The sequence below is a fragment of the Coregonus lavaretus genome, assembly GCF_964263955.1.
Source record: "Coregonus lavaretus genome assembly, contig: HAP1_SCAFFOLD_1057, whole genome shotgun sequence".
Lineage (NCBI taxonomy): Eukaryota > Metazoa > Chordata > Actinopteri > Salmoniformes > Salmonidae > Coregonus > Coregonus lavaretus.
Window position 1 is genome coordinate 589 of NW_028156231.1, and position 144,179 is coordinate 144,767.

At 43.9% G+C, this 144,179-nt stretch overlaps 4 protein-coding genes across 4 annotated transcripts; 3 read left to right on the forward strand and 1 right to left on the reverse strand.

The window, feature by feature from the left end:
- Nucleotides 1-4,294: 4,294 nt before the first annotated feature.
- Nucleotides 4,295-38,361, forward strand: LOC311126581 (uncharacterized protein; the record flags this gene model as incomplete). Its single annotated transcript, XM_084200572.1, has 16 exons — nucleotides 4,295-4,650; nucleotides 4,855-4,891; nucleotides 10,265-10,306; nucleotides 10,619-10,707; nucleotides 15,192-15,288; nucleotides 19,589-19,725; nucleotides 22,456-22,565; nucleotides 22,768-22,830; nucleotides 24,364-24,467; nucleotides 24,708-25,264; nucleotides 25,363-25,429; nucleotides 26,734-26,849; nucleotides 27,126-27,461; nucleotides 28,884-28,979; nucleotides 29,150-31,636; nucleotides 36,897-38,361. Coding segments are annotated over 16 exons (5,676 nt in total), but the record flags the coding sequence as incomplete, so codon positions are not given.
- Nucleotides 38,362-43,722: 5,361 nt separating this feature from the next.
- Nucleotides 43,723-47,098, reverse strand: LOC311126580 (uncharacterized protein). Its single transcript, XM_084200571.1, has 3 exons — nucleotides 46,867-47,098; nucleotides 45,572-45,719; nucleotides 43,723-45,324 (listed from the first exon to the last, which is right to left on the reverse strand). Exons 1-3 carry the CDS (start codon nucleotides 46,873-46,875, stop codon nucleotides 43,814-43,816), a joined length of 1,668 nt encoding a protein of 555 aa, XP_084056697.1. The 5' UTR covers nucleotides 46,876-47,098; the 3' UTR covers nucleotides 43,723-43,813.
- A 25,366-nt stretch (nucleotides 47,099-72,464) lies between these two features.
- Nucleotides 72,465-76,033, forward strand: LOC311126578 (uncharacterized protein). Its single transcript, XM_084200569.1, has 3 exons — nucleotides 72,465-72,541; nucleotides 73,667-73,814; nucleotides 74,056-76,033. Exons 1-3 carry the CDS (start codon nucleotides 72,533-72,535, stop codon nucleotides 75,963-75,965), a joined length of 2,067 nt encoding a protein of 688 aa, XP_084056695.1. The 5' UTR covers nucleotides 72,465-72,532; the 3' UTR covers nucleotides 75,966-76,033.
- Nucleotides 76,034-96,918: 20,885 nt separating this feature from the next.
- LOC311126579 (uncharacterized protein) lies at nucleotides 96,919-100,692 on the forward strand. Its single transcript, XM_084200570.1, has 4 exons — nucleotides 96,919-96,984; nucleotides 97,088-97,155; nucleotides 98,318-98,465; nucleotides 98,682-100,692. The coding sequence occupies exons 2-4, from the start codon at nucleotides 97,147-97,149 to the stop codon at nucleotides 100,589-100,591; spliced, it is 2,067 nt and encodes a 688-aa protein (XP_084056696.1). The 5' UTR covers nucleotides 96,919-96,984; nucleotides 97,088-97,146; the 3' UTR covers nucleotides 100,592-100,692.
- Nucleotides 100,693-144,179: the final 43,487 nt, after the last annotated feature.

The window sequence follows — 144,179 nt, forward strand, 5'->3', positions numbered from 1 at the left end:
ACTGGTATTATGAGGCTGTATAACTAATTACGTTTGCTATGACTCAGTGCATTTATTAGCCAGCTAACACGTGATTAGCATTAGCGGCTAACAACATTTGGGCCCGTACTTGCTAAGAGAAGCTAGCTGTTTTCAGATGTAAGAAACACTTAACTAATAGTGTAATTATAGAACGCCAGTGGATTTATATTAAAGTAGCAAAGTGGAAACGGCATTCGTTGTCATCAACATTGTTGCACGTGCTGCATTGATCATGCTGACTGAACGCAAGTGTCTCGTGGTCGAGGAACAGGAAAACATTTTTTTATATATGTATAATCTCTATGAACTCATAGGGAGGAAAGAGACGTTGAGTCCATTCTTTTTTAAGAGTTTAGCCTGGGTGACTTTACATTGTGAAGAAAGATCTGAATGTAAGTGTTTTTTGTTTTGATGAGGTCCACATCCCCAAACACTATGTATTACTAATTATATATTATATTCCTTATGGTTCTATAGAGTACAGTACTGATTATATATACTGGGTACCTTGTGGTTCTATAGAGTACAGTACTGCTTATATGTACTGGGTATCTTGTGGTTCTATAGAGTACAGTACTGATTATATATACTGGGTACCTTGTGGTTCTATAGAGTACAGTACTGCTTATATATACTGGGTATCTTGTAGTTCTATAGAGTACAGTACTGATTATATATACTGGGTACCTTGTGGTTCTATAGAGTACAGTACTGCTTATATATACTGGGTACCTTGTGGTTCTATAGAGTACAGTACTGCTTATATATACTGGGTACCTTGTGGTTCTATAGAGTACATTAATGATGATATGCTGTGTACCTTGTGGTTCTATAGAGTACAGTACTGATTATATATACTGGGTACCTTGTGGTTCTATAGAGTACATTAATTATGATATGCTGTGTACCTTGTGGTTCTATAGAGTACAGTACTGATTATATATACTGGGTACCTTGTGGTTCTATAGAGTACATTAATGATGATATGCTGTGTACCTTGTGGTTCTATAGAGTACAGTACTGATTATATATACTGGGTACCTTGTGGTTCTATAGAGTACAGTACTGATTATATATACTGGGTACCTTGTGGTTCTATAGAGTACAGTACTGATTATATATACTGGGTACCTTGTGGTTCTATAGAGTGCATTAATGATGATATGCTGTGTACCTTGTGGTTCTATATAGTACAGGAGTGATTATATATACTGGGTACCTTGTGGTTCTATAGAGTACAGTACTGATTATATATACTGGGTACCTTGTGGTTCTATAGAGTACATTAATGATGATATGCTGTGTACCTTGTGGTCCTATAGAGTACAGTACTGATTATATATACTGGGTACCTTGTGGTTCTATAGAGTACAGTACTGCTTATATATACTGTACCTTGTGGTTCTATAGAGTACATTAATGATGATATGCTGTGTACTTTGTGGTTCTATAGAGTACATTAATGATGATATGCTGTGTACCTTGTGGTTCTATAGAGTACAGTACTGATTATATATACTGGGTACCTTGTGGTTCTCTAGAGTACAGTACTGATTATATATACTGGGTACCTTGTGGTTCTATAGAGTACAGTACTGATTATATATACTGGGTACCTTGTGGTTCTATAGAGTACAGTACTGATTATATATACTGGGTACCTTGTGGTTCTATAGAGTACAGTACTGATTATATATACTGTGTACCTTGTGGTTCTATAGAGTACAGTACTGATTATATATGCTGGGTACCTTGTGGTTCTATAGAGTACAGTACTGATTATATATACTGTGTACCTTGTGGTTCTATAGAGTACAGTACTGATTATATATGCTGGGTACCTTGTGGTTCTATAGAGTACAGTACTGCTTATATGTACTGGGTACCTTGTGGTTCTATAGAGTACATTAATGATGATATGCTGTGTACCTTGTGGTCCTATAGAGTACAGTACTGATTATATATACTGGGTACCTTGTGGTTCTATAGAGTACAGTACTGATTCTATATACTGGGTACCTTGTGGTTCTATAGAGTACAGTACTGATTATAAATACTGGGTACCTTGTGGTTCTATAGAGTACAGTACTGATTATATACAGTGGGGGAAAAAAGTATTTAGTCAGCCACCAATTGTGCAAGTTCTCCCACTTAAAAAGATGAGAGAGGCCTGTAATTTTCATCATAGGTACATGTCAACTATGACAGACAAATTGAGGAAAAAAAATCCAGAAAATCACATTGTAGGATTTTTAATTAATTAATTTGCAAATTATGGTGGAAAATAAGTATTTGGTCACCTACAAACAAGCAATATTTCTGGCTCTCACAGACCTGTAACTTCTTCTTTAAGAGGCTCCTCTGTCCTCCACTCGTTACCTGTATTAATGGCACCTGTTTGAACTTGTTATCAGTATAAAAGACACCTGTCCACAACCTCAAACAGTCACACTCCAAACTCCACTATGGCCAAGACCAAAGAGCTGTCAAAGGACACCAGAAACAAAATTGTAGACCTGCACCAGGCTGGGAAGACTGAATCTGCAATAGGTAAGCAGCTTGGTTTGAAGAAATCAACTGTGGGAGCAATTATTAGGAAATGGAAGACATACAAGACCACTGATAATCTCCCTCGATCTGGGGCTCCACGCAAGATCTCACCCCGTGGGGTCAAAATGATCACAAGAACGGTGAGCAAAAATCCCAGAACCACACGGGGGGACCTAGTGAATGACCTGCAGAGAGCTGGGACCAAAGTAACAAAGCCTACCATCAGTAACACACTACGCCGCCAGGGACTCAAATCCTGCAGTGCCAGACGTGTCCCCCTGCTTAAGCCAGTACATGTCCAGGCCCGTCTGAAGTTTGCTAGAGTGCATTTGGATGATCCAGAAGAGGATTGGGAGAATGTCATATGGTCAGATGAAACCAAAATATAACTTTTTGGTAAAAACTCAACTCGTCGTGTTTGGAGGACAAAGAATGCTGAGTTGCATCCAAAGAACACCATACCTACTGTGAAGCATCTGGGTGGAAACATCATGCTTTGTGGCTGTTTTTCTGCAAAGGGACCAGGACGACTGATCCGTGTAAAGGAAAGAATGAATGGGGCCATGTATCGTGAGATTTTGAGTGAAAACCTCCTTCCATCAGCAAGGGCATTGAAGATGAAACGTGGTAGGGTCTTTCAGCATGACAATGATCCCAAACACAACGGAGGAGTGGCTTCGTAAGAAGCATTTCAAGGTCCTGGAGTGGCCTAGCCAGTCTCCAGATCTCAACCCCATAGAAAATCTTTGGAGGGAGTTGAAAGTCCGTGTTGCCCAGCGACAGCCCCAAAACATCACTGCTCTAGAGGAGATCTGCATGGAGCAATGGGCCAAAATACCAGCAACAGTGTGTGAAAACCTTTTGAAGACTTACAGAAAACGTTTGACCTGTGTCATTGCCAACAAAGGGTATATAACAAAGTATTGAGAAACTTTTGTTATTGACCAAATACTTATTTTCCACCATAATTTGCAAATAAATTCATTAAAAATCCTACAATGTGATTTTCTGGATTTTTTTTCTAATTTTGTCTGTCATAGTTGACGTGTACCTATGATGAAAATTACAGGCCTCTCTCATCTTTTTAAGTGGGAGAACTTGCACAATTGGTGGCTGACTAAATACTTTTTTCCCCCACTGTATACTGGGTACCTTGTGGTTCTATAGAGTACAGTACTGATTATATATACTGGGTACCTTGTGGTTCTATAGAGTACATTAATGATGATATGCTGTGTACCTTGTGGTTCTATAGAGTACAGTACTGATTATATATACTGGGTACCTTGTGGTTCTATAGAGTACAGTACTGATGATATATACTGGGTACCTTGTGGTTCTATAGAGTACAGTACTGATTATATATACTGGGTACCTTGTGGTTCTATAGAGTACAGTACTGATTATATATACTGGGTACCTTGTGGTTCTATAGAGTACAGTACTGATTATATATATACTGGGTACCTTGTGGTTCTATAGAGTACAGTACTGATTATAAATACTGGGTACCTTGTGGTTCTATAGAGTACAGTACTGATTATATATACATGGTACCTTGTGGTTCTATAGAGTACAGGACTGATGATATATACTGGGTACCTTGTGGTTCTATAGAGTACAGTACTGATTCTATATACTGGGTACCTTGTGGTTCTATAGAGTACAGTACTGATTATATATACTGGGTACCTTGTGGTTCTATAGAGTACAGTACTGATTATATATATACTGGGTACCTTGTGGTTCTATAGAGTACAGTACTGATTATAAATACTGGGTACCTTGTGGTTCTATAGAGTACAGTACTGATTATATATACTGGGTACCTTGTGGTTCTATAGAGTACAGTACTGATTATATATACTGGGTACCTTGTGGTTCTATAGAGTACAGTACTGATTATATATACTGTGTACCTTGTGGTTCTCCAGAGTACAGTACTGATTATATATACTGTGTACCTTGTGGTTCTCCAGAGTACACTGATGAGGAGGTCCACATCCCCAAACACTCATCAGTGATCGTCAGACGCACCCCCATCGGAGGGGTCAAACCCGCGGGCAGAACGTTCATTGTGTACGTAGCTATGACTTCATGACCCTGTATTATATACGTGATATGAGTTTGGTGGTAGCCCCGATCTCCTGTTGACGTCTGTAAACTCCACACATCAACACACTAGTATCCAGTCAAATCAGCTAAAATATTTATATTTTTAAAGTTGTCAACGCCACGTTTATGGTTGTTATTGACGTGTTTTTTTCCTGTTTGTGTTTGTAGTGACCGTTCTGACATGGCTGCCGGATCCTCCAGACCCGTATGTAACAAGCACTCTTCCATTTCCTTACTACCTCTGTCCTCTCTCTCTATAAACTCTGCTCTGATTGGTTAAACATACTGTAAAAACGCTGTTCTGATTGGTTAAGAGTTAACCCGGGTCACCAGGAAGTGAATCTTTTTAACTCTTTGAGTTGTTACGGTGATAATATTCCATGTTTTGATGTTTTTAAACTGCTACTGCTGTTCCATGTGTGTATCTCACTGTGTTTTTAATCCAGCGGTGTTTTTAAATGTCTTCAATGTGTTGATGGATCTGAGCTGTTTGACTGTGTCTATTTTATATCTGACTGTATTTCATATTGAAACCGACGGTTAGTGTGGTGTTGTAGCCTACCACTGTACAGACTCCCCTCTCTCTGTGTGTGTTGGGAAAATGCTTCATGGTCCCTACAGGCATTGATGATGGGATTATTACTGATTTTTATTGGTTATTTATTTCAAATGAATGGAAATTCTGCTTTTTTCTTTCACATGGTGTTATAGCAATGAGTTTGTGACGTATTGACTGTAAGACTAATGCATTGATTTTATGGATACCTGTGTGTGTGTGTGTGTGACTGTGTGTGTGTGTGTGGGGGGGGTAAATCAGTCAATATTTTGGTGCCTGCTCAACAGTGTTCTGAACCGAAGGTTAATTGCTGATATTTCCCTGTCCTAATGTTATTCTCCATTTTATTCTGACATTAATATGGACTGGACATAGTTGATCCTTTGTTCTCTCAACAACTTATTTTTTTACTACAAACTACTTAGAAATGCAATGCATTTTGTCTACTTTGCAAGAATTTTTTATTCTTAATTTTTAACTTAAAGGTAAACTAGGTGTAATGTATATACTATGATGAATCCACGACCATGTTTGGTACAGAGTAAAAAATAATAAAAATTAAAATACAAACATTGCAATGATGATAATAGCATTACGACATCAGAGACTATTACGACATCATTGAAATGATCTATTATGACATCACAGGGTTCTAACCGGGCTGACTGTATGGCATGGTAGGTAACCCGTGGCGACAGGGTTGTGTTTGGTTGCTGCTGTACGCTGCAGATCTGTCAATAAAGAGGTCATGTGTTCTGTTGTGAGCACGTTGCACCACCACACCAGACCCTGTGTCTTCCCTTCACGGTGACCTCTGAGCCTCCCAACCTACCAGCCTCCTGCTACGACGATGAAGACTTTATCGCTTACTAAAACCAGACCTCTCTGCACTCCCTCTCCCCCCCCCCTTCGTCCCTTGACTAGTGTTTACTACTATTGTGGAATGGTTATTGTAGTGAAAAGTATTGTTAAAAGAAATACATTTTATTATACTGTTTTTGAAGTGTTTTACATAATACGCTAGATAGATACTCCAAAGTGGACCCGTTAGCCCGTAGTCTGTTACCTAGACCAGCCTAGCTCTGGATTTAATCCTGTTAGCCCATAGTCTGTTACCTAGACCAGCCTAGCTCTGGATTTAATCCCGTTAGCCCGTAGTCTGTTACCTAGACCAGCCTAGCTCTGGATTTAATCCTGTTAGCCCCGTAGTCTGTTACCTAGACCAGCCTAGCTCTGGATTTAATCCCGTTAGCCCTTAGTCTGTTACCTAGACCAGCCTAGCTCTGGATTTAATCCTGTTAGCCCCGTAGTCTGTTACCTAGACCAGCCTAGCTCTGGATTTAATCCTGTTAGCCCGTAGTCTGTTACCTAGACCAGCCTAGCTCTGGATTTAATCCTGTTAGCCCCGTAGTCTGTTACCTAGACCAGCCTAGCTCTGGATTTAATCCTGTTAGCCCGTAGTCTGTTACCTAGACCAGCCTAGCTCTGGATTTAATCCTGTTAGCCCCGTAGTCTGTTACCTAGACCAGCCTAGCTCTGGATTTAATCCTGTTAGCCCGTAGTCTGTTACCTAGACCAGCCTAGCTCTGGATTTAATCCTGTTAGCCCGTAGTCTGTTACCTAGACCAGCCTAGCTCTGGATTTAATCCCGTTAGCCCGTAGTCTGTTACCTAGACCAGCCTAGCTCTGGATTTAATCCCGTTAGCCCGTAGTCTGTTACCTAGACCAGCCTAGCTCTGGATTTAATCCCGTTAGCCCATAGTCTGTTACCTAGACCAGCTTAGCTCTAGATTTAATCATGTTAGCCCATAGTCTGTTACCTAGATCAACCTAGCTCTGGATTTAATCCTGTTAGCCCGTAGTCTGTTACCTAGCTCTGGATTTAATCCTGTTAGCCTGTAGTCTGTTACCTAGACCAGCCTAGCACTGGATTTAATCCCGTTAGCCCGTAGTCTGTTACCTAGACCAGCCTAGCTCTGGATTTAATCCTGTTAGCCCATAGTCTGTTACCTAGATCAGCCTAGCTCTGGATTTAATCCTGTTAGCCCGTAGTCTGTTACCTAGCTCTGGATTTAATCCTGTTAGCCCATAGTCTGTTACCTAGACCAGCCTAGCTCTGGATTTAATCCTGTTAGCCCATAGTCTGTTACCTAGACCAGCCTAGCTCTGGATTTAATCTTGTTAGCCCGTAGTCTGTTACCTAGACCAGCCTAGCTCTGGATTTAATCCTGTTAGCCCGTAGTCTGTTACCTAGACCAGCCTAGCTCTGGATTTAATCCTGTTAGCCCGTAGTCTGTTACCTAGACCAGCCTAGCTCTGGATTTAACTACGACTACTACATGTGTAGCTAGCCAGGCTGTAATACCAAGTACTACTACTACAGGTGTAGCTAGCCAGGCTGTAAAACCAAGTACTACTACAGGTGTAGCTAGCCAGGCTGTAATACCTACTACTACTACAGGTGTAGCTAGCCAGGCTGTAATACCAACTACTACTACTACAGGTGTAGCTAGCCAGGCTGTAATACCTACTACTACTACAGGTGTAGCTAGCCAGGCTGTAAAACCAACTACTACTACAGGTGTAGCTAGCCAGGCTGTAAAACCAACTACTACTACAGGTGTAGCTAGCCAGGCTGTAAAACCAACTACTACTACAGGTGTAGCTAGCAAGGCTGTAGTACCAACTACTACTACAGGTGTAGCTAGCCAGGCTGTAATACCAGCTACTACTACAGGTGTAGCTAGCCAGGCTGTAATACCAACTACTACTACTACAGGTGTAGCTAGCCAGGCTGTAATACCAACTACTACTACTACAGGTGTAGCTAGCCAGGCTGTAATACCAGCTACTACTACAGGTGTAGCTAGCCAGGCTGTAAAACCAACTACGACTACTACAGGTGTAGCTAGCCAGGCTGTAATAACAACTACTACTACAGGTGTAGCTAGCCAGGCTGTAATACCAACTACTACTACAGGTGTAGCTAGCAGGCTGTAATACCATCTACTACTACAGGTGTAGCTAGCCAGGCTGTAATACCAACTACTACTACAGGTGTAGCTAGCCAGGCTGTAATACCAGCTACTACTACAGGTGTAGCTAGCCAGGCTGTAATACCAACTACGACTACTACAGGTGTAGCTAGCCAGGCTGTAATAACAACTACTACTACAGGTGTAGCTAGCCAGGCTGTAATACCAACTACTACTACAGGTGTAGCTAGCCAGGCTGTAATACCAACTACTACTACAGGTGTAGCTAGCCAGGCTGTAAAACCAACTACTACTACAGGTGTAGCTAGCCAGGCTGTAATACCATCTACTACTACAGGTGTAGCTAGCCAGGCTGTAAAACCAACTACTACTACAGGTGTAGCTAGCCAGGCTGTAATACCAACTACTACTACAGGTGTAGCTAGCCAGGCTGTAATACCAACTACTACTACAGGTGTAGCTAGCCAGGCTGTAATACCATCTACTACTACAGGTGTAGCTAGCCAGGCTGTAATACCAACTACTACTACAGGTGTAGCTAGCCAGGCTGTAATACCAACTACTACTACAGGTGTAGCTAGCCAGGCTGTAATACCAACTACTACTACTACAGGTGTAGCTAGCCAGGCTGTAATACCAACTACTACTACAGGTGTAGCTAGCCAGGCTGTAATACCAACTACTACTACTACAGGTGTAGCTAGCCAGGCTGTAATACCAGCTACTACTACTACAGGTGTAGCTAGCCAGGCTGTAAAACCAACTACTACTACAGGTGTAGCTAGCCAGGCTGTAATACCAACTACTACTACAGGTGTAGCTAGCCAGGCTGTAATAACAACTACTACTACAGGTGTAGCTAGCGAGGCTGTAATACCAACTACTACTACAAGTGTAGCTAGCCAGGCTGTAATACCAACTACTACTGCAGGTGTAGCTAGCCAGGCTGTAATACCAACTACTACTACAGGTGTAGCTAGCCAGGCTGTAATACCAACTACTACTACTACAGGTGTAGCTAGCCAGGCTGTAATACCAACTACTACTACTACAGGTGTAGCTAGCCAGGCTGTAATACCATCTACTACTACAGGTGTAGCTAGCCAGGCTGTAATACCAACTACTACTACAGGTGTAGCTAGCCAGGCTGTAGTCCCAACTACTACTACAGGTGTAGCTAGCCAGGCTGTAATACCAACTACTACTACAGGTGTAGCTAGCCAGGCTGTAATACCAACTACTACTACAGGTGTAGCTAGCCGGGCTGTAGTCCCATCTACTACTACAGGTGTAGCTAGCGAGGCTGTAGTCCCATCTACTACTACAGGTGTAGCTAGCGAGGCTGTAGTCCCATCTACTACTACAGGTGTAGCTAGCGAGGCTGTAGTCCCATCTACTACTGCTGTAGTACTAGTTTAGCTAGTTACCCCGCCCCCGTCCCTAAGCATCAGTTCCCGTGTGATTCTCTGTGTTGGTCGTCCTCCTCACATCGTATTGGAGGAGAAGGACGGTGAGGAATTGCTCTGGCTCTGCTGCGTTTGTTACAAGGCGTTCCGGGGGGGTGAGGTTTCCCCTGGGTACATATCTAGGATCAGCTTCCCTGCCACCAATCCTTACCATAACCATTAGAGTGGAAATGCAGACCTGACCCCCCAGATCAGCGTCTAGGGGAAACTTCACCCCTACACCATGGTCTTCCTGCGCCCTGATGGTCTTCTGGTCAGAACCCAAACACTGGTGTATCTTGTCCACACTGTAGTGGTTATATGAATTGACTTGGATGTATATGATCTGCTCCTCTGGCTGTGGAATGGGTGATCGATCAACTGTATGTCCTTGATTCCTCACCTCTCTCCTGCCTCCTCTAAAGACAGGTGGATGGTATCTTCTGGTCCCGATGTGTCTCTTTAAGGGGAGAGGAAGCGATGCCAGTATAATGTAGATTGAGCCGGTGTCTGCTCCCAGGCAGACGGGTGGTGATTTCCACCTTGACTGTTCTGTTCTTTATGTTACTCTTCTCCTTCAGACCGACTCTTCACCGTCCGTGTCTCTGGCCCAGCTCTCTAAGGTACTCTCCCTCTCTCCCTCTCTCTATATATCTCTTTCTCTGTCTGTCTGGGGGGGTCTTTGGGAATCACGTTGGGGTGAATTTCATTTCAACTCATTAATTCAGGGCATGAATTAAAATGTATGAATTGATTATATCACCTTTGAACTATTCCCCTCTTCTCCTCCTTCCTCTTCTTCTCCTCCTCACTTATTTTCCCCTCCTCCCTCCTCTTCCCCTCCTCCCTCCTCTTTCCCTCCTCCCTCCCTAACTCCACTCCTCCATCCCTTTCTTCTCTCTCTCCTCCTCCTCATCCCCCCTCTCCTCTCCCAGACTGCCAACCTAGCGGAGGCCAACGCATCAGAGGATGACAAGATCAGAGCCATGATGTCACAGTCCAACAGCGAATACGACCCCATACAGTGAGTTGAACACACACACACACTGGGGGTTGGGCGGTATCCAGATGGTCATACCGTCCTTCTCATCCCGGGATTGATGGTATTAACAGCACTTCCTGTTGACCGGGGCAGCTCTAGCAGGGCAGAAATTTGACGAACTGACTTTGTTGGAAAAGGTGGCATCCTATGACGGTGCCACGTTGAAAGACACTGAGCTCTTCAGTATGGGCCATTCTCTACTGTCAATGTTTTGTCTATGGAGATTGCATGGCTGTGTGCTCGGTTTTATACACCTGTCAGCAACAGGTGTGGCTGAAATAGCCGAATCCACTAATTCGAAGGGGTGTCCACATACTCTTGTTTATATATAGTGTAGGTAGGAGCTACCGAATGGCATTTTTGGTAAGTTTGGACATTTACAATCGAATGTGAACGAGAGACATTGTGCAAATGAACAAAGTTTTGATGCATCTTGTCTGAAGGAAGAACAGCACTGGCTCTGGAGCAGCATGTGGACACACTGTGTCTGTTTTGGAGTCTGGAGTCGCTACAATCAACTGCCCGATTAACTCTACGCGAAGGAGATGTGTCGCGCTGCATGGGGAAAATGGTGGTCACACCAGATATGTGATGTCTTCACTATTATTCTACAATGTAGAAAATAGTAAAACATTAAGAAAAACCCTTGAATGAGTAGGTGTTCTAAAACTTTTGACTGGTAGTGTATTAGTGAGTCACATATGAAGAACCATCTAAAGACATATTATGAGTGAGTCACATATGAAGAACCATCTAAAGATCTATTATATGAGTGAGTCACATGAAGAACCATCTAAAGACATATTATATGAGTGAGTCACATGAAGAACCATCTAAAGACATATTATATGAGTGAGTCACATGAAGAACCATCTAAAGACATATTATATGAAGAACCATCCAAAGACATATTATATGAGTGAGTCACATGAAGAACCATCTAAAGACATATTATATGAAGAACCATCTAAAGACATATTATATGAGTGAGTCACATATGAAGAACCATCTAAAGACATATTATATGAGTGAGTCACATGAAGAACCATCTAAAGACATATTATATGAGTGAGTCACATGAAGAACCATCTAAAGACATATGAGTGAGTCACATGAAGAACCATCTAAAGATCTATTATATGAGTGAGTCACATGAAGAACCATCTAAAGACATTATTATGAGTGAGTCACATGAAGAACCATCTAAAGACATATTATATGAGTGAGTCACATGAAGAACCATCTAAAGACATATTATATGAGTGAGTCACATGAAGAACCATCTAAAGACATATTATATGAAGAACCATCTAAAGACATTTATGAGTGAGTCACACATGAAGAACCATCTAAAGACATATGTCTGAAGTTATCATTTTGAAAAAGTACATTTTAAGTGGGGGAAAAAAGGGTCTGTCTGCATCAACCCATTAGAACTTGGCGCTATAAAGGGTCAATCTGCAATCCAATCACGAGCCTGAACAAATACAGACCGACCAATCAGAACACGTCTTTGCCATCTCCCTCTAAGTATGGTCTAGTCTAGCCAGCAGTAACGGCACGCAAGCAAAAACAACAACAACACTGTCAGACATCTTAAAGTACGTGTCACATCGTTGTTCAGTGATGACAGGAATTTGTCTGATCATAATACATTTCCTAATGTATTTGATGATTTATGTTCGGAGTCTATTTTGGTAAAAATTGTGTTATTCTATCAAGTCTTGTTAAACTGAACACGTCAGATTGACGTTTCAGAGCCATTAGGTTCCATCTGCTAAAAACAAAAAAACAACATGTCTCAGGATTTTCATACTCTGTACTTTAGGTGAGGACCTTTTTTTAATGGGTTATGAAAAAATAATTCACTACAAAACCATTCTGAGATCTGGGATGTGAAAACGGATGCTCAATAATATCTCAGAACTATATGCTTTGTTCAGCTAGAACCTCGTAGTCCCCCGGTCACTAAACCGTTGTCTAATTCGTTGAGGCTAACAGGCTAGCCCTTTTCATTGTTTAGTCTGCAGCGCATTTTGATGATGTCATAATTAATTAAATTCCAAATGCAAGCTTCATAACTCCATTTATCGATTTCAAGCATTTGTGACTTCCCAATAGAGCAGAATGCTTATGCTAGTAGTAGTTGTTGCTTGATGCTCCACTGCCGGTGTGCCTTGCAAAGTACAACGGTTCATATTCCTGATCACCAAACCAATTTCCCGGAGCTGCGTATTTATTTGTCAGTCCTCTCTCCCTATAATGGGACGTTTGCGCTGCACCGATCCCTGTAGCTTTACAGGAAATCAGCAATCTGTTCACTAGCTCAGTGGTTCGGAAATATTTGGACACGCGACCTCCATAAAGGAGTGGTTCAAAGCGTGCAACCAGGACCCCCCCCCCCCCCCCCCCCCCAACGTGCACGCACAAGCGCACATGTGATGCATTTTCAAAATGCAAGATACAGAAGTAAACTGTTTTACACCTGCGTTTTGGAGCTGAAATTCATTCATGTTAGCAGTCAACATTGACTAGGGATATCATGTCACATTGTCACTTCTCTGGAGTTCAGAGCAAGCGGGGCCATAGGGCATACCAGTATGCAGCGGGACCATAGGGCATACCTGTATGCAGCGGGACCATAGGGCATACCAGTATGCAGCGGGACCATAGGGCATACCAGTATGCTGCGGGACCATAGGGCATACCAGTATGCAGCGGGACCATAGGGCATACCAGTATGCAGCGGGACCATAGGGCATACCAGTATGCTGCGGGACCATAGGGCATACCAGTATGCAGCGGGACCATAGGGCATACCACCACTAGGCCTATCTAACTATCTTTAGACGTATAGCCAGGACCACCACTAGGCCTATCTAGCTATCTTTAGACGTATAGCCAGGAACACCACTAGGCCTATCTAACTATCTTTAGACGTATAGCCAGGACCACCACTAGGCCTATCTAACTATCTTTAGACGTATAGCCAGGACCACCACTAGGCCTATCTAACTATCTTTAGACGTATAGCCAGGACCACCGCTAGGCCTATCTAACTATCTTTAGCCGTATAGCCAGGACCACCACTAGGCCTATCTAACTATCTTTAGACGTATAGCCAGGACCACCACTAGGCCTATCTAACTATCTTTAGCCGTATAGCCAGGACCACCACTAGGCCTATCTAACTGTCTTTAGCCGTATAGCCAGGAACACCACTAGGCCTATCTAACTATCTTTAGACGTATAGCCAGGACCACCACTAGGCCTATCTAACTATCTTTAGCCGTATAGCCAGGACCACCACTAGGCCTATCTAACTATCTTTAGACGTATAGCCAGGACCACCACTAGGCCTGTCTAACTATCTTTTAGACGTATAGCCAGGATCACCACTGAGGTAGAGAATTATAACCCACCCAAAACTAGGCCTATCTGAAATATGAACGTGATCAATGAAGTCGCCAGGTAGCCTGTTGTTGAGGTGAAGATGCGTCCGTAGCAGATTTTGCTAAACTGAATTTGACGACGTTAATATTAACGTAGGTTAAGCTACTCTGTTTTTTTTGGCGGGAGAAAATGTAAAAAAAACAAGTGGTTTCTGGTCACTAATCTGGATATGTGCGCCCGCCATTGCTGATGACTGACTGGTCATTGGTCAACAGTCAAGACGTGCAACTTTTTTTGCTTCTGAAGCACAGAGGAGATGTTTTTTTTTTTAAACAAGAATTTGGTGCAATGCCGTAGGCCTATGTTAGTGACCAGATCGAATATGCAAAGATTTAAATATAAAATATGAATGGTAAGCTATAGCTAGCCTATATATACACACTCACGACCCCAAAACCTTCTCACTGTGCTACTGTAGCTCGCCCACCTGTGTTGATTGACAGTTTGCTGGTCCAATCAGAGGGCTGAGTGTGCGTTTCACTAGCCAATCAGTTTTTTTGTTGTTGCAAGTGCTATACTGTCTCTGGCTGCGAAAAAGAGTAGCATATTTCCCACGGAGACTCCGTGCCACAAAATGAGTGACAAAACGTTGCAAAAAAAAAACCCTGGCCAGATAATTTCCAAGTCATCGATCTCAAATCAAAGTAGAGTCCGGGAGTCTTGAGGCTCCAAGTCGTTTTTATTTTCTGTCGAGTCTCAAGTCATCAAATCTGTGACTCGAGTCAGACTGGAGTCCAAGTCGTGTGACTGGAGTCCGCATTTAGTCAACTTTAGTATAATGTTTAAACTGGGACTCAGCGGCAGGATTGAGGTCAGATATAACAGATGAGGGTGATGAAGACGGGTTTGGCTTCATGCTGTTTCAACGTGGGTCGCTACGGGACCAAAACAAGCCGACGCGTTTAGCCGCACGCTTTCAACCCTCTTTAGTTGTTTTTGAATCGGCCCAGTATTACAGTCTACTGGGTGATGGTTGACTCTGCCTTCAGTGTGTTTTCTGTGTTCCTCCTCAGTTACTCTAAGAAGGCCATCGGACCCCCTCCTGCACATTACACCTGCTATCGCTGTGGCAAGAACGGACACTACATCAAACACTGCCCCTTGCAGCTGGTACGAAGCTACATATACACTACATATACACTACATAACACTACATATACACTACATATACACTACACCTGCTATCGCTGTGGCAAGAACGGACACTACATCAAACACTGCCCCTTGCAGCTGGTACGAAGCTACATATACACTACATATACACTACATATACACTACATATACACTACATATACACTACATATACACTATACCTGCTATCGCTGTGGCAAGAACGGACACTACATCAAACACTGCCCCATGCAGCTGGTACGAAGCTACATAACACTACATATACACTACATAAACACTCACTAGCCAGTTTATTAGGTACAACCTTCTAGTACCGGGACGGACCGTCCATTTGCCTCCAAAACAGCCTGAATTCTTCGGGGCATGGATTCTACAAGTCGGAAACGTTCCACAGGGATGTCAGTCCGTGCTGACGCGATGGCGTCATGCAGTTGCTGCAGATTGGATGGCGGTACACACGGCCACCAGCCTGTACCGTTGACACCAGGCAGGATGGGTCCATGGACTCATGCTGCTTACACCAAATCCTGACACTGCCATGAGCATGACGCAACAGGGACCGGGGGTTAGTCCAACCAGGCGATGTTTTTTCCTCCGTTCTCGGTAAACCCTGGACGCTATCGTGCATAAAAAGCCCAGGATGGCAGCCGTTTCTGAGATACCGTCACCTATGATCACACCAAATCAAATTTTATTGGCCACATGCGCCGAATACAACAGGTGCAGACATTACAGTCAAATGGTCCGGGTAGCCATGATTGGTTAGAGGGCTATAAAACGGCAGCCATCTTCTCCGGCGCCATTCTTATCGCCATTCTATCCACGCTCAGTCGCTCAGGTCACTCGTTTTGCCCGTTGTAACGTTAGATCGAAAAGTAACTGGATGCCTGTCTGCCTGCTTTATATAGCGAGCCACAGCCATGTGACTCACTGTCTATAGGAGCGATAAATAACATTCTCGAACAGGGTGGTGTACCTAATAAACTGGCCGGTGAGTGTACACTTCATATACACTACACCTGCAATCGCTGTGGCAAGAACGGACACTACAGCAAACACTGCCCCTTGCAGCTGGTACGAAGCTACATATACACTACATATACACTACATAACACTACATATACACTACATATACACTACATAACACTACACCTGCTATCGCTGTGGCAAGAACGGACACTACATCAAACACTGCCCCTTGCAGCTGGTACGAAGCTACATATACACTACATATACACTACATATACACTACATAACACTACATATACACTACATATACACTACATAACACTACATGCTATCGATGTGGCAAGAACGGACACTACATCAAACACTGCCCCATGCAGCTGGTACGAAGCTACATAACACTACATATACACTACATAACACTACACCTGCTATCGCTGTGGCAAGAACGGACACTACATCAATCACTGCCCCATGCAGCTGGTATGAAGCTACATAACACTACATATACACTACATAACACTACATATACACTACATAACACTACATATACACTACATATACACTACACCTGCTATCGCTGTGGGAAGAACGGACACTACATCAAACACTGCCCCATGCAGCTGGTACGAAGCTACATAACACTACATATACACTACATAACACTACATAACACTACACCTGCTATCGCTGTGGCAAGAACGGACACTACATCAAACACTGCCCCATGCAGCTGGTACGAAGCTACATAACACTACATATACACTACATAAACACTCACTAGCCAGTTTATTAGGTACAACCTTCTAGTACCGGGACGGACCGTCCATCTGCCTCCAAAACAGCCTGAATTATTCGGGGCATGGATTCTACAAGTCGGAAACGTTCCACAGGGATGTCAGTCCGTAGTTGCTGCAGATTGGATGGCGGTACACACGGCCACCAGCCTGTACCGTTGACACCAGGCAGGATGGGTCCATGGACTCATGCTGCTTACACCAAATCCTGACACTGCCATCAGCATGACGCAACAGGGACCGGGGATTAGTCCAACCAGGCGACGTTTTTTCCTACGTTCTCGGTAAACCCTGGACGCTATCGTGCATAAAAAGCCCAGGATGGCAGCCGTTTCTGAGATACCGTCACCTATGATCACACAAAATCAAATTTTATTGGCCACATGCGCCGAATACAACAGGTGCAGACATTACAGTCAAATGGTCCGGGTAGCCATGATTGTTTAGAGGGCTATAAAACGGCAGCCATCTTCTCCGGCGCCATTCTTATCGCCATTCTTTCCACGCTCAGTCGCTCAGGTCACTCGTTTTGCCCGTTGTAACGTTAGATCGAAAAGTAACTGGATGCCTGTCTGCCTGATTTATATAGCGAGCCACAGCCATGTGACTCACTGTCTATAGGAGCGATAAATAACATTCTCGAACAGGGTGGTGTACCTAATAAACTGGCCGGTGAGTGTACACTTCATATACACTACACCTGCAATCGCTGTGGCAAGAACTGACACTACAGCAAACACTGCCCCATGCAGATGGTACGAAGCTACATAACACTACATATACCCTACATATACGCTACATAACACTACATAACACTACATATACATTACATAACACTACACCTGCTATCGCTGTGGCAAGAACGGACACTACATCAAACACTGCCCCATGCAGATGGTACGAAGCTACATAACACTACATAACACTACATATACACTACATATACACTACATATACGCTACATAACACTACATATACACTACATAACACTACACCTGCTATCGCTGTGGCAAGAACGGACACTACATCAAACACTATCCCCATGCAGATGGTTCAATGTTATATATTCGCTACATAAGACTACATACAGTCCCTTCAGGAAGTCTTCACACCCCTTGACTTGTTCCACTTGTTGTTGTGTTACAGCCTGAATTTAAAATTGATTCAATTGAGATTTTCTTGTCACTGGCCTACACACAATACCCCATAATGGAAGTGGAATTATGTTTTTTGAAATTTTTAACAAATTAATTAAAAATGTAAAGCTGAAATGTCTTGAGACAGTAAGGATTCAACTCCTTTTGTTATGGCAAGCCTAAATATGTTCAGAAGTAAAAATGTACTTACCAAGTCACATAAGTTGCATGGATTTTAACATGTTTAACATGTTTTTTGAATGATTACCACATCTCTGTACCCCAAACATACAATTATCTGTGAGGTCCCTCAGTGAATTTCAAACAAAGATTAAACCACAAATACCAGAGGTTTTCTAATGCCTCGCAAAGAAGGGCACCTATTGGTAGATGGGTAAACAAATCAAAATAAAGCAGACTTTTAATATCCCTTTTAGCATATGGAAGTTATTAATTACACTTTGGATGGTGTATTAATACACCCAGTCACTACAAAGATACAGGCGTCCTTCCTAACTCAGTTGCCAGAGAGGAAGGAAACCGCTCAGGGATTTCACCATGAGGCCAATGGTGACTTTAAAACAGTTTAATGATCTGTGATAGAAAACTACATATACACTACATAACAGTACATATACACTACATAACAGTACATATACGTTACCCCTGTGGCAAGAACGGTCACTACATCAAACACTGCCCCATGCAGATGGTACGACACTACATAACATGACATAACACTACATATACACTACATAACATGACATAACCCTACATAACCCTACATATACACTACATAACCCTACATATACACTACATAACATGACATAACACTACATAACATTACATAACCCTACATATACACTACATAACATGATAAACCCTACATATACACTACATAACATGACATAACCCTACATATACACTACATAACATGACATATACACTACATAACATGACATAACCCTACATATACACTACATAACATGACATAACCCTACATATACACTACATAACATGACATAACCCTACATATACACTACATAACATGACATATACACTACATAACATGACATAACCCTACATATACACTACATAACATGACATAACCTTACATATACACTACATAACATGACATAACCTTACATATACACTACATAGCCCTACATATACACTACATAACATGACATAACCCTACATATACACTACATAACATGACATAACCTTACATATACACTACATAACATTACATAACCCTACATATACACTACATAGCCCTACATATACACTACATAACATGACATAACCCTACATATACACTACATAACATTACATAACCCTACATATACACTACGTAACATTACATGCTCTGTGTTGTAGGATAAGAGTGTGGAGGCTCCTAAGCCAGTCAGGACCAGTAAGGGGATCCCTCAGAGCTTTATGGTGAAGGCTGAACCAGGAACTAAAGGAGCCATGTTGACCAGCACTGGAGAATACGCTATCCCTGCTATAGACGCGTAGGTACCACCCAAACACACCATGTTGACCAGCCCTGGAGAATACACTATCCCTGCTATAGACGCGTAGGTACCACCCACACACACCATGTTGACCAGCCCTGGAGAATACACTATCCCTGATATAGACGGGTAGGTACCACCCACACACCCACCATGTGGACCAGCCCTGGAGAATACACTATCCCTGCTATAGACGGGTAGGTACCACACACCATGTTGACCAGCCCTGGAGAATACACTATCCCTGCTATAGACGCGTAGGTACCACCCACACACACCATGTTGACCAGTCCTGGAGAATACACTATCCCTGCTATAGACGGGTATGTACAACACACCATGTTGACCAGCCCTGGAGAATACACTATCCCTGATATAGACGGGTAGGTACCACCCACACACCCACCATGTGGACCAGCCCTGGAGAATACACTATCCCTGCTATAGACTGCTATAGACGGGTATGTACAACACACCATGTTGACCAGCCCTGGAGAATACACTATCCCTGCTATAGACGGGTATGTACCGCACTTTAATATAATGTGTGCATTCCAGGGAGGTCTATGCTCTGGGGGAAGAAGGAGAGTGTAGATAATATAATGTGTGTATTCCAGGGAGGTCTATGCTCTGGGGGAAGAAGGAGAGTGTAGATAATATAATGTGTGTATTCCAGGGAGGTCTATGCTCCGGGGGAAGAAGGAGAGTGTAGATAATATAATGTGTGTATTCCAGGGAGGTATATGTTCTGGGGGGAAGAAGGAGAGTGTAGATAATATAATGTGTGTATTCCAGGGAGGTCTCTGGGGGAAGAAGGAGAGTGTAGATAATATAATGTGTGTATTCCAGGGAGGTCTATGCTCTGGGGGAAGAAGGAGAGTGTAGATAATATAATGTGTGTATTCCAGGGAGGTCTATGCTCCGGGGGAAGAAGGAGAGTGTAGATAATATAATGTGTGTATTCCAGGGAGGTCTATGCTCCGGGGGAAGAAGGAGAGTGGAGATAATATAATGTGTGTATTCCAGGGAGGCCTCTGGGGGAAGAAGGAGAGTGTAGATAATATAATGTGTGTATTCCAGGGAGGTCTATGTTCTGGGGGAAGAAGGAGAGTGTAGATAATATAATGTGTGTATTCCAGGGAGGTCTATGTTCTGGGGGAAGAAGGAGAGTGGAGATAATATAATGTGTGTATTCCAGGGAGGTCTATGCTCTGGGGGAAGAAGGAGAGTGGAGATAATATAATGTGTGTATTCCAGGGAGGTCTATGTTCTGGGGGAAGAAGGAGAGTGTAGATAATATAATGTGTGTATTCCAGGGAGGCCTATGCTCTGGGGGAAGAAGGAGAGTGTATATAATATAATGTGTGTATTCCAGGGAGGCCTATGCTCCGGGGGAAGAAGGAGAGTGTAGATAATATAATGTGTGTATTCCAGGGAGGTCTATGCTCCGGGGGAAGAAGGAGAGTGGAGATAATATAATGTGTGTATTCCAGGGAGGTCTATGCTCTGGGGGAAGAAGGAGAGTGTAGATAATATAATGTGTGTATTCCAGGGAGGTCTATGTTCTGGGGGAAGAAGGAGAGTGGAGATAATATAATGTGTGTATTCCAGGGAGGTCTATGTTCTGGGGGAAGAAGGAGAGTGTAGATAATATAATGTCTGTATTCCAGGGAGGTCTATGCTCCGGGGAAGAAGGAGAGTGTAGATAATATAATGTGTGTATTCCAGGGAGGTCTATGCTCTGGGGGAAGAAGGAGAGTGGAGATAATATAATGTGTGTATTCCAGGGAGGTCTATGCTCCGGGGGAAGAAGGAGAGTGGAGATAATATAATGTGTGTATTCCAGGGAGGTCTATGTTCTGGGGGGAAGAAGGAGAGTGTAGATAATATAATGTGTGTATTCCAGGGAGGCCTATGCTCTGGGGAAGAAGGAGAGTGTAGATAATATAATGTGTGTATTCCAGGGAGGTCTATGCTCTGGGGGAAGAAGGAGAGTGGAGATAATATAATGTGTGTATTCCAGGGAGGTCTATGTTCTGGGGGAAGAAGGAGAGTGGAGATAATATAATGTGTGTATTCCAGGGAGGCCTATGCTCTGGGGGAAGAAGGAGAGTGGAGATAATATAATGTGTGTATTCCAGGGAGGCCTATGCTCTGGGGGAAGAAGGAGAGTGGAGATAATATAATGTGTGTATTCCAGGGAGGCCTCTGGGGGAAGAAGGAGAGTGTAGATAATATAATGTGTGTATTCCAGGGAGGTCTATGCTCCGGGGGAAGAAGGAGAGTGTAGATAATATAATGTGTGTATTCCAGGGAGGTCTATGCTCTGGGGGGAAGAAGGAGAGTGTAGATAATATAATGTGTGTATTCCAGGGAGGTCTATGTTCTGGGGGAAGAAGGAGAGTGTAGATAATATAATGTGTGTATTCCAGGGAGGTCTATGCTCCGGGGGAAGAAGGAGAGTGTAGATAATATAATGTGTGTATTCCAGGGAGGTCTATGTTCTGGGGGAAGAAGGAGAGTGTAGATAATATAATGTGTGTATTCCAGGGAGGTCTATGCTCTGGGGGAAGAAGGAGAGTGTAGATAATATAATGTGTGTTATTCCAGGGAGGCCTATGCTCCGGGGGAAGAAGGAGAGTGTAGATAATATAATGTCTGTATTCCAGGGAGGTCTATGCTCTGGGGAAGAAGGAGAGTGTAGATAATATAATGTGTGTTTTCCAGGGAGGCCTATGCTCTGGGGAAGAAAGAGCGCCCCCCCTTTGTTCCACGTGAAGCGTCATCGTCTGAAGATGAGGCTGATCCAATCCCCGATGAGCTGCTCTGCCCCATCTGTAATTAACTCATTTATTATTATTATTATTATTACATTTAATTATACACTTTGTTTATTGGTTTGGTTTCATTTAACTATGAGATTTTTTTTTTGGCAAAAGACCAGAAATGACATCTGAGCAGCGATTTGTTGTTGAGACGTCTTTTTAAAACCACTTCCTTGAATCATTTGAATGTTCTGTCTTCTAAAATGTCTTCCAGGTAACGACCTGATGAATGATGCTGTGGTCATACCCTGCTGCGGAAACTCCTACTGCGACGACTGTGAGTTAATACAGGAGCTTTCTATACCCTGCTGCGGTATCTCCTACTGCGACGACTGTGAGTTAATACAGGAGCTTTCTATACCCTGCTGTGGAAATTCCTACTGCGACGACTGTGAGTTAATACAGGAGCTTTCTATACCCTGCTGCGGTATCTCCTACTGCGACGACTGTGAGTTAATACAGGAGCTTTCTATACCCTGCTGCGGTATCTCCTACTGCGACGACTGTGAGTTAATACAGGAGCTTTCTATACCCTGCTGTGGAAATTCCTACTGCGACGACTGTGAGTTAATACAGGAGCTTTCTATACCCTGCTGCGGTATCTCCTACTGCGACGACTGTGAGTTAATACAGGAGCTTTCTATACCCTGCTGCGGTATCCCCTACTGCGACGACTGTGAGTTAATACAGGAGCTTTCTAACTTTTCTTGGCAAACTGGCGACCCAGGGACCCCGATCATATGTTAGCATAAATATCATCAGCTGAAAGGTAAATCAACATTTTTGAAATGAATAGATTCATTATTTTTGACCTTCCCACAGTTCATTGGAAGATTAAAAAAAAAAAAATTTAGTCATTTAGCAGACGCTCTTAACCCTAATTGCTCCTGTAAGTCGCTCTGGATAAGTGCCTTGCTTAAGGGCATATCGACAGATTTTTCACCTTGTTGGCTCGGGGATTAGAACCAGCGACCTTTTCGGTTACTGGCACAACGCTCTTACCCACTAAGCTACCTGCCGCCCCCCCCGCCCTAAGTTAGTGTAAACTCTAACTTAGGGTTCTATTCAGTCCCTAGCGCTGATGATCCGCTTCACAGCGCGATTGACAATCAAAGGCAACGTTCCCACGGTTGCGGAGACTGCGTTCACGGTAAACGCTGCATTTGTCGTCACAATCGGAAATGACCTTAACGTTTTTTCTGCGGAGACGGATTGAATCCGGCCCGTAGGTATCTTGGCGTCGAAAGATTCTGCAATTCAAAATGGAAAAAATGCATTGAAATACAACATTTTTGCAGTTTTGAAGCTAATTTCCTGCAATTCTACACAGTTTGGCATGGACCGGAGAGATAATTTTGCGGTTTTAAAGCTAATTCCCTGCAATTCTTTGCGTTTTGCCAATGGCTAATGCTGTGTTCCTCGGCTCAAACATTGGAACAAAATCAATGTCCCCTGAATACCCAGGTTTTTGAATGTTCTGTTTTCCCTGACTGTCTAACTTTTATTGGATTGTTAGTTCTCAAAGATGGTTTTAAAACAATGTATATAGATCAATATCTTTTCTGCAAATGTAATTTAATTTGTCACATGCTTCGTAGATAACAAGTGTAGACTAACAGTGAAATGCTTCCTGACGGGTCCTTTTCCAACAACGCAGAGTAAAAATAACATGGCTATATACAGGAAGTACCAGTACTGAGTCGATGTGTAGGGGTACCAGGTAATAACATGGCTATATACAGGAAGAAAAACACCTGTTTCACCTGACCTTTAACCTCTGACCTCTGTGTCGATTACCTTTAACCTCTAGGTATCAGGACCAATCTGCTGGACTCAGAGGAACACACCTGTTTTACCTGCAAACAGTCTGACGTCTCACCTGATGCTCTCATCGCTAACAAGTTCCTACGACAGGTACACACTTACAGAGACAAACCACACACACACAATCGTACACAGTCAGTCAGTCACTAAATAATACACACTATTGCTTTATTTATTCATTCAAAATGTCTCTCTCTCTCTCCCCTCCCTCTCTCTGCTGCTTTCTCTCTCCCCTCCCTCTCTCTCTCTCTCTCTCTCTCCCCTCTCTCTCCCCTCTCTCTCCCCTCCCTCTCCCCTCCCTCTCTCTGCCGCTCTCTCTCTCTCTCTCAGGCAGTGAATAACTTTAAGAATGAGTCTGGTTACACCAAACAGCCACGAAACAAAACCCTGCACCAGTCTGCCCCACCGCCAGCACGGCCTCAGCCATTCAGAACCCTCGGCTCGAGACAGCAGGACCCGCTATTGGCCAACGCTCGCCAGCAGGACCCGCTATTGGCCAACGCTCGCCAGCAGGACCCGCTTATGGCCAACGCTCGCCAGCAGGACCCGCTATTGGCCAACGCTCGCCAGCAGGACCCGCTGTTGGCCAACGCTCGCCAGCAGGACCCGCTGTTGGCCAACGCTCGCCAGCAAGACCCGCTGTTGGCCAACGCTCGCCAGCAAGACCCGCTATTGGCCAACGCTCGCCAGCAGGACCCGCTATTGGTTAACACCTCTCGACCCCCAGTCTCCCTCACCCCTCCTTCTGTCACCCTGACACAAGCCCCGCCCATTCAGACCCCACCGATTGGACCACCTGAGGTGTCAATCACTCCTGACCCCGCCCCTGAACCACACCGGTCGGAGCCACAGCACTTGGCCAATCAGAACGAGCCACCGCCGCCGGGGTGAGTTGCCGTGACTACGGACGCCACACAGACACACATCTCAACTGTTGGTGACTGATTGATTAACTGACTGATTCATTGGTGTTTTTTTTTTGTAGTGAGATGGAGGCGGGGCCTTACATGATGTCCGAGCCACCAATCAGATCAGCCGACAGCGGACCTCAGGTGAGACACCCTGCTACTAAACTCAGCAAAAAAAGAAATGTCCCTTTTTTCAGGACCCTGTCTTTCAAAGATAATTAATCCAAATAACTTCACAGATCTTCATTGTAAAGGGTTTAAACACTATTTCCCATGCTTGTTCAATGAACCATAAACAATTAATGAACATGCACCTGTGGAACGGTCGTTAAGACACTAACAGCTTACAGACGGTAGGCAATTAAGGTCACAGTTATGAAAACTTAGGACACTAAAGAGGCCTTTCTACTGACTCTGAAAAACACCAAAAGAAAGATGCCCAGGGTCCCTGCTCATCTGCGTGAACGTGCCTTAGGCATGCTGCAAGGAGGCATGAGGACTGCAGATGTGGCCAGGGCAATAAATTGCAATGTCCGTACTGTGAGACACCTAAGACCGCGCTACAGGGAGACAGGACGGACAGCTGATCGTCCTCGCAGTGGCAGACCACGTTTAACAACACCTGCACAGGATCGGTACATCCGAACATCACACCTGCGGGACAGGTACAGGATGGCAACAACAACTGCCAGAGTTACACCAGGAACGCACAATCCCTCCATCAGTGCTCAGTGGTGTGTCACAGCATCATCGGACTGAGCTTGCTGTCATTGCAGGCGATCTCAACGCTGTGTGTTACAGGGAAGACATCCTCCTCCCTCATGTGGTACCCTTCCTGCAGGCTCATCCTGACATGACCCTCCAGCGTGACAATGCCACCAGCCATACTGCTCGTTCTGTGCGTGATTTCCTGCAAGACAGGAATGTCAGTGTTCTGCCATGGCCAGCGAAGAGCCTTGCAGGTGCCTTGGTGGAAGAGTGGGGTAACATCTCACAGCAAGAACTGGCCAATCTGGTGCAGTCCATGAGGAGGAGATGCACAGCAGTACTTAATGCAGCTGGTGGCCACACCAGATACTGACTGTAACCCCCTTTGTTCAGGGACACATTATTCCATTTCTGTTAGTCACATGTCTGTGGAACTTGTTCAGTTTATGTCTCAGTTGTTGAATCTTGTTATGTTCAAACAAAATGTTTACACGTTAAAGTTTGCTGAAAATAAATGCAGTTGACAGTGAGAGGACGTTTCTTTTTTTTTTGCTGAGTTTAGTTGTCTTAGAGGCTACATAAGGCTCTTATGACCTGTCATCACCTGTCATAGCCTCTGTAGATTCTAAGACGCACTATAATATGTTTTGTTCCCATTTTTTAAAACCTGTATCTCATTTGCATTTCCTAAAATGTCCCTGTATATTTTCCTGAGCCCTCTCTCTGATTTGGTTCCTCAGGGCTACCACATGCCTCTGATTGGTCACCCTCCGCCCATAAGGCCCTCCCACCCATCAGGTCCACCTCCGCAGCCCTCCCATTCCCACAGAGGAGGACCCAGACCACCCTGGGACAGGTAGCACACTGATCAAAACAGGACTACTGTAGAATACAGGACTATAACATGTAGTGGTCAACTGATCAAAACAGGACTACTGTAGAATACAGGACTATAACATATAGTGGTCAACTGATCAAAACAGGACTACTGTAGAATACAGGACTATAACATGTAGTGGTCAACTGATCAAAACAGGACTATGCTGTTGTTTTATATCACTTTGCATAAAGAGCTACTAAATGACTCAAGTCTAAATTGTAACCCCTCCTCTCTGTCTCTCACTCTGCCCAGACCCTACAGACCTCTTTCTGACCACGTTCCCCCCCCTCGCCACCCCCCTCCTTCCGCCCCGGGCCCAGCCCCTCCCCTCTACCCCGGCCCTAACCTCTACCACCCACCGCCCCAGTCCTACCCCCCTCCCTACTCCACTGGCCCCCCTCCCCCTGTTAACTACCCCCCCTCCCAGCCCCTCTACCCACCCGGCCAGATGCCTCCGGGGGTTAATGCCCCCTGGGTGCCCCCCCCCAACACCCAGCCTCACTCGCTGGGCCCCCCGCCCCTCCTACCCCCCGGACCACCCCTCTCCAAGGAGGACTTCTACAGACAGAGGAGACTCAGACAGGACCAGTGAGTTACACCTGATTCATTCATTGACATGCTGCTAGCCTGATTCATTCATTGACATGCTGCTAACTTGATTCATTCATAGACATGCTGCTAGCCTGATTCATTTATTGACATGCTGCTAACTTGATTCATTCATTGACATGCTGCTAGCCTGATTCATTCATTGACATGGTGCTAGCCTGATTCATTCATTGACATGCTGCTAACTTGATTCATTTATTGACATGCTGCTAGCCTGCTAGCCTGATTCATTCATTGACATGCTGCTAACTTGATTCATTCATTGACATGCTGCTAACTTGATTCATTCATTGACATGCTGCTAGCCTGCTAGCCTGATTCATTCATTGACATGCTGCTAGCCTGCTAGCCTGATTCATTCATTGACATGCTGCTAGCCTGCTAGCCTGATTCATTCATTGACATGCTGCTAGCCTGCTAGCCTGATTCATTCATTGACATGCTGCTAGCCTGATTCATTCATTGACATGCTGCTAGCCTGCTAGCCTGATTCATTCATTGACATGCTGCTAGCCTGATTCATTCATTAACATGCTGCTAGCCTGCTAGCCTGATTCATTCATTGACATGCTGCTAGCCTGCTAGCCTGATTCATTCATTGACATGCTGCTAACCTGATTCATTCATAGACATGCTGCTAGCCTGCTAGCCTGATTCACTCATTGACATGCCGCTAGCCTGCTAGCCTGATTCATTCATTGACATGCTGCTAGCCTGATTCATTCATTGACATGCTGCTAGCCTGCTAGCCTGATTCATTCATTGACATGCTGCTAGCCTGCTAGCCTGATTCATTCATTGACATGCTGCTAACCTGATTCATTCATAGACATGCTGCTAGCCTGCTAGCCTGATTCACTCATTGACATGCCGCTAGCCTGCTAGCCTGATTCATTCATTGACATGCTGCTAGCCTGATTCATTCATTGACATGCTGCTAGCCTGCTAGCCTGATTCATTCATTGACATGCTGCTAGCCTGATTCATTCATTGACATGCTGCTAGCCTGCTAGCCTGATTCATTCATTGACATGCTGCTAGCCTGCTAGCCTGATTCATTCATTGACATGCTGCTAGCCTGCTAGCCTGATTCATTCATTGACATGCTGCTAGCCTGCTAGCCTGATTCACTCATTGACATGCTGCTAGCCTGCTAGCCTGAGGCTGGTGCTTTCAGACGGGGATAGTAAACAATGGCTGCGTTTACACAGACCGCCCAAATCTGATCTTTTTCAGATCCCTACATCTGAATTGCTGCCTGTGGAAAAAACGCAGACAATGTGCCAAACTAGCCCGCCGTCGCAATGGCACAGAATGTTACGCAGGCTAAGTAGCCCGACCTGGCCAGACCTTCTTATTATTATGGCATGTGACCAGTCCTGTCTCTCTGTGTGTTGCCAGGGTAACGTCCAAGCTGGATGAGTTCACTAAAGACTTTGCCAAAGAGCTGATGGAATACAGACCTGCCCCCAAGAGACTGAGACGATCCTACTCCAGGTAACACGGATATAATGACGAGACACAGCAGGTTAAACCACTTCAACTTATTTATACAGATATATTCTCTGATATCTAGGACAGGTTTTAGAATGATATGAATTGCGTAGGAATGGCAATCAGACATATCAACTGTTTCCCCCCACCCCCACCCCCCTCCTCCTCCCCAGGTCTCGTTCCTATAGCCGTTCTCCGTTCAGTCGTTCCCCCTACTCCCGATCCCGTTCTCCCCGCTCTCGCTCCAGGTCTTACTCCTACACCCCCAGCCGCTCCCGTTCTCGCTCCAGGTCTTACGGACGCTCCCCCTTCTCCAGACGCAACGGAGGCCGGGGAGGACGCAGCCGCTCCTACGGCCGCTCGCCGCGCTCCCGCTCACGCTCCCGTTCCTACGGCTACCGCCGCTCCGGCTCTCCACGCTCCCCTCCGCCTTACCGAGGTGGTGGTGGTGGTGGGGGCTGGGAGGGAGGAGACGGAGCTGAAGGAGGAGGGGGGTATCGGCCCCGGTCTCGCTCCCCGGGGGGCTACAGGAGGAGCAGGAGTCCAGGAGGGGTCAGAGGTCACCATAAGCCCCCCCCTCGGGAGCCCCCCCCCTACGACCCTAAAGGGGATCCTGACCTGTCTCCTGGGGGCAGGGAGCGCTGGGAGAGAGACAGCTACAGACAGTGGGAGAGGGAGTACAGAGACTGGTACAACAAGTACTACAAAGACTACAGTACCCAGCATGCCTCAGTGCACCACCGTGGTGGCCGGGGCAGCAGAGAGAGGGACCGCCTCACCCCTCCACCCAGAGACTACTCCCCCCAGGGGCGGGTGAGGAGGGGTGAGAGAGGGGGACCTCCAGGACCCCACAGGACTCACTACGCCCCCCCCTCTCTACCCTCCGCCTCCGTCAGGGGGGATGGAAATAAGGAGCGCACAAAGGGAGGCGCTAGTAAAGAGCGCACGCTGGGGGGGGGCACCAAAACGTCAGAGGGCGGAAATAAAACTCTGAAAGCGAAGAAACTGAAGAAGAAGAAGAACGGGGAGGAGCTGGATTCAGCCAACCAATCACTGGACAGGGGCGATGCTACACCCGTCAGGGACGAGCCAATGGATGACCTCCACACCCTGACCCCTAGCAAAGCCCCACCCACCTCCACTAAGGTCTCGACCAACAAGGCAGCGCTGCTGTCTGGTAAAACCCCTCCCACCTCGTCCAGCAAGGGCCAACCAGAGAAGAGCAGGAAGGAGAAGGGGGGGAAGGGGAAAGTGAAGACGGAGGGGAAGGTTAAGAGAAAGACAGGAGGAGAGGCGACGATCACAGCCTCTAAGAACAAAGAGTCTTCAGCCACTAAACCAACCAAAGCATCTAAGGTCAAACCAGACGAGCCAATCAAGAGAGAGAAGGGGCGGAGCACCACCACTGTTAGAGGAGGTGTGGCTAAACTCCCCCCGCCCCGCACCCTCCCCCCTCACCCCCACGACCTCCCTAAACACCTGGGCGACGCCCGAGGGGGGAGGAGAGATCCCATTCAGAGTGTCGGGGTACGACCCCCTGGTCGCCCCCTCCAGCCTGCACCACCCTCCCCAGCAGAGAAGAGGAGGAGAGAGGAGGCGAGGGAGAGGGAGAGGGAGAGGGGGATGGACAGGGGGATGGGGGGCCCCCCAGCTAAGCTCCGCCGTACCGAGGGTCTGTACCCCCAGAGAGGACTTCCAGCCAAGCCTCCCCTCCTCCTGAACCTGGCATGCAGAGAGACGGGTAGAGGAGAGGGCCTGCTCCCCATCCCTGGTACCTCACAGACAGGGAGGCTGGACCGTTTCCATCCTATCTCCATCTCCATCCCCGGGCCTGGCTCCTCCATGGACCCAGGGAGAGAGGGGAGAGGCGACGGGCTGCTGCCCACCCCGGGGAGCTCTGAGGCAGGCAGAAGAGAGAGCGACAGGGGGTCTATCTGGCCTCTCATGGGTCTGCAGGTGAAACCCTTCCCCCAGAGGAGAATCAAACTGAACAGAGACCTGGGGAGGAGCAGTAGTACGGTCCGTACGGAGGAGAGACCAGCTACTAATCTCACCACTACTACCACTGGTACTACTGGAGAGAGACCTGCTAGTCCTGAGAGAGGAGGAGGAGAGAGGGATGGAGGGACGGAGAGAGTGGAGCGGAGGTCGTCTGGCGAGAGGTCAGAGGTCAGGTCTGTTAGGTCAGAGAGGCCGTCGTCAGGGGAACGTTTGCCGGAGAGGTCGGAGAGAGGAGGAGGAGGAGGAGGAAGGTCAGTCTCTCTGGACCGCATGACCATCGCGGAGCGCTCGGCCATCGCTAAGAAACCTGACGTCGCCAGGGAGAGGACACCGCCCACCGAGAGAGAGAGACCGGCTGAGAGCTCCAAGGAGAGAGAGAGACCAGCATCAGCCAAGACAGAGAGGTCATCATCATCCAGGGAACAGAAAGGAGAGAAGACCACGTCCTCGTCCTCCGTAGACAGACCTGCCTCTACAGGAGAGAGAGCGCCAGGGACCCAGAGAGAGACCGGAGCTGAAGACAGGGCAGCAGCGGCGGTGGTGGTGAAGGAGGGTTCTGGTTCTGGGAAGATCAGAAAGATCAGTAGAAAGATACTGGCTGATGCTGGTTCTGAGCCCACGGTCCACCACTCATCAGACCACTCTATCACTTCAACTGGGTGAGTTACCCTTTCAACCTCTGACCTTCAACACTTCTTTATTAACCAGTGTTACTACTGATCAATCATCATTGTGGTTTCAGACCAGACTGTTAGTCGTGAAATGACTGACCTTATTCCTTATATAGTGCCCTGGTCAAAACTAGTACCCTATATAGTGCCCTGGTCAAAACTAGTACCCTATATAGTGCCCTGGTCAAAACTAGTACCCTATATAGTGCCCTGGTCAAAACTAGTACCCTATATAGTGCCCTGGTCAAAACTAGTACCCTATATAGTGCCCTGGTCAAAACTAGTACCCTATATAGTGCCCTGGTCAAAACTAGTACCCTATATAGTGCCCTGGTCTAAACTAGTATCCTATATAGTGCCCTGGTCAAAACTAGTACCCTATATAGTAAGGCTGAACGATTTTGGAAAATAATCTAATTGCGATTTTTTGCCCCCAATATTGCGATTGCGATTTAATATGCGATTTAATTTATTTATCCTTTTTCCCCTACAAAACATAATGAATGATTTAAATATGACCAACACAATAGTATATACATTTAGTGTGAAATGTTCTTTCCCATAGGCTGGGTCTATTTGTTAGAATTAAATTCAAACATGTATGACTTGAAATAAATGACATTTTTATTGAACTGCTCATTACAGAAACATCTGTGGCTTTGCCACTGTGCATTTAAATAATTTAAACAAAGGCATGAACTTTGTAAACACTGTGTGCAAAAGGTACAGTCTTAAGAAAAAAATAATTTTAAATTGTATGTATCTTACTGCTCCCAAGTCAGTAACATTTCACACAACTGAAACAAGGAATTTGCTTTGAAAATATTTTGTAAAATCAAAGTAAATAAAGTTATAAATAAAAAATGAGAAATGCACTTTTAATTTAGACAAACTATTTTTTATAAACGATTTGAATATTATAATATAAAATAGATGAGCCTCACTTATCTCAAGTACACAACAATAACACACCACACAGACTAAAGTTCACTACGAGTATGGCACTGCCAGCCATACTTATCCAACAGTTCTGTTCTCAGTGGCTCACAGGTTTTTTGCTAAGAAAACCAGAATATTGACTTTTTCTGGCTTCAAGGATGAGCGAGTGCAAGTCACAATATTCCCTCCTGTGCTAAAAAGACGCTCTGAGGGAGCGCTTGTAGCAGGTACACAAAGATACTTGCGTGCCATGGTGCACAACTGTGGGTAGCTGATCTTGTGCACCCTCCACCAAGCCAATGGATCATCTTCTCCATCAATGGTAGGAGTCATCAGGTAATTGTTTATCTCTGCCTCTGCGACATCTTCAAGATTTACAGGCAAAGAAGGAGAGGCTGAACTGGTCTTGAAAAAACTGCCAAGAGACCTCTTCGTCTTTTCCCCCAAGGACTGTGCACTTTGAGGCATCTGAACAGTTTCAGTACGAGACCTCTTCTCCTATTAGATGAAAACAACAGCCATTAGTTTTCCAGTTAGATTTTACAGAAAATTTTTGTTTTTGTGAAATACATAATTATTTACCCAATGATATGTACGTTGTGCCAAGTCTACTATCTCTGTCTTCAGACGAGTCTTGATAGCAGGGATGTTGTCTGTACTGATGTACTGTATTTTGAACCTAGGGTCCAGGAAACAGGCAACATCCAAAAGCTCCTGGATGTTTGGGTCTCCATATTTGTTATTGAGGTATGCTAGGACTTTGGTTTTTATTGATTTAGTCAGGTCAGTGTCCTCAGCATCTTCAGCCAGGACTGATGTGGCAAAAAGGTGGAGAACTGGCTTGAGGTAGGAGATGCTTACATACTCCTCTCCAGAAAGAGCATCAGTAAACTCCAGTAGAGGATGCAGTGCCTTGTGAATCGACTCCAACACGTCAATATCCTGCCAGGTTGGGATAAGGGAGCGTGCATATCGATCTCCAGACAATACCTGAGAAATGGCTTTGGCCTGTTCAAGCACTCTGGCAATCATCATTTCTTTAGAACCCCATCTTGTTGGGCACTCCGTTATGAGGTTGTGCTCAGGGAGTTTGAGCTCTCTCTGTGCCTCCGTCAGGGCTGCTTTCTTCTTCCAACTGTGGGAAAAGTGCCCCACCAGCTTCCTGCACAGTGCTGTTGCCCTTGACACTCTGTCATCTTTGAGTGCATTTTCTAAAAGAAATAAAAAGTAGTGTATTACACACAATTTGAGTTTTGATACAAGGCTCTCACTATTACACACTCAAATTAGCTGTAATTCTGAAATACACACATCCACAACACATCCTCTCTCTCTCTCTCAATTCAAAGGGTCTTTATTTGCATGTCAATTCTCTCTCTCTTTCTCTCTCTCTCTCTCTCTCTCATAAACACTAAAAAAACATGTAAAAAACAAAAACAAGAAAAGAAAAAAAATGCAGGTGGGCATTCCACCACAGACAGACATATGATATAAGCAAGTAAAATGAATTTACATATTAGAAAAGGAGTGGAAGTATGAATTTATTTAATCCCATCCGATTTATATAATATCATTTATATATATTTGTATATTCAGCTTTACTAATCGACGCATCTCTCGCACTCGCGCACACACACACACACACACAACACACACACACACACACACACACACACACACACACACACACACACACACACACACACACACACACACACACACACACACACACGATAACTTACCAATGGCAAGATGTAATCTGTGGCCAAAACATTGGAGCCTCGTCCATTCATTAAGCCGCGCAGCAAGCACCATATTCGACGCGTTGTCCGTCGTGATGCAGACGTGATTCTCCTCGTGGAGATCCCAGCTGACAAGCCCTTCTCTCAGGCCGGCTGCAATATTTTCCCCTGTGTGATCGTCTGGGAAGTAGGTAGTTTGTAGGCAGCGAGCTCGGAGGTTGAAATCTTCATCAATAAAATGGACTGTAAGACTCTGGTACGGCTCAGCTGTGCGGCTTGACCACATATCAGTAGTGCTAGCAAAAAACTCCACCGTTTTAAGTTCCGCGGCGACTTTCTCTTTGCACTTTTTGTACAGCTCCGGTATGGCAGTCTGACTGAAGTATGTGCGGGAGGGTATACTGTAACGTTTATCAAGCGTATGTATTAATGCCATGAACCCAGGCTTGGTCACCGTGCTGAGAGGCATCATATCTTTGGCTATGAACTCGGTTATTGTCCGAGTGATTTCTCCGTGCCGTTTTGAATTACGTTCATACGGAGTGACACTTTCGAACATTTCTGTCAGTGATCCCTGTCTTGAGGTATTTGGCTTGTCTCGCGCACTGATGCTCGGCATTTTGGTCATACAACTGTCATGCATTGATTTGTGGTATTTTTTTAAGTGCTGAAACAGGTTTGTAGTGTTACCCCGTGAAGTAGCAATCGGAGCACGGCATGCTCTGCACAACACCTGACGCTGCTCAGCATCTTCTTTTTTAAAACCAAAATAGTTCCACACCACCGACGTGCTGTTCCTCTTCGATATTAAAGTATCAGCTGTGTCAGTTTCTGACTGTTCCGTCGAGCAAGAGGCCATTGCACTGGACAGCATGAAAAGTCGCGTCACGTGACCACCTCAAATCGCGCACGTTGCGATTAGAAAATCGCGTTCAGTCAAATCGCGATATTATCGCGAATGCAATTAATCGTTCAGCCCTACTATATAGTGCCCTGGTCTAAACTAGTACCCTATTTAGTTGGTCTAAACTAGTATCCTATATAGTAAACTAGTATCCTATATAGTGCCCTGGTCAAAACTAGTACCCTATATAGTGCCCTGGTCTAAACTAGTACCCTATATAGTGCCCTGGTCAAAACTAGTACCCTATATAGTGCCCTGGTCTAAACTAGTACTCTATATAGTGCCCTGGTCAAAACTAGTACCCTATATAGTGCCCTGGTCTAAACTAGTATCCTATATAGTAAACTAGTATCCTATATAGTGCCCTGGTCAAAACTAGTACCCTATATAGTGCCCTGGTCTAAACTAGTACCCTATTTAGTTGGTCTAAACTAGTATCCTATATAGTAAACTAGTATCCTATATAGTGCCCTGGTCAAAACTAGTACCCTATATAGTGCCCTGGTCTAAACTAGTACCCTATATAGTGCCCTGGTCAAAACTAGTACCCTATATAGTGCCCTGGTCAAAACTAGTACCCTATATAGTGCCCTGGTCAAAACTAGTACCCTATATAGTGCCCTGGTCAAAACTAGTACCCTATATAGTGCCCTGGTCAAAACTAGTACCCTATATAGTGCCCTGGTCTAAACTAGTACCCTATATAGTGCCCTGGTCTAAACTAGTACCCTATATAGTGCCCTGGTCTAAACTAGTACCCTATATAGTGCCCTGGTCTAAACTAGTATCCTATATAGTAAACTAGTATCCTATATAGTGCCCTGGTCAAAACTAGTACCCTATATAGTGCCCTGGTCTAAACTAGTACCCTATTTAGTTGGTCTAAACTAGTATCCTATATAGTAAACTAGTATCCTATATAGTGCCCTGGTCAAAACTAGTACCCTATATAGTGCCCTGGTCTAAACTAGTACCCTATATAGTGCCCTGGTCAAAACTAGTACCCTATATAGTGCCCTGGTCTAAACTAGTACCCTATATAGTGCCCTGGTCTAAACTAGTACCCTATATAGTGCCCTGGTCTAAACTAGTACCCTATATAGTGCCCTGGTCTAAACTAGTACCCTATATAGTGCCCTGGTCTAAACTAGTACCCTATATAGTGCCCTGGTCTAAACTAGTACCCTATATATAGTGCACTGGTCTAAACTAGTACCCTATATAGTGCCCTGGTCTAAACTAGTACCCTATATAGTGCCCTGGTCTAAACTAGTACCCTATATAGTGCCCTGGTCTAAACTAGTACCCTATATAGTGCCCTGGTCTAAACTAGTACCCTATATAGTGCCCTGGTCTAAACTAGTACCCTATATAGTGCCCTGGTCTAAACTAGTACCCTATATAGTGCCCTGGTCTAAACTAGTACCCTATATAGTGAATAGGGTGCCATTAGGGACGTAGCCCCGTCTCTGTAAATATGCCTAGTTGATGTCTCTCTCTCCACTCCCTGATCCTAGATCTGTGTATATAACATGGTTATAATGGTTCTTAGTTGATGTTCTCTCTAACCCCTGATCCTAGATCTGTGTATATAACATGGTTATAATGGTTCTTAGTTGATGTTCTCTCTAACCCCTGATCCTAGATCTGTGTGTTCCATTAGCAGCAGGGCTGTAGAGGAGAGGTCTGAGCCGGGCCAGAGCCAGGGTGCTGTGTCAATACCCCGGGACCTCCAGACCCAGAGGAGACCCAGTCCCGTCCAGTTCCCCAGCCCAGGCAGGGAGAGGGAGCGTGGGACCGGAGGCGTCCTCATCCAGCCTCCACCCCGGTCCAAGTGGGAGAGAGAGGAGGAGGAGGAGGAAGAGGAGCAGCAGCGCTCTGGGTCCAGGGAGAACGGGGCGTTGGCGGTTTCCTCCTCCGGGCCCAGAGACGCTCTGAGGGAAGCCTCACCAGTGCCACCTAGAGGCCAAGGCAGGGAGGTGCAGGGTAGTAGCTCGAAAACAGCCAATTCAGAGGGGAAGAGAGGGAAGGAGGAGGGGAAGAGAGGGAAGGAGGAGGGGAAGAGAGGGAAGGAGGAGGGGAAGAGGAGGAGGGAGGAAGCCAGAGGGCTCAAAGAGGGGCAGGTGAACTTTAGTAAACCAGCTAAGACTGACTCCAGAGGGGTGAAGGAGGAGGGAAGAGGAAGGGGAGGGAGGGACGAGAGTCGAGGGGCGGGGCCAGAGCCAAGGCGCCAGCGCCTGTGTTCTGACCTCGGCAGAGAGACGGACGAGGCGGCCTTCGTCCCCGACTACAGCGAAGGGGAGGGGTCAGACGGAGAGAGGGGCAGTGGCCTGAGCCATAGCCCCTCCCACAACACGCAGAGCCCCGCCTCCCAGAGCCCCGGCGGCTCCCCTAGCAACCACAGCGGCTCCACGGCAACGGAGAAGAAGAAGAAGAAACACAAGAAACACAAAAAACACAAGAAGCACAAGAAGCATTCTGCCGACGCTGAGCCTCCCGCCGCAGGAAGGAAGGAGCACAAACACAAGAACAAGAAGAAGAAACACAGGAAGAATAAAGAGAAGGAGGGAGGAGAAGGGGGAGGAGGAGGGGGAGGAGGGGGAGAGACAGGGGAGAAGACTGAGCAGGAGTCTGCCACCATCTGAGACCCTGTTAGCTCAGGATAGCTAATGGTTAGTTTTCAACCTGAGTTTTCTAGTTCACGCTAGCTCCGTTAGCATCTAGCTAAAGGCTACAACTGAGACTGCTAGGTCACGCTAGCTCCGTTAGCATCTAGCTAAAGGCTACAACTGAGACTGCTAGTTCACGCTAGCTCCTTTAGCATCTAGCTAAAGGCTACAACTGAGACTGCTAGGTCACGCTAGCTCTGTTAGCATCTAGCTGTTGCTTACAACCTCGAGTTTGCTAGCTCTTTTAGCATTTAGCTAAAGGTTACAACTGGACTTGTCCTTCTTGGGGGGGGATACTTTATGTCACATTCTTTTTAAATACTTAAGCTGAGCTGGATATAGTTGATGTATAATGGAATCACTGGAATAAGTGGAGCTCATCTCAGATATTTGTAAAGTATTTGATGTATTTGTGACCCCCCCAAGGTGAGAACTGTAAAATAAAGATTCTCCTCTGTTTTCTGTTTAATGTGATGCAGTTTTTTTTCCTGTGTCTATGATGCAGGTTCTCTGTGAATGTGTTTTTTTTTTTGTACAGAGATGACACTGCAGTATTTTCTATTACCCCTTTTGATCAATGGGCTATAAAAGGTGTCTGAAACTCTGAAGTGTCCCAAAATGGCACCCCTGTTCCCTATATAGTGCACAACTTCTGACCAGAGCCTTGAGTCATAAGGGACCCTAGTCTTATAGGGCCTCGGCTCATAGGACTCTGGTCAAACGTAGTGCACTGTATAGGGAACCGGGTGCAGTTTAGGACACTTCCCTGATGTATAAGGAGGTTAATCTCATCATGTTCATATGAACTGATCTGAGGTCAGGCTAACTGAATAGTTGAATAGGAGGTTAATCTCATCATGTTCATATGAACTGATCTGAGGTCAGGCTAACTGAATAGTTGAATAGGAGGTTAATCTCATCATGTTCATATGAACTGATCTGAGGTCAGGCTAACTGAATAGTTGAATAGGAGGTTAATCTCATCATGTTCATATGAACTGATCTGAGGTCAGGCTAACTGAATAGTTGAATAGGAGGTTAATCTCATCATGTTCATATGAACTGATCTGAGGTCAGGCTAACTGAATAGTTGAATAGGAGGTTAATCTCATCATGTTCATATGAACTGATCTGAGGTCAGGCTAACTGAATAGTTGAATAGGAGGTTAATCTCATCATGTTCATATGAACTGATCTGAGGTCAGGCTAACTGAATAGTTGAATAGGAGGTTAATCTCATGTTCATATGAACTGATCTGAGGTCAGGCTAACTGAATAGTTGAATAGGAGGTTAATCTCATCATGTTCATATGAACTGATCTGAGGTCAGGCTAACTGAATAGTTGAATAGGAGGTTAATCTCATCATGTTCATATGAACTGATCTGAGGTCAGGCTAACTGAATAGTTGAATAGGAGGTTAATCTCATCATGTTTCATATGAACTGATCTGAGGTCAGGCTAACTGAATAGTTGAATAGGAGGTTAATCTCATCATGTTCATATGAACTGATCTGAGGTCAGGCTAACTGAATAGTTGAATAGGAGGTTAATCTCATCATGTTCATATGAACTGATCTGAGGTCAGGCTAACTGAATAGTTGAATAGGAGGTTAATCTCATCATGTTCATATGAACTGATCTGAGGTCAGGCTAACTGAATAGTTGAATAGGAGGTTAATCTCATCATGTTCATATGAACTGATCTGAGGTCAGGCTAACTGAATAGTTGAATAGGAGGTTAATCTCATCATGTTCATATGAACTGATCTGAGGTCAGGCTAACTGAATAGTTGAATAGGAGGTTAATCTCATCATGTTCATATGAACTGATCTGAGGTCAGGCTAACTGAATAGTTGAATAGGAGGTTAATCTCATCATGTTCATATGAACTGATCTGAGGTCAGGCTAACTGAATAGTTGAATAGGAGGTTAATCTCATCATGTTCATATGAACTGATCTGAGGTCAGGCTAACTGAATAGTTGAATAGGAGGTTAATCTCATCATGTTCATATGAACTGATCTGAGGTCAGGCTAACTGAATAGTTGAATAGGAGGTTAATCTCATCATGTTCATATGAACTGATCTGAGGTCAGGCTAACTGAATAGTTGAATAGGAGGTTAATCTCATCATGTTCATATGAACTGATCCGAGGTCAGGCTAACTGAATAGTTGAATAGGAGGTTAATCTCATCATGTTCATATGAACTGATCCGAGGTCAGGCTAACTGAATAGTGACTACTGGAAGTTACTGTTAAACTTTGTTTTAAATTAAAATGTTTTTTCCCCCTTAAACTCTCTTGACTGTTGTCTTTTCATTTATAGTTTAATTAAAACGAAAGTCTAATGTTTATCAGAATCCCACCGTTCTTCCTGTTCGACAGTGTGAACCATGTGTTTTTAATGACTTTGGCATGTTTATTTTTTTCAGATGTAACTGGTTTATTTTCGAAACTGGTAACACTTGTAATCCCCTCCTATCTTATGTTCAGAACCTTTTGATCGGGGAATTCATTGGAGTTGAACACGTCTCTCAACCCCTGCATCATTTAATGCAAAATCAAAGGTTTCTGTGAAACACCATCAGTACATTTTTAGTTTAGTCACCAATCCATAATGATCGGCTCACTGGTTAGTCATTTTAACATTGTTATGATGAGTTTCTCGGGTATCAAGTAATTAAGGATGCAAGAATATACTTAGACAACTATGTGGAAAGTTAATACAAATGTTTAATATTCGGTACCATGGTTAGTTCTAACAAAAGTCACGTGCTTCGGTTCATATATATATATATATGACTAGAGTCTAAACTATGCTAGATAACTGAGAATTCACCCCTCTCTACCTTCTATACCTGAATCCAACCAGATTCTCAATATATTTAATCAACAAAGGTATAAATTCTCAGTCATCTATCTCATGCACTCTCAAACCGGCTGTGGACTCCGTCTGAGTAAAAGATAGATACATTATTAACTACTATATATTCACGCTAAAAATATATGTAGTCCAAACCTTACTGATATATAAGGAAAAATCCCACATAGAACCTCCCCATTAAAAATAAAAATGACCCCCTTGTATACACAATTTTCAAATATACCCATCATCTTAGACATGCTACCAAGAAAAACATACATAGAAATACATTCATGACATCATCCGCACAAATACAATGATACACGACCCCTTTCTAAGTCACATGGATATTATAATATGGTCAAATGAATATATTGCAATAAAAATAACGTCAGTCTTCTTCATCCATCTTCATTCAAGAGGAACCCCAAGCTTTTCTCTGGTCACTTGGGGGGGCGGCGCCGTCTGATCGACTGAGGTAGTCTAGTTTCCCACATCTTCAATCCCGTAAAACCTTTAAATTCCACATTATACAGTTCCAACTTAACATTCCCCCAATCAACATTATTAATGGACTCTAAACTGGAATGTTTTATAGGATGGAGTGAAACGCATTGCTAGCTATATCCTGTTCAACCTGTCAGTGCCACTGACTGGCTAGCTAGCTAGCGGTTAGCGCTAGTTAACGTTAGCTATCATATTTTTGCACAATTAAATGTGATAGCTAACTAGCTTTTCTGGATAATTTAAACACTTCTATTTTTTGGTGATGACATTCCTGTCTTAATACCCATATGTATGTCAATATAGTAGCGTCACTGTTCAGTAACATGCAAGTAAGCGCAACAGCTAAGGTAGCAACAATATGACCTGACATTAAAGACTAAACAATATGACCTGACATTAAAGACTAAACAATGTGACCTGACATTAAAGACTAAACAATGTGACCTGACATTAAAGACTAAACAATGTGACCTGACATTAAAGACTAAACAATATGACCTGACATTAAAGACTAAACAATGTGACCTGACATTAAAGACTAAACAATATGACCTGACATTAAAGACTAAACAATATGACCTGACATTAAAGACTAAACAATATGACCTGACATTAAAGACTAAACAATATGACCTGACATTAAAGACTAAACAATATGACCTGACATTAAAGACTAAACAATATGACCTGACATTAAAGACTAAACAATATGACCTGACATTAAAGACTAAACAATATGACCTGACATTAAAGACTAAACAATATGATTAAATATACCTTAAATTCCACGTTATACAGTTCCAACTTAACATTCCCCATTCCTCAATCAACATTATTAATGGACTCTAAACTGGAATGAGATGATATAGAAGGATAATTAGTCCTCTCCCTCCTCGCATTAATAACGGCTGATACATCTCTAGCTGTAATCACTGGCATGTTAGTAATCGTTTGTACAGATCTCAAAATCAAACAAATACCCACAAATTCTGACAAACTCCAACCATTGATTATGTAAGAATGGGCTGCCATCAGTCAGGATGTGGCGCAAAAGTTAATTGACAGCATGCCAGGGCGGATTGCAGAGGTCTTGAAAAAGAAGGGTCAACACTGCAAATATTGACTCTTTGCATAAACTTTATGTAATTGTCAATAAAAGCCTTTGACACTTATGGAATGCTTGTAATTATACTTCAGTATACCATAGTAACATCTGACAAAAATATCTAAAAACACTGAAGCAGCAAACTTTGTGAAGACCAATACTTGTGTCATTCTCAAAACGTTTGACCACGACTGTACATATCCCATAAATTCGGAAGTCTCCCTTCTAAATCATCCCGTAATGTTTGTATTGACAAATTCAACAGGCTGAACCACATAGATAAGGTCGTTTAAAGTACAGACTCCACATATTGCCCTGTACAGTGGAGGAAGAGTACCGGTAACGAGTTCAAACAGGTGCAGTTAATACAGGTAATGAGTGGAGAACAGGAGAGCTTCTTAAAGAAAAACTAACAGGTCTGTGAGAGCCGGAATTCTTACTGGTTGGTAGGTGAGCAAATATTTATGTCATGCAATAAAATGCAAATTAATTACTTAATCATACAATGTGATTTTCTGGATTTTTGTTTTAGATTCCGTCTCTCACAGTTGAAGTGTACCTATGATAAAAATGACAGACCTCTCTACATGCTTTGTAAGTAGGAAAACCTGCAAAATCGGCAGTGTATCAAATACTTGTTCTCCCCACTGTATATTATTTCCACAACACCAAAAAAAACCTGGAATCGGTAATGTTCCCACTTTTGAAATGCTCCTGTGTGTGTTCTCTGCTGTATAATCAGTTCACTTGAGGTGGTAAAGCAGTTCGTACAGTCAGCGCAGTGGTACGGTTTCTCTCAGGTGTGTATTTCTCTTGTGTGAAGCCAATGGTTCCTGACTTAGTGAATCTCTTCCCACATTCATCACAGCTGTGAAGTTTCTCTCCGGTGTGAATCCTCCTGTTGTACGTCAACCCCCGGGCCTGAGTAAATCTCTTTTCACACTGAACAGCTGTACGTCCTCTTTAATGTGTGGATTCTCTGGTGATTCCTTAAGGAATCTGATCTTAAAAAACTGAGTCCACACTCGCGCAGCTGTAATGATTGTTTTTGGAGTGAGTTCGCAAGTCACCTGACGTGACAAACTCTTCCCACACTGATCACAGTGGTGTGGCTTCTCTCCTGTGTGCCTTCTCTTGTGTACTTTAAAAGGCGAAGGGCTGGGCAAAGCTTTTCCCACAGTCAGGGAAAGGGCAGTGGTATGGCCTCTCTCCTGTGTGTCTTCGCTGGTGAATTCGCAAGGTTGTCGTTGCGGCAAAGTTGTTCCCACAGTCTGAGCAAGAGTACGGTTTCTCTCCCTTGTGAAGACGCTCGTGTTCATTGAGAGAATATTGCCGAAGGAAGCTTTTGTCACAGTGGGAGCAATGGTAAGGCTTCTCTCCGGTGTGTATAAGCTGGTGTTTCTTCAATGCGCCTTGCGTTGTGCAGCTCAACTCACACAGAGCATTGGTACATCTTCGTCTCTGAATGTGTGAACTTGTGTTCCTTTAAAAAGTCAAGTCTTGAAAAGCTCTTCTTGCAGTCAGAGCAGTGATAGGGTTTCTCTCCTGTGTGTATTCTTCGGTGTGTCCCAAGACTGGCTCTATGTGCAAACTTCTTCCCACATTCAGAGCACTCATACGGTTTCTCTCCAGTGTGAATCCGCATATGACTTTCCAGTGCCCTGGCAGAGGACAGACTAGCACCGCACTGGGAGCAGCAGTGAGGTTTATCTTCTGTGTGTCTGACCTCATGTTCTTTCAGAGATCTGTTGTTAGTGAAACTCCGCTCGCACTTAGAGCAGTGGTATTGCTTTTCTCCTGTGTGAATTTGCATATGATTTTTCAGGTGATCTGACCGTCCAAAACTCCTCTGGCAAACATTGCAGCTGTGTGGTTTCTCTCCTGTGTGAATTATCTGGTGTTTGTACAGGGCTGAACTAGTGCCAAAGCTCAACTTACAGTGGGAACAGTGGAAGGGTTTCTGTCCAGTGTGTGTTCGCTTATGCTGCTCTAGAGAATGAGATGATCCTAGCTTCTTGCCACACTTGGGGCATTGGTAGAGTTTCTCTCCAGTGTGCACTATGTTATGTCGCCAGAGTCCACTCTTAACAGCAAACCTCTTCCCACACTCAGTACATTGGTGGGGCTTCTCTCCGGTATGTCTAAGCTGGTGACATCTTAAAGTAGACGACTGTCGAAAGCTTTTCCCACAGTCAGTGCATTGGTAAGGTTTCTCCTCTGTGTGAATCCTCTGATGTATTCTGAGTGACTTAGCAGAGGAAAAGCTTCCCCCGCACTGCTCACAGTGGTGAGGCTTCTCTCCTGTGTGTATTCGTTTGTGTTCAAACAGTGTTGAGGCTTGTTTGAAACTCTTCCCACACTCAGAGCAGTGGAACGGTCTCTCTCCACTGTGAGTCCGCTGGTGAGCTTTTAAGCTTTGTGAAGTAACAAATCTCTTCCCGCAGTCAGAGCAGCAGTGGGGTTTTTCACCAGTGTGTTTTATTCTCTCATGTATCCGTAACCCACTGGAGTATCTAAATCTCTGCCCACATTCTGAGCACTGGTACGGTTTTTCTCCAGTGTGGATCCGCATGTGTCCTTCCAGTGCACTGGCAGAGCAGAGGCTCGCTCCGCACTGGGAGCAGCAGTGAGGTTTTTCTACTGAGTGTATGATCTGGTGTGCCTTCAGATTTAATCTCTGAATGAATCTCTTCCCACATTGATCACAGCTATAAGGTTTCTCTCCAGTATGAATTCTCTGGTGTCTTCTAAGGTCTGCTGAAGAGGTGTAACTCTTACCACAGTCAGAGCAGCAGTGAGATTTCTTCCTTGTGGGTCTCTGCTGTTGTTTCTTGAGGTGTTCTGATCTGGGGAGACTTTTCTCTGCCTCCTCAGCATCAAGATGTTGTTTAGCCTTCCAAGATGACAAGCTTCTACTGAGAGAGTGACGGTTAGGACTGTCCCCTGTGAAGCAAAGACAGACAGTTATGGTTCCTTCTCCATATCGAAACCAGATTTTCACACTCTTGTAACCGAATTTAAGCATTTCAATCTTCAATGTAAAATCCTATTAAATCTTCAATGTCAATGTATCCAAGGGTGTAGGAGTGCTTGTAACGATTCTATTTAAACAGATTGTATTTAGTGGTAATTAATTCTCTCATGTATCCGTAGTGTCCCACAATAAATGTATGTAAGAGCATAAACCCACTTATCTCCAGTGATTTCCTGCAGTCGACCAGCCGCACAGACACCCTCTTCAGACCCAGCAGTAAGGGGCTACCGGGAGAGGTACGACCCAGGGACTCTGGGAGGGGTAAGGGGGAGGAGGGTTGGAGGGAGGATGAGACAGATGTTTCCTGTTAACCCAAAAAGAGAGTAGAGGGTGTTGTCATATTGGTACATTGAGAGTAAAACACCACAATAAAAATGAAATAACACATATGGAATCATGTAGTAACCCCCCCAAAAAAGTGTTAAACAAATCAAAATATATTTTATATTTGAGATTCTTCAAATAGCCACGCTTTGCCTTGACAGCTTTGCACACTCTTGGCATTCTCTCGGAGAGTGGGGCGGCAGGTAGTTTAGCGGTTAAGAGCGTTGTGCCAGTAACCGAAAGGTCGCTGGTTCTAATCCCCGAGCCGACTAGGTGAAAAATCTGTCGATGTGCCCTTGAGCAAGGCACTTAACCCTAATTGCTCCTGTAAGATAAGAGCGTCTGCTAAATGACTAAAATGTAAAAATGTAAGTTGATCATATAAATGACGTCTCTTTTGAGCCTGAACTTCGTCAAACTAAAGGGCGGCGTACTGGCCATCGCTGTCCTCCTCCCGACCTGGCGTGTTGCTTGGCGGGGTTGCTCGCCCAGGGGCTTTACTTGGGGGATCCTTTGGGAGGGTCTCTTTTGCGAGTGTCTCTTTTAACGGCCATTTCAGCGATTTGTGGAACAGTGAAGAGTCAGATTTTGTATTCGGGAATGGAAGTCAGGTTGTTAAATAACAGAAATATGACCGTTTACGTCAATTAGCAGCTGTGCTAGCTTGCTGACGATAGTTCGTTAGTTGAATGCGGCCCTCTTATGTCAAGTCGCGTTTACAGCGATTATAACGCTTCTTTCACTGTTATGAAGAGAAAAAGAAAGAGATGAAGAACCTTGATTTGGACATTCTGCCGACCAAGTTAACCGAAACTGTGTCAAAGGAGCAGACAAATATGCCCGGCTCTCCAGTTAGTAGCTCGTTCAGGAAAATCCGAGGCTTTGCTTGCGGCCTACTTTAGCAATCATCCCATTCAGCAATTCACGGCCATTATTACCGTTCGGGAGGGCAACGAGATATGAAACTATGTCAACAATACTTAGTAAAGCGAAATTATTTAAACAATAAATTAAACTGTGCTCTAAATTAAATAAAGTGTGTCACAACCTGGTGAAGCTCCGGGAAACGTGTTACCCGTCGACGTTTTTTATTTATTTTATATATATTTTACATGCATCTAACTCACCTGATTCATTGTGGACACTCGTTTGTGGTAGAAATATTAGTTCAATAATATCTCTCAGAAACCGGAACCTGTGAAAACAGTATAGAAAATGACCCCTACATTCAGGCGAAGTGAACCAGATGAGATGTTTATCCCTAGTCTGTTGAATTGTAGATTAGGGAGGTAGCGGTCGTTATATCTCTGCATAAAGTCACGAAAGAAAGACAGACTCCACCTTCACATCCATTCGACTGAAAACATTTCCTTCACATGACCAATCTGTCTGCAGCAGCTCACAAAATGGTTGCCAAAAGGCGGATCTTTTTTTTCAAAATAAGAGTCGTCCTGCAATGACAAGCGAAGTTGATCGATTTTTGAATCACTCTAATGCAGTAAACTGTGCATTGCAACCGCATAGGGGGGAAAACATAGATAATTTGATGCATTTAAAAAAAAAAAGTACTTTATTACACTGATCACAAATATTAATGCAACATGTAGTGTTGGTCCCATGTTTCAAGAGCTGAAATAAAAAATCACAGATTTTTTTTTAAATATACGCACGAAAGCTTATTTCTCTCAGATTTTGTGCAGAAATTTGTTTACATCCCTGTTAGTGAGCATTTCTCCTTTGCCAAAATAATCCATCCAGGTGGGGCATATAAAAAAAGCTGATTAATCAACACAGGTGCACCTTGTACTGGGGACAATAAAAGACCACTCTAAAATGTGCAGTTTAGTCACAGAACACAATGCCACAGATGTCTCAAATTTTCAGGGAGCGTGCAATTGGCATGCTGACTGCAGGAATGTCCACCAGAGCTGTTGCCAGAGAATTGAATGTTCATTTCTCTAACCGGCCTCACAACCTCAGACCACTTATAACCACGCCAGCCCAGGACCTCCACATCCGTTTTCTTTACCTGTGGGATCGTCTGAGGGGTGGTGTTGAGGAGTATGTCTGTCTGTAATAAAGCCATTGTGTAAGGAAAAGCTCATTCTGATTGGCTGGGCCTGGCTCACCAGTGGGTGGGCCTATGTCGCTGCCCAGTCTTGTGAAATTCATAGATTAGGGCCTAAGTGACCAGGAACAGTTTCTCTCAGTGACAGCCCTATCAAAAAGGCAAAGCATCAATTCAAGACTTACAGTAATTTGCAAATAAATTCATTAAAAATCCTACAATGTGATTTTCTGGAATTTTCTTTCTCATTTTGTCTATCATAGTTGACGTGTACCTATGATGAAAATTACAGGCCTCTCTCATCTTTTTAAGTGGGAGAACTTGCACAATTGGTGGCTGACTAAATACTTTTTTCCCCTACTGTAACATGGTCCACACACACTCGCCCAGTAGGCTCAGGAGGCTGAAAATAATTGGCATGGGCCTTCAGATCCACAAAAAGTTATACAGCTGCACCATCGAGAGCATCTTGACTGGCTGCATCACCACTTGGTATGGCAATTGTACCACCCTTGACCGCACAGTACTAGAAAAGGTGGTGCGGACAGCCCAGTACATCACTGGGGCCCAAGCTCGCTGCCATCCAGGACCTCTATATCAGGCAGTGACAGACAAAGGCCTGAAAAATTGCCAAAGACCCCAGATATGTATATATAGTCTAGTGAGTGTGTATATATAGTCTAGTGTATATATATAGTCTAGTGAGTGTATATATATAGTCTAGTGAGTGTATATATATAGTCTGGCCGTGGTCCTCTGTAGCTCAGCTGGTAGAGCACGGCGCTTGTAACGCCAAGGTAGTGGGTTCGATCCCCGGGACCACCCATACACACAAAAAATATGTATGCACGCATGACTGTAAGTCGCTTTGGATAAAAGCGTCTGCTAAATGGCATATTATTATTATTATTATTATAGTCTAGTGAGTGTATATATATAGTCTAGTGAGTGTGTATATATATAGTCTAGTGTATATATATAGTCTAGTGAGTGTATATATATAGTCTAGTGAGTGTATATATATAGTCTAGTGAGTGTATATATATATAGTCTAGTGAGTGTATATATATAGTCTAGTGAGTGTATATATATAGTCTGGTGAGTGTATATATATAGTCTAGTGAGTGTATATATATAGTCTAGTGTATATATAGTCTAGTGTATATATATAGTCTAGTGAGTGTATATATATAGTCTATTGAGTGTATATATATAGTCTAGTGAGTGTATATATATAGTTTAGTGTATATATATAGTCTAGTGAGTGTATATATATAGTCTAGTGAGTGTATATATATAGTCTAGTGAGTGTATATATATAGTTTAGTGTATATATATAGTCTAGTGAGTGTATATATATAGTCTAGTGAGTGTATATATATAGTCTAGTGAGTGTATATATATAGTCTAGTGTATATATAGTCTAGTGTATATATATAGTCTAGTGAGTGTATATATATAGTCTAGTGTATATATAGTCTAGTGTATATATATAGTCTAGTGAGTGTATATATATAGTCTAGTGTATATATAGTCTAGTGAGTGTATATATATAGTCTAGTGAGTGTATATATATAGTCTAGTGAGTGTATATATATAGTCTAGTGAGTGTATATATATAGTCTAGTGAGTGTATATATATAGTCTAGTGTATATATAGTCTAGTGTATATATATAGTCTAGTGAGTGTATATATATAGTCTAGTGTATATATAGTCTAGTGTATATATATAGTCTAGTGAGTGTATATATATAGTCTAGTGAGTGTATATATATAGTCTAGTGAGTGTATATATATAGTCTAGTGAGTGTATATATATAGTCTAGTGTATATATAGTCTAGTGTATATATAGTCTAGTGAGTGTATATATATAGTCTAGTGTATATATATATAGTCTAGTGAGTGTATATATATAGTCTAGTGTATATATAGTCTAGTGTATATATATAGTCTAGTGAGTGTATATATATAGTCTAGTGTATATATAGTCTAGTGTATATATATAGTCTAGTGAGTGTATATATATAGTCTAGTGTATATATAGTCTAGTGTATATATATAGTCTAGTGAGTGTATATATATAGTCTAGTGTATATATAGTCTAGTGTATATATATAGTCTAGTGAGTGTATATATATAGTCTAGTGTATATATAGTCTAGTGTATATATATAGTCTAGTGAGTGTATATATATAGTCTAGTGTATATATAGTATAGTGTATATATATAGTCTAGTGAGTGTATATATATAGTCTAGTGAGTATATATATATAGTCTAGTGTATATATAGTCTAGTGTGTATATATAGTCTAGTGAGTGTATATATATAGTCTAGTGTATATATAGTCTAGTGTATATATATAGTCTAGTGAGTGTATATATATAGTCTAGTGTATATATATAGTCTAGTGTATATATAGTCTAGTGTATATATATAGTCTAGTGAGTGTATATATATAGTCTAGTGAGTGTATATATATAGTCTAGTGAGTGTATATATATAGTCTAGTGTATATATATATAGTCTAGTGAGTGTATATATATAGTCTAGTGTATATATATAGTCTAGTGTATATATACATTTACATTTGAGTCATTTAGCAGACGCTCTTATCCAGAGCGACTTACAGTTAGTGAATACATTTTTTTTTTTTATACTGACCCCCGTGGGAATCGAACCCACAACCCTGGCATTGCAAACGCCATGCTCTATCAACTGAGCTACATCCCTGCCGGCCATTCCCTCCCCTACCCTGGACGACGCTGGGCCAATTGTGCGCCGCCCATGAGTCTCCCGGTCGCGGCCGGCTGCGACAGAGCCTGGATTCGAACCAGGATCTCTAGTGGCACAGTTAGCACTGCGATGCAGTGCCTTAGACCACTGCGCCACTCAGGAGTCTAGTGAGTGTATATATATAGTCTAGTGAGTGTGTATATATAGTCTAGTGAGTGTATATATATAGTCTAGTGAGTGTATATATATAGTCTAGTGAGTGTATATATATATATAGTCTAGTGTATATATAGTCTAGTGTATATATAGTCTAGTGAGTGTGTATATATAGTCTAGTGTATATATATATAGTCTAGTGAGTGTATATATATAGTGTAGTGTATATATATATACACTAGACTATAAATATACACTCACTAGACTATATATATATACACTAGACTATATATATACACTAGACTATATATATACACTCACTAGACTATATATATACACGTCATATGCTCACACACACTGCACTGTCACTCCCACACAAATATTAATTATTTAATAGAAGAAAAAAATGCACAGACTATTATGTGACTAAAATGACCGTGGCTAAGCTATTATGTGTTATGATGGAAGTTAAGTTAGAGGTTAGTATGAACTGTTCAATAAGACAAAATGAACTAAAATAGGTATGAAATGACTGTGACTTAAACTAGACTAAAATTGTCTCAGCGTTTTAGTCGACTGATAACAACTAAAACTAAGAAGTATGAAAATGACTAAGACTAAAAGGTATTTTAGTCATAAAGACTCAAACTAAATCTAAAATAGGTGACAAAATGAACACTGCCCTTGTCCTATCTCTGTAGACCTACATTGTGTACAGAGATACACTTTGAGACCCCAAAATATAAACGCAACACGCAACAATTTCAAAGATTTTACTGAGTTACAGTTCATATAAGGAAATAAGTCAATTGAAATATATAAATTAGGCCCTAATCTATGGATTTCACATGACTGGGAATATAGATATGCATCTGAACAGTTCATACTAACCTTTAACTTAACTTCCATCATACTCATAATAGCTTCCACTCCCCTCACAGATACCTTTAAAAAAATGTAGGGCCGTGGATCAGAAAACCAGTCAGTATCTGGTGTGACCACCATTTGCCTCATGCAGTGTGACACATCTCCTTCGCATAGAGTTGATCAGACTGTTGATTGTGGCCTGTGGAATGTTGTCCCACTCCTCTTCAATGGCTGTGTGAACTTGCTGGATATTGGCGGGAACTGGAACACGCTGTCGTTCCAGAGCATCCCAAACATGCTCAATGGGTGACATATCTGGTGAGTTTGCAGGCCATGGAAGAACTGGGCCATTTTCAGCTTCCAGGAATTGTGTACAGATCCTTGCAACATGGGGCCGTGATTTATCTTGCTGAAACATGAGGTGATGGCGGCGGATGAATGGCACGACAATGGGCCTCAGGATCTCGTCATGGTATCTCTGTGCATTAAAATTGCCATCGATAAAATGCAATTGTGTTCATTTTCCGTATTTTATGCCTGCCCATACCATAACCCCACCACCACCATGGGGCACTCTGTTCACAACATTGACATCAGCAAACTGCTCGCACACACAATGCCATACACTCTGTCTCCCATCTGCCCAGTAGGGTTGAAACCGGGATTCATCCGTGAAGAGCACACTTCTCCAGTGTGCCAGTGGCCATCGAAGGTGAGCATTTGCCCACTGAAGTCGGGTTAAGACCCAGGTGAGGACGACGAGCACACAGATGAGCTTCCCTGAGATGTTTTTTTGTGCAGAAATTCTTCAGTTGTGCAAACCCACAGTTTCAGTCAATTGATAATAAATTCATTAGGCCCTAATCTATGAATTTCACAAGACTGGGCAGGGGCATAGGCCCACCCACTGGTTAGCCAGGCCCACCCACTGGTTAGCCAGGCCCTCCCACTGGTGAGCCAGGCCCAGCCAATCAGAATGAGCTTTTCCCCACACAATGGCTTTATTACAGACAGACATACCCCTCAACACCACCCCTCAGACGATCCCACAGGTAAAGAAAACGGATGTGGAGGTCCTGGGCAGGCGTGGTAATAAGTGGTCTGAGGTTGTGAGGCCGGTTGGACATGCGGCCAAATTCTTTAAAAAGACGTTGGAGGCGGCTTATGGTAGAGAAATGAACATTCAATTCTCTGGCAACAGCTCTGGTGGACATTCCTGCAGTCAGCCTGCCAATTGTAAGCTCCCTCAAAATTTGAGACATCTGTGGCATTGTGTTCTGTGACTAAACTGCACATTTTAGAGTGGTCTTTTATTGTCCCCAGTACAAGGTGCACCTGTGTTGATTAATCAGCTTTTTTTATATGCCACACCTGGATGGATTATCTTGGCAAAGGAGAAATGCTCACTAACATGGATGTAAACAAATTTCTGCACAAAATCTGAGAGAAATAAGATTTTGTGCGTAAATTTAAAAAAATTAATGTGATTTTTTATTTCAGCTCCTGAAACATGGGACCAACACTACATATTGCATTAATATTTGTGATCAGTGTAATAAAGTATATTTTTTAAAATGCATCAAATTATATATGTTTTCCCCTCTATGCGTTTGCAATGCAATGCACAGTTTACTGCATTAGAGTGCTTCAAAAATCGATCAACTTCGCTTGTCATTGCAGGACGACTCTTATTTTGAAAAAAAAGATCCGCCTTTTTGCAACCATTTTGTGAGCTGCTGCAGACAGATTGGTCATGTGAAGGAATGTCGGCGGGTAACACGTTTCCCGGAGCTTCACCAGGTTGTGACACACTTTATTTAATTTAGAGCACAGTTTAATGTATTGTTTAAATAATTTCGCTTTACTAAGTATTGTTGACATAGTTTCATATCTCGTTGCCCTCCCGAACGGTAATAATGGCCGTGAATTGCTGAATGGATGATTGCTAAAGTAGGCCGCAAGCAATGCCTCGGATTTTCCTGAACGAGCTACTAACTGGAGAGCCGGGCATATTTGTCTGCTCCTTTGACACAGTTTCGGTTAACTTGGTCGGCAGAATGTCCGAAACGAGGTTATTCATCTCTTTTTTTTATTCTCTTCATAACAGTGAAAGAAGCGTTATAATCGCTGTAAACGCGACTTGACCTAAGAGGGCCGCATTCAACTAACGAACTATCGTCAGCAAGCTAGCACAGCTGCTAATTGAGGTAAACGGTCATATTTCTGTTATTTAAGACCTCAGTCGAGTCAACAACCTGACTTCTATTCCCGAATACAACATCTGACTCTTCACTGTTCCACAAATCGCTGAAATGGCCGTTAAAAGTGACACTCGCTCTAAAAGTGACCCTCCCAAAGGAGCCCCCAAGTAAAGCCCCAGGCTTGCCTGGGCGAGCAACCCCACCAAGCAACACGCCAGGTCGGGAGGAGGACAGCGATGGCCAGTACGCCGCCCTTTAGTTTGAGGAAGTTCAGGCTCAACAGAGACGTCATTTATATGATCAACTTACATTTTAGTCATTTAGCATAAGCTCTTATTTTACAGGAGCAATTAGGGTTAAGTGCCTTGCTCAAGGGCACATCGACAGATTTTTCACCTAGTCGGCTCGGGGATTAGAACCAGCGACCTTTCGGTTACTGGCACAACGCTCTTAACCGCTAAACTACCTGCCGCCCCCACTCTCTCGAGAGAATGCCAAGAGTGTGCAAAGCTGTCAAGGCAAAGGGTGGCTATTTGAACAATCTCAAATATAAAATATATTTTGATTTGTTTAACACTTTTTTGGGGGGTTACTACATGATTCCATATGTGTTATTTCATAGTTTTGACGTCTTCACTATTATTCTACAATGTAGAAAATATTAAAAATAAAGACAAACCCTGGAGTGAGTAGGTGTGTCCAAACTTTTGACTGGTACTGTATATTTGTATTAATTTTTTCATTGTTTTCTATGTAGGTTTGTGGCTCCCTTTTATTTAGGTGAGGCCATAAGCTGTCATGCTGCCTATGTTATTTTGTCACTTTACTTGGCACTAAACTCTGCTTTCAATCTTTTTTAAATATATTTTTTCTCTTCTATAACATAATTGTCACAATGCTCCACTTGGTAAGAGTTTAGCATAGCTATGGGAACCACTATGTTTCCTGTAGAGGATTTAGGAGCTTGTATACTGGGGGGGGACCTTGGCGTTTTAATATGGGCTTGTTGTCGGATGAAAGTTTAGTCAACTTTTGGACTGCTCAGATTTATGTTTTCATAGCTACTAACGACACCCCCGACGTTTCAGCATCTGTTCTGTGGGAGACTTTTAAGGCCTACATTAGAGGTCAAATCATGTCACTAGTTTTGAAAGAAAAAACTAGGAAAAAGTCTCTCTGAACTGACAATTCGTTTTTTCGCAGTTAGAAAATATTTACGCCTCGCCATAGATCCGACCCACGTATAACGGGAGAGTTCAGAGGCATCATAGATCCGACCCACGTATAACGGGAGAGTTCAGAGGCATCATAGATCCGACCCACGTATAATGGGAGAGTTCAGAGGCATCATAGATCCGACCCACGTATAACGGGAGAGTTCAGAGGCATCATAGATCCGACCCACGTATAACGGGAGAGTTCAGAGGCATCGTAGATCCGACCCACGTATAACGGGAGAGTTCAGAGGCGTCATAGATCCGACCCACGTATAACGGGAGAGTTCAGAGGCATCATAGATCCGACCCACGTATAACGGGAGAGTTCAGAGGCGACATCAAACAAAGGGTCTCACTTTATGCGGATGACTTGCTTCTCTATATCCCAAACCCCGATGTACCCTCTTACCCATTGGGCCATCTGTTCTTAATGCATTTGGCCCAGTCTCTGGTTACAAATTAAATCTGAAAAATGTTTCCCTTTAAATGCTGCAGCTCGTAACTACCCATTACACACATTGCCTTTTCAGAGTAGTTCTCAACAAATTTACATACTTGGTGGTACATGTCACGGACAAGTTTGATAACCTTTTTTAAGGCTAATTTTACTCCTCTCAATCTGGTGGAGAAAGATTTCCCTTCACAGAACAGCGCAAACTGGCTCTAACCAGAATAGAAAGAGGAGTGGGAGGCCCCGGTGCACAACTGAGCAAGAGGACAAATACATTAGTGTCTAGTTTGCCTCACAGGTCCTCAACTGGCAGCTTCATTAAATAGTACCCGCAAAACACCAGTCTCAACGTCAACAGGGAAGAGGCGACTCCGGGATGCTGACCTTCTAGGCAGAGTTGCAAAGAAACAGCCATATCTCAGACTGCCCATCTTTCTTTTTATTGGCCAGTCTGAGATATGGCTTTTCAAATTGGTTCCCACTGGTGCTGTAATGGAAAACCCTAGACTATACTATAGTGGGACATCAGGAACAACTCAGAGAAACGGTTTTCTGGACAAAGGTTTAATAGTTGAAGACCCATTTTAGATCATTATTTAGTTGTTTTACCCTCTAGACCATTTTATTGTGGAGTTTTACTCTCAATGTACCAATATGACAACACCCCCTACTCTCTTTTTGGGTTAACAGGAAACATCTGTCTCATCCTCCCTCCAACCCTCCTCCCCCTTACCCCTCCCAGAGTCCCTGGGTCGTACCTCTCCCGGTAGCCCCTTACTGCTGGGTCTGAAGAGGGTGTCTGTGCGGCTGGTCGACTGCAGGAAATCACTGGAGATAAGTGGGTTTATGCTCTTACATACATTTATTTTGGGACACTCCCCGTATGTCATTAATTACCACTAAATACAATCTGTTTAAATAGAATCGTTACAAGCACTCCTACACCCTTGGATACATTGACATTGAAGATTTAATAGGATTTTACATTGAAGATTGAAATGCTTAAATTCGGTTACAAGACTGTGAAAATCTGGCTTCGATATGGAGAAGGAACCATAACTGTCTGTCTTTGCTTCACAGGGGACAGTCCTAACCGTCACTCTCTCAGTAGAAGCTTGTCATCTTGGAAGGCTAAACAACATCTTGATGCTGAGGAGGCAGAGAAAAGTCTCCCCAGATCAGAACACCTCAAGAAACAACAGCAGAGACCCACAAGGAAGAAATCTCACTGCTGCTCTGACTGTGGTAAGAGTTACACCTCTTCAGCAGACCTTAGAAGACACCAGAGAATTCATACTGGAGAGAAACCTTATAGCTGTGATCAATGTGGGAAGAGATTCATTCAGAGATTAAATCTGAAGGCACATCAGATCATTCACTCAGTAGAAAAACCTCACTGCTGCTCCCAGTGCGGAGCGAGCCTCTGCTCTGCCAGTGCACTGGAAGGACACATGCGGATCTACACTGTAGAAAAACCATACCAGTGCTCAGAATGTGGGCAGAGATTTACATACTCCAGTGGGTTACGGATACATGAGAGAATAAAACACACTGGTGAAAAACCCCACTGCTGCTCTGACTGCGGGAAGAGATTTGTTACTTCACAAAGCTTAAAAGCTCACCAGCGGACTCACAGCGGAGAGAGACCGTTCCACTGCTCTGAGTGTGGGAAGAGTTTCAAACAAGCCTCAACACTCTTTGAACACAAACGAATACACACAGGAGAGAAGCCTCACCACTGTGAGCAGTGCGGGTGAAGCTTTTCCTCTGCTAAATTACTCAGAATACATCAGAGGATTCACACAGGGGAGAAATCTTACAAATGCACTGACTGTGGGAAAAGCTTCAGAATGTCGTCAACTTTAAGATGTCACCAGCTTAGACATACCGGAGAGAAGCCCCACCAATGTACTGAGTGTGGGAAGAGGTTTGCTGTTAAGAGTGGACTCTGGCAACATAACACAGTGCACACTGGAGAGAAACACTACCAATGCCCCAAGTGTGGCAAGAAGCTAGGATCATCTCATTCTCTAGAGCAGCATCAGCGAACACACACTGGACAGAAACCCTTCCACTGTTCCCACTGTAAGTTGAGCTTTGGCACTAGTTCAGCCCTGTACAAACACCAGAGAATTCACACAGGAGAGAAACCACACAGCTGCAATGTTTGCCAGAGGAGTTTTGGACGGTCAGATCACCTGGAAAATCATATGCAAATTCACACAGGAGAAAAGCCATACCACTGCCAACTATTCTTCCAAAAGGAGAAAAAGGATGGTGGTGACGGATGGGATGCCGGGGAGGAAAGTGAGTTGACTCGATTGAGCTACGAGTTGGCTGGGGATAAGCATATTAACAGGCTGATTGCAGTGAGCCTGGGCAAAACTCCAGAACAGGTGAGGCAGAAAAGACGAAGACTGAGACGTGGAAGGCTGCCGAGTGACATTCTCCAGGAAGCAGCTGGTGAGAGTAATCTCATCAGTATGTTGTCCAAGCCGGCCGCACCATTAACACCCCAGAGCGGGATACGTGAGATCCTCCGGAAAGAGCTACTGAGTGGTGGTACCGATGATGGTGTAAAAATTGGAGAAGTCACCTTATCCCTAAGGGGGGTGGAGCAAGATCCAGCCTTGCTCAATTCGTCCGCCCTGGAACTGCAGCAGCTGCTGGGGGGGAGATCGGGTTCCCAGGGTCTACTGAACCAATCAGCGAAGCGCAAGGTCACATTGCCAAGTGAAGGAGAGAAAATTGCCAAACAGTCGGAGTACTGTAGAGTACAAATGTTGTTTGATAAGAACAGAACCAAATTGGCAAAGGATATTCTGGATGGTAATGGGGATGTTGTGGATGCTTTACCACCACTGGAGGTTGCCTTGGCATTCAAAAGTCGGTGGGAGGTGACTGAAACGTTCCACGGCCTTTGTCAGTTTCGCTCGATGGGGGAAGCGGACAATGGGGTATTCGGGTCACTCATCTCAGCGGCTGAAGTAAGTGAAAACCTTGGGGCTATCAAAACTGGAACAGCAGCTGGGCCAGACGGGATCACCAAGACGGCATTACAAAAATGGGATCCGACTGGTGCGAAACTTAGTCGTACTTTTTCTATATGGTTGACATCGGGTACCCTGCCTAAGCTTTTTAAGAAGTGCAGGACCACTCTGATGCCCAAAACCGCCGACCCGGTTCTGCGCACCCAGGCGTCTGGGTGGAGGCCACTTACCATCGGGTCGTTGGTATTGAGACTATACTCTCGCATCCTTACAAACAGGCTGGCGCAGGCGTGTCCCATCAACCCACGCCAGAGAGGATTTACTTCCTCACCTGGGTGTTCGGAGAACTTGATGATCCTGGGAGGATTGTTGAAGGAAAGTAGGGCGAGTGGCGAGGTGTTAGCCGTGGTGCTGGTGGACTTTGCACGTGCATTTGACTCCATCAGTCATCTGCATATCTTGGAGGTGCTGAAGCAGAGAGGACTGGATGAACATATCGTCAGAATCATAGGTGACTCGTACACCGAAGTTACGACAATGATTACGGTCGATGGGGAGCAGTCCCCTCCCATCGATGTGAGGATAGGGGTCAAGCAGGGCGATGCCATGTCGCCGCTGCTGTTCAATCTAGCCCTTGATCCAGTGATGGAAACGCTTGAACGTCTCGGCTCGGGGTACAAGGTGGATGGTCGTCAGATCACAACCTTGGCCTTTGCTGATAATCTTGTCTTGGTGAGCGGTTCATGGGATGGCATGGCGAAAAACATCTTGATTCTGGAAAAATTTTGCCAACTGACGGGGCTGAGGGTACAGCCCAAGAAGTGTCACGGTTTCCTCACTCAGAGAATTCGGGGAGTGTTCTCGGTAAACTCTTGTAAGCCCTGGATAATGGGTGGCGTTGAGCTGCACATGGTCGGGCCAGCAGAGTCGGTCCAATACCTGGGGTTGAGAGTGGGTCCGTGGCAAGGCATTATAGAACCGGAACCTGTCGAGCGACTTCGTGACTGGATTAGCTCGATTGGGCGGTCTCCGCTAAAGCCTTCACAGAAGGTGAGGATGTTGAATGACTATGCGGTCCCGAGGATGGTTTATCAGGCGGACAACGGCGGATCAGGGCCAAAAATCCTCAATGTACTTGATGGGATGATCAGGAAGGCGGTGAAGGTATGGCTCCACCTTCCACTGTCTACTTGTGATGGGCTACTTTACTCTAGATGCCAGGACGGCGGGCTGGGTATCGTAAAGTTAGCTTGTCAAATCCCATCTATCCAAGCCAGAAGGGTCTACCGATTATGGCATTCGGAGGATGCCATTACTCGGATAGTTACCCGCAGGACAGTAAAATCAAAGGAGTACCTCGGGATGTGGCTGAGAGCTGGTGGGGACAAGGCAAGTTTGCCTCCCCTAGAAACATCGGATGATGGTGCTGTCGGGAGTACAGACCCCGCCAGCTTGCTGACGCCAATAATGAAAAACCCAGTTAAGCCGAACTGGAGGCAAGGAGAGTTTCAGAGATGGCAGAACCTGGCAGTGCAAGGAGTGGGAGTGCAGGCATTCGCAGGAGACAGAAACAGCAATCACTGGTTGAAAGATCCAGCCAAGGTTGGATTGAAACAGAGCTCCTATATTGCAGGTCTCCAGCTGAGAGCCAATGTATACCCAACCAGAGAAGCACTTGCCAGGGGGAGGAAAGACATTCCATCTGTCTGCCGCCACTGTCTATCTGGTAATGAGTCTTTCTCGCACATTCTCGGGCAGTGTCCTGCAGTGAAGGATAGTCACATCTCGCGACATAACAAGCTGTGTGGCCTGTTAGCAAGTGAAGCCGAAAGCGCCGGATGGATCGTCACCAGAGAAATGTGTTGCAACACCCGTGCCGGGGCGTTGCGACGACCAGACCTGGTGTTCGTGAAAAATGGTACTGCTTTGGTGGTGGATGTTACTGTGCGGTACGAGATGGCCTCAAACACCTTAGAGGTCGCGGCTGCTGAGAAGGTCGCTAGGTATACCCCGATTGCTCGATACATCATGGCTGCCCTGAAGGTGAGGAAGGTAAAAGTGTTTGGTTTTCCACTGGGAGCCCGAGGGAAGTGGCCAATCAGAAATGAAAGGTTGCTAATGAACTTGGGGGTGAATCGTTTACGGAGGGAACGATTGGCCAAGCTATTCAGCAGGAGGGCTCTCCTGTACTCCTTGGATGTCCTCAGGGACTTCTATAGAATCGATTGGGTGATGAATGTGGGAAGAGATTCACTAAGTCGGGAACCATTGGCTTCACACAAGAGAATACACACCTGAGAGAAACCGTACCACTGCGCTGACTGTGGGAAATGCTTTACCACCTCAAGTGAACTGATTTATACACCAGAGAACACACACAGGAGCGATGCCTAATGGCTGTGCTCACCTGACTGTACACCAGAGAACACACACTGATAAATATTTTACGCCTGCATCTAATTTGTAAATGATGGAACACCTTATAGAAACATTTATAGAATGATCATCAAGGACACACGGTAACAACTGTGAAACATGAACGCTTCTAGGTTGCACCGGACAACGGCCACAACACGATGCTGAATCCACAATACTTGAAAATTAAAAGAGGGTTTCACTCAGTGTTGTGGATTTGACCAAAACGTTTATCTATTTACTGTGTTATCTGGCAGTATTACTTAACATCCTTGTTCCAAACATAATGAATGATTTGTAGGGATTTTTTACAAAAACACAAGGCTCCTTTGTCATACAGGCCAGTAATGTGGAGTCAATGCAATGCACTGTCCTGCCTGAACAACGACAGACCAGGCCAGTAATGTGGAGTCAATGCAATGCAACGACAGACCTGTAGCGCTCACCTCGGTCAAAACACCTTTCAGACTCTTTATCCCTTATGGATGATTTTCTATATATGGATGATTTTCTATATATGGATGATTTTCTAGTACACACGTTGTAGAATTAAACACCTATATGCCTTAAATGCTTATGGATTGAGAACCAGTTGAAGGGTTAAAACAGAGCAGAGACATTTCTTTAGTGCAAACGCTGTGCTTTTGATAACTCCCTGCAGCTGGTCTGGGTATGTCAATGACATGTGATGCAGATACATCTCCTGGTGGAGGCTGTGTGGAGATTGGAGTAACAATGGAACTAGTGTTATCATTTGTTTGTGCTTATGATCTGACACACAGCCACATGCACATAATCTCAAGGGTCCTGGGAGGATGCTTTTGGGGATTGGCTTAAATGTATGTGGTTGAGAATGGGTTATGGCCATGACATGTTTAAACCATGTTTAAGTATTAATTGATATGTTTTATAATGTGTTATGAAATGATAAAGGTAAAACAGAATGAACATGATTGATACTTTGTACTCCAGATATATGTCTGGATAGTGAATATAGTCAATACAGAGTGTGATTGTTCTTTAACGTACGTATGTATATCATTTTTTGAGTCACGCCACTAATAAGAGACAGAAGCCCCCACTTACATTTACATTTTACATTTTAGTCATTTAGCAGACGCTCTTATCCAGAGCGATTTACAGTTAGTGAATGCATACATTTTTTTTTTTTTTTTTTTTTCATACTGGCCCCCCGTTGGGAATCGAACCCACAACCCTGGCATTGCAAATCAGCAACCACTGGACAATCTCATGCAGCCTTGTTAGATTCGAACTTGTGTTGTAATCTACGCCTCAATTATCCTGATTATAATGTTGTAATCTACACCTCGATTAGCCTGATATGTTGTATGGTGGAAAATTACAAGATTATGTTCTATTATGCATTGAATAGTTGGATCAGTACTTTTCCACTCTGTGTCTGTTGGCCTGAGGTCGGGCTTAAGGCCAACAGCCGATTGGGGGTAACCTTGTGATAAGGTTATGCCCTGCCTTCCATACACTGCAGATAAGTGGAGGAGGACTGGAAGAAGATGCCCTTTTGTATAGCAACAGCAATATGACCTTCGAGACAGAAAATACACCTGCTCTGACCTAAACTCGTTGTTCCTGCTTGACTGCACAATATACCCTTTTATGCTTTCACACTTCTGCTGACCGCTACGTAGGCAGAGGTTGTACCTTTTTATAAAAACGGAGACTCAACTCTGTTCGGGGGGCTCATAACTCTGCACCACTGAGTGATTGTTAATCTCTCCGGAATTGCAATTCTTATAATAAAAGTTGTTTTTGAAGAATCTGCAGTCTCTTCCTTTTTGATCAGAATTTCCACGACAGTTGTAATCTACACCTCCCATTTAGCCTGATATGTTGTAATTTACACCTCGAATAGCCTGATATGTTGTAATTTACACCTCGAATAGCCTGATATGTTGTAATTTACACCTCGAATAGCCTGATATGTTGTAATTTACACCTCGAATAGCCTGATATGTTGTAATCTACACCTCGAATAGCCTGATATGTTGTAATCTACACCTTAATAACCTGATATGTTGAAATCTACACCTTAATAACCTGATATAACCCTTATTTTTTAGGGTACAGATGTTTTATTTGAGTCATTATTTCTCTAGCCTACCTCTCGTTGATCTGATTGAATGGAGCCCTAAATGTTTGTTATGATGTCTTGTCATAGTGTTGTGGGAACCAGGGTAAATTTAGTAGATAAGGGATTCTGGGCGACGCACAGTCTGAATACCAAGGATTCCATTATTGTCGAGGGAGATTACTGAGGTTGATCTCAGAATGATGGATGGACATGATATACTGACTTGGGGTACAAGGTAATAACATCAAAGAAGGGAGTGCCCATTGAGGGTTGCCAGATGTTGTTGAAGAAACGTGTAACAGAGGGTATATAAACTGAGATATTTTCTTTGTTCAGTAGTTCGGAATAGCTAGAGGCGAAGCACGTGACTTTTGTTAGAATGAACCATGGTACTGAATATTAAACATTTGTATTTATTTGTACTTTCCACATAGTTGTCTAAGTATATTCTTGCATCCTTAATTACTTGATACCCGAGAAACTCATCATAACAGATTGGCGTCTACGAACGGGATACGGTTTCATCCTGACCGACAGGTAAGCAGACTTTAATTTTTTGGGATTGTGTTAACCTCTGCTTATCTGTGGTAAGGCTGAGCTGTAAGGAACGTTTAAAATTCTATATTTTAAAAGGGGGAAGATGAGTTGTATTGAGTTATTTAGTGAGATGTAAGGAGATATATCAAATTAGACAATGACATGGTGCTATGATTCAAAATAGGGTGTGTTCGAGGTGATGAGTAAAGGCAAGAGAGGACAACCGAATGGGCGCAGGATACCCTTAATGATAATACATTATAAAGAGAATGGGCGCAGGATACCCTTAATGATAATACATTATAAAGAGAATGGGCGCAGGATACCCTTAATGATAATACATTATAAAGAGAATGGGCGCAGGATACCCTTATTTGTAAGTCGCTCTGGATAAGAGCGTCTGCTAAATGACGTAAATGTAAATGTAAATGTAATACATTATAAAGAGAATGGGCGCAGGATACCCTTAATGATAATACATTATAAAGAGAATGGGCGCAGGATACCCTTACTGATAATACATTATAAAGAGAATGGGTTTTATTCCCATAGTGTGTAAGGCATTATAAAAATAAATAGGTTACAGGCCTTTGATGTGTGGTATTCATCATAAAATAAATAGGTTACGGGCCTTTGATGTGGTAAATCATCATAAAAAGAAGTATAGAATTAGTCCTGTGTGAATTACTCAAAACGGTCAGGAAAGAGAGAGAGAACACAATAACTCATACCGCATAAAAAGAATCAGAGCAGATACAAGTGAAGCCTGTTGAATCATAGCACCAAAGATAAAATAGGCTAACGAAATTTGAATAAAGATCAAGGTGGAGATTTGATTCAAAACATTTAATTACTAATATTGTATAAACTAATACTACATGAGAATGGGGCGTTGAATACGGGCAAGACAGTGACAATAAAGAATAAATCAGAGCTAGATTTACCTAGAAGGGAACGAAAAGGTTATGACCAAATTGTTGCAGACAAATCCGCATTTCTAAAACACATCTCTTTTTAAAAGTATTGAAAAATCAGACACCGCGTGACAGGATGTTAATTAAATTAGGGGGGTTTTCTATGTGGAACCATATCTTAGTGATTTATCAGCATGGACAGATAATGACTATCCTCTTGATGGTAGTTTTAGAAGGGATAAAGTACAAGTAGCACGAAAGTATATAATCGATAATACAGCCATAAGCAACCCGAAATGGGATTTAGATTATATGAAAGAGGTGTATACAGCATGCGATTTTAATGAATGGCTGGTAAATATAATTAGGAAGGAGGAAAAGTCTGTTAGGAAGTTACGTAATTTGGCAATGGAACAACATAATCTACCTTAAGAAAAGAGTCAGTCCATAGGGGCTATTAAAGGATCTGAAAGTATGAAAGGAATTTATCCACAGTTAGCGAACTCTATTTAGCCTCCAGTTTATAGTATTGACATAGAAGAGGATAGCGATTATATATATGATTGGTTATTTATAGAATCTTATGAAAGTCAGGCTAAGAAAAAAATGTATTCCTAAGATCAGGTCAAAATAGATAACTTTGAGATCAAACGGTGGCGAGAGGAATGCAGGGCCTTGTGGTTACAACGCTTTTGGTAAAGCTTGGGAAACGGCAGATAGAAGGTTCAGAGGTCATACAGGATGAATAAACATTGAAAAAATAAGATATACTAAGAGAGTGTTTGGAAAGTGAATATAAAATTATATTTACAATACTCAAACAAAAACGTAGATTTAAAACGATAGATTAGCAAATACAATTATGGAATAATTCGTTGAAGAAGAAGATGATATGAAGAGGATAATATACAGAAGGTGTCACGCCCTGACTCAGGGGACGCTTATATGTTGAGTCAGGGTGTGTATATTCCTTGTTGTGCTTTTTCTATGTTGTCGATCTAGTATGTGTGGATCTATGTTGGCCGGTGTGGTTCCCAATCAGAGGCAGCTGTCGCTCGTTGTCTCTGATTGGGGACCATTCTTAGGCAGCCTATTGGCACTGTCTAGTTGTGGGATCTTGTTCCCGGTAAGGTTAGTTGTGTATTCTACCTTAGGACTTTACGTTTCGTTTCCTTTATTGTTTTGTCGTGTGTTTAAAGTTCAATAAACATGTACGGCATATCACGCTGCGCCTTGGTCTCACCCGTCATTAAACGAACGGACCAAGCAGTGTGCCGAGGAGGAGCAGAGAGGATGGACTTGGCGGGAGATAAGAGAGGATCTGGCAAGAAAGATGGAGGCCCTGAAGGGGATCAGGGTGGAGAGGCAACCCCAAGAAAATGTTGGGGGGGGGGTGTGGACGACGAGGCAGCAGGAGGCCGCAATAGGGCGGATCTGCAGGTTAGGCGAGGAGGCCACCATGTTACGGGGATGTTGGCTCAGAGGGAGCAGGAGTTATTCGGTCAGAGGGAGGCGCTACAGGAGGCTAAAAGGGAGAAGGAAAAAGTAGAGGCACGGCAAGAGGAGCTGGTTAGGCAGCAGAAGGAGCGGGGGTTAATAAAGGAACCCAGTCCTGCTCCTCGCACCAAGCAAGTGGTGCGTGTCGCCAGTCCGGTCCGGCCCGTTCCTGCTCCCCGCACCAAGCTAGTGGTGCGTGTCGCCAGTCCGGCCCGGCCCGTTCCTGTCCCTCGCACCAAGTCAGTGGTGCGTGTTCCTAGTCCGGTCCGACCCGTGCCTGCTCCTCGCACCAGACCAGTGGTGCGTTTGTCCAGTCCGGCACGGCCCATGCCCGTTCCACCGGTGCCTGGTCCGGCACCGGTCAGCTGCTCCACTCCGGAGGCAGAGCAGTCCGCTCCACCGGTGCCTGATCCAGTGCCGGTCAGCTGTTCCACTCCGGAGCCAGAGCAGTCCGCTCCACCGGTGCCTGATCCAGCTCCGGTCAGCTGCGCCACTCCGGAGCCAGAGCAGTCCGCTCCACCGGGGTCCAGTCCAGCTCCGGTCAGCTGCGCCACTCCGGAGCCAGAGCAGTCCGCTCCACCGGTGCCTGATCCAGCTTCGGTCAGCGGTTCCCCCCTGGAGCCAGAGCAGTCCGCTCCACCGGTGCCAAGTCCAGCTCCGGTCAGCGGCTCCACTCCGGAGCCAGAGCAGTCCGCTCCACCGGTGCCAAGTCCAGCTCCGGTCAGCGGCTCTAGTCCAGGAGAATGGTATAGATTCATTCAAGGTTCCATTCAACCATATTTGCGATTCCGGAACATTTGCCATCCGTTACTAGATGTCAGATTTTCTATAATAAACATGTAATTCAAGTACCTAGTGATTTATCAATTGTACCCACTAAAGTATCAGCTATGGTAAATGCATCTTCTGTATTTGATGTGTGCGTAAAGGGAAGACAAAGAGAAGAGTTTTCAGCGATAGATATTGGATTTCTGAGAGCTTCTCTATGTCTCATGATGTTTAAGGATATGGGGGTAAAATATTGCATTTCAAAAGTGGGAACATTACCGATTCCAGGTTTTTTTTTTTGGTGTTGTGAAAATAATATATGGACTACTCTTCCTCCACTGTTCAGGGGAATATGTGGAGTCTGTACTTTAAACGACCTTATCTATGTGGTTCAGCCTGTTGAATTTGTCAATACAAACATTACGGGATGATTTAGAACAGAGACTTCCGAATTTATGGGATATGTACAGTCGTGGTCAAAAGTTTTGAGAATGACACAAGTATCGGTCTTCACAAAGTTTGCTGCTTCAGTGTTTTTAGATATTTTTGTCAGGTGTTACTATGGTATACTGAAGTATAATTACAAGCATTCCATAAGTGTCAAAGGCTTTTATTGACAATTACATTAAGTTTATGCAAAGAGTCAATATTTGCAGTGTTGACCCTTCTTTTTCAAGACCTCTGCAATCCGCCCTGGCATGCTGTCAATTAACTTCTGGGCTAAATCCTGACTGATGGCATCCCATTCTTGCATAATCAATGCTTGGAGTTTGTCAGAATTTGTGGGTTTTTGTTTGTCCACCCGCCTCTTGAGGATTGACCACAAGTTCTCAATGGGATTAAGTTCTGGGGAGTTTCCTGGCCATGGACCCAAAATGTCGATGTTTTGTTCCCTGAGCCACTTAGTTATCACTTTTGCCTTATGGCAAGGTGCTCCATCGTGCTGGAAAAGGCCTTGTTCGTCACCAAACTGTTCTTGGATGGTTGGGAGAAGTTGCTCTCGGAGGATGTGTTGGTACCATTCTTTATTCATGGCTGTGTTCTTAGGCAAAATTGTGAGTGAGCCCACTCCCTTGGCTGAGAAGCAACCCCACACATGAATGGTCTCAGGATGCTTTACTGTTTGCATGACACAGGACTGATGGTAGCGCTCACCTTGTCTTCTCTGGACAAGCTTTTTTCCGGATGCCCCACACTATCGGAAAGGGGATTCATCAGAGAAAATGACTTTACCCCAGTCCTCAGCAGTCCAATCCCTGTACCTTTTGCTGAATATCAGTCTGTCCCTGATGTTTTTCCTGGAGAGAAGTGGCTTCCTCGCTGCCCTTCTTGACACCAGGCCATCCTCTAAAAGTCTTCGCCTCACTGTGCGTGCAGATGCACTCACACCTGCCTGCTGCCATTCCTGAGCAAGCTCTGCACTGGTGGTGCCCCGATCCCACAGCTGAATCAACTTTAGGAGACGGTCCTGGCGCTTTCTGGACTTTCTTGGGCGCCCTGAAGCCTTCTTCACAACAATTGAACCTCTCTCCTTGAAGTTCTTGATGATCCGATAAATGGTTGATTTAGGTGCAATCTTACTAGCAGCAATATCCTTGCCTGTGAAGCCCTTTTTGTGCAAAGCAATGATGACGAAAATTAATATTTGTGTCATTCTCAAAACCTTTGACCACGACTGTACATTTTTAAAGAATACGAATCCGATTGATTTGGCTACTAGATACAACGCAATACCTCAAGATTTTAGAAATATCTACACGTACTCAGTTGGAAATACGGAATTACAATATTCCAATCATTATCTCATAGCATTGACACGTCATGATGTTGCTAGAGTGGTTAACGTAGCTGTCACGGGTTTTCAAGCTATTGCTTCTGAGTTGGTCCTCATTAGACAATATGCAATTGATAATCACATAGCATTGGATGCTATTACGGCTGCTCAAGGGGGGTGTGTGTGCGATTGTAGGAGGGGATACATGTTGTACACACCTACCATCAGAATCTTGGTAATTTAACTACAGCTATGGGTAATATTAGAGACATAAAGGAAGGCATTAAGCGTACGAATAGAGTGGCAGGGCTTGCAAACTATCACAGATTACAAAGGGAAACCCAGCCGCGAGCTGCCAAGTAATGCAAGCCTACCAGACGAGCTAAATGCCTTCTGAGCTCACTTCTAGGCAAGCAACACTGAACCATGCATGAGAGCACCAGCTGTTCCGGACAACTTTGTGATCTCGGTCTCTGTAGTCGATGTAAGACCTTTAAACAGGTTAACATTCGCAAGGCGCGTTGCCAGACAGAATACCAGGACATGTCCTCAGAGAATGCACTGACCAGCTGACAAGTATCTTCAATTACATTATCAACCTCTGCCTGACCCAGTCTGTAATACCTACATGTTTCACGCAGACCACCATAGTCCCTATGCCCAAAAACGCCAAGGGGAACATCTATGTAAGAATGCTGTTCACTGACTACAGCTCAGCGTTCAACACTATAGTGCCCTCCAAGTTCATCACTAAGCTAAGGATCCTGGGACTGAACACCTCCGTCTGTAAATGGACCTCCTGACGGGCCGTGCCCAGGTGGTGACAATAGGCAACAAAACATCCGCTATGCTGACCCTCAATACCGGTTCCTCAGGAGTGCGTACTTAGTCCCTTCCTGTACTCTCTGTTCATACACAACTGCTTGGCCGCGCAAGACTTCAACATCCTTATCAAGTTTGCTGACGACGCGATGGTGGTAGGCCTGATCACCGACAGCGATGAGTCGGCCTACAGGGAGGAGGTCAGAGACTTAGCAGGGTGTTGCCAGGACAACAACCTCTCCCTCAACATCAGTAAGACCAAGGAGCTGATGGTGGACTACTGGAGAAAGAGGGGAGACCACGCCTCCATCCACATCGACGGGGCTGTTATGGAGCGGGTCAAGAGCTTCAAGTTCCTTGGCGTCCACATCACTAAGGACGTAACATGGTCCACACACACAAGCACAGTTGTGAAGATGGCATGACAGCGCCTCTTCCCCCTCAGGAGGCTGAAAATAATTGGCACGGGCCCTCAGATCCTCAAAAAGTTATGCAGCTGCACCATCGAGAGCATCTTGACTGGCTGCATCACCACTTGGTATGGCAATTGCACCGCCCTTGACCGCACAGTACTAGAAAAGGTGGTGCGGACAGCCCAGTACATCACTGGGGCCCAAGCTCGCTGCCATCCAGGACCTCTATATCAGGTGGTGACAGAGAAAGGCCTGAATAAGATAAGACTGCTAAATAATGAATTAAAAGTTACCCAAAACTATCTGCACTGACTCTGTCTTGCACTGACCCTACGCACACTCACTAGACTATATATATATACACGTCATATGCTCACACACACTGCACTGTCACTCCCACACAAATATTAATTATTTAATAGAAGAAAAAAATGCACAGACTATTATGTGACTAAAATGACCGTGGCTAAGCTATTATGTGTTATGATGGAAGTTAAGTTAGAGGTTAGTATGAACTGTTCAATAAGACAAAATTAACTAAAATAGGTATAAAATGACTGTGACTTAAACTAGACTAAAATTGTCCAGCGTTTTAGTCGACTGATAACAACTAAAACTAAGAAGTATGAAAATGACTAAGACTAAAAGGTATTTTAGTCATAAAGACTCAAACTAAATCTAAAATAGGTGACAAAATGAACACTGGCCTTGTCCTATCTCTGTAGACCTACATTGTGTACAGAGATACACTTTGAGACCCCAAAATATAAACGCAACACGCAACAATTTCAAAGATTTTACTGAGTTACAGCTCATATAAGGAAATAAGTCAATTGAAATAAATAAATTAGGCCCTAATCTATGGATTTCACATGACTGGGAATATAGATATGCATCTGAACAGTTCATACTAACCTTTAACTTAACTTCCATCATACTCATAATAGCTTCCACTCCCCTCACAGATACCTTTTAAAAAATGTAGGGCCGTGGATCAGAAAACCAGTCAGTATCTGGTGTGACCACCATTTGCCTCATGCAGTGTGGCACATCTCCTTCGCATAGAGTTGATCAGACTGTTGATTGTGGCCTGTGGAATGTTGTCCCACTCCTCTTCAATGGCTGTGTGAACTTTCTGGATATTGGCGGGAATTGGAACACGCTGTCGTTCCAGAGCATCCCAAACATGCTCAATGGGTGACATATCTGGTGAGTATGCAGGCCATGGAAGAACTGGGCCATTTTCAGCTTCCAGGAATTGTGTACAGATCCTTGCAACATGGGGCCGTGATTTATCTTGCTGAAACATGAGGTGATGGCGGCGGATGAATGGCACGACAATGGGCCTCAGGATCTCGTCATGGTATCTCTGTGCATTAAAATTGCCATCGATAAAATGCAATTGTGTTCATTTTCCGTAGCTTATGCCTGCCCATACCATAACCCCACCACCACCATGGGGCACTCTGTTCACAACATTGACATCAGCAAACTGCTCGCACACACAATGCCATACACTCTGTCTGCCATCTGCCCAGTAGGGTTGAAACCGGGATTCATCCGTGAAGAGCACACTTCTCCAGTGTGCCAGTGGCCATCGAAGGTGAGCATTTGCCCACTGAAGTCGGGTTAAGACCCTGGTGAGGACGACGAGCACACAGATGAGCTTCCCTGAGATGTTTTTTTGTACAGAAATTCTTCAGTTGTGCAAACCCACAGTTTCAGTCAATTGATAATAAATTCATTAGGCCCTAATCTATGAATTTCACAAGACTGGGCAGCGACATAGGCCCACCCACTGGTGAGCCAGGCCCAGCCAATCAGAATGAGCTTTTCCCCACACAATGGCTTTATTACAGACAGAAATACCCCTAACACCACCCCTCAGACGATCCCACAGGTAAAGAAAACGGATGTGGAGGTCCTGGGCTGGCGTGGTTATAAGTGGTCTGAGGTTGTGAGGCCGGTTGGACATGCTGCCAAATTCTTTAAAAAGACGTTGGAGGCGGCTTATGGTAGAGAAATGAACATTCAATTCTCTGGCAACAGCTCTGGTGGACATTCCTGCAGTCAGCCTGCCAATTGTAAGCTCCCTGAAAACTTGAGACATCTGTGGCATGGTGTTCTGTGACTAAACTGCACATTTTAGAGTGGTCTTTTATTGTCCCCAGTACAAGGTGCACCTGTGTTGATTAATCAGCTTTTTTATATGCCACACCTGGATGGATTATCTTGGCAAAGGAGAAATGCTCACTAACAGGGATGTAAACAAATTTCTGCACAAAATCTGAGAGAAATAAGATTTTGTGCGTATATTTAAAAAAATTAATGTGATTTTTTATTTCAGCTCCTGAAACATGGGACCAACACTACATGTTGCATTAATATTTGTGATCAGTGTAGTAAAGTACTTTTTTTTTTAATGCATCAAATTATCTATGTTTTCCCCCCTATGCGTTTGCAATGCAATGCACAGTTTTACTGCACTAGAGTGCTTCAAAAATCGATCAACTTCGCTTGTCATTGCAGGACGACTCTTATTTTGAAAAAAAAAAGATCCGCCTTTTGGCAACCATTTTGTGAGCTGCTGCAGACAGATTGGTCATGTGAAGGAAATGTTTTCAGTCGAATGGATGTGAAGGCGGATTCTGTCTTTTCTCTCGTGACTTTATGCAGAGATATAACGGTCTGCTACCTCCCTAATCTACAATTCAACAGACTAGGGATAAACATCTCATCTGGTTCACTTCGCCTGAATTTATAGGTCATTTTCTATACTGTTTTCACAGGTTCCGGTTTCTGAGAGATATTATTGAACTAATATTTCTACCACAAACTCTGCAAACGAGTGTCCACAATGAATCAGGTGAGTTAGATGCTTGTAAAATATATATATTTTTAAAAACAGTCGGCGGGTAACACGTTTCCCGGAGCTTCACCAGGTTGTGACACACTATATTTAATTTAGAGCACAGTTTAATTTATTGTTTAAATAATTTCGCTTTACTAAGTATTGTTGACATAGTTTCATATCTCGTTGCCCTCCTGAACGGTAATAATGGCCGTGAATTGCTGAATGGATGATTGCTAAAGTAGGCCGCAAGCAAAGCCTCGGATTTTCCTGAAAGAGTTACTAACTGGAGAGCCGGGCATATTTGTCTGCTCCTTTGACACAGTTTCGGTTAACTTGGTCGGCAGAATGTCCGAATCAAGGTTCTTCATTTCTTTTCTTTTTTTCTCTTCATAACAGTGAAAGAAGCGTTATAATCGCTGTAAACGCGACTTGACATAAGAGGGCCGCATTCAACTAACGAACTTTCGTCAGCAAGCTAGTTGAGGTAAACGGTCATATTTCTGTTATTTAAGACCTCAGTCTAGTCAACAACCTGACTTCTATTCCCGAATACAAAATCTGACTCTTCACTGTTCCACAAATCGCTGAAATGTCCGTTAAAAGAGACACTCGCTCTAAAAGTGACCCTCCCAAAGGAGCCCCCAAGTAAAGCCCCAGGCTTGCCAGGTCGGGAGGAGGACAGCGATGGCCAGTACGCAGCCCTTTAGTTTGAGGAAGTTCAGGCTCAAAAGAGACGTCATTTATATGATCAACTTACATTTTTGTCATTTAGCAGACGCTCTTATTTTACAGGAGCAATTAGGGTTAAGTGCCTTGCTCAAGGGCACATAGACAGATTTTTCACCTAGTCGGCTCGTGGATTAGAACCAGCGACCTTTCGGTTACTGGCACAAGGCTCTTAACCGCTAAGCTACCTGCCGCCCCACTCTCCGAGAGAATGCCAAGAGTGTGCAAAGCTGTCAAGGCAAAGGGTGGCTATTTGAAGAATCTCAAATATAAAATATATTTTCATTTGTTTAACACTTTTTTTGGGGGGTTACTACATGATTCCATATGTGTTATTTCATTTTTATTGTGGTGTTTTACTCTCAATGTACCAATATGACAACACCCTCTACTCTCTTTTTGGGTTAACAGGAAACATCTGTCTCATCCTCCCTCCAACCCTCCTCCCCCTTACCCCTCCCAGAGTCCCTGGGTCGTACCTCTCCCGGTAGCCCCTTACTGCTGGGTCTGAAGAGGGTGTCTGTGCGGCTGGTCGACTGCAGGAAATCACTGGAGATAAGTGGGTTTATGCTCTTACATACATTTATTTTGGGACACTACGCATACATGAGAGAATTAATTACCACTAAATACAATCTGTTTTAAATAGAATCGTTACAAGCACTCCTACACCCTTGGATACATTGACATTGAAGATTTAATAGGATTTTACATTGAAGATTGAAATGCTTAAATTCGGAGTGTGAAAATCTGGTTTCGATATGGAGAAGGAACCATAACTGTCTGTCTTTGCTTCACAGGGGACAGTCCTAACCGTCACTCTCTCAGTAGAAGCTTGTCATCTTGGAAGGCTAAACAACATCTTGATGCTGAGGAGGCAGAGAAAAGTCTCCCCAGATCAGAACACCTCAAGAAACAACAGCAGAGACCCACAAGGAAGAAATCTCACTGCTGCTCTGACTGTGGTAAGAGTTACACCTCTTCAGCAGACCTTAGAGGACACCAGAGAATTCATACTGGAGAGAAACCTTATAGCTGTGATCAATGTGGGAAGAGATTCATTCAGAGATTAAATCTGAAGGCACACCAGATCATACACTCAGTAGAAAAACCTCACTGGTGCTCCCAGTGCGGAGCGAGCCTCTGCTCTGCCAGTGCACTGGAAGGACACATGCGTATCCACACTGGAGAAAAACCGTACCAGTGCTCAGAATGTGGGCAGAGATTTAGATACTCCAGTGGGTTACGGATACATGAGAGAATAAAACACACTGGTGAAAAACCCCACTGCTGCTCTGACTGCGGGAAGAGATTTGTTACTTCACAAAGCTTAAAAGCTCACCAGCGGACTCACAGTGGAGAGAGACCGTTCCACTGCTCTGAGTGTGGGAAGAGTTTCAAAGAAGCCTCAACACTGTTTGAACACAAACGAATACACACAGGAGAGAAGCCTCACCACTGTGAGCAGTGCGGGGGAAGCTTTTCCTCTGCTAAGTCACTCAGAATACATCAGAGGATTCACACAGAGGAGAAACCTTACCAATGCACTGACTGTGGGAAAAGCTTTCGACAGTCGTCTGCTTTAAGATGTCACCAGCTTAGACATACCGGAGAGAAGCCCCACCAATGTACTGAGTGTGGGAAGAGGTTTGCTGTTAAGAGTGGACTCTGGCGACATAACATAGTGCACACTGGAGAGAAACTCTACCAATGCCCCAAGTGTGGCAAGAAGCTAGGATCATCTCATTCTCTAGAGCAGCATAAGCGAACACACACTGGACAGAAACCCTTCCACTGTTCCCACTGTAAGTTGAGCTTTGGCACTAGTTCAGCCCAGTACAAACACCAGAGAATTCACACAGGAGAGAAATCACACAGCTGCAATGTTTGCCAGAGGAGTTTTGGAAGGTCAGATCACCTGAAAAATCATATGCAAATTCACACAGGAGAAAAGCCATACCACTGCTCTAAGTGTGAGCGGAGTTTCTCTAACAACAGATCTCTTAAAGAACATGAGGTCAGACACACAGAAGATAAACCTCACTGCTGCTCCCAGTGCGGTGCTAGTCTGTCCTCTGCCAGGGCACTGGAAAGTCATATGCGGATTCACACTGGAGAGAAACCGTATGAGTGCTCTGAATGTGGGCAGAAGTTTGCACATAGAACCAATCTTGGGATACACCGAAGAATACACACAGGAGAGAAACCCTATCACTGCTCTGACTGCAAGAAGAGCTTTTCAAGACATGACTCTTTAAAGGATCACAAGTTCACACATTCAGAGAAGAAGATGTACCACTGCTCTCAGTGTGAGTCGAGCTGCACAACGCAAGGCGCATTGAAGAAACACCAGCTTATACACACTGGAGAGAAGCCTTACCATTGCTCCCACTGCGACAAGAGCTTCCTTCGGCAATGTTCTCTCAATGAACATGAGCGTCTTCACAAGGGAGAGAAACCATACTCTTGCTCAGACTGTGGGAACAACTTTGCTGCAATGACAACCTTGCGAATTCACCAGCGAAGACACACAGGAGAGAGGCCATACCACTGCCCTTTCCCTGACTGTGGCAAAAGTTTTGCCCAGCCCTCCGCCCTTACAATACACAAGAGAAGGCACACAGGAGAGAAGCCGCACAACTGTGATCAGTGTGGGAAGAGTTTTGTGACGTCAGGTGATTTGCGAACTCACTCCAAAAACAATCATTAAAGCTGAACGAGTGTGGACTCAGTTTTTCAAGATCCGATTCCTTAAGGAATCACCAGAGAATCCACACATTAAAGAGGCCGTACAGCTGCTCAGAGTGTGAAAAGAGATTCACTCAGGCCGGGGGGGGGGGGGGTGACACACTACAGGAGGATTCACACAGGAGAGAAACCTTACAGCTGTGATGAATGTGGGAAGAGATTCACTAAGTCAGGAACCATTGGTGTCACACAAGAGAATACACACCTGAAAGAAACCGTACCACTGCGCTGACTGTGGGAAATGCTTTACCTCCTCAAGTGAACTGATTTATACACCAGAGAACACACACAGGAGCGATGCCTAATGGCTGTGCTCACCTGACTGTACACCAGAGAACACACACTGATAAATATTTTACGCCTGCATCTAATTTGTAAATGATGGAACACCTTATAGAAACATTTATAGAATGATCATCAAGGACACATGAACGCTTCTAGGTTGCCCTGGACAACGGCCACAACACGATGCTGAATCCACAATACTTTAAAAGAGGGTTTCACTCAGTGTTGTGGATTTGACCAAAACGTTTATCTATTTACTGTGTTGTCTGGCAGTATTACTTAACATCCTTGTTCCAAACATAATGGATGATTTGTAGGGAATTTTTTTTAAACACAAGGCTCCTTTGTCATACAGGCCAGTAATGTGGAGTCAATGCAATGCAACGACAGACCTGGCCAGTAATGTGGAGTCAATGCAATGCACTGTCCTGCCTGAACAACGACAGACCAGGCCAGTAATGTGGAGTCAATGCAATGCAACGACAGACCTGTAGCCCTCACCTCGGTCAAAACACCTTTCACACTCTTTATCCCTTATGGATGATTTTCTATATATGGATGATTTTCTATATATGGATGATTTTCTATATATGGATGATTTTCTATATATGGATGATTTTCTATATATGGATGATTTTCTATATATGGATGATTTTCTAGTACACACGTTGTAGAATTAAACACCTATATGCCTTAAATGCTTATGGATTGAGAACCTGTGGAAGGGTTAAAACAGAGCAGAGACATTTCTTTAGTGCAAACGCTGTGCTTTTGATAACTACTCCCTGCAGCTGGTCTGGGTATGTCAATGACATGTGATGGAGATACAACTCCTGGTGGAGGCTGTGTGGAGATTAGAGTAACAATGGAACTAGTGTTATCATTTGGTTGTGCTTATGACCTTATGACCTTATGACCTTATGACCTTATGACCTTGACACATGGCCACATGCACATAATCTCAAGGGTCCTGGGAGGATGCTTTTTGGGATTGGCTTAAATGTATGTGGTTGAGAATGGGTTATGGCCATGACATGTTTAAACCATGTTTAAGTATTCATTGATATGTTTTATAATGTGTTATGAAATGATAAAGGTAAAACAGAATGAACATGATTGATACTCCAGATATATGTCTGGATAGTGAATATAGTCAATACAGAGTGTGATTGTTCTTTAACGTACATATGTATATAATTTTTTGAGTCACGCCACTAATAAGAGACAGAAGCCCCACTTAGAGAAATGCACGTAGCCTCGTGAGTAGCCAACATGTGATACTGAGCATTGAAGATGGGTCATGGCTGGGTCTTCCAGCATGACAACGTCCCGAAACACACAGCCAGGGCAACTAAGGAGTGGCTCCGTAAGAAGCATCTCAAGGTCCTGGAGTGGCCTAGCCAGTCTCCAGACCTGAACCCAATAGAAAATCTTTGGAGGGAGCTGAAAGTCCGTATTGCCCAGCGACAGCCCCGAAAGCTGAATGATCTGGAGAAGGTCTGTATGGATGAGTGGGCCAAAATCCCTGCTGCAGTGTGTGCAAACCTGGTCAAGAACTACAGGGAACATATGATCTCTGTAATTGCAAACAAAGGTTTCTGTATCAAATATTAAGTTCTGCTTTTCTGATGTATCAAATACTTATGTCATGCAATAAAATGCAAATTGATTACTTAAAAATCATACAATGTGATTTTCTGGATTTTTGTTTTAGATTCCGTCTCTCACAGTTGAAGTGTACCTATGATAAAAATTACAGACCTCTACATGCTTTGTAAGTAGGAAAACCTGCAAAATCGGCAGTGTATCAAATACTTGTTCTCCCCACGGTATATGCCTTAAATGCTTATGGATTGAGAACCTGTGGAAGGGTTAAAACAGAGCAGAGACATTTCTTTAGTGCAAACGCTGTGCTTTTGATAACTACTCCCTGCAGCTGGTCTGGGTATGTCAATGACATGTGATGGAGATACAACTCCTGGTGGAGGCTGTGTGGAGATTAGAGTAACAATGGAACTAGTGTTATCATTTGGTTGTGCTTATGACCTGACACATGGCCACATGCACATAATCTCAAGGGTCCTGGGAGGATGCTTTTTGGGATTGGCTTAAATGTATGTGGTTGAGAATGGGTTATGGCCATGACATGTTTAAACCATGTTTAAGTATTAATTGATATGTTTTATAATGTGTTATGAAATGATAAAGGTAAAACAGAATGAACAAGATTGATACTTTGTACTCCAGATGCATGTCTGGATAGTGAATATAGTCAATACAGAGTGTGATTGTTCTTTAACGTACGTATGTATATCATTTTTTGAGTCACGCCACTAATAAGAGACAGAAGCCCCCACTTACATTTACATTTTACATTTTAGTCATTTAGCAGACGCTCTTATCCAGAGCGATTTACAGTTAGTGAGTGCATACATTTTTTAAATGTTTACATTAATTTTTTTCATACTGGCCCCCCGTGGGAATCGAACCCACAACCCTGGCGTTGCAAATCAGCAACCACTGGACAATCTCATGCAGCCTTGTTAGATTCGAACTTGTGTTGTAATCTACGCCTCAATTATCCTGATTATAATGTTGTAATCTACACCTCGATTAGCCTGATATGTTGTATGGTGGAAAATTACAAGATTATGTTCTATTATGCATTGAATAGTTGGATCAGTACTTTTCCATTCTGTGTCTGTTGGCCTGAGGTCGGCCTCTGGGCTTAAGGCCAACAGCCGATTGGGGGTAACCTTGTGATAAGGTTATGCCCTGCCTTCCATACACTGCAGATAAGTGGAGGAGGACTGGAAGAAGATGCCCTTTTGTATAGCAACAGCAATATGACCTTCGAGACAGAAAATACACCTGCTCTGACCTAAACTCGTTGTTCCTGCTTGACTGCACAATATACCCTTTTATGCTTTCACACTTCTGCTGACCGCTACGTAGGCAGAGGTTGTACCTTTTTATAAAAACGGAGACTCAACTCTGTTCGGGGGGCTCATAACTCTGCACCACTGAGTGATTGTTAATCTCTCCGGAATTGCAATTCTTATAATAAAAGTTGTTTTTGAAGAATCTGCAGTCTCTTCCTTTTTGATCAGAATTTCCACGACAGTTGTAATCTACACCTCCCATTTAGCCTGATATGTTGTAATTTACACCTCGAATAGCCTGATATGTTGTAATTTACACCTCGAATAGCCTGATATGTTGTAATTTACACCTCGAATAGCCTGATATGTTGTAATCTACACCTCGAATAGCCTGATATGTTGTAATCTACACCTTAATAACCTGATATGTTGAAATCTACACCTTAATAACCTGATATAAACCCTTATTTTTTAGGGTACAGATGTTTTATTTGAGTCATTATTTCTCTAGCCTACCTCTCGTTGATCTGATTGAATGGAGCCCTAAATGTTTGTTATGATGTCTTGTCATAGTGTTGTGGGAACCAGGGTAAATTTAGTAGATAAGGGATTCTGGGCGACGCACAGTCTGAATACCAAGGATTCCATTATTGTCGAGGGAGATTACTGAGGTTGATCTCAGAATGATGGATGGACATGATATACTGACTTGGGGTACAAGGTAATAACATCAAAGAAGGGAGTGCCCATTGAGGGTTGCCAGATGTTGTTGAAGAAACGTGTAACAGAGGGTATATAAACTGAGATATTTTCTTTGTTCAGTAGTTCGGAATAGCTAGAGGCGAAGCACGTGACTTTTGTTAGAATGAACCATGGTACTGAATATTAAACATTTGTATTTATTTGTACTTTCCACATAGTTGTCTAAGTATATTCTTGCATCCTTAATTACTTGATACCCGAGAAACTCATCATAACAGATTGGCGTCTACGAACGGGATACGGTTTCATCCTGACCGACAGGTAAGCAGACTTTAATTTTTTGGGATTGTGTTAACCTCTGCTTATCTGTGGTAAGGCTGAGCTGTAAGGAACGTTTAAAATTCTATATTTTAAAAGGGGGAAGATGAGTTGTATTGAGTTATTTAGTGAGATGTAAGGAGATATATCAAATTAGACAATGACATGGTGCTATGATTCAAAATAGGGTGTGTTCGAGGTGATGAGTAAAGGCAAGAGAGGACAACCGAATGGGCGCAGGATACCCTTAATGATAATACATTATAAAGAGAATGGGCGCAGGATACCCTTAATGATAATACATTATAAAGAGAATGGGCGCAGGATACCCTTAATGATAATACATTATAAAGAGAATGGGCGCAGGATACCCTTATTTGTAAGTCGCTCTGGATAAGAGCGTCTGCTAAATGACGTAAATGTAAATGTAAATGTAAATGTAATACATTATAAAGAGAATGGGCGCAGGATACCCTTAATGATAATACATTATAAAGAGAATGGGCGCAGGATATCCTTAATGATAATACATTATAAAGAGAATGGGCGCAGGATACCCTTAATGATAATACATTATAAAGAGAATGGGCGCAGGATATCCTTACTGATAATACATTATAAAGAGAATGGGTTTTATTCCCATAGTGTGTAAGGCATTATAAAAATAAATAGGTTACAGGCCTTTGATGTGTGGTATTCATCATAAAATAAATAGGTTACGGGCCTTTGATGTGGTAAATCATCATAAAAAGAAGTATAGAATTAGTCCTGTGTGAATTACTCAAAACGGTCAGGAAAGAGAGAGAGAACACAATAACTCATACCGCATAAAAAGAATCAGAGCAGATACAAGTGAAGCCTGTTGAATCATAGCTCCAAAGATAAAATAGGCTAACGAAATTTGAATAAAGATCAAGGTGGAGATTTGATTCAAAACATTTAATTACTAATATTGTATAAAGTAATACTACATGAGAATGGGGCGTTGAATACGGGCGAGACAGTGACAATAAAGAATAAATCAGAGCTAGATTTACCTAGAAGGGAACGAAAAGGTTATGACCATGAGAATGGGGCGTTGAATACGGGCAAGACAGTGACAATAAAGAATAAATCAGAACTAGATTTACCTAGAAGGGAACGAAAAGGTTATGACCAAATTGTTGCAGACAAATCCGCATTTCTAAAACACATCTCTTTTTTAAAAGTATTGAAAATCAGACACCGCGTGACAGGATGTTAATTAAATTAGGGGTTTTTTTCTATGTGGAACCATATCTTAGTGATTTATCAGCATGGACAGATTATGACTATCCTCTAGATGGTAGTTTTAGAAGGGATAAATTACAAGTAGCACGAAAGTACAGTGGGGAAAAAAAGTATTTAGTCAGCCACCAATTGTGCAAGTTCTCCCACTTAAAAAGATGAGAGAGGCCTGTAATTTTCATCATAGGTACACGTCAACTATGACAGACAAAAGGAGGAAAAAAAATCAAGAAAATCACATTGTAGGACTTTTAATGAATTTATTTTGCAAATTATGGTGGAAAATAAGTATTTGGTTAATAACAAAAGTTTCTCAATACTTTGTTATATACCCTTTGTTGGCAATGACACAGGTCAAACGTTTTCTGTAAGTCTTCACAAGGTTTTCACACACTGTTGCTGGTATTTTGGCCCATTCCTCCATGCAGATCTCCTCTAGAGCAGTGATGTTTTGGGGCTGTCGCTGGGCAACACGGACTTTCAACTCCCTCCAAAGATTTTCTATGGGGTTGAGATCTGGAGACTGGCTAGGCCACTCCAGGACCTTGAAATGCTTCTTACGAAGCCACTCCTTCATTGCCCGTGCGGTGTGTTTGGGATCATTGTCATGCTGAAAGACCCAGCCACGTTTCATCTTCAATGCCCTTGCTGATGGAAGGAGGTTTTCACTCAAAATCTCACGATACATGGCCCCATTCATTCTTTCCTTTACACGGATCAGTCGTCCTGGTCCCTTTGCAGAAAAACAGCCCCAAAGCATGATGTTTCCACCCCCATGCTTCACAGTAGGTATGGTGTTATTTGGATGCAACTCAGCATTCTTTGTCCTCCAAACACGACGAGTTGAGTTTTTACCAAAAAGTTATAGTTTGGTTTCTTCTGACCATATGACATTCTCCCAATCCTCTTCTGGTCATCCAAATGCACTCTAGCAAACTCAGACGGGCCAGGACATGTACTGGCTTAAGCAGAGGGACACATCTGGCACTGCAGGATTTGAGTCCCTGGCGGCGTAGTGTGTTGCTGATGGTAGGCTTTGTTACTTTGGTCCCAGCTCTCTGCAGGTCATTCACTAGGTCCCCCCGTGTGGTTCTGGGATTTTTGCTCACCGTTCTTGTGATCATTTTGACCCCACGGTGTGAGATCTTGCGTGGAGCCCCAGATCGAGGGAGATTATCAGTGGTCTTGTATGTCTTCCATTTCTTAATAATTGCTCCCACAGTTGATTTCTTCAAACCAAGCTGCTTACCTATTGCAGATTCAGTCTTCCCAGCCTGGTGCAGGTCTACAATTTTGTTTCTGGTGTCCTTTCACAGCTCTTTGGTCTTGGCCATAGTGGAGTTTGGAGTGTGACTGTTTGAGGTTGTGGACAGGTATCTTTTATACTGATAACAAGTTCAAACAGGTGCCATTAATACAGGTAACGAGTGGAGGACAGAGGAGCCTCTAAAAGAAGAAGTTGCAGGTCTGTGAGAGCCAGAAATCTTGCTTGTTTGTAGGTGACCAAATACTTATTTTCCAACATAATTTGCAAATAAATTCATTAAAAATCCTACAATGTGATTTTCTGGATTTTTTTCCCTCAATTTGTCTGTCATAGTTGACGTGTACCTGTGATGAAAATTACAGGCCTCTCTCATCTTTTTAAGTGGGAGAACTTGCACAATTGGTGGCTGACTAAATACTTTTTCCCCCCACTGTATATAATTGATAATACAGCCATAAGCAACCCGAAATGGGATTTAGATTATATGAAAGAGGTGTATACAGCATGCGATTTTAATGAATGGCTGGTAAATATAATTAGGAAGGAGGAAAAGTCTGTTAGGAAGTTACGTAATTTGGCAATGGAACAACATAATCTACCTTAAGAAAAGAGTCAGTCCATAGAGGCTATTAAAGGATCTGAAAGTATGAAAGGAATTTATCCACAGTTAGCAAACTCTATTTAGCCTCCAGCTTATAGTATTGACATAGAAGAGGATAGCGATATATATATGATTGGTTATTTTATAGAATCTTATGAAAGTCAGGCTAAGAAAAAAATGTATTCCTAAGATCAGGTCAAAATAGATAACTTTGAGATCAAACGGTGGCGAGAGGAATGCAGGGCCTTGTGGTTACAACGCTTTTGGTAAAGCTTGGGAAACGGCAGATAGAAGGTTCAGAGGTCATACAGGACGAATAAACATTGAAAAAATAAGATATACTAAGAGAGTGTTTGGAAAGTGAATATAAAATTATATTTACAATACTCAAACAAAAACGTAGATTTAAAACGATAGATTAGCAAATACAATTATGGAATAATTCGTTGAAGAAGAAGATGATATGAAGAGGATAATATACAGAAGGTGTCACGCCCTGACTCAGGGGACACTTATATGTTGAGTCAGGGTGTGTATATTCCTTGTTGTGCTTTTTCTATGTTGTCGATCTAGTATGTGTGGATCTATGTTGGCCGGTGTGGTTCCCAATCAGAGGCAGCTGTCGCTCGTTGTCTCTGATTGGAGACCATTCTTAGGCAGCCTATTGGCACTGTCTAGTTGTGGGATCTTGTTCCTGGTAAGGTTAGTTGTGTATTCTACCTTAGGACTTTACGTTTTGTTTCCTTTATTGTTTTGTCGTGTGTTTAAAGTTCAATAAACATGTACGGCATATCACGCTGCGCCTTGGTCTGACCCGTCATTAAACGAACGGACCAAGCAGTGTGCCGAGGAGGAGCAGAGAGGATGGACTTGGCGGGAGATAAGAGAGGATCTGGCAAGAAAGATGGAGGCCCTGAAGGGGATCAGGGTGGAGAGGCAACCCCAATAAAATGTTGGGGGGGGGGGGGGGGGGCACACGGTGTGGACGACGAGGCAGCAGGAGGCCGCAATAGGGCGGATCTGCAGGTTAGGCGAGGAGGCCACCATGTTACGGGGGCTATTGGTTCAGAGGGAGCAGGAGTTATTCGGTCAGAGGGAGGCGCTACAGGAGGCTAAAAGGGAGAAGGAAAAAGTAGAGGCACGGCAAGAGGAGCTGGTTAGGCAGCAGAAGGAGCGGGGGTTAATAAAGGAACCCAGTCCTGCTCCTCGCACCAAGCAAGTGGTGCGTGTCGCCAGTCCGGTCCGGCCCGTTCCTGCTCCCCGCACCAAGCTAGTGGTGCGTGTCGCCAGTCCGGCCCGGCCCGTTCCTGTCCCTCGCACCAAGCCAGTGGTGCGTGTTCCTAGTCCGGTCCGACCCATGCCTGCTCCTCGCACCAGACCAGTGGTGCGTTTGTCCAGTCCGGCACGGCCCATGCCCATTCCACCGGTGCCTGGTCCGGCACCGGTTAGCTGCTCCACTCCGGAGCCAGAGCAGTCCGCTCCACTGGTGCCTGATCCAGTGCCGGTCAGCTGTTCCACTCCGGAGCCAGAGCAGTCCGCTCCACCGGTGCCTGATCCAGCTCCGGTCAGCTGCGCCACTCCGGAGCCAGAGCAGTCCGCTCCACCGGTGCCTGATCCAGCTCCGGTCAGCGGCTATAGTCCAGGAGAATGGTATAGATTCATTCAAGGTTCCATTCAACCATATTTGCGATTCCGGAACATTTGCCATCCGTTACTAGATGTCCGATTTTCTATAATAAACATGTAATCCAAGTACCTAGTGATTTATCAATTGTACCCACTAAAGTATCAGCTATGGTAAATGCATCTTCTGTATTTGATGTGTGCGTAAAGGGAAGACAAAGAGAAGAGTTTTCAGCAATAGATGTTAGATTTCTGAGAGCTTCTCTATGTCTCATGATGGTTAAGGATATGGGGGTAAAATATTGCATTTCAAAAGTGGGAACATTACCGATTCCAGTTTTTTTTTTTTGGTGTTGTGAAAATAATATATGGACTACTCTTCCTCCACTGTTCAGGGGAATATGTGGAGTCTGTACTTTAAACGACCTTATCTATGTGGTTCATCCTGTTGAATTTGTCAATACAAACATTACGGGATGATTTAGAACGGAGACTTCCGAATTTATGGGATATGTACAGTCGTGGTCAAAAGTTTTGAGAATGACACAAGTATCGGTCTTCACAAAGTTTGCTGCTTCATTGTTTTTAGATATTTTTGTCAGATGTTACTATGGTATACTGAAGTATAATTACAAGCATTCCATAAGTGTCAAAGGCTTTTATTGACAATTACATCAAGTTTATGCAAAGAGTCAATATTTGCAGTGTTGACCCTTCTTTTTCAAGACCTCTGCAATCCGCCCTGGCATGCTGTCAATTAACTTCTGGGCTACATCCTGACTGATGGCAGCCCATTCTTGCATAATCAATGCTTGGAGTTTGTCAGAATTTGTGGGTTTTTGTTTGTCCACCCGCCTCTTGAGGATTGACCACAAGTTCTCAATGGGATTAAGTTCTGGGGAGTTTCCTGGCCATGGACCCAAAATGTCGATGTTTTGTTCCCTGAGCCACTTAGTTATCACTTTTGCCTTATGGCAAGGTGCTCCATCATGCTGGAAAAGGCCTTGTTCATCACCAAACTGTTCTTGGATGGTTGGGAGAAGTTGCTCTCGGAGGATGTGTTGGTACCATTCTTTATTCATGGATGTGTTCTTAGGCAAAATTGTGAGTGAGCCCACTCCCTTGGCTGAGAAGCAACCCCACACATGAATGGTCTCAGGATGCTTTACTGTTTGCATGACACAGGACTGATGGTAGCGCTCACCTTGTCTTCTCTGGACAAGCTTTTTTCCGGATGCCCCACACTATCGGAAAGGGGATTCATCAGAGAAAATGACTTTACCCCAGTCCTCAGCAGTCCAATCCCTGTACCTTTTGCAGAATATCAGTCTGTCCCTGATGTTTTTCCTGGAGAGAAGTGGCTTCCTCGCTGCCCTTCTTGACACCAGGCCATCCTCCAAAAGTCTTCGCCTCACTGTGCGTGCAGATGCACTTACACCTGCCTGCTGCCATTCCTGAGCAAGCTCTGCACTGGTGGTGCCCCGATCCCGCAGCTGAATCAACTTTAGGAGACTGTCCTGGCGCTTTCTGGACTTTCTTGGGCGCCCTGAAGCCTTCTTCACAACAATTGAACCTCTCTCCTTGAAGTTCTTGATGATCCGATAAATGGTTGATTTAGGTGCAATCTTACTAGCAGCAATATCCTTGCCTGTGAAGCCCTTTTTGTGCAAAGCAATGATGACGAAAATTAATATTTGTGTCATTCTCAAAACCTTTGACCACGACTGTAAATTTTTAAAGAATACGAATCCGATTGATTTGGCTACTAGATACAACGCAATACCTCAAGATTTTAGAAATATCTACACGTACTCAGTTAGTTTTTTAAGACAATTTTTTGGAAATACGGAATTACAATATTCCAATCATTATCTCATAGCTTTGACACGTCATGATTCGGGTTCCTCAGGAGTGCGTACTTAGTCCCTTCCTGTACTCTCTGTTCATACGCAACTGCTTGGCCGCGCAAGACTTCAACATCCTTATCAAGTTCGCCGAAAGAGGGGAGAGCACGCCTCCATCCACATCGATGGGGCTGTTATGGAGCGAGTCAAGAGCTTCAGGTTCCTCGGCGTCCACATCACTAAGGACGTAACATGGTCCACACACATTCGCCCAGTTGTGAAGAGGGCACGGCAGCGCCTCTTCCCCCTCAGGAGGCCGAAAATATTTGACATGGGCCTTCAGATCCTCAAAAAGTTATACAGCTGCACCATCGAGAGCATCTTGACTGGCTACATCACCGCTTGGTATGGCAACAGCACCGCCCTTGACCGCACAGTACTAGAAAAGGTGGAGCGGACAGCCCAGTACATCACTGGGGCCCAAGCTCGCTGCCATCCAGGACCTCTATATCAGGCAGTGACAGACAAAGGCCTGAAAAATTGCCAAAGACCCCAGCCACCCAAGCCATAGACTGTTCACTATTCTACCATCCGGCAAACGGTTCTGGAGCATCGGCTCTCGGACCAGCAGGCTCCGAGACAGTTTCTAACTCCAAGCGATAAGACTGCTAAATAGCCAGACTGCTAAATAGTGAATTAATAGTTACCCAAACTATCTGCACTGACTCTGTCTTGCACTGACCCTACGCACACTCACTAGACTATATATATACACTCACTAGACTATATATACACACTCACTAGACTATATACACTGCTCAAAAAAATAAAGGGAACACTTAAACAACACAATGTAACTCCAAGTCAATCACACTTCTGTGAAATCAAACTGTCCACTTAGGAAGCAACACTGATTGACAATAAATTTCACATGCTGTTGTGCAAATGGAATAGACAACAGGTGGAAATTATAGGCAATTAGCAAGACACCCCCAATAAAGGACTGGTTTTGCAGGTGGTGACCACAGACCACTTCTCAGTTCCTATGCTTCCTGGCTGATGTTTTGGTAACTTTTGAATGCTGCCGGTGCTTTCACTCTAGTGGTAGCATGAGACGGAGTCTACAACCCACACAAGTGGCTCAGGTAGTGCAGCTCATCCAGGATGGCACATCAATGCGAGCTGTGGCAAGAAGGTTTGCTGTGTCTGTCAGCGTAGTGTCCAGAGCATGGAGGCGCTACCAGGAAACAGGCCAGTACATCAGGAGACGTGGAGGAGGCCGTAGGAGGGCAACAACCCAGCAGCAGGACTGCTACCTCCGCCTTTGTGCAAGGAGGAGCAGGAGGAGCACTGCCAGAGCCCTGCAAAATGACCTCCAGCAGGCCACAAATGTGCATGTGTCTGCTCAAACGGTCAGAAAAAGACTCCATGAGGGTGGTATGAGGGCCCGCCGTCCACAGATGGGGGTTGTGCTTACAGCCCAACACCGTGCAGGACGTTTGGCATTTTCTCCGTGTATATCAATGATGTCGCTCTTGCTGCTGGTGACTCTCAGATCCACCTCTACGCAGACGACACCATTTTGTATACATCTGGCCCTTCATTGGACACTGTGTTAACAAACCTCCAAACGAGCTTCAATGCCATACAACAATCCTTCAGTAGCCTTCAACTGCTCTTAAACACTAGTAAAACTAAATGCATGCTTTTCAATCGAACGCTGCTAGCACCCGCCCACCCGACTAGAATCACCACTCTCGACGGGTCTGACCTAGAGTATGTGGACAACTACAAATATCTAGGTGTCTGGTTAGACTGTAAACTCAACTTCCAGACTCACATAAAGAATCTCCAATCCAAAGTTAAATCTAGAATCGGCTTCCTATTTCGCAACAAAGCCTCCTTCACTCATGCTGCCAAACATGCCCTCGTAAAACTGACTATCCTACCGATCCTTGACTTCGGCGATGTCATTTATAAAATAGCCTCCAACACTCTACTCAGCAAATTGGATGTAGTCTATCACAGTGCCATCCGTTTTGTCTCCAAAGCCCCATACACTACCCACCACTGTGACCTGTACGCTCTTGTTGGCTGGTCCTCACTACATGTTCGTCGTCAAACCCACTGGCTCCAGGCCATCTATAAATCACTGCTAGGCAAATCCCCGCCTTATCTTAGCTCATTGGTCACCATAGCAGCACCCACCCGTAGTCTGCGCTCCAGCAGGTATATCTCACTGGTCATTCCCAAAGCCAACACCTCCTTTGGCCGCCATTCCTTCCAGTTCTCTGCTGCCAATGACTGGAACGAATTGCAAAAATCTCTGAAGCTGGAGACTCTTATCTCCCTCAATAACTTTAAGCATCAGTTGTCAGAGCACCTTACCGATCACTGCACCTGTACACAGCCCATCTGAAATTAGCCCACCCAACTACCTCATCCCTATATTGTTATTTAATTTGCTCTTTTGCACCCCAGTATCTCTATTTGCACATAATCTCTTGCACATCTAGCATTCCAGTGTTAATACTATTGTAATTATTCTGCACTATAGCCTATTTATTGCCTTACCTCCATAACTTGCTACATTTGCACACACTGTATATATATTTTCTGTTGTATTTCTGACTTTATGTTTTTTTTACCCCATATGTAACTCTGTGTTGTTTTTTTGTTGCACTACTTTGCTTTGTCTTGGCCAGGTCGCAGTTGTAAATGAGAACCTGTTCTCAACTGGCTTACCTGGTTAAATAAAGGTGAAATTAAAATAAAAGAAATAAAATAAAATAAAATTTGCCAGAGAACACCAAGATTGGCAAATTCGCCACTGGCACCCTGTGCTCTTCACAGATCAATCAATCAATCAATTTTATTTTATATAGCCCTTCTTACATCAGCTAATATCTCGAAGTGCTGTACAGAAACCCAGCCTAAAACCCCAAACAGCTAGTAATGCAGGTGTAGAAGCACGGTGGCTAGGAAAAACTCCCTAGAAAGGCGAAAACCTAGGAAGAAACCTAGAGAGGAACCAGGCTATGAGGGGTGGCCAGTCCTCTTCTGGCTGTGCCGGGTGGAGATTATAACAGAACCATGCCAAGATGTTCAAAAATGTTCATAAGTGACAAGCATGGTCAAATAATAATCAGGAATAAATCTCAGTTGGCTTTTCATAGCCGATCATTAAGAGTTTGAAAACAGCAGGTCTGGGACAGGTAGGGGTTCCATAACCGCAGGCAGAACAGTTTAAACTGGAATAGCAGCAAGGCCAGGCGGACTGGGGACAGCAAGGAGTCACCACGGCCGGTAGTCCCGACGTATGGTCCTAGGGCTCAGGTCTCTCAGTTGGCTTTTCATAGCCGATCATTAAGAGTTGAAAACAGCAGGTCTGGGACAGGTAGGGGTTTCGTAGCCGCAGGCAGAACAGTTGAAACTGGAATAGCAGCAAGGCCAGGCGGACTGGGGACAGCAAGGTGTCATCATGCCCGGTAGTCCTGACGTATGGTCCTAGGGCTCAGGTTCTCAGAGAGAAAGAGAGAACGAGAGAATTAGAGAGAGCATACTTAAATTCACACAGGACACTGGATAAGACAGGAGAAGTACTCCAGGTATAACCAACTAACCCCAGCCCCCCGACACATAAACTACTGCAGCATAAATACTGGAGGCTGAGACAGGAGCGGTCCGGAGACACTGTGGCCCCATCCGAAGAAACCCCCGGACAGGGCCAAACAGGAAGGATATAACCCCACCCACTCCGCCAAAGCACAGCCCCCGCATCACTAGAGGGATATCCCCAACCACCAACTTACAATCCTGAGACAAGGCCGAGTATAGCCCACAGAGGTCTCCACCACAGCACAAACCAAGGGGGGGGCGCCAACCCAGACAGGAAGATCACGTCAGTAACTCAACCCACTCAAGTGACGCACCCCTCCCAGGGACGGCATGAAAGAGCACCAGCAAGCCAGTGACTCAGCCCCTGCAACAGGGTTAGAGGCAGAGAACCCCAGTGGAGAGGGGAACCGGCCTGGCAGAGACAGCAAGGGCTGTTCGTTGCTCCAGCCTTTCCGTTCACCTTCACACTCCTGGGCCAGACTACACTCAATCATATGACCTACTGAAGAGATAAGTCTTCAGTAAAGACTTAAAGGTTGAGACTGAGTCTGCGTCTCTCACATGGGTAGGCAGACTGTTCCATAAAAATGGAGATCTATAGGAGAAAGCCCTGCCTCCCGCTGTTTGCTTAGAAATTCTAGGGACAATTAGGAGGCCTGCGTCTTGTGACCGTAGCGTACGTATTGGTATGTACGGCAGGACCAACTCGGAAAGATAGGTAGGAGCAAGCCCATGTAACGCTTTATAGGTTAACAGTAAAACCTTGAAATCAGCCCTTGCCTTAACAGGAAGCCAGTGTAGGGAAGCTAGCACTGGAGTAATATGATCAAATTTCTTGGTTCTAGTCAGGATTCTAGCAGCCGTATTTAGCACTAACTGAAGTTTATTTAGTGCTTTATCCGGGTAGCCGGAAAATAGAGCATTGCAGTAGTCTAACCTAGAAGTAACAAATGCATGGATTAATTTTTCTGCATCATTTTTGGACAGAAAATTTCTGATTTTTGCAATGTTACGTAGATGGAAAAAAGCTGTCCTTGAAACAGTCTTGATATGTTCGTCAAAAGAGAGATCAGGGTCAAGAGTAACGCCTAGGTCCTTCACAGTTTTATTTGAGACGACTTTACAACCATCAAGATGAATTGTCAGATTTAACAGAAGATCTCTTTGTTTCTTGGGACCTAGAACAAGCATCTCTGTTTTGTCCGAGTTTAAAAGTAAAAAGTTTTTTGCCATCCACTTTCTTATGTCTGAAACACAGGCTTCTAGCGAGGGCAATTTTGGGGCTTCACCATGCTTCATTGAAATGTACAGCTGTGTGTCATCCGCATAGCAGTGAAAGTTAACATTATGTTTTCGAATAACATCCCCAAGAGGTAAAATATATAGTGAAAACAATAGTGGTCCTAAAACGGAACCTTGAGGAACACCGAAATGTACAGTTGATTTGTCGGAGGACAGACCATTCACAGAGACAAACTGATATCTTTCCGACAGGTAGGATCTAAACCAGGCCAGAACTTGTCCGTGTAGACCAATTTGGGTTTCCAGTCTCTCCAAAAGAATGTGGTGATCGATGGTGTCAAAGGCAGCACTAAGGTCTAGTAGCACGAGGACAGATGCAGAGCCTCGGTCTGATGCCATTAAAAGGTCATTTACCACCTTCACAAGTGCAGTCTCAGTGCTATGATGGGGTCTAAAACCAGACTGAAGCATTTCGTATACATTGTTTGTCTTCAGAAAGGCAGTGAGTTGCTGCGCAACAGCTTTTTCTAAAATTTTTGAGAGGAATGGAAGATTCGATATAGGCCGATAGTTTTTTATATTTTCCGGGTCAAGGTTTGGCTTTTTCAAGAGAGGCTTTATCACTGCCACTTTTAGTGAGTTTGGTACACATCCGGTGGATAGAGAGCTGTTTATTATGTTCAACATAGGAGGGCCAAGCACAGGAAGCAGCTCCTTCAGCAGTTTAGTAGGAATAGGATCCAGTATGCAGCTTGAAGGTTTAGAGGCCATGATTATTTTCATCATTGTGTCAAGAGATATAGTACTAAAACACTTAAGTGTCTCTCCCGATCCCAGGCCCTCGCAGAGCTGTGCAGATCCAGGACAGCTAAGCCCTGGAGGAATACGCAGATTCAAAGAGGAGTCCGTAATTTGCTTTCTAATGGTCATGATCTTTTCCTCAAAGAAGTTCATGAATTTATCACTGCTGAAGTGAAAGCCATCCTCTCTTGGGGAATGCTGCTTTTTAGTTAGCTTTGCAACAGTATCAAAAAGAAATTTTGGATTGTTCTTATTTTCCTCGATTAAGTTGGAAAAGTAGGATGATCGAGCAGCAGTGAGGGCTCTTCGGTACTGCACGGTACTGTCTTTCCAAGCTAGTCGGAAGACTTCCAGTTTGGTGTGGCGCCATTTCCGTTCCAATTTCCTGGAAGCTTGCTTCAAAGCTCGGGTATTTTCTGTATACCAGGGAGCTAGTTTCTTATGACAAATGTTTTTCGTTTTTAGGGGTGCAACTGCATCTAGGGTATTGCGCAAGGTTAAATTGAGTTCCTCAGTTAAGTGGTTAACTGATTTTTGTCCTCTGACGTCCTTGGGTAGGCAGAAGGAGTCTGGAAGGGCATCAATGAATTTTTGTGTTGTCTGAGAATTTATAGCACGACTTTTGATGCTCCTTGGTTGGGGTCTGAGCAGATTATTTGTTGCGATTGCAAACGTAATAAAATGGTGGTCCGATAGTCCAGGATTTTGTGGAAAAACATTAAGATCTACAACATTTATTCCATGGGACAAAACTAGGTCCAGAGTATGACCGTGGCAGTGAGTAGGTCCAGAGATTAAAAAAAAATTAAAGTGGAAAACCACACTACAGGCTGATCCAACTTTGATGTAATGTCCTTAAAACAAGTCAAAATGAGGCTCAGTAGTGTGTGTGGCCTCCACGTGCCTGTATGACCTCCCTACAACGCCTGGGCATGCTCCTGATGAGGTGGCGGATGGTCTCCTGAGGGATCTCCTCCTAGACCTGGACTAAAGCATCCGCCAACTCCTAGACTGTGGTGCAACGTGGCATTGGTGGATGGAGCGAGACATGATGTCCCAGATGTGCTCAATGAAGCAGGTTCACACTGAGCACGTGACAGACGTGACAGAGTCTGGAGACGCCGTGGAGAACGTTCTGCTGCCTGCAACATCCTCCAGCATGACCGGTTTGGCGGTGGGTCAGTCATGGTGTGGGGTGGCATTTCTTTGGGGGCCGCACAGCCCTCCATGTGCTCGCCAGAGGTAGCCTGACTGCCATTTGGTACCGAGATGAGATCCTCAGACCCCTTGTGAGACCATATGCTGGTGCGGTTGGCCCTGGGTTCCTCCTAATGCAAGACAATGCTAGACCTCATGTGGCTGGAGTGTGTCAGCAGTTCCTGCAAGAGGAAGGCATTGATGCTATGGACTGGCCCGCCCGTTCCCCAGACCTGAATCCAATTGAGCACATCTGGGACATCATGTCTCGCTCCATCCACCAATGCCACGTTGCACCACAGTCTAGGAGTTGGCGGATGCTTTAGTCCAGGTCTAGGAGGAGATCCCTCAGGAGACCATCCGCCACCTCATCAGGAGCATGCCCAGGCGTTGTAGGGAGGTCATACAGGCACGTGGAGGCCACACACACTACTGAGCCTCATTTTGACTTGTTTTAAGGACATTACATCAAAGTTGGATCAGCCTGTAGTGTGGTTTTCCACTTTAATTTTGAGTGTGACTCCAAATTCAGACCTCCATGGGTTGATACATTTGATTTCCATTGATAATTTTTGTGTGATTTTGATGTCAGCACATTCAACTATGTAAAGAAAAAAGTATTTTAAAAAGTATTATTTCATTCATTCAGATCTAGGACGTGTTATTTTAGTGTTCCCTTTATTTTTTTGAGCAGTGTATATACACTCACTAGACTATATATATACACTAGACTATATATACACACTCACTAGACTATATATATACACTCACTAGACTATATATACACACTAGACTATATATATACACTCACTAGACTATATATACACACTAGACTATATATATACACTCACTAGACTATATATATACACTAGACTATATATATACACTCACTAGACTATATATATACACTCACTAGACTATATATATACACTCACTAGACTATATATATACACACTCACTAGACTATATATACACACTCACTAGACTATATATATACACGTCATATGCTCACACACACTGCACTGTCACTCCCACACAAATATTAATTATTTAATAGAAGAAAAAAATGCACAGACTATTATGGGACTAAAATGACTGTGGCTAAGCTATTATGTGTTATGATGGAAGTTAAGTTAGAGGTTAGTATGAACTGTTCAATAAGACAAAATGAACTAAAATAGGTATGAAATGACTGTGACTTAAACCAGACTAAAATTGTCTCAGCGTTTTAGTCGACTGATAACAACTAAAACTAAGAAGTATGAAAATGACTAAGACTAAAAGGTATTTTAGTCATAAAGACTCAAACTAAATCTAAAATAGGTGACAAAATGAACACTGCCCTTGTCCTATCTCTGTAGACCTACATTGTGTACAGAGATACACTTTGAGACCCCAAAATATAAAACGCAACACACAACAATTTAAAAGATTTTACTGAGTTACAGTTCATATAAGGAAATAAGTCAATTGAAATAAATAAATTAGGCCCTAATCTATGGATTTCACATGACTGGGAATATAGATATGCATCTGAACAGTTCATACTAACCTTTAACTTAACTTCCATCATACTCATAATAGCTTCTACTCCCCTCACAGATACCTTTAAAAAAAGGAAGGGCCGTGGATCAGAAAACCAGTCAGTATCTGGTGTGACCACCATTTGCCTCATGCAGTGTGACACATCTCCTTCGCATAGAGTTGATCAGACTGTTGATTGTGGCCTGTGGAATGTTGTCCCACTCCTCTTCAATGGCTGTGCGAACTTGCTGGATATTGGCAGGAACTGGAACACGCTGTCATTCCAGAGCATCCCAAACATGCTCAATGGGTGACATATCTGGTGAGTTTGCAGGCCATGGAAGAACTGGGCCATTTTCAGCTTCCAGGAATTGTGTACAGATCCTTGCAACATGGGGCCGTGATTTATCTTGCTGAAACATGAGGTGATGGCGGCGGATGAATGGCACGACAATGGGCCTCAGGATCTCGTCATGGTATCTCTGTGCATTAAAATTGCCATCGATAAAATGCAATTGTGTTCATTTTCCGTAGCTTATGCCTGCCCATACCATAACCCCACCACCACCATGGGGCACTCTGTTCACAACATTGACATCAGCAAACTGCTCGCACACACAATGCCATACACTCTGTCTCCCATCTGCCCAGTAGGGTTGAAACCGGGATTCATCCGTGAAGAGCACACTTCTCCAGTGTGCCAGTGGCCATCGAAGGTGAGCATTTGCCCACTGAAGTCGGGTTAAGACCCAGGTGAGGACGACGAGCACACAGATGAGCTTCCCTGAGATGTTTTTTTGTGCAGAAATTCTTCAGTTGTGCAAACCCACAGTTTCAGTCAATTGATAATAAATTCATTAGGCCCTAATCTATGAATTTCACAAGACTGGGCAGCGGCATAGGCCCATCCACTGGTGAGCCAGGCCCACCCACTGGTGAGCCAGGCCCAGCCAATCAGAATGAGCTTTTCCCCACAAAATGGCTTTATTACAGACAGAAATACTCCTCAACACCACCCCTCAGACGATCCCGCAGGTAAAGAAAACGGATGTGGAGGTTCTGGTCTGGCGTGGTTATAAGTGGTCTGAGGTTGTGAGGCCGGTTGGACATGCGGCCAAATTCTTTAAAACGACGTTGGTGGCAGCTTATGGTAGAGAAATGAACATTCAATTATCTGGCAACAGCTCTGGTGGACATTCCTGCAGTCAGCCTGCCAATTGTAAGCTCCCTCAAAACTTGAGACATCTGTGGCATGATGTTCTGTGACTAAACTGCACATTTTAGAGTGGTCTTTTATTGTCCCCAGTACAAGGTGCACCTGTGTTGATCAATCAGCTTTTTTTATATGCCACACCTGGATGGATTATCTTGGCAAAGGAGAAATGCTCACTAACAGGGATGTAAACAAATTTCTGCACAAAATCTGAGAGAAATAAGATTTCGTGCGTATAAAAAATAAAAAAAAATGTGATTTTTTATTTCAGCTCCTGAAACATGGGACCAACACTACATGTTGCATTAATATTTGTGATCAGTGTAATAAAGTACTTTTTTTAATGCATCAAATTATCTATGTTTTCCCCCCTATGCGGTTGCAATGCACAGTTTACTGCATTAGAGTGATTCAAAAATCGATCAACTTCGCTTGTCATTGCAGGACGACTCTTATTTTGAAAAAAAAGATCCGCCTTTTGGCAACCATTTTGTGAGCTGCTGCAGACAGATTGGTCATGTGAAGGAAATGTTTTCAGTCGAATGGATGTGAAGGCGGAGTCTGTCTTTCTTTCGTGACTTTATGCAGAGATATAACGGTCCGCTACCTCCCTGATCTACAATTCAACAGACTAGGGATAAACATCTCATCTGGTTCACTTCGCCTGAATTTATAGGTCATTTTCTATACTGTTTTCACAGGTTCCGATTTCTGAGAGATATAATTTGACTAATATTTCTACCACAAACGAGTGTCCACAATGAATCAGGTGAGTTAGATGCATGTAAAATATATATATACAAAAAAAAAAACTCGTCGGCGGGTAACACGTTTCCCGGAGCTTCACCAGGTTGTGACACACTTTATTTAATTTAGAGCACAGTTTAATTTATTGTTTAAATAATTTCGCTTTACTAAGTATTGTTGACATAGTTTCATATCTCGTTGCCCTCCCGAACGGTAATAATGGCCGTGAATTGCTGAATGGATGATTGCTAGAGTAGGCCGCAGCAAAGCCTCGGATTTTCCTGAACGAGTTATTAACTGGAGAGCCGGGCATATTTGTCTGCTCCTTTGACACAGTTTCGGTTAACTTGGTCGGCAGAATGTCCAAATCAAGGTTATTCATCTCTTTTTCTCTTCATAACAGTGAAAGAAGCGTTATAATCGCGACTTGACATAAGAAGGCCGCATTCAACTAACGAACTTTCGTCAGCAAGCTAGCACAGCCGCTAATTGAGGTAAACGGTCATATTTCTGATATTTAAGACCTCAGTCTAGTCAACAACCTGACTTCCATTCCCGAATACAAAATCTGACTCTTCACTGTTCCACAAATCGCTGAAATGTCCGTTAAAAGAGACACTCGCTCTAAAAGTGACCCTCCCAAAGGAGCCCCCAAGTAAAGCCCCAGGCTTGCCTGGGCGAGCAACCCCGCCAAGCAACACGCCAGGTCGGGAGGAGGACAGCGATGGCCAGTACGCTGCCCTTTAGTTTGAGGAAGTTCAGGCTCAAAAGAGATGTCATTTATATGATCAAGTTACATTTTTACATTTTAGTAATTTAGCAGACGCTCTTATCTTACAGGAGCAATTAGGGTTAAGTGCCTTGCTCAAGGGCACATCGACAGATTTTTCACCTAGTCGGCTCGTGGATTAGAACCAGCGACCTTTCGGTTACTGGCACAAGGCTCTTAACCGCTAAACTACCTGCCGCCCCACTCTCCGAGAGAATGCCAAGAGTGTGCAAAGCTGTCAAGGCAAAGGGTGGCTATTTGAAGAATCTCAAATATAAAATATATTTTGATTTGTTTAACACTTTTTGGGGGTGTTACTACATGATTCCATATGTGTTATTTCATTTTTATTGTGGTGTTTTACTCTCAATGTACCAATATGACAACACCCCCTACTCTCTTTTTGGGTTAACAGGAAACATCTGTCTCATCCTCCCTCCAACCCTCCTCCCCCTTACCCCTCCCAGAGTCCCTGGGTCGTACCTCTCCCGGTAGCCCCTTACTGCTGGGTCTGAAGAGGGTGTCTGTGCGGCTGGTCGACTGCAGGAAATCACTGGAGATAAGTGGGTTTATGCTCTTACATACATTTATTTTGGGACACTACGGATACATGAGAGAGTTAATTACCACTAAATACAATCTGTTTAAATATAATCGTTACAAGCACTCCTACACCCTTGGATACATTGACATTGAAGATTGAAATGCTTAAATTCGGAGTGTGAAAATCTGGCTTCGATATGGAGAAGGAACCATAACTGTCTGTCTTTGCTTCACAGGGGACAGTCCTAACCGTCACTCTCTCAGTAGAAGCTTGTCATCTTGGAAGGCTAAACAACATCTTGATGCTGAGGAGGCAGAGAAAAGTCTCCCCAGATCAGAACACCTCAAGAAACAACAGCAGAGACCCACAAGGAAGAAATCTCACTGCTGCTCTGACTGTGGTAAGAGTTACACCTCTTCAGCAGACCTTAAAAGACACCAGAGAATTCATACTGGAGATAAACCTTATAGCTGTGATCAATGTGGGAAGAGATTCATTCAGAGATTAAATCTGAAGGCACACCAGATCATACACTCAGTAGAAAAACCTCACTGCTGCTCCCAGTGCGGAGCGAGCCTCTGCTCTGCCAGTGCACTGGAAGGACACATGCGTATCCACACTGGAGAAAAACCGTACCAGTGCTCAGAATGTGGGCAGAGATTTAGATACTCCAGTGGGTTACGGATACATGAGAGAATAAAACACACTGGTGAAAAACCCCACTGCTGCTCTGACTGCGGGAAGAGATTTGTTACTTCACAAAGCTTAAAAGCTCACCAGCGGACTCACAGTGGAGAGAGACCGTTCCACTGCTCTGAGTGTGGGAAGAGTTTCAAAGAAGCCTCAACACTGTTTGAACACAAACGAATACACACAGGAGAGAAGCCTCACCACTGTGAGCAGTGCGGGGGAAGCTTTTCCTCTGCTAAGTCACTCAGAATACATCAGAGGATTCACACAGAGGAGAAACCTTACCAATGCACTGACTGTGGGAAAAGCTTTCGACAGTCGTCTGCTTTAAGATGTCACCAGCTTAGACATACCGGAGAGAAGCCCCACCAATGTACTGAGTGTGGGAAGAGGTTTGCTGTTAAGAGTGGACTCTGGCGACATAACATAGTGCACACTGGAGAGAAACTCTACCAATGCCCCAAGTGTGGCAAGAAGCTAGGATCATCTCATTCTCTAGAGCAGCATAAGCGAACACACACTGGACAGAAACCCTTCCACTGTTCCCACTGTAAGTTGAGCTTTGGCACTAGTTCAGCCCAGTACAAACACCAGAGAATTCACACAGGAGAGAAATCACACAGCTGCAATGTTTGCCAGAGGAGTTTTGGAAGGTCAGATCACCTGAAAAATCATATGCAAATTCACACAGGAGAAAAGCCATACCACTGCTCTAAGTGTGAGCGGAGTTTCTCTAACAACAGATCTCTTAAAGAACATGAGGTCAGACACACAGAAGATAAACCTCACTGCTGCTCCCAGTGCGGTGCTAGTCTGTCCTCTGCCAGGGCACTGGAAAGTCATATGCGGATTCACACTGGAGAGAAACCGTATGAGTGCTCTGAATGTGGGCAGAAGTTTGCACATAGAACCAATCTTGGGATACACCGAAGAATACACACCGGAGAGAAACCCTATCACTGCTCTGACTGCAAGAAGAGCTTTTCAAGACATGACTCTTTAAAGGATCACAAGTTCACACATTCAGAGAAGAAGATGTACCCCTGCTCTCAGTGTGAGTCGAGCTGCACAACGCAAGGCGCATTGAAGAAACACCAGCTTATACACACTGGAGAGAAGCCTTACCATTGCTCCCACTGCGACAAGAGCTTCCTTCGGCAATGTTCTCTCAATGAACATGAGCGTCTTCACAAGGGAGAGAAACCATACTCTTGCTCAGACTGTGGGAACAACTTTGCTGCAATGACAACCTTGCGAATTCACCAGCGAAGACACACAGGAGAGAGGCCATACCACTGCCCTTTCCCTGACTGTGGCAAAAGTTTTGCCCAGCCCTCCGCCCTTACAATACACAAGAGAAGGCACACAGGAGAGAAGCCGCACAACTGTGATCAGTGTGGGAAGAGTTTTGTGACGTCAGGTGATTTGCGAACTCACTCCAAAAACAATCATTAAAGCTGAACGAGTGTGGACTCAGTTTTTCAACATCCGATTCCTTAAGGAATCACCAGAGAATCCACACATTAAAGAGGCCGTACAGCTGCTCAGAGTGTGAAAAGAGATTCACTCAGGCCGGGGGGGGGGGGTTGACACACTACAGGAGGATTCACACAGGAGAGAAACCTTACAGCTGTGATGAATGTGGGAAGAGATTCACTAAGTCAGGAACCATTGGCGTCACACAAGAGAATACACACCTGAAAGAAACCGTACCACTGCGCTGACTGTGGGGAATGCTTTACCACCTCAAGTGAACTGATTTATACACCAGAGAACACACACAGGAGCGATGCCTAATGGCTGTGCTCACCTGACAAGAGAACACACACTGATAAATATTTTACGCCTGCATCTAATTTGTAAATGATGGAACATCTATAGAAACATTTATAGAATGATCATCAAGGACACACGGTAACAACACGACACATGAACGCTTCTAGGTTGCCCTGGACAACGGCCACAACACGATGCTGAATCCACAATACTTGAAAAGAGGGTTTCACTCAGTGTTGTGGATTTGACCAAAACGTTTATCTATTTACTGTGTTGTCTGGCAGTATTACTTAACATCCTTGTTCCAAACATAATGGATGATTTGTAGGGATTTTTTTTTTAAACACAAGGCTCCTTTGTCATACAAGCCAGTAATGTGGAGTCAATGCAATGCACTGTCCTGCCTGAACAACGACAGACCTGGCCAGTAATGTGGAGTCAATGCAATGCAACGACAGACCTGTAGCCCTCACCTCGGTCAAAACACCTTTCACACTCTTTATCCCTTATGGATGATTTTCTATATATGGATGATTTTCTATATATGGATGATTTTCTATATATGGATGATTTTCTATATATGGATGATTTTCTATATATGGATGATTTTCTATATATGGATGATTTTCTATATATGGATGATTTTCTATATATGGATGATTTTCTAGTACACATGTTGTAGAATTAAACATCTATATGCCTTAAACGCTTATGGATTGAGAACCTGTGGAAGGGTTAAAACAGAGCAGAGACATTTCTTTAGTGCAAACGCTGTGCTTTTGATAACTCCCTGCAGCTGGTCTGGGTATGTCAATGACATGTGATGGAGATACAACTCCTGGTGGAGGCTGTGTGGAGATTGGAGTAACAATGGAACTAGTGTTATCATTTGTTTGTGCTTATGACCTTATGACCTTGACACATAGCCACATGCACATAATCTCAAGGGTCCTGGGAGGATGCTTTTTGGGATTGGCTTAAATGTATGTGGTTGAGAATGGGTTATGGCCATGACATGTTTAAGTATTAATTGATATGTTTTATAATGTGTTATGAAATGATAAAGGTAAAACAGAATGAACATGATTGATTCTTGGTACTCCAGATATATGTCTGGATAGTGAATATAGTCAATACAGAGTGTGATTGTTCTTTAACATACATATGTATATAATTTTTTGAGTCATGCCACTAATAAGAGACAGAAGCCCCACTTAGAGAAATGCACGTAGCCTCGTGAGTAGCCAACATGTGATACTGAGCATTGAAGATGGGTCATGGCTGGGTCTTCCAGCATGACAACGTCCCGAAACACACAGCCAGGGCAACTAAGGAGTGGCTCCGTAAGAAGCATCTCAAGGTCCTGGAGTGGCCTAGCCAGTCTCCAGACCTGAACCCAATAGAAAATCTTTGGAGGGAGCTGAAAGTCCGTATTGCCCAGCGACAGCCCCGAAACCTGAAGGATCTGGAGAAGGTCTGTATGGAGGAGTGGGCCAAAATCCCTGCTGCAGTGTGTGCAAACCTGGTCAAGAACTACAGGAAACGTATGATCTCTGTAATTGCAAACAAAGGTTTCTGTACCAAATATTAAGTTCTGCTTTTCTGATGTATCAAATACTTATGTCATGCAATAAAATGCAAATTGATTACTTAAAAATCATACAATGTGATTTTCTGGATTTTTGTTTTAGATTCCGTCTCACAGTTGAAGTGTACCTATGATAAAAATTACAGACCTCTACATGCTTTATAAGTAGGAAAACCTGCAAAATCGGCAGTGTATCAAATGCTTGTTCTCCCCACTGTATATGCCTTAAATGCTTATGGATTGAGAACCAGTGGAAGGGTTAAAACAGAGCAGAGACATTTCTTTAGTGCAAACGCTGTGCTTTTGATAACTCCCTGCAGCTGGTCTGGGTATGTCAATGACATGTGATGGAGATACAACGCCTCGTGGAGACTGTGTGGAGATTGGAGTACCAATGGAACTAGTAATAATAATAATAATAATAATAATAATTAATCATTTAGCAGACGCTCTTATCCAGAGCGACTTACAGGAGCAATTAGGGTTAAGTGCCTTGCTCAAGGGCACATCGACAGATTTTTCACCTAGTCGGCTCGGAGATTAGAACCAGCGACCTTTCGGTTAGTGGCACAACGCTCTTAACCACTAAGCTACCTGCCGCCCAGTGTTATTACATTTTACATTTACATTTTAGTCATTTAGCAGACGCTCTTATCCAGAGCGACTTACAGGAGCAATTAGGGTTAAGTGCCTTGCTCAAGGGCACATTAACGTCATTTAGCAGACGCTCTTAGCCAGAGCGACTCACAAATTGGTGCGTTCACCCTATAGCCAGTGGGATAACCACTTTACATTTGACTAGTATTATCATTTGGTTGTGCTTATGACCTGACACATAGCCACATGCACATACTCTCAAGGGTCCTGGGAGGATGCTTTTTGGGATTGGCTTAAATGTATGTGGTTGAGAATGGGTTATGGCCATGACATGTTTAAACCATGTTTAAGTATTAATTGATATGTTTTATAATGTGTTATGAAATGATAAAGGTAAAACAGAATGAACATGATTGATACTTTGTACTCCAGATGCATGTCTGGATAGTGAATATAGTCAATACAGAGTGTGATTGTTCTTTAACGTACGTATGTATATCATTTTTTGAGTCACGCCACTAATAAGAGACAGAAGCCCCCACTTACATTTACATTTAACATTTTAATAATTTAGCAGACGCTCTTATCCAGAGCGACTTACAGCTAGTGAGTGCATACATCATTTTTATTTATTTTATTTATTTATTTATTTTTAAAATCATACTGGCCCCCCGTGGGAAACGAACCCACAACCCTGGCGTTGCAAACGCCATGCTCTACCAACTGAGCTACATCCCTGCCGGCCATTCCCTCCCCTACCCTGGACGACGCTGGGCCAATTGTGCGCCGCCCCCATGGGTCTCCCGGTCGCGGCCGGCTTCGACAGACCCCCACATAGAGAAATGCACGTAGCCCTCGTGAGTAGCCAACATGTGATACTGAAAGATGTTATTCATTCACATAGAGAGGAGTAACTATGTATGATGTATAAGCATGACTATGCATTTGTGTCTGTATAAAAGGAGAGCTCCGGTTCAGGGCAAGCAGTGGTTCCATGGAGCTGTCACTGGTGAACACATGAGTTCCAAGACCAGTAACTATTGATGACCAATCAGGGGATTTAGAAACATCTGTTGGAAAATGGAAACCATGCTATCTAGCTAGCTCCCTACCAAAGTTGTCAAGTGAATGTCTAACTTATTGATTTAACTTCCCAAATAAAAAAAATCATACTGGCCCCGCGTGGGAATCGAACCCACAACCCTGGCGTTGCAAACGCCATGCTCTACCAACTGAGCTACATCCCCTGCCGGCCATTCCCTCCCCTACCCTGGACGACGCTTGGCCAATTGTGCGCCGCCACCATGGGTCTCCCGGTCGCGGCCGGCTACGACAGAGCCTGGATTCGAACCAGGATCTCCAGTGGCACAGCTAGCACTGCGATGCAGTGCCTTAGACCACTGCGCCATTAATTGGTTAATGTTGCATAGGCTTACGTTTTTTAAAGTCATGTTTAAAAAAAAAATAATCTGAGCAGTGGATCTCACATTTTGACTCAGAAAATTTGACTCAGAAAGTGATCTTGACTCAGAAAAGGTTGGTGACCACTGTACTAAGGAAATTACATTGATAACAGCATTTTCGGAAGTTAAATGTAACAACAACAAAAAAAGATCTTTATGGTTTTTGAACACTGTAATTTGTTTGCGAACATGACAGCGGTACTTTTAGATTATGGTTGACGCAGCTTTTTTGTTGTTGCAATTAGCCAATCAGCGTTTTCTCAGCGAGTTCAAAGCAGCGAATGCTCATTACTACTTCACGAATGGGAATTACCACCTTCCCACTTGGATATGAACACAGCGTCAGTCCCAGTTCATGCCCAGCAACATAGTTAGTTTATACTGCATTTTATACAAGGCAGATTGTTTCCTTGCTGAGAAATATATAGAATGCAAGTTTCAGTGAGAAGTATGGCAACGCCGAGGTAACTAGATAACAGGTGACTCCGGTTTTCTAAAAGCCAAACCTGCCCATTAGGGTATAAAAACTGCCCTGACCCTGGTTTTCTAAAAGCCAAACCTGCCCATTAGGGTATAAAAAAAACTGCCCTCAGCTGGACGTTGTTGTGGAAATTCTAACTAAGAAAGGGGGAGACTGTGTAATTTCTTCTTCAAACAATTGATCTTTATTTAATGAGAATTGCAATAATGAAGCTGGTCAGTCATGCACTCTTGAGGTGTACGGCTGAGAGCTCAAACGACACAAGGAGTACAGAAGCCTTATATAGTCAAACTGTCTTTATGCAAGCGTGTACAAAACACGTGATCTTGGCGTGTGTATGTGTGTGGAGGACGAGACGAAACTGGGGTAAAAAAGGTACCGAATTTGGTCGTCTGTAGCAACTGCTGGTTATTCTAGTCTTCTAGTGAGGACAATGTGTGTCAAGACAACAGAAAATCCCTCAGAAATTGCAGCCCAAATAACTGCTTCACAGAGTTCAAGTAACAGACACATCTCAACATCAACTGTTCAGAGTGGACTGTGTGAATCAGGCATTCATGGTCGAATTGCTGCAAAGAAACCACTACTAAAAGGACACCAATAATAAGAAGAGACCTGCTTGGGCCAAGAAACACGAGCAATGGACATTAGACTGTTGGAAATTTGTCTTTTGGTCTGATGAGTCCAAATTGGAGATTTTGGGTTCCAACCGCCGTGTCTTTGTGAGACACAGTGTCGGTGAACGGATGATCTCCGCATGTGTATTTCCCACCGTAAAGCATGGAGGAGGAGGTGTTATGGTGTGGAGGTGCTTTGCTGGTGACACTGTCTGTGATTTATTTAGAATTCAAGGCACACGTAACCAGCATGGCTACCACAGCATTCTGCACCGATACACCATCCCATCTGGTTTGGGCTTAGAGGGACTATACTTAGTTTTTCAACAGGACAATGACCCAACACACCTCCAGGCTGTGTAAGGGCTATTTTACCAAGAAGGAGAGTGATGGAGTAGTTTTCAGTAGATTAAGAGGAACCAGTTCGTTCCCTTCTGACTAAACAGGAACCCCCATACGTGGCGTCTGTCAGCTCTAGGCTGGGCACCCAGAACATCATGGGGACATACCTCCCTAGTTAGGTTCTTATGCTACACAGCTCTAGGCTGGGGAGGTAGACTGGGCGCCCAGAACATCATGGGGACATACCTCCCTAGTTAGGTTCTTATGCTACACAGCTCTAGGCTGGGGAGGTAGGCTGGGCACCCAGAACATCATGGGGACATACCTCCCTAGTTAGGTTCTTATGCTACACAGCTCTAGGCTGGGGAGGTAGGCTGGGCACCCAGAACATCATGGGGTCATACCTCCCTAGTTAGGTTCTTATGCTACACAGCTCTAGGCTGGGGAGGTAGACTGGGCGCCCAGAACATCATGGGGACATACCTCCCTAGTTAGGTTCTTATGCTACACACACAAATAACAAGTTAAAAAAACAGGCCTATGCTAATGCACAATTCTCTCATATGATCTGGTTTCTTTAACAATCTTAAACGGAATGCCTGAGCAACTAGGCAAAGAACTTCTAGTACACAAGCATCAGCAGGGTTTAACAGAAGTCGCCCCCCACAACGTGTTATAGTGGGTGGAGTTATCAGTATTGGGATGCGAACACAAAGTAAACTATATATGCAAAAGTATGTGGACACCCCTTCAAATTAGTGGATTCGGCTATTTCAGCCACACCCCGTTGCTGACAGGTGTATAAAATCGAGCACACGGCCATGCAATCTCCATAGACAAAACATTAGCAGTAGAATGGCCCGTACTGAAGAGCTCAGTGACTTTCAACGTGGCACCGTCATAGGGATGCCACCTTTCCAACAAGTCAGTTCGTCAAATTTCTGCCCTGCTAGAGCTGCCCCTGGTCAACTGTAAGTGCTGTTATTGTGAAGTGGAAACGTCTAGGAGCAACAATGGCTCAGCTGCGAAGTGGTAGGCCACACAAACTCACAGAACGGGACCGCCGAGGGCTGAAGCGCGTAAAGATTGTCTGTCCAACACTCACAACCGAGTTCCAAACTGCCTCTGGAAGCAACGTCAGCACATTAACTGTTTGTCGGGAGCTTCATGAAATGGGTTTCCATGGCCGAGTAGCTGCACACAAGCCTAAGATCACCATGCACAATGCCAAGCGTCGGCTGGAGTGGTGTAAAGCTCGCCACCATTGGACAGTGGAAACGTGTTCTCTGGAGTGATGAATCACGCTTCACCATCTGGCAGTCCGACGGACGAATCTGGGCTTGGCGGATGCCGGGAGAACGCTACCTGCCCCAATGCATAGTGCCAACTGTAAAGTTTGGTGGAGGAGGAATAATGGTCTGGGGCTGTTTTTCATGGTTCGGGCTAGGCCCCTTAGTTCCAGTGAAGGGAAATCTTAACGCTACAGCATACAATGACGTTCTAGACGATTCTGTGCTTCCAACTTTGTGGCAACAGTTTGGGGAAGGCCTTTTCCTGTTTCATCATGACAATGCCCCCGTGCACAAAGCGAGGTTCATACAGAAATGGTTTGTCGAGATCGGTGTGGAAGAATTTGACAGGCCTGAACAGAGCCCTGACCTCAACCCCATCGAACACCTTTGTGATGAATTGGATCGCCGACTGCAAGCCAGGCCTAATCGCCCAACATCAGTGTCCGACCTCACTAATGCTCTTGTGGCTGAATGGAAGCAAGTCCCCGCAGCAATGTTCCAACATCTAGTGGAAAAGCCTTCCCAGAAGAGTGGAGGCTGTTATAGCAGCAAAGGGGGGGGGAACCAACTCCATATTAATGCACATGATTTTGGAGTGAGGTGTTTGACCAGCACGTGTCCACATACTTTTGGAAAGTAGTTTTGTTGTTGTTTAGCTTAGCTCTGTACATCACCACGTTACTATGACGATGTTATACGCTGAAGTTGTTAATATTACCGGGCTATTAACACCTTTATGTCATTTCTATGTGTAACACTGGGCTATTGATGTTGGCAATATGTATAGCGTCATTGTGTGGCGTCGGGCAGCATGTTTACACTCTGCTGTTGATAGTATTGTTAGCTCTCATCCTAGTGGTTATTCCTTGGGGCTCCCGAGTGGCGCAGCATCACAGTGCTAGAGCTGTTTACACTCTGCTGTTGATGGTATTGTTAGCTCTCATCCTAGTGGTTATTCCTGTCCTCCTCTACCTGGTTGCATGTTTACACTCTGCTGTTGATAGTATTGTTAGCTCTCATCCTAGTGGTTATTCCTGTCCTCCTCTACCTGGTTATTAGATACAGTCCATACTGTGCTGTTGCAGTTCTGTTCCGTTGGGGCTCCCGAGCGGCGCCAGCGGTCTGAGGCGCTGCATCACAGTGCTAGGGGCGTCACTACAGACCCCCCTTGGTTCGATTCCCGGGATGTATCACAACCCGGCCGTGATCTGGAGTCCCATAGGGCGGCGCGCAATTGGCCCAGTGTCGTCCGGGTGTGGCCGGGGTAGGCCGTCATTCTAAATAAGAATTTGTTATTAACTGACTTGCCGAGTTCAATAAAATAAAATAAAATAAAACTGCACTGTTGTATTCCATTTGATATGCGTACATTCATCCCCATGTTCATCATCTCTCTGTTTCTGTTACAGAACCATCCCCATGTTCATCATCTCTCTGTTTCTGTTACAGAACCTTCCCCATGTTCATTATCTCTGTTTCTGTCCATTACAGAACCATCCCCATGTTCATCATCTCTCTGTTTCTGTTACAGAACCATCCCCATGTTCATCATCTCTCTGTTTCTGTTACAGAACCATCCCCATGTTCATCATCTCTCTGTTTCTGTTACAGAACCATCCCCATGTTCATTATCTCTCTGTTTCTGTTACAGAACCATCCCCATGTTCATTATCTATCTGTTTCTGTTACAGAACCATCCCCATGTTCATTATCTCTCTGTTTCTGTTACAGAACCATCCCCATGTTCATCATCTCTCTGTTTCTGTTACAGAACCATCCCCATGTTCATCATCTCTCTGTTTCTGTTACAGAACCATCCCCATGTTCATTATCTCTCTGTTTCTGTTACAGAACCATCCCCATGTTCATCATCTCTCTGTTTCTGTTACAGAACCATCCCCAAGTTCATTATCTCTCTGTTTCTGTTACAGAACCATCCCCATGTTCATCATCTCTCTGTTTCTGTTACAGAACCATCCCCATGTTCATCATCTCTCTGTTTCTGTTACAGAACCATCCCCATGTTCATCATCTCTCTGTTTCTGTTACAGAACCATCCCCATGTTCATCATCTCTCTGTTTCTGTTACAGAACCATCCCCATGTTCATCATCTCTCTGTTTCTGTTACAGAACCATCCCCATGTTCATCATCTCTCTGTTTCTGTTACAGAACCATCCCCATGTTCATTATCTCTCTGTTTCTGTTACAGAACCATCCCCAAGTTCATTATCTCTCTGTTTCTGTTACAGAACCATCCCCATGTTCATTATCTCTCTGTTCCTGTTACAGAACCATCCCCAAGTTCATTATCTCTCTGTTTCTGTTACAGAACCATCCCCAAGTTCATCATCTCTCTGTTTCTGTTACAGAACCATCCCCAAGTTCATTATCTCTCTGTTTCTGTTACAGAACCATCCCCATGTTCATCATCTCTATGTTTCTGTTACAGAACCATCCCCATGTTCATTATCTCTCTGTTTCTGTTACAGAACCATCCCCAAGTTCAATATCTCTCTGTTTCTGTTACATAACCATCCCCAAGTTCATTATCTCTCTGTTTCTGTTACAGAACCATCCCCATGTTCATTATCTCTCTGTTTCTGTTACAGAACCATCCCCATGTTCATTATCTCTCTGTTTCTGTTACAGAACCATCCCCAAGTTCATTATCTCTCTGTTTCTGTCCATTACAGAACCATCCCCAAGTTCATTATCTCTCTGTTTCTGTTACAGAACCATCCCCATGTTCATCATCTCTCTGTTTCTGTTACAGAACCATCCCCATGTTCATTATCTCTCTGTTTCTGTTACAGAACCATCCCCATGTTCATCATCTCTCTGTTTCTGTTACAGAACCATCCCCAAGTTCATTATCTCTCTGTTTCTGTCCATTACAGAACCATCCCCATGTTCATCATCTCTCTGTTTCTGTTACAGAACCATCCCCAAGTTCATTATCTCTCTGTTTCTGTCCATTACAGAACCATCCCCATGTTCATTATCTCTCTGTTTCTGTCCATTACAGAACCATCCCCATGTTCATTATCTCTGTTTCTGTCCATTACAGAACCATCCCCATGTTCATTATCTCTCTGTTTCTGTTGCAGAACCAACCCCAAGTTCATTATTTCTCTGTTTCTGTCCATTACAGAACCATCCCCATGTTCATTATCTCTCTGTTTCTGTCCATTACAGAACCATCCCCAAGTTCATTATCTCTCTGTTTCTGTCCATTACAGAACCATCCCCAAGTTCATTATCTCTGTTTCTGTCCATTACAGAACCATCCCCACGTTCATTATCTCTCTGTTTCTGTCCATTACAGAACCATCCCCATGTTCATTATCTCTCTGTTTCTGTTACAGAACCATATTAGAATTAGGTAACATGTTTACACGAATTTGCATGTGAAAAAGATTTTCCACAACTGTTTGCTGGAAGCCAGTTTAGAAGCCAGTTTGTTCTGTAAGGGTGAATAATCTAAATTCCCAAGACTCCCATCGCTAGGTCCTACTAGCCTTATTCCTTTCTGTAGTCTGTCTGTTAACTGTCAATGATTCAGATTTGATCTGCAATGTGAAGAAAAACTAAACAAAATGTATAACACATCCTTCACAAAGTGCTGGGAAAATGACTTTAAAAGCCTAATTGTCAGCTGTCCAGCGCGCTTCACTACAATTCGAATCTCAGCCATAGTCTATACGTCTTGAGATTTTTAAAACACACATTTATTTTTATAAGCTTTAAGCAAGTTGATTTCATGTGGCATAAACAAAAACAATCTCAAATTCTTAGCTTAGTACTTTAACTTAGAACATAGCTTCTCAATTCTCTCATGTGATTTCAGGGCCGCTAACCGGGGAAATGTCATTGAACAATGAGAGCAGTGGAAAATCTTCTGTCTTGTGTGTGTTCTCTCATGTGATTTCAGGTGTCCTTCCCAGTTAAAACTCTTTCCACATTGAGAGCAGTGGTAAGGCTTCTCTCCTGTATGTGAAGATTTTTCTCCTGTGTGTGAAGGCTTCTCTTCTGTATGTGAAGGTTTTTCTCCTGTGTGTATTCTTTGATGATGTTTCAGGCTCTGTAACCAGGTAAACAACTTTCCACACTGGGAGCATTGGTGAGGCTTTTCTCCTATATGTGTTCTGTCATGTTCCTTCAGGTCCCCTGATTGGGTAAAACTCTGTCCACAGTTGAGGCAGCGGTAGAGGTTTTTTCCTGTATGTATTCTCTCATGTTCTTTCAGGTTCGCTAAGCAGGTAAAATTATTTCCGCAGTGGGAGCAGTGGTAAAGCTTTTCTCCAGTGTTTGTTCTCTGATGTAATTTTAGTTGACCTGACCGGGTAAAACACTTTCCACACAGGGAGCATTGGTAAGGCTTTTCTCCCGTGTGTATTCTCTCATGTCTTTTCAGGCTCCATAGCCATCTAAAACTTTTTCCACAACTGGAGCAGTGGTGTGGTCTCGCTGGCTTGGACGTCTCTGGCTCTGGTTCCTCTGAGTCTGGTCTCTCTCCTGCCAAAGACAAACAGAGTTTATTTAAACTGAGCGACCTGAATGAAACCTCCACATGATAAAACGGTCTTCCTGTGAGATTTAATCCAGACTAGATCCCTCAATAACCTGAGGTCAGTTTTCAGAACATTCCATCATGTAAAAATATCTTGATGAGATTTTAAAAAAAACGAATGATGTTGTACAGCTTCAAATCTAATCTTGCTCTCATAAAATGCAATGTATTTAATCTGAGCAGAGCTCTATAATAATAGATACAAATAACTTTCTGTCAATTTCATAGGTTTAATTTGATCCATAGTTAATAACATTTTGTGTTTAAGAAACGTGACAAATACATTTTGATTTGTTGGTGGCCCACTCTTTGATGGTATAGACGTTTTACAGCACGGCTCTCCAACCCTGTTCCTGGAGAGCCACCGTCCTGTAGGTTTTCACTCCAACCTTAATCTAGCACATCCGATTGTAATAATTAGCTGGTTGATAAACTGAACCAGGTTAGTTACAACTGGGGCTGAAGTAGCTGTAATTAGCTGGTTGATCAGCTGAACCAGGTTAGTTACAACTGGGGCTGAAGTAGCTGTAATTAGCTGGTTGATCAGCTGAATCAGGTTAGTTACAACTGGGGCTGAAGTAGCTGTAATTAGCTGGTTGATCAGCTGAATCAGGTTAGTTACAACTGGGGCTGAAGTAGCTGTAATTAGCTGGTTGATCAGCTGAATCAGGTTAGTTACAACTGGGGCTGAAGTAGCTGTAATTAGCTGGTTGATAAACTGAACCAGGTTAGTTACAACTGGGGCTGAAGTAGCTGTAATTAGCTGGTTGATCAGCTGTCAGGTTAGTTACAACTGGGGCTGAAGTAGCTGTAATTAGCTGGTTGATAAACTGAACCAGGTTAGTTACAACTGGGGCTGAAGTAGCTGTAATTAGCTGGTTGATCAGCTGTCAGGTTAGTTACAACTGGGGCTGAATTAGCTGTAATTAGCTGGTTGATCAGCTGAATCAGGTTAGTTACAACTGGGGCTGAAGTAGCTGTAATTAGCTGGTTGATCAGCTGTCAGGTTAGTTACAACTGGGGCTGAAGTAGCTGTAATTAGCTGGTTGATCAGCTGAATCAGGTTAGTTACAACTGGGGCTGAAGTAGCTGTAATTAGCTGGTTGATCAGCTGAACCAGGTTAGTTACAACTGGGGCTGAAGTAGCTGTAATTAGCTGGTTGATCAGCTGTCAGGTTAGTTACAACTGGGGCTGAAGTAGCTGTAATTAGCTGGTTGATCAGCTGAACCAGGTTAGTTACAACTGGGGCTGAAGTAGCTGTAATTAGCTGGTTGATCAGCTGAACCAGGTTAGTTACAACTGGGGCTGAAGTAGCTGTAATTAGCTGGTTGATCAGCTGAATCAGGTTAGTTACAACTGGGGCTGAAGTAGCTGTAATTAGCTGGTTGATCAGCTGAGTCAGGTTAGTTACAACTGGGGCTGAAGTAGCTGTAATTAGCTGGTTGATCAGCTGAATCAGGTTAGTTACAACTGGGGCTGAAGTAGCTGTAATTAGCTGGTTGATCAGCTGAGTCAGGTTAGTTACAACTGGGGCTGAAGTAGCTGTAATTAGCTGGTTGATCAGCTGAATCAGGTTAGTTACAACTGGGGCTGAAGTAGCTGTAATTAGCTGGTTGATCAGCTGTCAGGTTAGTTACAACTGGGGCTGAAGTAGCTGTAATTAGCTGGTTGATCAGCTGAATCAGGTTAGTTACAACTGGGGCTGAAGTAGCTGTAATTAGCTGGTTGATCAGCTGTCAGGTTAGTTACAACTGGGGCTGAAGTAGCTGTAATTAGCTGGTTGATAAACTGAATCAGGTTAGTTACAACTGGGGCTGAAGTAGCTGTAATTAGCTGGTTGATCAGCTGAACCAGGTTAGTTACAACTGGGGCTGAAGTAGCTGTAATTAGCTGGTTGATCAGCTGAACCAGGTTAGTTACAACTGGGGCTGAAGTAGCTGTAATTAGCTGGTTGATCAACTGAACCAGGTTAGTTACAACTGGGGCTGAAGTAGCTGTAATTAGCTGGTTGATCAGCTGAACCAGGTTAGTTACAACTGGGGCTGAAGTAGCTGTAATTAGCTGGTTGATCAGCTGTCAGGTTAGTTACAACTGGGGCTGAAGTAGCTGTAATTAGCTGGTTGATCAGCTGAACCAGGTTAGTTACAACTGGGGCTGAAGTAGCTGTAATTAGCTGGTTGATAAACTGAACCAGGTTAGTTACAACTGGGGCTGAAGTAGCTGTAATTAGCTGGTTGGTCAGCTGTCAGGTTAGTTACAACTGGGGCTGAAGTAGCTGTAATTAGCTGGTTGATCAGCTGAACCAGGTTAGTTACAACTGGGGCTGAAGTAGCTGTAATTAGCTGGTTGATCAGCTGAACCAGGTTAGTTACAACTGGGGCTGAAGTAGCTGTAATTAGCTGGTTGATCAGCTGTCAGGTTAGTTACAACTGGGGCTGAAGTAGCTGTAATTAGCTGGTTGATCAGCTGTCAGGTTAGTTACAACTGGGGCTGAAGTAGCTGTAATTAGCTGGTTGATCAGCTGTCAGGTTAGTTACAACTGGGGCTGAAGTAGCTGTAATTAGCTGGTTGATCAGCTGAATCAGGTTAGTTACAACTGGGGCTGAAGTAGCTGTAATTAGCTGGTTGATCAGCTGAATCAGGTTAGTTACAACTGGGGCTGAAGTAGCTGTAATTAGCTGGTTGATCAGCTGAACCAGGTTAGTTACAACTGGGGCTGAAGTAGCTGTAATTAGCTGGTTGATCAGCTGAATCAGGTTAGTTACAACTGGGGCTGAAGTAGCTGTAATTAGCTGGTTGATCAGCTGAACCAGGTTAGTTACAACTGGGGCTGAAGTAGCTGTAATTAGCTGGTTGATCAGCTGTCAGGTTAGTTACAACTGGGGCTGAAGTAGCTGTAATTAGCTGGTTGATCAGCTGTCAGGTTAGTTACAACTGGGGCTGAAGTAGCTGTAATTAGCTGGTTGATCAGCTGAACCAGGTTAGTTACAACTGGGGCTGAAGTAGCTGTAATTAGCTGGTTGATCAGCTGAACCAGGTTAGTTACAACTGGGGCTGAAGTAGCTGTAATTAGCTGGTTGATCAGCTGAATCAGGTTAGTTACAACTGGGGCTGAAGTAGCTGTAATTAGCTGGTTGATCAGCTGTCAGGTTAGTTACAACTGGGGCTGAAGTAGCTGTAATTAGCTGGTTGATCAGCTGAACCAGGTTAGTTACAACTGGGGCTGAAGTAGCTGTAATTAGCTGGTTGATCAGCTGAGTCAGGTTAGTTACAACTGGGGCTGAAGTAGCTGTAATTAGCTGGTTGATCAGCTGAATCAGGTTAGTTACAACTGGGGCTGAAGTAGCTGTAATTAGCTGGTTGATCAGCTGTCAGGTTAGTTACAACTGGGGCTGAAGTAGCTGTAATTAGCTGGTTGATCAGCTGAATCAGGTTAGTTACAACTGGGGCTGAAGTAGCTGTAATTAGCTGGTTGATCAGCTGTCAGGTTAGTTACAACTGGGGCTGAAGTAGCTGTAATTAGCTGGTTGATCAGCTGAACCAGGTTAGTTACAACTGGGGCTGAAGTAGCTGTAATTAGCTGGTTGATCAGCTGAACCAGGTTAGTTACAACTGGGGCTGAAGTAGCTGTAATTAGCTGGTTGATCAACTGAACCAGGTTAGTTACAACTGGGGCTGAAGTAGCTGTAATTAGCTGGTTGATCAGCTGAACCAGGTTAGTTACAACTGGGGCTGAAGTAGCTGTAATTAGCTGGTTGATCAGCTGTCAGGTTAGTTACAACTGGGGCTGAAGTAGCTGTAATTAGCTGGTTGATCAGCTGAACCAGGTTAGTTACAACTGGGGCTGAAGTAGCTGTAATTAGCTGGTTGATAAACTGAACCAGGTTAGTTACAACTGGGGCTGAAGTAGCTGTAATTAGCTGGTTGGTCAGCTGTCAGGTTAGTTACAACTGGGGCTGAATTAGCTGTAATTAGCTGGTTGATCAGCTGAACCAGGTTAGTTACAACTGGGGCTGAAGTAGCTGTAATTAGCTGGTTGATCAGCTGAACCAGGTTAGTTACAACTGGGGCTGAAGTAGCTGTAATTAGCTGGTTGATCAGCTGTCAGGTTAGTTACAACTGGGGCTGAAGTAGCTGTAATTAGCTGGTTGATCAGCTGTCAGGTTAGTTACAACTGGGGCTGAAGTAGCTGTAATTAGCTGGTTGATCAGCTGTCAGGTTAGTTACAACTGGGGCTGAAGTAGCTGTAATTAGCTGGTTGATCAGCTGAATCAGGTTAGTTACAACTGGGGCTGAAGTAGCTGTAATTAGCTGGTTGATCAGCTGAATCAGGTTAGTTACAACTGGGGCTGAAGTAGCTGTAATTAGCTGGTTGATCAGCTGAACCAGGTTAGTTACAACTGGGGCTGAAGTAGCTGTAATTAGCTGGTTGATCAGCTGAATCAGGTTAGTTACAACTGGGGCTGAAGTAGCTGTAATTAGCTGGTTGATCAGCTGAACCAGGTTAGTTACAACTGGGGCTGAAGTAGCTGTAATTAGCTGGTTGATCAGCTGTCAGGTTAGTTACAACTGGGGCTGAAGTAGCTGTAATTAGCTGGTTGATCAGCTGTCAGGTTAGTTACAACTGGGGCTGAAGTAGCTGTAATTAGCTGGTTGATCAGCTGAACCAGGTTAGTTACAACTGGGGCTGAAGTAGCTGTAATTAGCTGGTTGATCAGCTGAACCAGGTTAGTTACAACTGGGGCTGAAGTAGCTGTAATTAGCTGGTTGATCAGCTGTCAGGTTAGTTACAACTGGGGCTGAAGTAGCTGTAATTAGCTGGTTGATCAGCTGTCAGGTTAGTTACAACTGGGGCTGAAGTAGCTGTAATTAGCTGGTTGATCAGCTGAACCAGGTTAGTTACAACTGGGGCTGAAGTAGCTGTAATTAGCTGGTTGATCAGCTGAATCAGGTTAGTTACAACTGGGGCTGAAGTAGCTGTAATTAGCTGGTTGATCAACTGAACCAGGTTAGTTACAACTGGGGCTGAAGTAGCTGTAATTAGCTGGTTGGTCAGCTGTCAGGTTAGTTACAACTGGGGCTGAAGTAGCTGTAATTAGCTGGTTGATCAGCTGTCAGGTTAGTTACAACTGGGGCTGAAGTAGCTGTAATTAGCTGGTTGATCAACTGAACCAGGTTAGTTACAACTGGGGCTGAAGTAGCTGTAATTAGCTGGTTGGTCAGCTGTCAGGTTAGTTACAACTGGGGCTGAAGTAGCTGTAATTAGCTGGTTGATCAGCTGTCAGGTTAGTTACAACTGGGGCTGAAGTAGCTGTAATTAGCTGGTTTATCAGCTGAACCAGGTTAGTTACAACTGGGGCTGAAGTAGCTGTAATTAGCTGGTTGATCAGCTGAACCAGGTTAGTTACAACTGGGGCTGAAGTAGCTGTAATTAGCTGGTTGATAAACTGAACCAGGTTAGTTACAACTGGGGCTGAAGTAGCTGTAATTAGCTGGTTGATCAGCTGTCAGGTTAGTTACAACTGGGGCTGAAGTAGCTGTAATTAGCTGGTTGATCAGCTGTCAGGTTAGTTACAACTGGGGCTGAAGTAGCTGTAATTAGCTGGTTGATCAGCTGTCAGGTTAGTTACAACTGGGGCTGAAGTAGCTGTAATTAGCTGGTTGATCAGCTGTCAGGTTAGTTACAACTGGGGCTGAAGTAGCTGTAATTAGCTGGTTGATCAGCTGAACCAGGTTAGTTACAACTGGGGCTGAAGTAGCTGTAATTAGCTGGTTGATCAGCTGTCAGGTTAGTTACAACTGGGGCTGAAGTAGCTGTAATTAGCTGGTTGATCAGCTGTCAGGTTAGTTACAACTGGGGCTGAAGTAGCTGTAATTAGCTGGTTGATCAGCTGAACCAGGTTAGTTACAACTGGGGCTGAAGTAGCTGTAATTAGCTGGTTGATCAGCTGTCAGGTTAGTTACAACTGGGGCTGAAGTAGCTGTAATTAGCTGGTTACAACTGTAGTTTTGATCCCTGTAATATGGATATATTCCATACAGGGTTCAAGCACGATGCGTCCAGAAGAGGGTACCACCACTACACCGAGTCACTAGAAGTCCATACTTGTAAAAATGTCAATTTGTTACACAAACCTGTGTTTGTCCTGTGTAATTGAGTGTTTTGTTTGCTGAAAATCCGTAGTTTTTAATAAAACACATTTTATGTGACGTCTTTCCATTGTTTTCCAATGGAGTAGGAAGTTACGACTTCAAGCGTGCTTCAAGCGTGCTCTCCCACTGTTGTTATGGAGCTGTCAGTTGGATTCTACTGTTGACCTGTGCTTGTCCTGATTGTTACAGAGCTGTCAGTTGGATTCTACTGTTTACCTGTGCTTGTCCTGATTGTTACGGAGCTGTCAGTTGGATTCTACTGTTTACCTGTGCTTGTCCTGATTGTTACGGAGCTGTCAGTTGGATTCTACTGTTTACCTGTGCTTGTCCTGATTGTTATGGAGCTGTCAGTTGGATTCTACTGTTTACCTGTGCTTGTCCTGATTGTTACAGAGCTGTCAGTTGGATTCTACTGTTTACCTGTGCTTGTCCTGATTGTTACAGAGCTGTCAGTTGGATTCTACTGTTTACCTGTGCTTGTCCTGATTGTTATGGAGCTGTCAGTTGGATTCTACTGTTTACCTGTGCTTGTCCTGATTGTTATGGAGCTGTCAGTTGGATTCTACTGTTTACCTGTGCTTGTCCTGATTGTTATGGAGCTGTCAGTTGGATTCTACTGTTTACCTGTGCTTGTCCTGATTGTTACGGAGCTGTCAGTTGGATTCTACTGTTTACCTGTGCTTGTCCTGATTGTTACAGAGCCGTCAGTTGGATTCTACTGTTTACCTGTGCTTGTCCTGATTGTTACAGAGCCGTCAGTTGGATTCTACTGTTTACCTGTGCTTGTCCTGATTGTTACGGAGCTGTCAGTTGGATTCTACTGTTTACCTGTGCTTGTCCTGATTGTTATGGAGCTGTCAGTTGGATTCTACTGTTTACCTGTGCTTGTCCTGATTGTTACAGAGCTGTCAGTTGGATTCTACTGTTTACCTGTGCTTGTCCTGATTGTTACAGAGCGGTCAGTTGGATTTTACTGTTTACCTGTGCTTGTCCTGATTGTTACAGAGCGGTCAGTTGGATTCTACTGTTTACCTGTGCTTGTCCTGATTGTTACAGAGCCGTCAGTTGGATTCTACTGTTTACCTGTGCTTGTGCTGATTGTTACAGAGCCGTCAGTTGGATTCTACTGTTTACCTGTGCTTGTCCTGATTGTTACAGAGCCGTCAGTTGGATTCTACTGTTTACCTGTGCTTGTCCTGATTGTTACAGAGCTGTCAGTTGGATTCTACTGTTTACCTGTGCTTGTCCTGATTGTTACGGAGCCGTCAGTTGGATTCTACTGTTTACCTGTGCTTGTCCTGATTGTTACAGAGCTGTCAGTTGGATTCTACTCTTTACCTGTGCTTGTCCTGATTGTTACGGAGCTGTCAGTTGGATTCTACTGTTTACCTGTGCTTGTCCTGATTGTTACAGAGCTGTCAGTTGGATTCTACTGTTTACCTGTGCTTGTCCTGATTGTTACAGAGCCGTCAGTTGGATTCTACTGTTTACCTGTGCTTGTCCTGATTGTTACAGAGCCGTCAGTTGGATTCTACTGTTTACCTGTGCTTGTCCTGATTGTTACAGAGCTGTCAGTTGGATTCTACTGTTTACCTGTGCTTGTCCTGATTGTTACAGAGCCGTCAGTTGGATTCTACTGTTTACCTGTGCTTGTCCTGATTGTTACAGAGCCGTCAGTTGGATTCTACTGTTTACCTGTGCTTGTCCTGATTGTTACAGAGCTGTCAGTTGGATTCTACTGTTTACCTGTGCTTGTCCTGATTGTTACAGAGCCGTCAGTTGGATTCTACTGTTTACCTGTGCTTGTCCTGATTGTTACAGAGCCGTCAGTTGGATTCTACTGTTTACCTGTGCTTGTCCTGATTGTTACAGAGCCGTCAGTTGGATTCTACGGTTTACCTGTGCTTTTCCTGATTGTTATGGAGCTGTCAGTTGGATTCTACTGTTTACCTGTGCTTGTCCTGATTGTTACAGAGCTGTCAGTTGGATTCTACTGTTAACCTGTGCTTGTCCTGATTGTTATGGAGCTGTCAGTTGGATTCTACTGTTTACCTGTGCTTGTCCTGATTGTTACAGAGCCGTCAGTTGGATTCTACTGTTTACCTGTGCTTGTCCTGATAGTTACGGAGCCGTCAGTTGGATTCTACTGTTTACCTGTGCTTGTCCTGATTGTTACAGAGCTGTCAGTTGGATTCTACTGTTTACCTGTGCTTGTCCTGATTGTTACAGAGCCGTCAGTTGGATTCTACTGTTTACCTGTGCTTGTGCTGATTGTTACAGAGCCGTCAGTTGGATTCTACTGTTTACCTGTGCTTGTCCTGATTGTTACAGAGCCGTCAGTTGGATTCTACTGTTTACCTGTGCTTGTCCTGATTGTTACAGAGCCGTCAGTTGGATTCTACTGTTTACCTGTGCTTGTCCTGATTGTTACGGAGCCGTCAGTTGGATTCTACTGTTTACCTGTGCTTGTCCTGATTGTTACAGAGCTGTCAGTTGGATTCTACTGTTTACCTGTGCTTGTCCTGATTGTTACGGAGCTGTCAGTTGGATTCTACTGTTTACCTGTGCTTGTCCTGATTGTTACGGAGCTGTCAGTTGGATTCTACTGTTTACCTGTGCTTGTCCTGATTGTTACAGAGCCGTCAGTTGGATTCTACTGTTTACCTGTGCTTGTCCTGATTGTTACAGAGCCGTCAGTTGGATTCTACTGTTTACCTGTGCTTGTCCTGATTGTTACAGAGCTGTCAGTTGGATTCTACTGTTTACCTGTGCTTGTCCTGATTGTTACAGAGCCGTCAGTTGGATTCTACTGTTTACCTGTGCTTGTCCTGATTGTTACAGAGCCGTCAGTTGGATTCTACTGTTTACCTGTGCTTGTCCTGATTGTTACAGAGCCGTCAGTTGGATTCTACTGTTTACCTGTGCTTGTCCTGATTGTTATGGAGCTGTCAGTTGGATTCTACTGTTTACCTGTGCTTGTCCTGATTGTTACAGAGCTGTCAGTTGGATTCTACTGTTAACCTGTGCTTGTCCTGATTGTTATGGAGCTGTCAGTTGGATTCTACTGTTTACCTGTGCTTGTCCTGATTGTTACAGAGCCGTCAGTTGGATTCTACTGTTTACCTGTGCTTGTCCTGATAGTTACGGAGCCGTCAGTTGGATTCTACTGTTTACCTGTGCTTGTCCTGATTGTTATGGAGCCGTCAGTTGGATTCTACTGTTTACCTGTGCTTGTCCTGATTGTTACAGAGCCGTCAGTTGGATTCTACTGTTTACCTGTGCTTGTCCTGATTGTTACAGAGCCGTCAGTTGGATTCTACTGTTAACCTGTGCTTGTCCTGATTGTTACGGAGCTGTCAGTTGGATTCTACTGTTTACCTGTGCTTGTCCTGATTGTTATGGAGCCGTCAGTTGGATTCTACTGTTTACCTGTGCTTGTCCTGATTGTTATGGAGCCGTCAGTTGGATTCTACTGTTTACCTGTGCTTGTCCTGATTGTTACATAGCTGTCAGTTGGATTCTACTGTTTACCTGTGCTTGTCCTGATTGTTATGGAGCTGTCAGTTGGATTCTACTGTTTACCTGTGCTTGTCCTGATTGTTATGGAGCTGTCAGTTGGATTCTACTGTTTACCTGTTGCTTGTCCTGATTGTTACGGAGCTGTCAGTTGGATTCTACTGTTTACCTGTGCTTGTCCTGATTGTTACAGAGATGTCAGTTGGATTCTACTGTTTACCTGTGCTTGTCCTGATTGTTATGGAGCTGTCAGTTGGATTCTACTGTTTACCTGTGCTTGTCCTGATTGTTACAGAGCCGTCAGTTGGATTCTACTGTTTACCTGTGCTTGTCCTGATTGTTACAGAGCTGTCAGTTGGATTCTACTGTTTACCTGTGCTTGTCCTGATTGTTATGGAGCCGTCAGTTGGATTCTACTGTTTACCTGTGCTTGTCCTGATTGTTATGGAGCCGTCAGTTGGATTCTACTGTTTACCTGTGCTTGTCCTGATTGTTACAGAGCCGTCAGTTGGATTCTACTGTTAACCTGTGCTTGTCCTGATTGTTACGGAGCTGTCAGTTGGATTCTACTGTTTACCTGTGCTTGTCCTGATTGTTATGGAGCCGTCAGTTGGATTCTACTGTTTACCTGTGCTTGTCCTGATTGTTATGGAGCCGTCAGTTGGATTCTACTGTTTACCTGTGCTTGTCCTGATTGTTACATAGCTGTCAGTTGGATTCTACTGTTTACCTGTGCTTGTCCTGATTGTTATGGAGCTGTCAGTTGGATTCTACTGTTTACCTGTGCTTGTCCTGATTGTTATGGAGCTGTCAGTTGGATTCTACTGTTTACCTGTGCTTGTCCTGATTGTTACGGAGCTGTCAGTTGGATTCTACTGTTTACCTGTGCTTGTCCTGATTGTTACAGAGATGTCAGTTGGATTCTACTGTTTACCTGTGCTTGTCCTGATTGTTATGGAGCTGTCAGTTGGATTCTACTGTTTACCTGTGCTTGTCCTGATTGTTACAGAGCTGTCAGTTGGATTCTACTGTTTACCTGTGCTTGTCCTGATTGTTACAGAGCTGTCAGTTGGATTCTACTGTTTACCTGTGCTTGTCCTAATTGTTACAGAGCTGTCAGTTGGATTCTACTGTTTACCTGTGCTTGTCCTGATTGTTATGGGGCCGTCAGTTGGATTCTACTGTTTACCTGTGCTTGTCCTGATTGTTATGGAACTGTCAGTTGGATTCTACTGTTTACCTGTGCTTGTCCTGATTGTTACAGAGCCGTCAGTTGGATTCTACTGTTTACCTGTGCTTGTCCTGATTGTTATGGAGCCGTCAGTTGGATTCTACTGTTTACCTGTGCTTGTCCTGATTGTTATGGAGCTGTCAGTTGGATTCTACTGTTTACCTGTGCTTGTCCTGATTGTTATGGAGCCGTCAGTTGGATTCTACTGTTTACCTGTGCTTGTCCTGATTGTTATGGAGCCGTCAGTTGGATTCTACTGTTTACCTGTGCTTGTCCTGATTGTTATGGAGCCGTCAGTTGGATTCTACTGTTTACCTGTGCTTGTCCTGATTGTTATGGAGCCGTCAGTTGGATTCTACTGTTTACCTGTGCTTGTCCTGATTGTTACAGAGCTGTCAGTTGGATTCTACTGTTTACCTGTGCTTGTCCTGATTGTTAAGGAGCTGTCAGTTGGATTCTACTGTTTACCTGTGCTTGTCCTGATTGTTATGGAGCCGTCAGTTGGATTCTACTGTTTACCTGTGCTTGTCCTGATTGTTACAGAGCCGTCAGTTGGATTCTACTGTTTACCTGTGCTTGTCCTGATTGTTACAGAGCTGTCAGTTGGATTCTACTGTTTACCTGTGCTTGTCCTGATTGTTATGGAGCTGTCAGTTGGATTCTACTGTTTACCTGTGCTTGTCCTGATTGTTATGGAGCCGTCAGTTGGATTCTACTGTTTACCTGTGCTTGTCCTGATTGTTATGGAGCCGTCAGTTGGATTCTACTGTTTACCTGTGCTTGTCCTGATTGTTATGGAGCTGTCAGTTGGATTCTACTGTTTACCTGTGCTTGTCCTGATTGTTACAGAGCCGTCAGTTGGATTCTACTGTTTACCTGTGCTTGTCCTGATTGTTACAGAGCTGTCAGTTGGATTCTACTGTTTACCTGTGCTTGTCCTGATTGTTATGGGGCCGTCAGTTGGATTCTACTGTTTACCTGTGCTTGTCCTGATTGTTACAGAGCTGTCAGTTGGATTCTACTGTTTACCTGTGCTTGTCCTGATTGTTATGGAGCTGTCAGTTGGATTCTACTGTTTACCTGTGCTTGTCCTGATTGTTATGGAGCCGTCAGTTGGATTCTACTGTTTACCTGTGCTTGTCCTGATTGTTATGGAGCCGTCAGTTGGATTCTACTGTTTACCTGTGCTTGTCCTGATTGTTATGGAGCTGTCAGTTGGATTCTACTGTTTACCTGTGCTTGTCCTGATTGTTACAGAGCCGTCAGTTGGATTCTACTGTTTACCTGTGCTTGTCCTGATTGTTACAGAGCCGTCAGTTGGATTCTACTGTTTACCTGTGCTTGTCCTGATTGTTATGGAGCTGTCAGTTGGATTCTACTGTTTACCTGTGCTTGTCCTGATTGTTACAGAGCTGTCAGTTGGATTCTACTGTTAACCTGTGCTTGTCCTGATTGTTATGGAGCTGTCAGTTGGATTCTACTGTTTACCTGTGCTTGTCCTGATTGTTACAGAGCCGTCAGTTGGATTCTACTGTTTACCTGTGCTTGTCCTGATTGTTACGGAGCCGTCAGTTGGATTCTACTGTTTACCTGAGCTTGTCCTGATTGTTATGGAGCTGTCAGTTGGATTCTACTGTTTACCTGTGCTTGTCCTGATTATTATGGAGCTGTCAGTTGGATTCTACTGTTTACCTGTGCTTGTCCTGATTGTTATGGAGCCGTCAGTTGGATTCTACTGTTTACCTGTGCTTGTCCTGATTGTTATGGAGCCGTCAGTTGGATTCTACTGTTTACCTGTGCTTGTCCTGATTGTTATGGAGCCGTCAGTTGGATTCTACTGTTTACCTGTGCTTGTCCTGATTGTTACAGAGCTGTCAGTTGGATTCTACTGTTTACCTGTGCTTGTCCTGATTGTTAAGGAGCTGTCAGTTGGATTCTACTGTTTACCTGTGCGCTGTCAGTTGGATTCTACTGTTTACCTGTGCTTGTCCTGATTGTTATGGAGCCGTCAGTTGGATTCTACTGTTTACCTGTGCTTGTCCTGATTGTTACAGAGCCGTCAGTTGGATTCTACTGTTTACCTGTGCTTGTCCTGATTGTTACAGAGCTGTCAGTTGGATTCTACTGTTTACCTGTGCTTGTCCTGATTGTTATGGAGCTGTCAGTTGGATTCTACTGTTTACCTGTGCTTGTCCTGATTGTTATGGAGCCGTCAGTTGGATTCTACTGTTTACCTGTGCTTGTCCTGATTGTTATGGAGCCGTCAGTTGGATTCTACTGTTTACCTGTGCTTGTCCTGATTGTTATGGAGCTGTCAGTTGGATTCTACTGTTTACCTGTGCTTGTCCTGATTGTTACAGAGCCGTCAGTTGGATTCTACTGTTTACCTGTGCTTGTCCTGATTGTTACAGAGCTGTCAGTTGGATTCTACTGTTTACCTGTGCTTGTCCTGATTGTTATGGGGCCGTCAGTTGGATTCTACTGTTTACCTGTGCTTGTCCTGATTGTTACAGAGCTGTCAGTTGGATTCTACTGTTTACCTGTGCTTGTCCTGATTGTTATGGAGCTGTCAGTTGGATTCTACTGTTTACCTGTGCTTGTCCTGATTGTTATGGAGCTGTCAGTTGGATTCTACTGTTTACCTGTGCTTGTCCTGATTGTTACAGAGCTGTCAGTTGGATTCTACTGTTTACCTGTGCTTGTCCTGATTGTTACAGAGCCGTCAGTTGGATTCTACTGTTTACCTGTGCTTGTCCTGATTGTTATGGAGCCGTCAGTTGGATTCTACTGTTTACCTGTGCTTGTCCTGATTGTTACAGATCTGTCAGTTGGATTCTACTGTTTACCTGTGCTTGTCCTGATTGTTACAGAGCCGTCAGTTGGATTCTACTGTTTACCTGTGCTTGTCCTGATTGTTATGGAGCCGTCAGTTGGATTCTACTGTTTACCTGTGCTTGTCCTGATTGTTACAGAGCTGTCAGTTGGATTCTACTGTTTACCTGTGCTTGTCCTGATTGTTACAGAGCTGTCAGTTGGATTCTACTGTTTACCTGTGCTTGTCCTGATTGTTACAGAGCCGTCAGTTGGATTCTACTGTTTACCTGTGCTTGTCCTGATTGTTACAGAGCTGTCAGTTGGATTCTACTGTTTACCTGTGCTTGTCCTGATTGTTACAGAGTTGTCAGTTGGATTCTACTGTTTACCTGTGCTTGTCCTGATTGTTATGGGGCCGTAAGTTGGATTCTACTGTTTACCTGTGCTTGTCCTGATTGTTATGGAGCTGTCAGTTGGATTCTACTGTTTACCTGTGCTTGTCCTGATTGTTACAGAGCCGTCAGTTGGATTCTACTGTTTACCTGTGCTTGTCCTGATTGTTATGGAGCCGTCAGTTGGATTCTACTGTTTACCTGTGCTTGTCCTGATTGTTATGGAGCTGTCAGTTGGATTCTACTGTTTACCTGTGCTTGTCCTGATTGTTATGGAGCTGTCAGCTGGATTCTACTGTTTACCTGTGCTTGTCCTGATTGTTATGGAGCCGTCAGTTGGATTCTACTGTTTACCTGTGCTTGTCCTGATTGTTATGGAGCTGTCAGTTGGATTCTACTGTTTACCTGTGCTTGTCCTGATTGTTAAGGAGCTGTCAGTTGGATTCTACTGTTTACCTGTGCTTGTCCTGATTGTTAAGGAGCTGTCAGTTGGATTCTACTGTTTACCTGTGCTTGTCCTGATTGTTACGGAGCCGTCAGTTGGATTCTACTGTTTACCTGTGCTTGTCCTGATTGTTACAGAGCCGTCAGTTGGATTCTACTGTTTACCTGTGCTTGTCCTGATTGTTACAGAGCTGTCAGTTGGATTCTACTGTTTACCTGTGCTTGTCCTGATTGTTATGGAGCCGTCAGTTGGATTCTACTGTTTACCTGTGCTTGTCCTGATTGTTATGGAGCCGTCAGTTGGATTCTACTGTTTACCTGTGCTTGTCCTGATTGTTATGGAGCCGTCAGTTGGATTCTACTGTTTACCTGTGCTTGTCCTGATTGTTATGGAGCTGTCAGTTGGATTCTACTGTTTACCTGTGCTTGTCCTGATTGTTACAGAGCCGTCAGTTGGATTCTACTGTTTACCTGTGCTTGTCCTGATTGTTACAGAGCTGTCAGTTGGATTCTACTGTTTACCTGTGCTTGTCCTGATTGTTATGGGGCCGTCAGTTGGATTCTACTGTTTACCTGTGCTTGTCCTGATTGTTATGGAGGCGTCAGTTGGATTCTACTGTTTACCTGTGCTTGTCCTGATTGTTATGGAGCTGTCAGTTGGATTCTACTGTTTACCTGTGCTTGTCCTGATTGTTAAGGAGCTGTCAGTTGGATTCTACTGTTTACCTGTGCTTGTCCTGATTGTTATGGAGCCGTCAGTTGGATTCTACTGTTTACCTGTGCTTGTCCTGATTGTTACAGAGCCGTCAGTTGGATTCTACTGTTTACCTGTGCTTGTCCTGATTGTTACAGAGCTGTCAGTTGGATTCTACTGTTTACCTGTGCTTGTCCTGATTGTTATGGAGCCGTCAGTTGGATTCTACTGTTTACCTGTGCTTGTCCTGATTGTTATGGAGCCGTCAGTTGGATTCTACTGTTTACCTGTGCTTGTCCTGATTGTTATGGAGCCGTCAGTTGGATTCTACTGTTTACCTGTGCTTGTCCTGATTGTTATGGAGCTGTCAGTTGGATTCTACTGTTTACCTGTGCTTGTCCTGATTGTTACAGAGCCGTCAGTTGGATTCTACTGTTTACCTGTGCTTGTCCTGATTGTTACAGAGCTGTCAGTTGGATTCTACTGTTTACCTGTGCTTGTCCTGATTGTTATGGGGCCGTCAGTTGGATTCTACTGTTTACCTGTGCTTGTCCTGATTGTTACAGAGCTGTCAGTTGGATTCTACTGTTTACCTGTGCTTGTCCTGATTGTTATGGAGCTGTCAGTTGGATTCTACTGTTTACCTGTGCTTGTCCTGATTGTTATGGAGCTGTCAGTTGGATTCTACTGTTTACCTGTGCTTGTCCTGATTGTTACAGAGCTGTCAGTTGGATTCTACTGTTTACCTGTGCTTGTCCTGATTGTTACAGAGCTGTCAGTTGGATTCTACTGTTTACCTGTGCTTGTCCTGATTGTTACAGAGCCGTCAGTTGGATTCTACTGTTTACCTGTGCTTGTCCTGATTGTCATGGAGCCGTCAGTTGGATTCTACTGTTTACCTGTGCTTGTCCTGATTGTTACAGATCTGTCAGTTGGATTCTACTGTTTACCTGTGCTTGTCCTGATTGTTACAGAGCCGTCAGTTGGATTCTACTGTTTACCTGTGCTTGTCCTGATTGTTATGGAGCCGTCAGTTGGATTCTACTGTTTACCTGTGCTTGTCCTGATTGTTACAGAGCTGTCAGTTGGATTCTACTGTTTACCTGTGCTTGTCCTGATTGTTACAGAGCTGTCAGTTGGATTCTACTGTTTACCTGTGCTTGTCCTGATTGTTACAGAGCCGTCAGTTGGATTCTACTGTTTACCTGTGCTTGTCCTGATTGTTACAGAGCTGTCAGTTGGATTCTACTGTTTACCTGTGCTTGTCCTGATTGTTACAGAGTTGTCAGTTGGATTCTACTGTTTACCTGTGCTTGTCCTGATTGTTACAGAGCCGTCAGTTGGATTCTACTGTTTACCTGTGCTTGTCCTGATTGTTATGGAGCCGTCAGTTGGATTCTACTGTTTACCTGTGCTTGTCCTGATTGTTATGGAGCTGTCAGTTGGATTCTACTGTTTACCTGTGCTTGTCCTGATAGTTACGGAGCCGTCAGTTGGATTCTACTGTTTACCTGTGCTTGTCCTGATTGTTACGGAGCCGTCAGTTGGATTCTACTGTTTACCTGTGCTTGTCCTGATTGTTACAGAGCCGTCAGTTGGATTCTACTGTTTACCTGTGCTTGTCCTGATTGTTATGGAGCTGTCAGTTGGATTCTACTGTTTACCTGTGCTTGTCCTGATTGTTACAGAGCTGTCAGTTGGATTCTACTGTTTACCTGTGCTTGTCCTGATTGTTATGGAGCCGTCAGTTGGATTCTACTGTTTACCTGTGCTTGTCCTGATTGTTATGGAGCCGTCAGTTGGATTCTACTGTTTACCTGTGCTTGTCCTGATTGTTATGGAGCCGTCAGTTGGATTCTACTGTTAACCTGTGCTTGTCCTGATTGTTACGGAGCTGTCAGTTGGATTCTACTGTTTACCTGTGCTTGTCCTGATTGTTATGGAGCCGTCAGTTGGATTCTACTGTTTACCTGTGCTTGTCCTGATTGTTATGGAGCTGTCAGTTGGATTCTACTGTTTACCTGTGCTTGTCCTGATTGTTATGGAGCTGTCAGTTGGATTCTACTGTTTACCTGTGCTTGTCCTGATTGTTACGGAGCTGTCAGTTGGATTCTACTGTTTACCTGTGCTTGTCCTGATTGTTATGGAGCTGTCAGTTGGATTCTACTGTTTACCTGTGCTTGTCCTGATTGTTACAGAGCCGTCAGTTGGATTCTACTGTTTACCTGTGCTTGTCCTGATTGTTACAGAGCTGTCAGTTGGATTCTACTGTTTACCTGTGCTTGTCCTGATTGTTACAGAGTTGTCAGTTGGATTCTACTGTTTACCTGTGCTTGTCCTGATTGTTATGGGGCCGTAAGTTGGATTCTACTGTTTACCTGTGCTTGTCCTGATTGTTACAGAGCTGTCAGTTGGATTCTACTGTTTACCTGTGCTTGTCCTGATTGTTACAGAGCCGTCAGTTGGATTCTACTGTTTACCTGTGCTTGTCCTGATTGTTATGGAGCCGTCAGTTGGATTCTACTGTTTACCTGTGCTTGTCCTGATTGTTATGGAGCTGTCAGTTGGATTCTACTGTTTACCTGTGCTTGTCCTGATTGTTAAGGAGCTGTCAGTTGGATTCTACTGTTTACCTGTGCTTGTCCTGATTGTTATGGAGCCGTCAGTTGGATTCTACTGTTTACCTGTGCTTGTCCTGATTGTTACAGAGCCGTCAGTTGGATTCTACTGTTTAGCTGTGCTTGTCCTGATTGTTACAGAGCTGTCAGTTGGATTCTACTGTTTACCTGTGCTTGTCCTGATTGTTACAGAGCCGTCAGTTGGATTCTACTGTTTACCTGTGCTTGTCCTGATTGTTATGGAGCCGTCAGTTGGATTCTACTGTTTACCTGTGCTTGTCCTGATTGTTATGGAGCTGTCAGTTGGATTCTACTGTTTACCTGTGCTTGTCCTGATAGTTACGGAGCCGTCAGTTGGATTCTACTGTTTACCTGTGCTTGTCCTGATTGTTATGGAGCCGTCAGTTGGATTCTACTGTTTACCTGTGCTTGTCCTGATTGTTACGGAGCTGTCAGTTGGATTCTACTGTTTACCTGTGCTTGTCCTGATTGTTACAGAGATGTCAGTTGGATTCTACTGTTTACCTGTGCTTGTCCTGATTGTTATGGAGCTGTCAGTTGGATTCTACTGTTTACCTGTGCTTGTCCTGATTGTTACAGAGCCGTCAGTTGGATTCTACTGTTTACCTGTGCTTGTCCTGATTGTTACAGAGCTGTCAGTTGGATTCTACTGTTTACCTGTGCTTGTCCTGATTGTTACAGAGCTGTCAGTTGGATTCTACTGTTTACCTGTGCTTGTCCTGATTGTTACAGAGTTGTCAGTTGGATTCTACTGTTTACCTGTGCTTGTCCTGATTGTTATGGGGCCGTCAGTTGGATTCTACTGTTTACCTGTGCTTGTCCTGATTGTTATGGAGCCGTCAGTTGGATTCTACTGTTTACCTGTGCTTGTCCTGATTGTTACAGAGCCGTCAGTTGGATTCTACTGTTTACCTGTGCTTGTCCTGATTGTTATGGAGCCGTCAGTTGGATTCTACTGTTTACCTGTGCTTGTCCTGATTGTTATGGAGCTGTCAGTTGGATTCTACTGTTTACCTGTGCTTGTCCTGATTGTTATGGAGCTGTCAGTTGGATTCTACTGTTTACCTGTGCTTGTCCTGATTGTTATGGAGTCGTCAGTTGGATTCTACTGTTTACCTGTGCTTGTCCTGATTGTTACAGAGCCGTCAGTTGGATTCTACTGTTTACCTGTGCTTGTCCTGATTGTTACAGAGCTGTCAGTTGGATTCTACTGTTTACCTGTGCTTGTCCTGATTGTTACGGAGCTGTCAGTTGGATTCTACTGTTTACCTGTGCTTGTCCTGATTGTTATGGAGCCGTCAGTTGGATTCTACTGTTTACCTGTGCTTGTCCTGATTGTTACAGAGCTGTCAGTTGGATTCTACTGTTTACCTGTGCTTGTCCTGATTGTTACAGAGCCGTCAGTTGGATTCTACTGTTTAGCTGTGCTTGTCCTGATTGTTACAGAGCTGTCAGTTGGATTCTACTGTTTACCTGTGCTTGTCCTGATTGTTACAGAGCTGTCAGTTGGATTCTACTGTTTACCTGTGCTTGTCCTGATTGTTACAGAGCCGTCAGTTGGATTCTACTGTTTACCTGTGCTTGTCCTGATTGTTATGGAGCCGTCAGTTGGATTCTACTGTTTACCTGTGCTTGTCCTGATTGTTATGGAGCTGTCAGTTGGATTCTACTGTTTACCTGTGCTTGTCCTGATAGTTACGGAGCCGTCAGTTGGATTCTACTGTTTACCTGTGCTTGTCCTGATTGTTATGGAGCCGTCAGTTGGATTCTACTGTTTACCTGTGCTTGTCCTGATTGTTACGGAGCTGTCAGTTGGATTCTACTGTTTACCTGTGCTTGTCCTGATTGTTACAGAGCTGTCAGTTGGATTCTACTGTTTACCTGTGCTTGTCCTGATTGTTACAGAGCTGTCAGTTGGATTCTACTGTTTACCTGTGCTTGTCCTGATTGTTACAGAGCCGTCAGTTGGATTCTACTGTTTACCTGTGCTTGTCCTGATTGTTACAGAGCTGTCAGTTGGATTCTACTGTTTACCTGTGCTTGTCCTGATTGTTACAGAGCTGTCAGTTGGATTCTACTGTTTACCTGTGCTTGTCCTGATTGTTACAGAGCCGTCAGTTGGATTCTACTGTTTAGCTGTGCTTGTCCTGATTGTTACGGAGCTGTCAGTTGGATTCTACTGTTTACCTGTGCTTGTCCTGATTGTTACAGAGATGTCAGTTGGATTCTACTGTTTACCTGTGCTTGTCCTGATTGTTATGGAGCTGTCAGTTGGATTCTACTGTTTACCTGTGCTTGTCCTGATTGTTACAGAGCCGTCAGTTGGATTCTACTGTTTACCTGTGCTTGTCCTGATTGTTACAGAGCTGTCAGTTGGATTCTACTGTTTACCTGTGCTTGTCCTGATTGTTACAGAGCTGTCAGTTGGATTCTACTGTTTACCTGTGCTTGTCCTGATTGTTACAGAGTTGTCAGTTGGATTCTACTGTTTACCTGTGCTTGTCCTGATTGTTATGGAGCCGTCAGTTGGATTCTACTGTTTACCTGTGCTTGTCCTGATTGTTATGGAGCCGTCAGTTGGATTCTACTGTTAACCTGTGCTTGTCCTGATTGTTACGGAGCTGTCAGTTGGATTCTACTGTTTACCTGTGCTTGTCCTGATTGTTATGGAGCCGTCAGTTGGATTCTACTGTTTACCTGTGCTTGTCCTGATTGTTATGGAGCTGTCAGTTGGATTCTACTGTTTACCTGTGCTTGTCCTGATTGTTATGGAGCTGTCAGTTGGATTCTACTGTTTACCTGTGCTTGTCCTGATTGTTACGGAGCTGTCAGTTGGATTCTACTGTTTACCTGTGCTTGTCCTGATTGTTACAGAGATGTCAGTTGGATTCTACTGTTTACCTGTGCTTGTCCTGATTGTTATGGAGCTGTCAGTTGGATTCTACTGTTTACCTGTGCTTGTCCTGATTGTTACAGAGCCGTCAGTTGGATTCTACTGTTTACCTGTGCTTGTCCTGATTGTTACAGAGCTGTCAGTTGGATTCTACTGTTTACCTGTGCTTGTCCTGATTGTTACAGAGTTGTCAGTTGGATTCTACTGTTTACCTGTGCTTGTCCTGATTGTTATGGGGCCGTAAGTTGGATTCTACTGTTTACCTGTGCTTGTCCTGATTGTTACAGAGCTGTCAGTTGGATTCTACTGTTTACCTGTGCTTGTCCTGATTGTTACAGAGCCGTCAGTTGGATTCTACTGTTTACCTGTGCTTGTCCTGATTGTTATGGAGCCGTCAGTTGGATTCTACTGTTTACCTGTGCTTGTCCTGATTGTTATGGAGCTGTCAGTTGGATTCTACTGTTTACCTGTGCTTGTCCTGATTGTTATGGAGCCGTCAGTTGGATTCTACTGTTTACCTGTGCTTGTCCTGATTGTTATGGAGCCGTCAGTTGGATTCTACTGTTTACCTGTGCTTGTCCTGATTGTTACAGAGCCGTCAGTTGGATTCTACTGTTTAGCTGTGCTTGTCCTGATTGTTACAGAGCTGTCAGTTGGATTCTACTGTTTACCTGTGCTTGTCCTGATTGTTACAGAGCCGTCAGTTGGATTCTACTGTTTACCTGTGCTTGTCCTGATTGTTATGGAGCCGTCAGTTGGATTCTACTGTTTACCTGTGCTTGTCCTGATTGTTATGGAGCTGTCAGTTGGATTCTACTGTTTACCTGTGCTTGTCCTGATAGTTACGGAGCCGTCAGTTGGATTCTACTGTTTACCTGTGCTTGTCCTGATTGTTATGGAGCCGTCAGTTGGATTCTACTGTTTACCTGTGCTTGTCCTGATTGTTACGGAGCTGTCAGTTGGATTCTACTGTTTACCTGTGCTTGTCCTGATTGTTACAGAGATGTCAGTTGGATTCTACTGTTTACCTGTGCTTGTCCTGATTGTTATGGAGCTGTCAGTTGGATTCTACTGTTTACCTGTGCTTGTCCTGATTGTTACAGAGCCGTCAGTTGGATTCTACTGTTTACCTGTGCTTGTCCTGATTGTTACAGAGCTGTCAGTTGGATTCTACTGTTTACCTGTGCTTGTCCTGATTGTTACAGAGCTGTCAGTTGGATTCTACTGTTTACCTGTGCTTGTCCTGATTGTTACAGAGTTGTCAGTTGGATTCTACTGTTTACCTGTGCTTGTCCTGATTGTTATGGGGCCGTCAGTTGGATTCTACAGTTTACCTGTGCTTGTCCTGATTGTTATGGAGCCGTCAGTTGGATTCTACTGTTTACCTGTGCTTGTCCTGATTGTTACAGAGCCGTCAGTTGGATTCTACTGTTTACCTGTGCTTGTCCTGATTGTTATGGAGCCGTCAGTTGGATTCTACTGTTTACCTGTGCTTGTCCTGATTGTTATGGAGCTGTCAGTTGGATTCTACTGTTTACCTGTGCTTGTCCTGATTGTTATGGAGCTGTCAGTTGGATTCTACTGTTTACCTGTGCTTGTCCTGATTGTTATGGAGCCGTCAGTTGGATTCTACTGTTTACCTGTGCTTGTCCTGATTGTTATGGAGCTGTCAGTTGGATTCTACTGTTTACCTGTGCTTGTCCTGATTGTTATGGAGCCGTCAGTTGGATTCTACTGTTTACCTGTGCTTGTCCTGATTGTTACAGAGCTGTCAGTTGGATTCTACTGTTTACCTGTGCTTGTCCTGATTGTTAAGGAGCTGTCAGTTGGATTCTACTGTTTACCTGTGCTTGTCCTGATTGTTATGGAGCCGTCAGTTGGATTCTACTGTTTACCTGTGCTTGTCCTGATTGTTACAGAGCCGTCAGTTGGATTCTACTGTTTACCTGTGCTTGTCCTGATTGTTACAGAGCCGTCAGTTGGATTCTACTGTTTACCTGTGCTTGTCCTGATTGTTATGGAGCCGTCAGTTGGATTCTACTGTTTACCTGTGCTTGTCCTGATTGTTATGGAGCTGTCAGTTGGATTCTACTGTTTACCTGTGCTTGTCCTGATAGTTACGGAGCCGTCAGTTGGATTCTACTGTTTACCTGTGCTTGTCCTGATTGTTATGGAGCCGTCAGTTGGATTCTACTGTTTACCTGTGCTTGTCCTGATTGTTACAGAGCTGTCAGTTGGATTCTACTGTTTACCTGTGCTTGTCCTGATTGTTACAGAGCTGTCAGTTGGATTCTACTGTTTACCTGTGCTTGTCCTGATTGTTACAGAGCTGTCAGTTGGATTCTACTGTTTACCTGTGCTTGTCCTGATTGTTACAGAGCCGTCAGTTGGATTCTACTGTTTACCTGTGCTTGTCCTGATTGTTACAGAGCTGTCAGTTGGATTCTACTGTTTACCTGTGCTTGTCCTGATTGTTACAGAGCTGTCAGTTGGATTCTACTGTTTACCTGTGCTTGTCCTGATTGTTACAGAGCCGTCAGTTGGATTCTACTGTTTAGCTGTGCTTGTCCTGATTGTTACAGAGCTGTCAGTTGGATTCTACTGTTTACCTGTGCTTGTCCTGATTGTTACAGAGCTGTCAGTTGGATTCTACTGTTTACCTGTGCTTGTCCTGATTGTTACAGAGCCGTCAGTTGGATTCTACTGTTTACCTGTGCTTGTCCTGATTGTTATGGAGCCGTCAGTTGGATTCTACTGTTTACCTGTGCTTGTCCTGATTGTTATGGAGCTGTCAGTTGGATTCTACTGTTTACCTGTGCTTGTCCTGATAGTTACGGAGCCGTCAGTTGGATTCTACTGTTTACCTGTGCTTGTCCTGATTGTTATGGAGCCGTCAGTTGGATTCTACTGTTTACCTGTGCTTGTCCTGATTGTTACGGAGCTGTCAGTTGGATTCTACTGTTTACCTGTGCTTGTCCTGATTGTTACAGAGATGTCAGTTGGATTCTACTGTTTACCTGTGCTTGTCCTGATTGTTATGGAGCTGTCAGTTGGATTCTACTGTTTACCTGTGCTTGTCCTGATTGTTACAGAGCCGTCAGTTGGATTCTACTGTTTACCTGTGCTTGTCCTGATTGTTACAGAGCTGTCAGTTGGATTCTACTGTTTACCTGTGCTTGTCCTGATTGTTACAGAGCTGTCAGTTGGATTCTACTGTTTACCTGTGCTTGTCCTGATTGTTACAGAGTTGTCAGTTGGATTCTACTGTTTACCTGTGCTTGTCCTGATTGTTATGGGGCCGTCAGTTGGATTCTACTGTTTACCTGTGCTTGTCCTGATTGTTATGGAGCCGTCAGTTGGATTCTACTGTTTACCTGTGCTTGTCCTGATTGTTATGGATCCGTCAGTTGGATTCTACTGTTTACCTGTGCTTGTCCTGATTGTTATGGAGCCGTCAGTTGGATTCTACTGTTTACCTGTGCTTGTCCTGATTGTTATGGAGCTGTCAGTTGGATTCTACTGTTTACCTGTGCTTGTCCTGATTGTTACAGAGCCGTCAGTTGGATTCTACTGTTTACCTGTGCTTGTCCTGATTGTTACAGAGCTGTCAGTTGGATTCTACTGTTTACCTGTGCTTGTCCTGATTGTTATGGGGCCGTCAGTTGGATTCTACTGTTTACCTGTGCTTGTCCTGATTGTTACAGAGCTGTCAGTTGGATTCTACTGTTTACCTGTGCTTGTCCTGATTGTTATGGAGCTGTCAGTTGGATTCTACTGTTTACCTGTGCTTGTTCTGATTGTTATGGAGCTGTCAGTTGGATTCTACTGTTTACCTGTGCTTGTCCTGATTGTTACAGAGCTGTCAGTTGGATTCTACTGTTTACCTGTGCTTGTCCTGATTGTTACAGAGCTGTCAGTTGGATTCTACTGTTTACCTGTGCTTGTCCTGATTGTTACAGAGCTGTCAGTTGGATTCTACTGTTTACCTGTGCTTGTCCTGATTGTTACAGAGCTGTCAGTTGGATTCTACTGTTTACCTGTGCTTGTCCTGATTGTTACAGAGCTGTCAGTTGGATTCTACTGTTTACCTGTGCTTGTCCTGATTGTTACAGAGCTGTCAGTTGGATTCTACTGTTTACCTGTGCTTGTCCTGATTGTTATGGAGCCGTCAGTTGGATTCTACTGTTTACCTGTGCTTGTCCTGATTGTTATGGAGCTGTCAGTTGGATTCTACTGTTTACCTGTGCTTGTCCTGATTGTTACAGAGCCGTCAGTTGGATTCTACTGTTTACCTGTGCTTGTCCTGATTGTTACAGAGCTGTCAGTTGGATTCTACTGTTTACCTGTGCTTGTCCTGATTGTTATGGGGCCGTCAGTTGGATTCTACTGTTTACCTGTGCTTGTCCTGATTGTTACAGAGCTGTCAGTTGGATTCTACTGTTTACCTGTGCTTGTCCTGATTGTTATGGAGCTGTCAGTTGGATTCTACTGTTTACCTGTGCTTGTCCTGATTGTTATGGAGCTGTCAGTTGGATTCTACTGTTTACCTGTGCTTGTCCTGATTGTTACAGAGCTGTCAGTTGGATTTTACTGTTTACCTGTGCTTGTCCTGATTGTTACAGAGCCGTCAGTTGGATTCTACTGTTTACCTGTGCTTGTCCTGATTGTTATGGAGCCGTCAGTTGGATTCTACTGTTTACCTGTGCTTGTCCTGATTGTTACAGAGCTGTCAGTTGGATTCTACTGTTTACCTGTGCTTGTCCTGATTGTTACAGAGCTGTCAGTTGGATTCTACTGTTTACCTGTGCTTGTCCTGATTGTTACAGAGCCGTCAGTTGGATTCTACTGTTTACCTGTGCTTGTCCTGATTGTTACAGAGCTGTCAGTTGGATTCTACTGTTTACCTGTGCTTGTCCTGATTGTTACAGAGCTGTCAGTTGGATTCTACTGTTTACCTGTGCTTGTCCTGATTGTTACAGAGCCGTCAGTTGGATTCTACTGTTTACCTGTGCTTGTCCTGATTGTTATGGAGCCGTCAGTTGGATTCTACTGTTTACCTGTGCTTGTCCTGATTGTTATGGAGCTGTCAGTTGGATTCTACTGTTTACCTGTGCTTGTCCTGATTGTTACAGAGCTGTCAGTTGGATTCTACTGTTTACCTGTGCTTGTCCTGATTGTTATGGAGCCGTCAGTTGGATTCTACTGTTTACCTGTGCTTGTCCTGATTGTTACAGAGCTGTCAGTTGGATTCTACTGTTTACCTGTGCTTGTCCTGATTGTTACAGAGCTGTCAGTTGGATTATACTGTTTACCTGTGCTTGTCCTGATTGTTACAGAGCTGTCTCTTGGATTCTACTGTTTACCTGTGCTTGTCCTGATTGTTATGGAGCTTTCAGTTGGATTCTACTGTTTACCTGTGTTTGTCCTGATTGTTACAGAGCTGTCAGTTGGATTCTACTGTTTACCTGTGCTTGTCCTGATTGTTATGGAGCTGTCAGTTGGATTCTACTGTTTACCTGTGCTTGTCCTGATTGTTACAGAGCCGTCAGTTGGATTCTACTGTTTACCTGTGCTTGTCCTGATTGTTACAGAGCTGTCAGTTGGATTCTACTGTTTACCTGTGCTTGTCCTGATTGTTACAGAGCTGTCAGTTGGATTCTACTGTTTACCTGTGCTTGTCCTGATTGTTACAGAGCCGTTGGATTCTACTGTTTACCTGTGCTTGTCCTGATTGTTACAGAGCTGTCAGTTGGATTCTACTGTTTACCTGTGCTTGTCCTGATTGTTACAGAGATGTCAGTTGGATTCTACTGTTTACCTGTGCTTGTCCTGATTGTTATGGAGCTGTCAGTTGGATTCTACTGTTTACCTGTGCTTGTCCTGATTGTTACAGAGCTGTCAGTTGGATTCTACTGTTTACCTGTGCTTGTCCTGATTGTTACAGAGCTGTCAGTTGGATTCTACTGTTTACCTGTGCTTGTCCTGATTGTTACAGAGCTGTCAGTTGGATTCTACTGTTTACCTGTGCTTGTCCTGATTGTTACGGAGCTGTCAGTTGGATTCTACTGTTTACCTGTGCTTGTCCTGATTGTTACAGAGCTGTCAGTTGGATTCTACTGTTTACCTGTGCTTGTCCTGATTGTTATGGAGCCGTCAGTTGGATTCTACTGTTTACATGTGCTTGTCCTGATTGTTATGGAGCTGTCAGTTGGATTCTACTGTTTACCTGTGCTTGTCCTGATTGTTATGGAGCTGTCAGTTGGATTCTACTGTTTACCTGTGCTTGTCCTGATTGTTACAGAGCTGTCAGTTGGATTCTACTGTTTACCTGTGCTTGTCCTGATTGTTACAGAGCTGTCAGTTGGATTCTACTGTTTACCTGTGCTTGTCCTGATTGTTATGGAGCTGTCAGTTGGATTCTACTGTTTACCTGTGCTTGTCCTGATTGTTATGGAGCTGTCAGTTGGATTCTACTGTTTACCTGTGCTTGTCCTGATTGTTATGGAGCTGTCAGTTGGATTCTACTGTTTACCTGTGCTTGTCCTGATTGTTACGGAGCTGTCAGTTGGATTCTACTGTTTACCTGTGCTTGTCCTGATTGTTACAGAGCCGTCAGTTGGATTCTACTGTTTACCTGTGCTTGTCCTGATTGTTACAGAGCTGTCAGTTGGATTCTACTGTTTACCTGTGCTTGTCCTGATTGTTATGGAGCTGTCAGTTGGATTCTACTGTTTACCTGTGCTTGTCCTGATTGTTACAGAGTTGTCAGTTGGATTCTACTGTTTACCTGTGCTTGTCCTGATTGTTATGGGGCCGTCAGTTGGATTCTACTGTTTACCTGTGCTTGTCCTGATTGTTATGGAGCTGTCAGTTGGATTCTACTGTTTACCTGTGCTTGTCCTGATTGTTACAGAGCCGTCAGTTGGATTCTACTGTTTACCTGTGCTTGTCCTGATTGTTATGGAGCTGTCAGTTGGATTCTACTGTTTACCTGTGCTTGTCCTGATTGTTATGGAGCCGTCAGTTGGATTCTACTGTTTACCTGTGCTTGTCCTGATTGTTACAGAGCTGTCAGTTGGATTCTACTGTTTACCTGTGCTTGTCCTGATTGTTAAGGAGCTGTCAGTTGGATTCTACTGTTTACCTGTGCTTGTCCTGATTGTTATGGAGCCGTCAGTTGGATTCTACTGTTTACCTGTGCTTGTCCTGATTGTTACAGAGCCGTCAGTTGGATTCTACTGTTTACCTGTGCTTGTCCTGATTGTTACAGAGCTGTCAGTTGGATTCTACTGTTTACCTGTGCTTGTCCTGATTGTTATGGAGCCGTCAGTTGGATTCTACTGTTTACCTGTGCTTGTCCTGATTGTTACAGAGCTGTCAGTTGGATTCTACTGTTTACCTGTGCTTGTCCTGATTGTTACAGAGCTGTCTCTTGGATTCTACTGTTTACCTGTGCTTGTCCTGATTGTTATGGAGCTGTCAGTTGGATTCTACTGTTTACCTGTGTTTGTCCTGATTGTTACAGAGCTGTCAGTTGGATTCTACTGTTTACCTGTGCTTGTCCTGATTGTTATGGAGCTGTCAGTTGGATTCTACTGTTTACCTGTGCTTGTCCTGATTGTTACAGAGCCGTCAGTTGGATTCTACTGTTTACCTGTGCTTGTCCTGATTGTTACAGAGCTGTCAGTTGGATTCTACTGTTTACCTGTGCTTGTCCTGATTGTTACAGAGCTGTCAGTTGGATTCTACTGTTTACCTGTGCTTGTCCTGATTGTTACAGAGCCGTTGGATTCTACTGTTTACCTGTGCTTGTCCTGATTGTTACAGAGCTGTCAGTTGGATTCTACTGTTTACCTGTGCTTGTCCTGATTGTTACAGAGCTGTCAGTTGGATTCTACTGTTTACCTGTGCTTGTCCTGATTGTTATGGAGCTGTCAGTTGGATTCTACTGTTTACCTGTGCTTGTCCTGATTGTTACAGAGCTGTCAGTTGGATTCTACTGTTTACCTGTGCTTGTCCTGATTGTTACAGAGCTGTCAGTTGGATTCTACTGTTTACCTGTGCTTGTCCTGATTGTTACAGAGCTGTCAGTTGGATTCTACTGTTTACCTGTGCTTGTCCTGATTGTTACGGAGCTGTCAGTTGGATTCTACTGTTTACCTGTGCTTGTCCTGATTGTTACAGAGCTGTCAGTTGGATTCTACTGTTTACCTGTGCTTGTCCTGATTGTTATGGAGCCGTCAGTTGGATTCTACTGTTTACATGTGCTTGTCCTGATTGTTATGGAGCTGTCAGTTGGATTCTACTGTTTACCTGTGCTTGTCCTGATTGTTATGGAGCTGTCAGTTGGATTCTACTGTTTACCTGTGCTTGTCCTGATTGTTACAGAGCTGTCAGTTGGATTCTACTGTTTACCTGTGCTTGTCCTGATTGTTACAGAGCTGTCAGTTGGATTCTACTGTTTACCTGTGCTTGTCCTGATTGTTATGGAGCTGTCAGTTGGATTCTACTGTTTACCTGTGCTTGTCCTGATTGTTATGGAGCTGTCAGTTGGATTCTACTGTTTACCTGTGCTTGTCCTGATTGTTACAGAGCCGTCAGTTGGATTCTACTGTTTACCTGTGCTTGTCCTGATTGTTACAGAGCTGTCAGTTGGATTCTACTGTTTACCTGTGCTTGTCCTGATTGTTATGGAGCTGTCAGTTGGATTCTACTGTTTACCTGTGCTTGTCCTGATTGTTACAGAGTTGTCAGTTGGATTCTACTGTTTACCTGTGCTTGTCCTGATTGTTATGGGGCCGTCAGTTGGATTCTACTGTTTACCTGTGCTTGTCCTGATTGTTATGGAGCTGTCAGTTGGATTCTACTGTTTACCTGTGCTTGTCCTGATTGTTACAGAGCCGTCAGTTGGATTCTACTGTTTACCTGTGCTTGTCCTGATTGTTATGGAGCCGTCAGTTGGATTCTACTGTTTACCTGTGCTTGTCCTGATTGTTATGGAGCTGTCAGTTGGATTCTACTGTTTACCTGTGCTTGTCCTGATTGTTATGGAGCTGTCAGTTGGATTCTACTGTTTACCTGTGCTTGTCCTGATTGTTATGGAGCCGTCAGTTGGATTCTACTGTTTACCTGTGCTTGTCCTGATTGTTATGGAGCTGTCAGTTGGATTCTACTGTTTACCTGTGCTTGTCCTGATTGTTATGGAGCCGTCAGTTGGATTCTACTGTTTACCTGTGCTTGTCCTGATTGTTACAGAGCTGTCAGTTGGATTCTACTGTTTACCTGTGCTTGTCCTGATTGTTAAGGAGCTGTCAGTTGGATTCTACTGTTTACCTGTGCTTGTCCTGATTGTTATGGAGCCGTCAGTTGGATTCTACTGTTTACCTGTGCTTGTCCTGATTGTTACAGAGCCGTCAGTTGGATTCTACTGTTTACCTGTGCTTGTCCTGATTGTTACAGAGCTGTCAGTTGGATTCTACTGTTTACCTGTGCTTGTCCTGATTGTTATGGAGCTGTCAGTTGGATTCTACTGTTTACCTGTGCTTGTCCTGATTGTTACAGAGCTGTCAGTTGGATTCTACTGTTTACCTGTGCTTGTCCTGATTGTTATGGAGCCGTCAGTTGGATTCTACTGTTTACCTGTGCTTGTCCTGATTGTTATGGAGCTGTCAGTTGGATTCTACTGTTTACCTGTGCTTGTCCTGATTGTTACAGAGCTGTCAGTTGGATTCTACTGTTTACCTGTGCTTGTCCTGATTGTTATGGAGCCGTCAGTTGGATTCTACTGTTTACCTGTGCTTGTCCTGATTGTTATGGAGCTGTCAGTTGGATTCTACTGTTTACCTGTGCTTGTCCTGATTGTTACAGAGCCGTCAGTTGGATTCTACTGTTTACCTGTGCTTGTCCTGATTGTTATGGAGCCGTCAGTTGGATTCTACTGTTTACCTGTGCTTGTCCTGATTGTTACAGAGCTGTCAGTTGGATTCTACTGTTTACCTGTGCTTGTCCTGATTGTTACAGAGCTCTCAGTTGGATTCTACTGTTTACCTGTGCTTGTCCTGATTGTTACAGAGCCGTCAGTTGTATTCTACTGTTTACCTGTGCTTGTCCTGATTGTTACAGAGCTGTCAGTTGGATTCTACTGTTTACCTGTGCTTGTCCTGATTGTTACAGAGCTGTCAGTTGGATTCTACTGTTTACCTGTGCTTGTCCTGATTGTTACAGAGCCGTCAGTTGGATTCTACTGTTTACCTGTGCTTGTCCTGATTGTTATGGAGCCGTCAGTTGGATTATACTGTTTACCTGTGCTTGTCCTGATTGTTATGGGGCTGTCAGTTGGATTCTACTGTTTACCTGTGCTTGTCCTGATTATTACAGAGCTGTCAGTTGGATTCTACTGTTTACCTGTGCTTGTCCTGATTGTTATGGAGCCGTCAGTTGGATTCTACTGTTTACCTGTGCTTATCCTGATTGTTACAGAGCTGTCAGTTGGATTCTACTGTTTACCTGTGCTTGTCCTGATTGTTACAGAGCTGTCAGTTGGATTCTACTGTTTACCTGTGCTTGTCCTGATTGTTACAGAGCTGTCAGTTGGATTCTACTGTTTACCTGTGCTTGTCCTGATTGTTATGGAGCTGTCAGTTGGATTCTACTGTTTACCTGTGTTTGTCCTGATTGTTACAGAGCTGTCAGTTGGATTCTACTGTTTACCTGTGCTTGTCCTGATTGTTATGGAGCTGTCAGTTGGATTCTACTGTTTACCTGTGCTTGTCCTGATTGTTACAGAGCCGTCAGTTGGATTCTACTGTTTACCTGTGCTTGTCCTGATTGTTACAGAGCTGTCAGTTGGATTCTACTGTTTACCTGTGCTTGTCCTGATTGTTACAGAGCTGTCAGTTGGATTCTACTGTTTACCTGTGCTTGTCCTGATTGTTACAGAGCTGTCAGTTGGATTCTACTGTTTACCTGTGCTTGTCCTGATTGTTACAGAGCCGTTGGATTCTACTGTTTACCTGTGCTTGTCCTGATTGTTACAGAGCTGTCAGTTGGATTCTACTGTTTACCTGTGCTTGTCCTGATTGTTACAGAGCTGTCAGTTGGATTCTACTGTTTACCTGTGCTTGTCCTGATTGTTATGGAGCTGTCAGTTGGATTCTACTGTTTACCTGTGCTTGTCCTGATTGTTACAGAGCTGTCAGTTGGATTCTACTGTTTACCTGTGCTTGTCCTGATTGTTACAGAGCTGTCAGTTGGATTCTACTGTTTACCTGTGCTTGTCCTGATTGTTACAGAGCTGTCAGTTGGATTCTACTGTTTACCTGTGCTTGTCCTGATTGTTATGGAGCTGTCAGTTGGATTCTACTGTTTACCTGTGCTTGTCCTGATTGTTACAGAGCTGTCAGTTGGATTCTACTGTTTACCTGTGCTTGTCCTGATTGTTATGGAGCCGTCAGTTGGATTCTACTGTTTACCTGTGCTTGTCCTGATTGTTATGGAGCTGTCAGTTGGATTCTACTGTTTACCTGTGCTTGTCCTGAT

Excerpts from the sequence above, each read along its gene's own strand:
- LOC311126580 (XM_084200571.1), bottom strand. Across the intron at positions 45,325-45,571 it reads CAGGAAATCACTGGAGATAA|GGGACAGTCCTAACCGTCAC; the intron begins GTGGGTTTATGC and ends TTTGCTTCACAG.
- LOC311126578 (XM_084200569.1), top strand. Across the intron at positions 73,815-74,055 it reads CAGGAAATCACTGGAGATAA|GGGACAGTCCTAACCGTCAC; the intron begins GTGGGTTTATGC and ends TTTGCTTCACAG.
- LOC311126579 (XM_084200570.1), top strand. Across the intron at positions 98,466-98,681 it reads CAGGAAATCACTGGAGATAA|GGGACAGTCCTAACCGTCAC; the intron begins GTGGGTTTATGC and ends TTTGCTTCACAG.